The 144,179-nt window shown below is 37.6% G+C and overlaps 1 protein-coding gene across 7 annotated transcripts; it reads left to right on the forward strand.

Moving 5' to 3' along the window:
* The first annotated feature begins 4,587 nt into the window (after nucleotides 1-4,587).
* On the forward strand, nucleotides 4,588-75,771 carry LOC137451403 (uncharacterized). Of its 7 annotated transcripts, XR_010989860.1 has the most exons (7): nucleotides 4,588-4,658; nucleotides 57,228-57,357; nucleotides 57,571-57,655; nucleotides 65,493-66,134; nucleotides 66,614-67,162; nucleotides 68,876-68,992; nucleotides 71,245-75,771. XR_010989860.1 is itself a non-coding variant. In XM_068158941.1 (6 exons), the coding sequence occupies exons 1-6, from the start codon at nucleotides 4,595-4,597 to the stop codon at nucleotides 71,266-71,268; spliced, it is 969 nt and encodes a 322-aa protein (XP_068015042.1). In that variant the 5' UTR covers nucleotides 4,588-4,594; the 3' UTR covers nucleotides 71,269-75,771. The 7 variants fall into 7 exon arrangements, 3 of the variants coding, with proteins under 3 accessions (XP_068015042.1, XP_068014979.1, XP_068015141.1); XM_068158941.1 differs by lacking the exon at nucleotides 65,493-66,134; XM_068158878.1 differs by lacking the exons at nucleotides 65,493-66,134; nucleotides 71,245-75,771 and having other exon boundaries at nucleotides 68,876-69,535.
* The last annotated feature ends 68,408 nt before the right edge of the window (nucleotides 75,772-144,179 follow it).

Genomic DNA, 144,179 nt, shown 5'->3' on the forward strand with positions numbered 1-144,179 from the left:
AGAAAATTGCTTAGTGGATCTTTCCATAGTGTTACTTGCAAGTGTATTAAGGACATGAATCTTATCTCTATTTAGCCTCAGGTTTACTGCTCACTGGCATAACATAAACAGGAAGCATTGCAAGGTGACCTTTTTAGTCTCTTAGAGTTTGCATCATTCTTGAGCAATTTACTGAAGAAATAACACTAGCACTGGCCTCAGGAGAGAAACAGTTCTGCTTAGCCTAGGTGAAGAGAATGTGGCTCTTTTTATGCCTAATATGGTATGATGGAATGAACTCAACAGCCTGATGTATGACATACTATTTCCTAACTACCTTATGCATTTTATGTTCCTCATAGATCAGAAATCTTGAAAGGAATGTGTCTGTGCTGTGAAGTGTGTTATGGTTCCTCCTGAATGCTCTAATCTAACTCACCACTCATTAGTTTTCTAACAGTAGCTGCAGGACTCCCAGAAGCAGAAAAGGAAACTTTCAGATGCCCATGTAGGAGGCTAACAGAGGTTCCAATTTTATTTGACAAAAATCTGTCAATGACAGTTAATTAATAAAATCTTTGGACAGATTTTGCATGGAAGTAAGCGGGTAAGTTACCTGTCAGTATAGTGTAAATAGAGGAGCATAATGGTGACATGAGTTAATGATATACAATGAAGTGCTAAGCATTGACATTATCGTTTCCTCCCAGCATGTCTTAACCAGCTGCAGCTGCTGCTGAAACAACTTGTAATGGGGATCTTTTTAAGAGTTTAGTAGAAATTGCACAGGATTTTACAATAAGCTGACAGTTTGCAAATTCTGCCTCAATTCCTGCATTATACAATATACACACTTCATTTCACTATTTGACAGTACATGCTCACTGAACTAAATCACACAGGATAAATCACCCTCTGTGTTTGAGGCCATGTTGAGTGAATAGACAGTACCTGTATGAAAACTATCTGCACACCAAAATAAGCCCAGAGTTCCCAGAGATTCTAGACTGATATAGCTTCATTTATGTGCAAATGATGAGGGATGAATTCCCGCTGATTACGTGTGATGAGTTATGTGGGGAGAGGGGAACCCAACAAAAACAAAACAAAACAAAACAAACAAAAAAAAAAACACAAAAAAGCAGTACTACAAAAAGGAAAGTATTAATATTCAAAAAAGGAAAACATTAAAATATCAGATTGTTACACTGTGTCATAGGAAAAAATATTCATTCCCTTCAATCAACTACTGAATGTGATTTCAGATGAAAAGAAAAAACAGTCCTGTATTGCTACCCACTCTAATGTGTAGGAATAGCCAGTTATTATTTTCCAATTACTTGATACTTAAGTAGAATTAATACACTTTTTACATGTATAGAAGCAATTTAAATTGAAAACAAAACAGAAAGTAAAAATATATTAGTCATTGTTAAGCTCTAAGAGTAATATAAAGTAATTCAAAATTACATAGTTGAAACGGAGATAATGTCATTCTCTACAAACATTTACAAATATATGAACAACTTAATTAGGTAATGGTTAACAGGATTAGTCCAAAATAGCATGGGAAAATGAAGATATGGAATAATAGACCTACGAATTAATGTATCAGAGAATTATGCATGTACAAAAAAAGGGACTTGCCCTTTGTCTTAGGTAAAATAGTTCAGAGTAGATACTTCCCCATTTCTGTAAACTTCTTTCCAATGTCCACAATTATAGCAACATAAAGGCTACAAGCCAGCAAGTCTGAATAAAGATGCTGATCTACCAAAACTGTGTTTTCTTTCTTTGCATTTGAAGTCTTATGCTTCAGTGCAATCCAGTAAATTATTCATTCTTAATAGTTTTTAACTGTATAGTCAAAGACACTGAAGATAACCAGATAAAAAGCTAACAGAAGGTTTCTGAAATATGTATTGTGGTTTATATTAAACTTGCAGGACATGTTTACATGCCATCAAAGTTATTCCTTTTGTTCTACTTCAAAGTAAAACCCAAATGCTGTAAGTATGAATTAAAACATACACTTTTTGGGTACAATTTTACTATACAATAATAAATAGTTCCTAACAAAGAATTTTCAATGAAAATTAATTGCTAAATAAATAGTAATTGCTTTTTTTTTCACAAACACAAATAATGAAGTTTCTTGTAAATAATTATTTTGATGAAAAGTTTTTATTCATATGTAAGAACATTCACTTGTGTAGAAAGGAGAAACTTTCAGGTTGTGGTACTTGAATCTCTTCAGATTTGCATTTAATAGATACCAAATACTGGTCTATGGAAATATCAGTGCTGATGATACTGATGCAGAAGAGTTTTCACCAGAGCATAAATATATATATATATATAATACATATATATATATATATATATAATATAAATATAAAAATATCTCTGCTTTAGGTTTATGTAACTTATTGAATTGTAGAAATAGTGTGCTAGCTGACTAATGTAATAAATTAACATAATCTTACTTAGGATGCTCTTGCGATCCCATTTGATACATAGAGATATTTCAATGTGTCTAAGTACTGCTGTAAATTTCAAATGCAGATTTCTGTTAAAAAGTCCTTAGGTAGTGTCACTTTCTGGTATGTGAAAAATCTGTTCAAAGAAGTCATGACACAGGAATTTATATTTCTGTGGTCAGGGTTCTTAGATTAAGTATCTAATGAAAAGTTCAGTCAGCAACAATATTTTGTTTTATGTCAGGCTTTCAGATGCTTTATGATGTTAGGTGCACAGGTGAAAGAACTATGTAGATACCCAAATTACAGTAATTTGCAATCCACCCTGTTGCAATTTTCTCCCTTGTTTTTATATATATTTATTTATTATCTAGATTTTAAAAAATATTTTTAATAGGTCTATAAACAGGAAAGTAGTCTGGTAGCTTTGAATTTGTGTGTCCTTTTTCATCATATGAGTAAAACAGCTTTTATGTATTTTGAAGGATTGTTTTTCAGGTGGTAAATGCAGATCCAATACAGATTATCTGTCCCCACAGTTCAATACAAAGGTGGTATATATTCCCCAGAAGAATTATGCTGAAATTCCAATGCAATCACAGTACTGTCAAAAGATCACTGGCAAAAAGGGCTCTCCATTCTTCATTTCATTCCTGTCATTCATTCCTTTCTATGATAACGGTATTGTTTCTATCCTTTGTGTAGCTTTGACAACATGTGAAAGACGGGAAGTACTTATTTATTCATAATTACATTTCTCTTATAACAGGCTATCTAGATTAAATTAAGAAGATGAGAAGAAGACAGCTGATGACTCTCATTTTTCTATTCTGCACTGTTTATTGTAGCCAGATGGATACTGTAGTTCAGTGTATATTCTTTCAACATGATGAGTCACCTCCCAAGCTTTCAAGACTGTAAGGCAGGTTCATCATTTCCTCGGTCAGGATTAAAGCAAAAGGAGACCAGAGATCACAATACACAACTTTAATTGATGACTTAAATTGTTGACAAGGTAAGTGTAACACAGAGATAACGTGAGTTGCTCACATTATACTCTGCTGACAATTACTTACACTGTAGTCCTCCCATTGCTGACAACAATGTCAGTGTGATACCACAACCACTTGAGGCAGGAGAAGAAAAGCAGAGGGGCATCATCTGGGGCTTAGATTCATGTCCTTTTTATAGGCACGCCCCTTCTCTGGGTGGGCATATGTTAACTGTCATGTGCAGTCTATGTTTCAAGGACCTTTGTGGAAATAAGTTGATGGGCTCAGGCATGTGCACTCTGGGTTTCTAGAATCTTCCCAGAAATGAATTGTTGGGCTTGGGGATGGTTATTCTCCTGACACTGTCTTACTTTCCTTCCTAGTACATGTGCTGTGAAGATAGTCTTCTCTTCTCATGTTTGGCACATATTGTGGAAACGATTCGTATCCTTCCCTCCCAACAAAATTGTCTGAGATAAGCAGGTGTGACTTTAGAAAAATACTGTCTTACCTTCATGGGGCTACCTTTTCTTACCACATCTTTCTATTTTCATATAAAATCATATCCAGGTATTGATTTTCATTAATGAATGTTTGAAACATTAACTTTGGGTCCACTGGACCAACACAGAATATCATTTTAGCATGTAAGTACATCCCAGAAATGTGATTGTCATCTGGGAGGGGAGCAGGTGATAAGAGTTCTTTGTGTTGCTATGAGTCTTTTTTTGATATTTATTTGGAGTTTCTTTATTCATGAGTGTTTAATGCTCATTGCTTGGTAGTAACATCAGAGGCTGGAAAGCCTTTAGAAATGTGCTGTGTAATTAAAGGGGAAAGTTGTAGTAGTTCTATGAACACTTCTCATAAGCTGAGATCACTATGTGGAAGTAACTGCCCTTTTCTCACAGAGAAACATTGTTCTGACAAACATTGCCCTTGTGTTAAAGGGACCAATTTAGGTTCTGTGCTCCTCAAAGAGTGTAGCAAGAAAGAAGATTCTTCAGCCTAATTTCCTCAAGCAGAATTCTATCTACAGTGTTATAACTCCATACTTCATGTATGTGTCAAGCCTGGGCTTGCTATTCAAACCAGCTCTTCCTGCCAGTCCTTCTGATCTATGCAGAGCCTCTGTATTTGCTCATGAACTTCAATTATTTTCCTCCAGAAAATGGAATTTCAAGAAACAGAAGATGGAGAGACTTTGGTAAGCTTTCACAGTGAAATTGGTAGTCCTCTAGTCAGTACTCAAGTGTCTCTTCTGGTGGACTAGACATGTTCTTGTCCAAAATATGTGTAATAAATTGACAAAAAGGAGGGAAAAACTCATTTTCATTTTCTCATTTAAATTCTGGGTGAAGTTTTATTTTACAGTCTGTCTTTTTTTTTTTTTTTTGTTTTTAACTTAAAATCAAAGTCTTCTAAAAAACATTTTTTCTTCAACACTCAGTTTACCTGGAATACCTGGAATTCCGATTTTAAAACTACTTCTTAACTCTCCCTCTTTTTTTTTTTTTTTTGTTTTTGTTTTTAAGCTGTGGTGGGTTGAAAATTCCCCACAACATAAAATTGCCAGACCAGGTCAGTTGAAAGCAAATGAAGCTGTATTTACAAACAAAACTGCAATCTAAAATGAAATGCAATGAATATGTACAATAGACAATACTAACAGGTATTTGCAATCTATAAACAGCACAAGAACCCCCCTGGACAAACCAGGGGAATCTACTAACAGCTTCCCCTTCCCCGCTCCATTCCCTACCCCCCTGTTCATGACAGATGAGAGAGAAGAGCAGAGAGTTGTTAGATACTCAGCCGCCACAAAGCAATTCAGCCGAAGTCAGCAAAGCCAGAAGAAGCCAGAGCTAGTATCTGCTAGAGCGAAGAAGCTGAAAAGAGAAAGTCAGTGTACACAACTAGCTCATGTTTTTTATCTGTCCAATGGGGTTATTTAGAGCTTATTATTATTGTCCTTTTCACAAATGATAATTCATTTACATTCTAGTACTTTCTGTTCAAGATCTATGAAAAATTTTCCAGGCACAGCCTGAAACTACCTCATTACCTTATTTAACAACAGATTTTATCACTTAAAAAAAAAAAAAACCACACCAAAACAACCAAGAATAATTAATTAAAAAAAAAAAAAAATTAAGCATTTTCCATCACTTAGTACTTACACATTTCTTGGAACCAGTTTGAACTTCTGTGAAATGCTGAGGACAGAAATATCAGTATTCAGAATATACAAGGGAAGGAACACAAAGGCCAGTATGGATTATATGTATATTTAATTTTCCTTCTTTCCTTGTGAAATATTTTCCTTTGACTGTAATTTCAGGTAACTGATGCCACTGCAGATTGAAATACAAACAAACAAAAAAAAAGAAGTAAGACTTTGAATAAAAATTATTTAACTCTAGAGAATAAGACAAAGTGCTTGGTGTTTTTTTTGCATATTATACTTGCAAGATATTTTGCATTATTTTGAGAATCACATGCAAAATGTTGAGAATATGTTGAAGAATTACTAATTGCATTTATTTTAATATAAAATTTTATATTAAATTTATCATTTTATGAAGACTCAAGAAAATGCAACTAGGCTGATGAATTCTTGCATGGGCTCATATACATACTTCCAAGCCTCTTTGAATTATAAAGCTATTGTCCTACCCAGTGTAGCATATTATTTCATATTGTGAAGGATTTTGCAGATCACAGGAAGGGAAAGGTAATCAACCATTCGTGTCAGCTAAGCAAATCAGTTGACACTGTTGTACATGGTTGTATTTATTGTGCAGCTGCACAATATTGTTTATCTTTAAAGTTTATATTTTATTTCATAGAATCATAGAATCATAGAATCAGTCAGGGTTGGAAGAGACCACAAGGATTATTTAGTTCTAACCCCCCTGCCATGGGCAGGGACACCTCACACTAGATCAGGCTGGCCAGAGCCTCATCCAGCCTGGTCTTAAACACCTCCCTGGACAACCCATTCCAGGGCTTCATCACTCTCACGGTGAAGAACTTCTTCCTCACGTCCAGCCTGAATCTCCCCACCTCCAGCTTCATTCTATTCCCCCTAGTCGTATCAATACCTGAGATCCTGAGAAGTCCCTCCCCAGCCTTCCTGTAGGCCCCCCTTCAGATACTGGAAGGCCATTTTTCTCTACTGAAGTGTACATGCATTAAAAAAATCAGTTTGTTGAATTAGTGATTCAGTATCTCAGTATCTTTGTAACAAGTTTTATCTTGTTCAAAGTGTTTCTTATGCATATAGGTATGGCAAATGTGTTTTATGTTCTCTTTGTCAAACATCTATTTGTTTTTGTTTAAGATACCCAGGGTCCGTAACTAGCATTTTAAGAACTCATATGATCCCAAATACTTCCAAAGGTGAGAAGTCCAAAGAGAGAAAAATGTCTTCTACAAAAAAACTACCCATTAAAAAATTCAAACCAAAGGCAAACTAGTTTTGAAATATGGAATCAGAATTTATGCGTAATTGTGACAAGGATTCTACTAGAAAGTCCCACATACATTTTCCCTATGAATATAGAAAAATAAATCTTTGACTACCATATGACTATTTTAAATAATTTCTAGTCCTTTCCAAACATGACAGGAAGTAAATTAAGAGACTTTTACAATATACTCCCTCTTAACAGTGCTGATGTCTTGCTATGCCTCTGTGGTGGTTTTAGGCTGTGCCTTTAAAATGTAGTTACAGATTTTGAGCAGAAAAGTAGAAAAATATAAATAAATCACTATTGGATGTGAAAAGGAAAACTAAAGATTGTTCTAAACAAATTCACTGGATAAATATCTAGTACCAAAACAATTCTTTCTCTGTTCTGATCTCTCTGTTTGCTTTGCTCAGGAGAGATTGTAAAAGCCAACCTGCTTGTTGGCTGACCTTGGCTGTGTTGTTTAGTTAAGTCTAACCCACTTTCCTTCTGCTCCTTTCTCCCTTGGTGCTGGGGAGGGGGCACAGTGGAATGGCTTCCCTGGTCTCTGACCAGGGGGATGTCCTGTGTTTTGCTAATTGTAAATATCCGTATAATGTTGTAAATACTGTATCATTTGTACTTATTCATTGCATTCCATTGTAGAGTGTAGTTTTTGCTTGTAAATAAATACAGCTTCCGTTTGCTTCTAACTGAGTTGATCTGGCAAAGTTAATGCTGGGGGGAAACTTCAACTCACCACACCTTGTAGTTGAAGAATATTAAACACTTTCTTACTAGGAAAAAACCAACAACTTATTTTTGCACAAGTTATCAGAATGTGGAGAAGCCTTCTCACCTCATCTGTCATATTTTGTTTATATCTGATGTGAGAAGAATGGATATTTCTGTCTCCATATGCCATTATAATTTTGACAATTCCAGTCACTAAATGGTATGTTTAGTATATTTTTAAAAACAAAATGCATTTATTTTTTTTTTATGGAGTGCAGTGTGAGCAGAATTAAGTCAGTGTTTTTGAACATTCTATAGAATACCTTGCCTGTAACAGTGTCCAGTTGCAGGTGTTACTGGCTACAAGGGAAACGAAGGAACTGCTCAATCCTTCAGGGCTTTCCTGAGCTGGCCTTTCTTTTTGTGTGTGTGTGTGTGTGTGTGTGTCCTCTTTACCTGCTTTCCTCTTCATCTTCCCCTTTGTCTTCCTCCTCTTCTTCCTCTTTTTTTTTTTTTTTTTTGTTTGTTTGTTTGGTTTGTTTTACTTTTGGTTGGTTAGTTGGGTTTTGAGGGGATTTTGTTGTTGTTGTTGGGTTTTTTTTGTTTGCTGATTTCAGAACCATACAACTACTTCTGTGGGTTGTGACATGCATCATCATGACATGACAAACTATGACATGCAGAGTGGCTAAATACTCAGTTCTTCTCCTTTATTCCAGCACCTGAATTCACACCTCCTATGCTGTTGATACAGCATTTTGCACTAGGGAATAGGAGAGAAAAGAGCTATTGTGAGATATCTAAACCTGTAGTTTGTTTGGAGGCTCCCTCCTGTTCACAGACATTAGCTTTTAAAATTGTACAAGAAACAACCATTGAACAATTGACTTCAAAGTCTCCAGGTGCAATAGCAACTATTCTTGCTATAGCAGTTCTTAGATTTTCTTCCCCGTTTCCACGGTGAGCAACACAGCAGGTATCTTGATTTTTGTTCTCTGAAACACACATGAATGCCTTCCTGCTGGCAGACAAAAGGAACTAAAGTCAAAGTTAACACATTTATGTTCATTTTAAAGAAAGTAAAATGATCAGTCCTAGATTTTTTTTTGTAGAAACCTGGGAAAATAAAAGCTCATAAAGGCAATTCAGATGAAATGCTGGGCATGTTTTAGCCTGAAAAAAAATATAGTGTACCTTAATTAAATCTATCCAGAATAAGATCAGATCATGACAAACAGAAAATTTTGTCTAACTTTCTATGCATGGAGCACACAGAATTTTCTGGAGAACTTGAACCTGTGACTGCTACTGCCAGCCAGACAGTATTTGGAAGTCACAAAAAAATGGCTTTAATTATGCTTCCCAATAAAGACTGTGAATGGCTTTATACCATACTTCTGAAAGGTTCTGCCTAGCCACATGTTTTACATTACCCATTTGTGAAACTTTCTTTGGATGCTTCTCATGGTATAAGAATGCCAATGTATTGTTAAGCAATGCTTCATAACAACTATGGCTCTTCTACAAGACCCAAAACTGCTTCTGAGATTCTCAGTCTGATTGTAGGATTTCTGTAGTCTTATCCAGTATTCTGTTGAAGCATAGTTTTGGAAAATGTTTTTTCTCCCTAGCTGCATTTTTGCATATATTTCCTAACATTCTGCAAATATATCTCACCCATTTCCTCTTCTTAGTGCTGGCACTTTCTATTTTTCAATTCATTCTCTCCAATAAAATAAACCTGTCTAACACTTGATTATCTTTCACTCTATATTTAACAAAGATAATTCATGCTTATAATCAAAGTGGATTGTAATGAATGGTTTGCAAGGGATTTAGATTTGGATTCTGATGTTTTCAAGCACGGAAAAAAGTGAGTTGTCAAGTACTTAAGCCACTTGTTTAACACAATGAGCACTTCTAGTTATTTCATAGAAAATAAAGCTTTGAAGTTATTAGAGGTCAGACCTTAAAAATTCCAGGACTTCTTTTGAAGCTCCTCCTCTACCAAGTTATTTCTAAATTGCTTAACTATAGCCATACACTGGTCTATATATGCATATTAGTGTATATTAATATAGCAGTTATCAGTAAATACATTTATGGGAATTGTCTTGTGAACATGAAAATCACCTTGTGAACATGGAGATTATCTAAAGAACATTAAAAGTGTCTCAACAAAGATAAGATCATAGTAAACATGGATTTAGGAAGGGCAGGTCCTGCCTCTCCAACCTGATCTCCTTCTATGATAAGGTGACCCGTCTGGTGGATGTGGGGAGGCCTGTGGATGTGGTCTATCTGGTCTTCAGCAAGGCCTTTGACACCATCTTCCACAGCAAACTGCTGGCTGTCAGCTCGTGGCTTGGACCACTAAATTCTGTGCTGGGTTAGGAATTGGCTGGAGGGCCGAGCCCAGAGAGTGGTGTTGAATGGTGCCACATCCAGCTGTCGGCCAGTCACCAGTGGCATCCCCCAGGGATCAGTGCTGGGCCCCATCCTCTTTAATATCTTCATTGATGATCTGGATGAGGGGGTCGAGTCAGTCATCCGCAAGTTTGCAGATGACACCAAGTTAGGAACAGATGTTAGTCAGTTAGAGGGTAGAAAGGCTCTGCAGAGGGACCTCGACCGACTGGACAGATGGGTGGAGTCCAATGGGATGTCATTTAACAAGTCCAAATGCCGAGTGGTGCACTTTGGCTACAGCAACCCCATGCAGAGCTACAGGCTGGGGTCGGAGTGGCTGGAGAGCTCCCAAACAGAGAGGGACCTGGGGATGCTGATTGACAGCCACCTAAACATGAGCCAGCAGTATGCCCAGGTGGCCAAGAGGGCCAATGGCATCCTGGCCTGCATTAGGAATAGTGTGGCCAGCAGGAGCAGGGAAGTCATTGTGCCCCTGTACTCTGCATTGGTTAGGCTGCACCTTGAGTCCTTTGTCCAGTTCTGGGCCCCTCAGTTTAAGGACATTAAGACACTTGAACATGTCCAAAGAAGGGCAATGAGGATGGTGAGAGGCCTTGAGCACAAGCCCTATGAGGAGAGGCTGAGGGAGCTGGGATTGTTTAGCCTGGAGAAGAGGAGGCTCAGGGGTGACCTCATTGCCCTCTACAGCTACCTGAAAGGTGGTTGTAGCCAGGAAGGGGTTGGTCTCTTCTCCGAGGCAACCAGCACCAGAACAAGGGGACACAGTCTCAAGGTGCACCAGGGGAAGTTTAGGCTCGAGGGGAGGATAAAGTTATTCACTGAGAGAGTGATTCATCATTGGAATGGGCTGCCCAGGGAGGTGGTGGAGTCACCATGCCTGGAGTGTTTAAGAGGAGATTGGACGTGGCACTTGATGCCATGGTCTAGTCATGAGGTCTGTGGTGACAGGCTGGACTCGCTGATCCTCGAGGTCTCTTCCAACCTTGGTGATACTGTGATACTGTAAATGACCAGCTTGATGCGTCAGCTCTGCCTAATGAGATAGCAATTGTCCAAGGTGTGTGTTGGTCGACTGTAAGAGGCAGAGGTCACTCAGTATCAACCCCTGTAAGCCCAATGGGAAGCACCTTGAAGTCACGTATGCATTGTAATGTGAAAAGTGTGTGGGCCAGGTGGAGTTCAATTAATAAACCAGGAACAGTACAAAAATCCTGAGTTACACAATCTTAGAGAAGGAACGTCAGCTGGGTCATCTCAAGCTGGGGAAACATGTAATGTATTCACATATTTTACATTCAGTCTCTGGTTTGCATTCATCTCTCCTTAATTAACTGTGAAACCCTGCTTTTTACAGATTTGGTAGCTACAGAGATCCTGGAGACAATTTTGTTATTGAAGCAGACTCAGGTGCCCTTCAGTGCGAAGCAGATAGAAGGTCCATGCTGGAATACAGGAAGGAAATGAAATATTTCTGTTTTCACTGGCTGCTTCCTTTGTGTGTTTGATGTTTTCTAATGACATATGGGTATTACATAGAACCTGGTTGTTAGAGCAGGACTCCAGGTATTTGCACAAACAATGTTTTATCTTAGAAATGTGATCATGGATACTGTGGCCAGAATTTCCACTGGGGAAAAAACTTGAGTGGTGAGTGGAGCATGCTTTCAGTCATAGACTACCAAAATTACAGAGGACAACCAGTATCTAGAAACATGTTCTTATTTATTTTTAAAAACTCATAATTCCAAACTGAAACACATTTTTTAATCAGTTAGTTTGAGGTTGCAAATCTATTGTTGCAGGTGTAGTTGTTCAGATTTTCAAATGAATTTGCATGGCATTATGTTTTTCTAGATATATTGAAACAATTAATATTAAAAATGTAATTACGGAGTGTGGCAGTTTTAGGCTGAGTAGAAAAATGGTAGAATTTAAATAAATTACCATTGGATGTAAAGGGAAAATAATGATATGGTCTAAATAATCCCATTGATCTGATAACTAGCATAACATTAGTTGTATAAACCAACTTTTTCTCTTTTTGGCTTCTTCACTTTGGCAGATACTAGCTGGTGCTTTTGCTTGGCTCTTCCTAACCTTGGCTGCATTCATGTTGTGGTTAAGTACTAACAAGCTACCATCTGTTCTTTTCTTTCTCTTGTCCTGTGTACAGAGGGGAAGGAGGGGGAAGAGGAGGAAGCTGTTGGTAACCCTCTGGTTTTATCTGGTGGGGTACTTGTGTTGCTTATAAATTGTAAATGTGTGTAAATATTGTATATTTTGTACACAGTCATTGAATTTCATATTTCTAGATTGTAGTGTGCTTGTAAATGCAGCTTAATTTTCTTTCCACTGAGCTGGTCTGGCAAATTTTATTTTGGGGGGTATTTCAACCCACCACAGAGTTTATGAATTTATGACCCTGCCAAATTACTGTAACACATCAACTTGCCACAGTTACCCTCTTTTCTACAAGTAGTTTGGAAGGTAAAAACTTTCTTTTCACATAAATAAGTTGGTATGTCCACAGAAATGAATGTGTTATCAATGGGGAAAAAAGGAGATTGAGAATGATATCAATGATCCTTGTAAGGACTAAGTAATTATTCCCACTTTCTCTGCATAGGAGATAAATTCCCAATAATTTTGATGTCTCTGAATCTCTGACCTTCAAGTTCATTTACAGAGCAAGTTTCCCCATTTATCTCAAAAAGAAGAGGGAGAAAAATATCTGTAGATAACTGTAGATAATATTTTATTGAACAGATTTCATAAATGAAAAATCCCTCTGTATCTATAGTTACATTAAATGGACTAGCAAGGGAGATCTTGAGCTGAAAATCCCAGTTAACTGTGTAAACATAAGGACCCTTTAGTGGAAATTAGTGCTAAGTCACACTGACTTCATTTTTATTCAAGTAACCAACAGACGGTACATTTTAGTATTAAATACTAAACGTACATCAAAACGTACATCAATTAGGTTCATTATAGCTGAACTGAATTAAGAAACCTTCCTGAACAGCATATTTTATCATGTCTGTATTTAACAAAGGCATTTGCAGACAAATGCACTAAACAGAAAACTGCTTAAAGTTTTTTGAAGCCATTTTAAAGGCTACATGAAAATTCCATCTTGTTTGTTTGTATGTGAGACTTAATACTATCATTATATTAATGACTTTCTTTAATCAATACTAGCCTCAATATATCCACAAAATTTGCCATGTATCTGGTGAAACAGTCTGTTTCTGCTTCTTACAGCTCCCTGAGCTGTAAGGTTTGTGAGAAAGATTTAATAGCATACATAAATACTGCATTTCAAATATCTGTGGCCAAATAACTGTGGATAATTGTGTTCTTGTGATGAGCAAGGGAAGGAGTACGAGGTAATTGTTCAAATTTGTTGGTGTTGTGGTGATGTTATTTTGACTTTGGTGTGGGGAATGCAAGTGAATGATACGTGCTGTGAAGGATGTTCCTACCACTACAGTGTAAAATGTTTTAATTTGCAGATACGCAAGCCAAAGCTGAATTTGACTCATTTGCAGTGTAAGTTCTCACAGTAGAATCTTGTGCTGGCAAATGGCCTTCTTAATCCTCTAGTCATATTACAGTTTTGGAAGTAGATGACACACTAAATGACAAATCAGTTGCAACATGGTCTGTACAAGCACTGTCTGTGTATGGTAATATATTTAGGGATGTTTTCTCCAATCTCAGAGAAGCTGGCTCATTCCTAACTTTGACACAGTTGAAGAAGAATTTCCAGGTAACCGAAGCTTTTACTTGTTTTCCTTTCTCTCCCCAGCTTCCAAATCTGTACATTATTCCTAATCCATCTGTATGTTTGTAAGAGGACAGGCAGTTTACTATAGCAAACATGGAAGTAATACTGTTGTCTTATTCACTGTTTCATGTTTCCTTTCCATACTGAAGAACATACACTATTGAAACCGAGTTAATTCAGTTCAGAGATTTTATTATCTGTATCTTTCCAGATATTGCCATGTACTGCAGTCAATGGGATTTTTTTAGATTAAAGTTTCTTTCCATTGTGACCCGCTCAAAGCACATGCAGTTAATATCTGTACACTGAGAAACTGTTTAAAAGAAGAAAGATCAGTGTCTGTGCCAAAGCTTTAATCCTGTAGGAGACATGAATTTAGCCTCGAGAAAATTCAGAAATAGAGAAGAAAAGGAGGGGGAGAGAAAAGATAAAAGAGTATTTTACACACCTAGCCATTGTTGTTGGTTTTGTGTTCTTTCTCCCTGGCCTGAGGATCTCCCTAGTAATGATTACCCTGCACCCCACTGCATTCCTATTTTCAGTGCTTGTGAAACTTTGCAAGCAAGTACTTGAAATAGCAACAGCTTCCTGTGTAGATTCTTGCTGCCAATCTTATATGTCTTTTTTATTTACAGGCTTCAAAATTTCTTTAGTATTTAAGCTAGTGTGCTTGATATCTTCACGCATTTTGGTAATTCCTCTTTAGATTCCTACTTTTATTCAGAATGCAGTTGGTTTGGAGTGTTTTTAGGATAAAAAACCATAATAACCAACTTTGAGAATTCAGTTCTGAGGTATTTATTCCAAGTAAAGGAAAGCCCTTAGGGTTTTGTTTTGTTTTTCTTCACTAAACTATAAGAATCTGTAAGTATTCTAGACTAAGTCAGAATTTTCATCTGTTATTCTGTCACTGTTGAAGCTGCTCCTTTTGTCACTATTGAAATCCCTATGCACAACTATTACTTCCATAACTAACATCTTCTGCTGTGCATACAAAATGCTCTCTTTTATCTTATATTGGATTGAATTTTCTTACATAAGATTATAGTTGTACAGTGCATTGAAAACTTGCTGCGTCCTCTGCTTAAGCAGATGTTTTATCACAGTATCACAGTATATTAGAGGTTAGAAGAGGCCTCATGAGATAATTGGGTCCAACCCTCCTGCCAAAGCAGGATCACTTAGGGTAATATGCAGAGGAATGCACCAAGGTGGGTTTTGAATGTCTCCAGAGGAGACTCCACAACTTCTCTGGGCAGCCTGCTCCAGTGCTCCATCACCTTCTCTTCATATGGGAGATGCTCAAGTTCCTTAATCATCTTTGTGGCTCTCTGTTGCATTCTCTCTAGTAGTTCTCTGTGAATTAGCAATTTCAGTAAAAATACCATTTACATACATCCTAGTCATTACAGATGAAACCATTCTTGGCACCAATTATTGATTTTTATCACTGTGAGCATTTTTTACTTGCTTCATGTTTTTTGTTAGTCTTGTTTCCTATTTTTTTTTTTCTGCATTCTTACAGTAAACATACAAAAACTGAGAGGAAATCTGTCTTAGAAGTCTCTTTATCTGCAGACACTCATATAAGCGAAGGTAACATTATAAAGAGAACAGATATTTTATTGACTGAAGAGGAGCAGAGTGTCAAGATTTCAGGTTTTAAAGCTTTTAGATAGAAATAAAAGTAACCTTCAGATTAAGTACAAATTAATGTATAAGAATTATTCTATGGTTATCTTATGTTAGGGGTTTGTTTTGTTTTGTTTTGTTTTGTTTTTAATGGGGTAAATGCTTTTACTGAAACAGGTCTGTTTACAGATGTAAGTGGCAATCTTTTCTGGATTAAAAATATAAGTCCTCTGCAATCTGAAGGGTTTAGTATTTTTCAGTTCTGAAAAGAGTATTTGATACACAAATGCAGTATATGATATATTGCCTGGGCAGTGCAGTATGGAAAAAAAGAAACAGATTCTTCTCTCCTGACACCAACATTATTATGTGACTGCTGGATTACATGAGTACGAAGGAGAAAGGGGAAGAGCTGCTAGTGAGAACTTTGAATTCTTTAATACATACAGTATACACCAGCCATAAATAAAGTTATGTGATTCCATGGAATGTGAAAAGTAGATAATTCTCAAATGCTTATTTTGGTAGATGTGTGATTTTCTGCATTCTTCAGGAACAGAACTTGCTCTTCCCATTGATGTCAACTTCAAATGCAACTGTCTAGATTAATGCTTCATTGTGCATTTCTTAAGTGGCAAATGGTTGCCAGTGGCAAAGTAACAAATGATTGCATAATACAATTCCAAAACTAAGATGTCAAAGTCGACTGCTCATCTCTGAAAAATGTGACAATATTTATGTCACTTGTAACACTGAAGAAGTTTTTCTCAAATGAAATTTATTATTGAAAATAAAAGACACTGCAGCTACTTTCAATTACACAGGACACTGTTAAATGAACTCCCACGTCTTATCTTTCTGTCTTCAAAGGTCAGAATAGTAGTGTTATGCAGTGTGGCATTAATTAAGTAGTGTTCTGCTTGTTCGTTCTGTTATATTGGACAAGCATTTCTTGTGCTGCACATTAAGCTGGGATTTCTTTCACAAAGGAGGCAAATATGGGAATCTGTAGGAGTAAGCACTATGTATGAACCCTGCATGCTAGAGTGTTTGTATTGATGTATAATCCATCAATTTCATGGATGCAAAAAATAAAAGGGGGAGATAGTATCTCTGTCTTGGTAGAATTAAAAGGTTGACATTTGTTAGGTTCATCTATGATAAGTGACTGTAATATTAATCTGTGAAATTGACTGGAGTTGCAATACAGTAAGCATAGGTTGTGTCGAACATTTAATTTTCATTCTGCTTTAAACTTCAACATTTCTTCATTCTCTTCTTCCCAAGATGTTTGGGATGTTAGTTATAATATGGGGGAATCTGGAAAACCTGCTTTTACATTCAGTCTGAAAAATTCCTAAAAATATTTTCTACTGTGGAGTCAGCAGAGGTCTTCTGCATAGAAATGTGAACACTTGCTTTAAAAGAGGGTCTTACCTAATTTAATTCCTAGACCATATAACATTTGAAAATACATTAAAATAAAAATATTTACATCTGTTGCATTTTACTACCAGTAAAGATGGTGACTTTTCAGGGCAAAAAAATAATGGTTAAGCAAAATATTGGCATGAAACTTCTTATGTTCATTCAATCTTGAAGAGAATATTTACATGGACTGTTGGTCTCGATACGCCCAGGGTACTGAGAGCAGGGACATCCTCAAGTAGACTAGGCTGCCCAGAGCCCTGTTGAGCCGCACTTGTATATCTCTGTCGATGGGGCCACAACCACTTCCCCAGACAACCTATTCCAGTGTTCCACTACCCTCATTGTAAAGAACATGGTCCTAATATCCAATCTAAATCTGCTCTTCTCTAGTTTGAAGCCATTACCCCTTGTCTTATCACTACAGGCCTTTATAGTCTCACTCCATCCTTCTTTTAGGCCCCCTTCATCTACTGAAGGCCACTATTAGGTCTCATCAAAGCCTCCTCTTTTCCAGGATGGACAACCCCAGTTCCCTCAGCCTGTCCTTGTAGCAGAGGTGCTCCAACCCCCTGATTATTCTCATGGCCCTCCTCTGGACCTGCTCCATCAGGTCCATGTCTGTCCTACACTGAGGGCTCCAGACCTGGATGTATTACTCCAGGTGAGGTCTCACCAGAGCAAAGAGGCAGAATCACCTCTCTGGATCTGCTGGTAATGCATCTTTTGATGATGCCCAGGATGTGATTTGCCTTCTGGGCTGCAAGTACACACTGTCCACTCATATCCCGCTTCTCATCCATCAGCACCCCTGAGTCCTTTTCCACAGGGCTGCCTTCTAACACCTCCTCTCCCAGTCTGTACTGATAGAGAGGATTGTTCCAGCCCAGGTGCAGAACCCTGCAGTTGCTCTTATTGCACCTCATGAGGTTCACCTGGGCCTACACCTGTCCCCTCCTCCCTTGCAAAAGAAACCTCTTCCTTTTTAAAGGCTTTCAATAATGGCTGGACTTCATCACCCTTTAAGGATTTTTTTTTCCTGATGAGTAATCTTCTTTCATTCAAATGAAATATGGTCAAATTGTGGACAATATAATGGTATCAGAGACCAGCTTATTGTTTCTTTTATATATATATATAAATATTATTTTATTCTTGCACTAAACTGCATTAACTAACAAGTGGAAAAAAAATGAATGGCTAAGTGGAAACCTTACTGAGCCTTTCCCTAAGGGCTTGGCAATCAGAACCCTTCCATACATTACCTTCTGGTCCTATTACTTTCTAACTCTTGCTGCTGCTACTCACTACTGAGGTAGTTTCTGATTTGTGATTTATGATTCATGCCTTCATTATTTTATTTTGCAATCACTCATAAGTAAAAACCACTTTACTTGACAAATTAGGCTGGCTTATAACATTTTATATTTGTCTAAATCTGTTACCTTCAACAGCAGAAAACATGTAGGAGATGCAGAGACTTTTTCTTCATGTTTTCAATAGCCAAAAATACTGCTTTTTGAGAGGTATATGGGAATTTCCCTTCTGATTTTCTTGTCATCATGAAAGTAGAGGAAATTCTGGTTTACATTATGTGCTGATTTCCCTGGTGATTTTGTCGTAATTATGCATGCATAATTACCCTCCCCATCCATCTATGACAGTAGTTTTTTTACATTGCAATTTACAACTAGAAAAAAAAAAAACACAAAAAACAACCAAACCAACAACACAAACTGCATTGAAATGATTTACCCTATTTTTAAGCCATAGTACTTAACTGTTTTAGCAAACATTCTAATCAAGTCAAGTAAGGACTTCTAGAGGTTTAATTTATTTGAGCTATTTCAGTTATCTACTCTGATATGAAAAAGACACCTATTTTTCTCATTAACAGAAGAGGTAGCATAAGTTAGATAGTTTATATATAGATACGTATTTCATTATTGAGGCTTCCCCTAGAATTATGAGTGTGATGTTCAAGTTTCTTCTGAGCACGCTGGGAACACTCTCCTTTTGGCTGGGGAGCACAGGATCTCCTGTCCTTTTCTGAAATATATGTATGAATCGTTGATGACTTACCAGGTTCCTTGATATTGGGTTGCCCAGTAGGATTTACTACTTAACTCATGCTTTCCCTGTTTGTCAGCTTCCAAAGAGGGTGAGCTACCCATTGACTTTCAGTGAGTCTCTGGAAAGAATCAAGTGTTTCACAGTTCACAGATCTGTCCTCTTGACTACAGGTCTTTAAGTGTCTATTTGGTGTAGGTGGAAATCACCCCCCCATCTAACTGGAATTTACCCTTAGAGTAAATTTTAAAAAAACAAACCACTAAAATCAGAAAGCAAAATGAAAGTTATATTTACAAAAGAGAAACTAAAATTTAGAATTATAAAAAGCAATTAATATGTACAAAATATATTTACAAATCAGAAAAAATACAAATACAAGGATCCACTTGTACAGAATCACCCCCCTGGATGGTCCCAGGGAGACTGCTTGCAGCCTTCTCCCTGCTCCTTTCTCTGATACCTCACAGACACAATATTGAGCCAGCAGAAGGTCAGGAAACAGATAAGGGAAAAATGCAAAGCAGAATCACAGATACAAGAAGTAAAAAGAGAAAAAAATTAGTGAGCCAATGAAGGATATAGAAAAATCAGTAGTTACTCTTTTGTACCCAATGGTATTTTATTTACCTTTTACCCAAAGATGTCCAGAAAGTTTGTATTCTTGTTTATAACTAAGACATTAAGCTAAGCTACCAGCTCCAAACCATAACACTTTTTTTTTTTTTTTTTGCATCGTTATTTTTAATGCAGGAATTATTTACTTACAGAAACAGAACCTTATTTTCCAGAATATCTCCACAATGCAACACATAAAATGTTGCTCTGCACTGTGAGGGAGGTAGTTTTTCTAAGCTGTCTCTTAGTAGGACGCACAAACCACTAATGAATTCAGTGTACCATCCTTCAGTTTCACTTAATACAGACTCATGGCACCTCCTAACCTCTGCTCCTAAATCTGTATTTCCCAATAAATAGATAAATAAATAAACAAACAAACAAATAAATAAAATACTGAGTTAATGGAATAAAGAAAGAATTATTATGGTCCTGGCTGCAGTTAATGAAGTCAAATAACATTTTGCCAGTAGGAGTACAGGATAGCTCTGAATTGTTAAACTACACATGAACTACTTGAAAAATGAAACAACGAAAAATTCAAATATTTTACTGAGGCATGTTGCCAGCCCTCAAGTTGTTTAATGATGCATCCCTGGTAAACACTGCCATGTTGTGAGACTGTACAGATTTGCACGTCTGTGTTACTGATTTACATGCGTTAACACAAGTTGTTTAATTCTGAAAGTAAGTGATGTAATAGAACACTATCCTTGGGGAAAAATAGAGAGTACTACTTCTATCCACCATGGAAGGTCTCATATTAATGGGATTTAAGTGTTCCTGTAGTGCCTTGCATTGAGGGAAAAGAGCCCAAAAAGCTGATGGAGGAAACTATTATAAGCAAACAGATGTAATTCCTCATTTTCTTCAGAGATACTTAAAAATAAAAGATTTCAAAGACTATTTCAATGGATTAAGTACAAATAAAATCTCAGGTTTTTGCTGAGTATACTGCACGTACTCTTAATAAATACATTAAATTGTAATGTTACATGGACAATTTGGTAATAAACATTAAAAAAAGTATATGATTAAGACTGGGTAATTTTTAATCCTACTGTGGTGTGACATCATACCAGTGATTGTGCTCAAAAGGTTATTCATAATTATCATATTTGTTATAAATAAATATTCAACCCTCTTTGTTTTGAAGTATTTCAGGCATGATGGTATAAAATAGCCGAAGAAAGAGCACCACGTTCTGAGAAAAATTTGTTAGAGAGACAGTGACTATATGTTTATTTAAAGAAGCTTTTAATATTTGATGAAATCTATGGATTTATATGGTACTTAATCACAGATTGAAATTAAGCTCCTAATTTGATTACTGGAATGAGATCCACAACATAAACATATAATATATAACTAATAAAAAAGCATAACATCACTGAAACTGGGAGTATGACAGAATCATTTAGATTAGACAATGGTCATGCCTTTGAAGTAAGAGGCTACAGGGGATATAATAACTGAACAAAACTAGTTTTAGGACTTCAGGAATACTATTAATTATGATAAGCTTGTTTAAAATCATGCCTGACATACATCTGGGACACATTAACTTTGGCTATTGTCTGTGATATTAGGAATCCTACATTCTTCCTCAGCATAATTAATTAAAAAAAAAACTTAATTTTAGATTAACTTTTCCTTTAATATCCATAAAATGCCTCCTACTGCTTCACTTCCTCTAAAACATTATTTTTTTGTTTGTCCCTGTTAATGAAAGAAAATAATGTATTACCACTTTCATAGTTCTCCTTTATGGATTTTTGGCAAGATTGAGTATTTCCATTCCTCAGAATTTGTAGAACATTTGTTCATTACCATTATTCTTAGAGTGTATCTTTCTTCAAGCCTTTATCTTAATTTTCTTTCTTTAACTTCCTGTAGGTTTTCCTTCTTTTTTTTGGTTTTGGTTTTGTTTGAGGCATTTTGGTTTGGTTTTTTTTTTCATTTGTTTGATTATTTGGGTTTGGATTGGTTAGGTTTTGGCTTTCTTTTTCCTCTTTTTCAGATGTACATCACTTTATTTTCCATTATTCTTTACTGAAACACATTGCCAATTGTTTAATTTCCTATTCAATACACATCTCTCTGTGATTGTCCTCTAATTATTTTATAAATCAGAAGAGAATGACCTAATGTCATGACTAGCTTTGGCAATACCCAGATAAGCAGGTAGTGTAGTAAAGACTGAGCAGTAACTATACATTCCCTATTATTATATCTCATTGACAAATCCTCTCTCCCAACTTGTTCTCTTTGCTTCTGCAGCCCACCTCTTTGAGGACAAAGTGATCATTTAACTGTTGGTGTGGCATTTTATTTCACTAGGTTTTCCTTTTCTTGCAATTCATTGAGAAAACAATAATAAAGAAGCAGATGGCTACAACTTTATTAAGTGCTATATACAATCTTTAATAACAAGAACTCTCAGAACACAGCATGAGAAATATAACACTCTTTGAAACACAGAAGGAAAACTGCTTGGGAACACATGGAAAGATCTAAGGATATTCAATGTGCTATAGAAGCTAAGTTGAAGCTTAAACTAACAATACTGATATAAAGCTAGGTTTCAGACTTTAATGTTATCTAAATTACTTCGACTTTATTGATTTATTATAGTATAAACAACAAGAAATATTTTAGCAGGCTATTACTTATTAATTGTTAGGACAATGTTCAGCTCACAAGTTTTTTACTCATAAATTTCATCTCAGTCGAGTTAGTCATCCAAGGTTTAGTGAAAGCAGGAAGCATCTCCACATATATATTTCTAATTCTAATAGATCACCCTATAGCAATTCCCAATTTTCTGCACTGATAATATAAAAGGTCTAAATAGGTTCGAATACCATGAGAAGCCTTCACAAAACACTGAAAGTTATGATTTTTTAAGAGAAAGGATGGGCCTGTTCATTCTAAAGACAATTATCTCTTCTGGACTTTGTCTGACCTTTGAAGTGAGTGGTAGTTGCACATATTCTAAACTTTAAAAAGAAGTGTCACATTCCTTTAAAATTACACAAGTCCCTCTGCAATTTCTTTTGTAATTTAATTTCATTAATTACAGGCAAAATTGTTTATGAAAGAGGTATGAAAAACAGATGAAAACAAATCTGAAATAATTTTCCTATTTGATCTAATTTTAGCTTTTGGGGAAGTGATTATGCAGTGATGTGATCCAGAACCACACCTGGGATTGTTTTGGGAAGGAGCTGCAGTGGAACAAAAAAGTCCAGGAGAGACAAAAAAAAAATATCAGGAATATTATAATGTGGCAGGGGTTTTTTGTCACCTTTTGTTTAGCGAAATAATCACATTTTTTTTTACATGTAAATATAAATGTAGATAATGCAATGTAGATGTTCTATTAAGAATTGCATTATTTCTAAGAAATAATATCTCCCCTAGAGATATTTTACCAGTTTGAGAAAATGATCTTGGGACACACTTACTAAGAAGTAAAAATTCCCTGAAACTTTCAGTTAACTTAGTCAAATATTGGAACAGTCTCTTGAAAGAGTAACTTTCTGAGTAGATCAAGGTAACAAAAACAACAAAAAAAATCCTTTTTGGTGCATATGATAACTGGAATTTAAAGAAAATGTGAAGCATTCATGGAGGAGCAGAATTGTCTTCAAGAAACCTAAAATTTTTGTGCTTTGAAAGTTTAAACTATATTTAGAAAAACAAACAAACAGCCCCCCCCCCCCCCCCCCAAAACCAAACAAACAAAAAACCCAACCCACAAACCTACAAACAAAATAAAACCCCAAAACATCAAACTGGAGAAGAGGATAAGAAAACTTTTTGAGGGGAACAATCAAGTAGACATATTTTTTTTCATTACATTATGTTTGAAAGAAAATATTTTACAAGTTCTGGTAAATCTGGAAGATTATTATAATCCAACCATCTGTTCTACTTTGGTAGAGATTGTAAGACATCTGTCAAACTAAGATTCTAGGTTTCTGGTCTGTAGCAGATGTAACTCTTAAATTTTTGACAGAAGAAAAATATTTTTTTTAAGGAACAGCTAAAAATTCCCAGTATATATACAGCTTTGCCATCTCTAGTCTAATATGGAAATAAAGCTATTAAATATCTGTAAAAGTGTTTGACACATTTCTGTGTTAACCTATGAAACAGTCCAGAAGCACAGACTAATTTAGTGTTGTTCAAATCACTTTACAGAGTTCAGTACAATATTGTGAAAGTGACACAATATGCATTTAAAATAAAGAAAAAATTGTTGAATTTCAAACACTGCCCAGTAATAATAACTTTAGAGGAACTTATATCTAGCTGTGCTATATATATATGAATGATTCTACATTTATAGAATCTTCTTGCAGCAATATCCATTCTGTCTCTTTCTTCATATTATTTATCCAGAGCAAACCAGACTTTCTGCAAAATGTCTTTGCTGCTGTCTGGAAACATGAATAAGGAGACAATTAATTGTGGTACTGCCTCATAGGTATTTATATACTGAGAATGCTGAAATCCATCTAATTATGGTAGAACTAGGTTAGATCTTGGATCATCTTCAAGGATTTTGCGTTCCTTTTATTACAGAGTAATAACAAAAGGAACTATATCTGTCATCAATGTTATCACATAGCTGAATGCTATCAAATTGGCTGAAAGTCTTTAGTGAGAAACGCTGTTTATATTATCATCAAATAATGATGAGAGCATGAACTCAATGCAGAAGGGTAGGTTGTGGTGAAATATGCTGAGACTGATGTAGTTATTCATTGTAGTGATAATAAAGTCATCACTGGAATTATTACAAGACACTAATATGAGATATTCAGCTTATTCATATCTTTTTCATTACCAAGATTAATATTTATCAAGGTTTTTTATTAAATTTAGAGCTTTCTCCTAGTGCTTAACATGAATGGTAAATTTCTAGTTACTTTTGGACACTGTGGACCAAATTAATCCTTTTTTTAATGCATTTGTTAACAGTCAAAATTTTTACTATTTTCACTTATTTTGTTTTTAATACCTGAAAAGTTCTTTTATCTGAATAACACTTCCAAAGTTGTTGTTGTTACTATTTATTTATTGCTGTTGTTGCTGTTATTATTGTTGTTGTTGTTATTACTGTTTCAGCTTCAGTACTTTTGTTTTTGAGAAAATAAATCTATAGTGGTTAACTTAAGCATACTATATCCTAATTTGTTCAATAAGGATTACACTGGGAGAAGAGAGTTATTGATTTTGCATTTCTTATGTAGTAAGAGAACACATTAAATTAACCTATGTTAGAAATGCTAAATCAATGTTAGTTTTAGAAGCTCATACCTAAAACCAGATTATAGAATACTGGGCAGAATATGCTGGTGTGCAAGGGATTGTATTGTTACATTCACATTGTTATTTAAATGTGTTAAAAATATGCTTGGTATTGAATCCTCTGAACAACTAAGCTCTTGAGAAATGAAAGTTCTGAACTGGTGGATAATTTATCCTTGCTCTCACAAAAAAGGATGAAAGGATGACAGTTCAAACAAAACAAGCAAACAAAAATCCTTAAATGTTGTAAATGGATAATTGGTTCATTGTGTTTTCTCAAATGTTTACAAGCTCCCTGTTAAAAAACCCGTATTCATAAGGCTTCTGTAACAACCAGAGCAGTGATAAATATTCCTTAGCTGCCTTCCAAGATAAGAACTAGACTGCAAATCACCTAAAGGGTGTGCTCCAGAAAACCAGCATGCTCGATTACCTCTCTGAAATGCCCATATACCAGTGGATGCAGCATGAGGAAAAAAATAGAGGTCTGAGAACAGTCTTCGGGCCATGATCTCGCTGTAATTACAGCAACATGGTAGGATAGCTAGGGCGTTGTTATGGATGGCTAAACACCTTTCTAGGAAAGACAGACCAGGTAAGCATGGTGGTGGAGTTGCTCTTTATATGAGAGAGCCACTGGAAACTATCAAGCTTTGCTTGAGAGTAGATGAGTATGAATTAAGGGACAGGATAATACTGGTGGCACTATTGTGTGTTTTTATTCAGGAAGAGGAAATCAATAAGGCCTTCTACAGGCAATTGCATGCCCTGGTTCTCATAGGTAACATCAATCACTGATATTTGCTGGGAAGGCAACGCAGCTAGGCACATGCAGGGTTCCTTCAGGGCATTGATGATAACTTTTTGACACAGGTGGTGGAGGTGTCAAAAAGGAGGGCAGGTGTGCTGCTGAGCCTTGTAGCACCAAACAAAGAAGGTCTGGTTAGGGATGTGAAGGTTGGGGACAGTCTTGGGTTTAGTGACCATGACATGGCAGAGTTTGGGATCCTGTGTAGTAAAAGCAGAGCAATAAGTAGGATTAAAACTCTGGACTTCAGGAGAGCTAACTTTGGGCTCTTCAAAGACCCTTCAGTCCTTCTGAACTTAGTTCTGCATTCATGCTCTCCAGAGCTCTGTTCCACTCTCCTCTGCTTTTGCAAATCACATTCTGTTCCACTGTTTCCCATAGCTTACTTGTTCAGAGGATTCAATACCACGCATATTTTTAACACTTACATTTAAATAACAGTGTGAAAGTGGCAATATACTCCTTTGCACAACAGTGAATTCTGCACAGTATTCTATAATCTGAAAAAAAGCCAACAGACCAACAGCTACAACAACAATAACCATAAAGCAACTGCAAAGCTTTTTCTCAAAGAGAAAGAACTTAGGCCAATGGAAGATGCTTCCCATTAAATTGCTGAAGGAAATTTAGAATTCAAAGTACCATTCCTCAGCTAATAGCCTCTGCAGACTTTTTCTTATACATATATATTAAAAAAGTCCTTTCTTGTGTGTGCTGATTCTCATCTCCTACCAAATACAAATCTCAGTCACCCCACAACTGAGCAGAAACAGTGCAAAGAATTAATTTTTTTTTTTTTTGGTCTGTTTATTTGCTTTCAGTTTTAGGCAATTTACATTAATTCACACAAACAAGTATAACACTCCAGTGCAATAACTTTATTACTACTGTAAATTCAAGAATTCTTTAGTTCATAAATGCCCAAGGAAATGTTTCCAGGGTATTTTGCAATTTTATTGCTGAAATTTATTGAAATTAGTGTTTTTATTTTTTTTTCTAGTTTTCTATAATGTGTTTTCAGTCATCTGCAAACCATTTATGAATTTTAATTAGATGAAAAGAAAATGGTTTCTTATGCTTTTTAGAGGAGTGGTTTTGTTTTGGCATACATTTTTTTTTTCTCTCATTTGGAAGAAATAATCAGTTTAATTTACTTATAATTCAGAAGACCTCCATTACATAAATTAATAATGATTGTGACAGTATGTTTTTCACACAGTAGCTTAATGGATAAATTTGACATCCAAGCTGTGGAAAAAGAAGTGTAAAACACACATGCACACACATACACATATGCATGTTTATAAATGTACTTTGTGAGTTGAAACCCCAAGCATTTTTAATTTTACAGGCTACTTGATTTGGCAAAATCACTTCAAACATTTACTCAAATATTCCAAATATTTACTATAGTGAGATATATTATTTTATAGTCTCAACAACTTTATAGCTGGAAAAACAACTTGACATAAATTAAAAATGTAACTTTGTGGAAGGGAACCACTAGTAACTTACCCTTTATTTGTAAAGTGTGTGACATGAAATGAGTCTGGAGCACTATTGCACACCTCCAAACAGTGAGAGAAACAGTGAGAACAGAATGTGAGAAAGGAGAGGAGAGTATTGACTTTAATTTTTAAAAGTTGCAAAAGGAGCAAGACAGAATTAGAAATTTTCATATTGGTGAAAATTATAGACAGTTTTACTGCTTTGTATTTGAAATTCCAAGTAGAATTGGTAATGCTGTAAGCACCCTGTACTTCCCAAATATTTGTCACATATTCACTCACTCCTTTCTCCTCTTTTTGCCTTCCCTAAAGTCTAGAAACTGTCTTCTAAACTTGTTCATTCACTGCCAAAGGCAAACACAATCTAATGTTCTCTCCAATACTCCCATTACATTCAGTCTTTGTGTTTTAAAATGAAGATGGCATATAAAATAGGAGCAAACAAATTAAATGTATCGTATTTATCACAAAGCTTAAAATGTACCTTTTTACAAAAGGTAATGTTCAACAGAGAGATTTATATCATCAGTCTAGATAGATCAAAGGAAAGCTGTGAAGAAATGAAACATAAGATGAAATTGATAAAGTTAGTATTACATAAAATCAGAGAAATTTAAACTGGAACAGAGCTCTGGAGAACATGAGTGCAGAACTAAGTTCAGAAGGACTGAAGGCCGACAAGTTCTGACCTTTAATGTTTTCCAAGGATGAAAATTTTATTACCACTCTGGGCCCAACCTCTTCTATCACAAATTTATCTTTTCCTTATAATTAATCAGAATTTATTGTGCATCTATTTTTTCTTGCACTTTTGTGTGTACCTGTGAGAAAAGTCTGGTGCTATCTTAATTGCAACATCACTTTGTGTTCTGGAACATAACAATACATTCCCTTTCTGTGTCATCTCCAGGCTAAACAGCTCCATCTCCCACAGCCTCTCCTTGTGTGTCTGGTGCTCCAGGCTAAGTGGCACTCTTTTAGAGTCTTTCCAATTTGTTGGCACTGCTCTAATCTCGGGTTCCCAAATCTGGGCATACATGGCCTCTAATAGCTCCTAGGATGGATAACCATTCTCACCAGTCTGTTTCTGCTGAAGCCACCCTTCACATGGATGCACACTCTTATCAAATTCAGCTTGTGGTTTAAATGCCCCCTCTATCCCTCAGTCCTTTCCTGCAGAGCTAGAAAACCTTCCTTGGAAGCTAAAGTTAAGCCCTGTACATACGTAGTTCTCTTATGACCAGATCACGCAGTCAACTTAGATTTAGAATTTATTCCCCCTACTCAGGGTAAAGCATGAGTGTGTGTTCAGTAAGTTCTACTAGAAAATGTGGATTAATAGCTTGCACAATGAAAAAGGAGTAACATGTGCCTTTCATTCCAATCTATAAACTTAACAAAACACAAGTACAATCAGAGTACTGAAAATAAAGTCTCATGATTTTATTTTGAGATTTATTTTTTTTTAATAATACAGATGGGTAAGTGCACAATCATTTTCTACTCAATGTCTAATGGTGCCAGCACAGGATCTAATTGATCCCTTTTGTCTCAATGACAGATAGGTGTAGGAAGGCAAAGATAATTTTCTAGTTTCCTGGCTTCAGTTGATATTAGTCTGTGACAAAACAATTTGAAGGAAATCTATGTATAATTCAGAAAATTGTGCATTGAAATGTATAACACATAGCAAGTTTTGGGAAATATTTACTGAAATTTTGCCTTTCTGCTAAATAACTGATATCCTGTAACTGGACATTAAAGGAAAGACTTTCAAACTGTATTTCATGGTTAAAAAATTTAGATTTGTATTTTAAGAACCAAAAGGATCCAGAAAAATATTATCAATCAAAACAATATTTAAGAAACATGTATAATGATGACATGCTAAAACTACTAAGAAATCTCTCTATTACATTATATTAAAACAGTAAGAAAATCTGTTTATTCATTGCATGAATGCTGTCAAGTAGTTAGAAAATCTAAGAAAGTCTATGACCTGTTTTAAAGCTTTTCCTATGAAAGAATGTAGTAAGTAGCAGATGAGGGCCCTCTTGAGAAAGGACACACATCATCTACAGAAGGCAAACCCTTTGTTAAAACACCAACTTTGGAAATGACTCAGCCTTTTCTTATTTTTACTATGTGCTACACAAGTAGCACTGTTGAAATAAATTAACTTACTTTTAGAGAAAGTCCTAAGTGAAAAGACTGATGTGGTGTTTTAGGTTATGTCTTTAAAATTTTGTTACAGATTTTGAGTAGAAAAGTAGATAAATGTAAATAAATCACTATTGGGTGTAAAAAGGAAAACCAAAGATAATTCTAAACAATTTCATTGGAGAAATATCTGCCATAAGACTGCTTGTACCAAAACATTCTGTGGGCTTCCCTTCTCTGCTCACTTTGTGCTCTCAAGGGATACTAATCTACTTCTGCTTGACCTTGGCTGCATTGTTTTGGTGAAGTCTAACCACTACTTACTTTTTCTCTGTTCCTTTCTCCCTTTTGGATAGGGGGTGGGGGGTTTGCTTGTAAATACAGCTTTCATTTACTTCCAGCTGAGCTGGTCTGGCATAGTTAATGTTGGGGGGAAATCTCAACCCACTGCACTGATGCACACTAGCTTTTCTGAATATATATGTCCACTGAAACATAAACCAGGAAAGTAAATACGCTGCATTATAATATATAAATAGATTATAAATAGAAATTAATAGTTTAACACTGCAAAATGTAAGCAGTACATCCTGAATACTGCCTTAAAAGTAATTAATTAATTTGCTATTTATTTGAAAATAAAATGAATTAAAAGTAATTAAAAAAAAAATAAAAAGATGACGACTAAGGTGATGAGGAGCTGAGCTTTTTCTATTAGTATTGTGGCATGAGCATGCTGTAACAAGGGACAATGTCCCACAACAACTATGCAAGCAAAGAGATTGCAGTCAGTCCCTTCACAGTGCTACATGAGAAAGGAAAGGCTGGGATTGCCTATCCTGAAGAAGAGAAATCTCATGACATCTTGCAGTTGTATACTCATAACTGAGGGAAAACTATAAAGAAGATAAAGCCAGGTTCCTTCCAATGATACCCAGTGACAAGATCAGAGGCAATAAGCATGAACTAAACCAGAAGTGTCCATCTTAACACCAGGAAATACATTTTTACTATAAGGATGACTGAATACTGGAAAAAGTTGTCCAGGGAACCTGTGGAGTATATATCCTTGGGATAATTTGTTTGAACACCACCATGGGCAACTAGCTCTAGATGGCGCTGCTTGAGCAGGCCCTTTCAACCTCAACCATACTGTGATTCTGTGAATCTCTATCAATTAGGAAGCCTGAAATAAAAAAAATTTCTTAATTTCATACATTAAGTTTCAAAATATGTAAGAGTTACTCTTTTCTGAATGACAGTTGTAAAGATTACTTTTCCTAGGAAATATTTTCTCCTAAATCATATAGCAGAATGCTAAAAGAGGAATGACTCTTGGGAAAAGTGTTCAGGGAACAATTTGTAGGCTACCATAAAACAAAAGCTAACAACACAGTGATTTCACCGAAAACTGAGATCATGGGACCACAGCCATACTCATTTTCTTTTACTTTAATGCTGTGCTCTTCCAGTTTTATGTATCTCTAACTAATAGTTACACTCAATGTTTTGCTGTTACTGAATGTTGCTTTTTACAACACTAATCTCATTTTTACAGTGTACAAATTCATCATAGTTTTTCTATAGTTTTCAATGTCTTGGTCTGGCTTCATATTTCTAACTATGAATGATAAAAATATCAAAAATTAACAGCAAATGGGAACATAGGCCTAGTGTCCCTAGTAAACACTCAACCCAGAAATTTGCTTATTTTCCAGTGATCTCCAGATCTCATTGAGACATACTGCACTATGAAGAATACTTAATGAAAGTAAGATGCATTTGCTTAAAGACAGTTTTAATAACTGGGGTAAAAAAAGGTTCCACTTATGGCAACACATTCCTTTGTTTCCACTACAATTAATGACATATTTCCGCTTCAAAATGTGAAGTTCATCAACCCTGCCTCCTAAAAAGTGGTGCTACAGCAGACAGCCTTCAGGGAAGACCTTCAAGAGAGTTGTTTGGATGAATCTTCTTCAAGAACTTAACCTTGGCACCCAGAGCAAATGAGAAACCTGGCTTAAAAGGAAGTTGTTGCTCAGAGATGTCATGCCTCTGGGAATTAGTCAGTGAAAGCAGGGCATGACCAGGTCAGGCTTTTTTTTTTTATGTTTTGCCAAGTGTCACCACAAAACAGAACATGTGTCTTAGCTCAGAGAGAACTTGAATAGCCACAAGCCAAATTCCACATTGTGAAATTTGGGTGATTATAGAATATGCTTCTTTTCTTTTTTCTCCCTTCTGAACAAAGGAAAGAAAGGAAGAAAAATTGTAAGAAACTAAGAATACTTAGAAATATACATAGTATCAGGCATGATTTTACATCACACATTTATACTCAGTGATACTTAAAAAAACCAAACAAACAAACAAAAAAAAAAAGCCACTTGAGTTTATATATTGTAAATAAGAAAAAAAGATGGAACATGTGAAAAGCATTGCAAAATATGTGACATTTTATAATTCCCCTAATGAATAGCCAAAAAATATTATTGGGACCCTAGCCTGAGAGAATTTGTTTGCATGTGTAGCATTTAGGCTTTCAAAGTAAAATGAAAGACTTCCAAAGTGTAAAATTATGAATGGACTCTACTGTTGAGTTTACTATGAACTGTAAAATTCAGTGGAGTGCCAGAAACTTCCATCTGGCAAGAAGGCAGGGGAATATCAACAGGCTGCATTCAGAAGGAATCCTGATGTGTTGATGTAATAGTCAGATAATTAAATTATTTGCCTGCCTTAATATTCCATTTACAAAGAACTCATTTAGCCTTTGAAGCAGAACACTCTGGAGATCATAAAAACATATCTTAGGTTGAAAACAGTCTCTTAAAGAGCATTATATGTGGCTTTGAAAACATTAATTCTTATACATCAGTAGCTAAGTTTGATGATTTCAGTAAAGATTGAAATGTATTTGATACCTTGAATGCTAAATTTAAAACAAAATTATACTTTTCAGTAAGAAGTGGAAAAATGAACTTTATCTGCCTAGACAGTGCCAAGTATATTTCAGTCATATGACCAGTGTAACAGAGGAACAGAAAAGCTCACAGACACATTGTAGGAAACAACACTCAGTTTTCAAACAGTACTAAGGAGAGATGACTCATAAATAGTAACTTCATCCAAAACCCACTTAAGTTAAAGTTTATTCTCACAAACTCTTCATACTATGTTTAACTGTTAAAGTTTAAACTGGTAATGCTTAGGGGGAAAAAAAATAAAATCTCTTGATGCTTCTCATCATCTCATTGAAACAACTGTAGTAATTACAGTTCAATCAAGACAGTCTTATATGACTGAAACCATGTTTTTCACCATCTCTTAAAATCCAAGCAAGCTCTTTTACTCATAAGACTGCACTCATCTTAAAAATACATTTAGTATCCCACGATTTTTTCATTACATTTTTTAAAATCTCCTTAGACTAATACATACTGATTCTCCATACATACTGATTACATAGTTGGTAATAAACAATTCTACAACTGAGAAATCAATTTCGGTGTCTAGGCTTCTGGGTTTTGTTACAAAACCTGAAGAAGAATCACACTACTTTTTTAATGTGTTTTTGAGTTTTGTCTATAAACATTCTTTTTAGATTATTTCAAATTTTTCATCCTCTCTATTTTAAAATAAGTATTCTTCTTTACATCTTCTTATGTGACAGACTTTTCTTCTGAGCCTTTGAAAGACAAATTAAACATGAGTGATCTCTAACTTGGAAGAAAAAGGATAAAGGAAAAAAGAAAGAAGCAAAAAAAGCCTGACAAAACAAACCCATAATTATTTTCTCACTAGAATTATTCTTTTATCAAAGAAAAAAAAAGTAATCTATGTTAATGGAAGAAATTAGATGTGATTTAATAGCAACGGAACTTGTTCATCCTTTCATAAACAAATCTTGATTTATACCCAAAATTTATTTTGGTTCAAAGTAATGTCTTCTAGTAACTTCTGGATTATAACAGCTGTCCTCAGGATCAATTTTTAATAGATTTTGTTGTTGTATTTCTTGCTGATGTTGTTTTAGGTGCCTATTACAATCATGTTAAAGTCTGTATCAGAGAAAGGATGAACACTGTGATTTTTTTCCCCCAACATTTACTTGGTAAATCATAAGCAAACATGCATGTTGATGATAATTCCTTTGATGTCAGTAGAGTGGTGGAAGAAAATGTCACACAAAGTGCACATAACAGTTTAGCATGAGGGCTAAACTGCCTGTTCCCCCAACACAAAAATGAGGGGAAGAGTAACACACACAACTCAGGCCTGAGATAAGAGTTTAATGGAACATAAGATATCATATGCACAATGTGTAATTAATCTAATAATACAATACATGATTACCTTAGCTTAGCCTATTTGCAGAAGCAGCACAGTGAAATGCCCAGGGAATAAAAAAAAACATAATTAAAAAAAAAATCATAAAACAATGAGCCAAAACCAGCATCTGCCTTTCTCACACTCTTTCCACTGCCGTGCCTGTAGAAAAGAGCCAACACCCAAGACTCCAGAACCCAGAAACAGCAACCAGAGCAGGAAGCCTCCCATGCTGCAATCTGAACTTCAAGCCCCATAATACTTTGCTCCAGTTAGCATTTTCTTTTTTTTTTTTTTGAGGCTGGCATGACTTCAGCATGGTGTGAATAACAGCAGCAGGTTCAATTCAATCCATGACAGTGCATATTACTACAAGGTCTCCCTCTTTTCATATTTTCTATACATTTTTACTTGAGTCATGTTATTGCTTGCAATAATAGTACAACTTAATAGCATAATGTTTTTAACAAGATTAGTCTATGTTATCATAACAAAGTGGTTAAATTAGAGTGAGCAGTCACAGTTTGGTGAAGGACAACTGGAAAATAAAATAAACACAATAAAAAACCCCAAGCCAAACAAAACAAAAACAAAACCATCAAGGCTCAGATTCTATTTCATAGTGTAGAATTAATTAGTATGTTTCTAAATGTATTTCTGAATTTCTGAAAGCTGAATTTGTAAGCACCATTAAGCTTAACTAATTTCTAGCTGATAGCAAAGGAATTTGGCAAGTTTGCCCAAAGCAGATATTCATCTTGGACAAATGAAAAATTCCTATATGTATATATATATATGTCCAAATTCAAGTACACAAACACATAAAGGTCCTAAAAACTATAGTGCAGTCTAATTGTGCAGTCACAGATAGCACATTTAGAATGTATCCTTGCAAAAAATTTAATACAGTAAGAAAATGTTAGGAAATTTATATGAGACTAAACAAGAAACAAAGTTGTTTCTTCTGATTAACATCAAAGGAACATTTCACTATAATCTCACTTTTGAAATAAAATGTTGATGTCAAAGTATATCATTCTTGTCACAAATCAGTAAAATGTGAGAGTGTTCTCTCGAAGACTTTTTTAATAGATTTCACTCCCAGAGCAAAAACAAGCCTGGGGAGGACCACAACCTTGAAAAAGAATCAGAATAAAGTGAAATAGTGGTACAAAGTGAAGTCACTCTTTGTCTTTAAACTTGAGGAGGGATCCAGGCACAGAATGGATCACAAAGAGGTGATCTTTCTTTGAACTCTATATTTTTATATTTGGGATTTGTTATAGATTAATAATTTTATTTAACTGGTTGTAAGAAAGTCAGAATTATTTTTAATAAATGAGCAGATTTTTTTAAAACTAAATATTATTAAGATTTGAAAACAAAGAAAAATGATGAACTAAAAATCTTTGTTTCCATTCTGTGAAAAGAAAAAGAAAAAATCTCTGTGTTATTTCCAAATTAAATGAAGGAAAACACCTGAGAAAGAAAATTCCCAATAAAGTTTGCTATTTCACACAATCACACAATAAACCAGGTTGGAAAAGACCTCAGAGATCATCAAGTCCAACCTATTACCCAATATCTAACACCTCCTGATGACTAAACCATGGCTCCAAGTGCCACACCCAATCTTTTTTTTTAACACCTCCAGTGATGGTGACTCTACCAGATCCCTGGGGACCCCATTCCACTGTCCAATTACTCTTTCAGTGAAGAACTTTTTCTTCACCTTGAACCTAAACTTCCCCTGGCACGGCTTGAGACTGTGTACTCTCATTCTGCCACTGGTTGCCTGGGAGAAGAGAACAACCCCAATGTGACTACAACCTCCCTTCAGGTAGTTGTAAAGAGCAATAAGGTCTCCCCTGAGCCTCCTCTTCTCCAGACTAAATAACTCCAGCATCCTCAACCTCTCCTCACAGGGGTTGTACTCAAGACTTCCCAACAGCCTCATTGACCTTCTCTGGACACGTTCAGATATCTCAATGTCCTTCTTAAATTGAGGAGCCCAGAACTGGACACAGTAACCAGTGTTGAGTGTAGGGGATGAATGACTTCCCTGCTCCTGCTGGCCACAGTATTTCTGATGCCGTTGGCCATGATGCCATTGGCCTTCTTGGCCACCTGGGCACACTGCTGGCTCATGTTCAGCTGGCTGTCAACCAGGTCCCTTTCTACCTGGCTGCTCTCTCTCCACTCTGACCCCAGCCTGTAGCACTGCATGAGGTTTTTGAGGAAGAATAAAAAAGCAAGCTGATACAGAAGAGGATGGTTGAATTTCAGCTGCATCAGAACTAGTTTATTCATCATAAAAGAAGACAGATAAGCTCTATGAATTTGTGCCATTGGAGAACTCAGGTTGGGGTAGCTTCACAAACAGAATCACAGAAGTCAGTGGAATAAAAATTATTTATTTGAGAAGATGGGTATATCAGATAAACTGGGAACTCTTTCCTAAGGTTCTGTTCTACATCTCTCTGGGGATCAATATTTTTGTAAAGTGCGCACATACACACATATCTATACACATACCTATCTATCTATCTATCTATCTATCTATCTATCTATCTATCTATCTATCTATCTATCTATCTATCTATGTTCATATCAGTTAAGCTCCTGTGTGGTTGTGATGGATACTCTGACCTTGGATGAACAATCAATGTGTCCTAGTCCTGGAAGTCAGCATTGTGCTAGACATCTTGGGCTCCCCCTTTGGCATGACACTGAAAATCCCTGGATGCATTTCCCCCATCTCAGAAACAGTTTCCATTATTTACTGTTTTCTCATTTAAATAATTGCCATACACTGCCAACTGTCTCCTTAAGGGATCCTGACTCCCTAAGACAATCTCTCTCACTTTCTCCCTGTCTAAAATCAATTAGCATTTGCTATACGATTTGCTATGACTTTATGTCCTCTGTCCCAAGTATCTTGAAAGGATATCTTGAAGGACTAAACTAGGCCCTGGGCAGCCTGGTCTAGTTGCGGATGTCCCTGATGACTATGCAGAGGTCGAACTAGATGACTTTTGGAGTTCCCTTCCAGCCTAGACCATTCTATGACATAAAGCTATTATTAATTTTCTGTGCTCTTTTTCTTTCCTGTGCATGCCTTACTTGCAAACAGGGCAGATGCAGTTTAGATGTCATGTAGCAGTGCTTACAAGTAGCACCCTCATGATAATTATTTGCTCTGTTTTTTAATTGGTTGGGTTTTGCTGGGTTTTGGTTCATTGTTTTTTTTTTTTTTCGTTGGTTGGTCGTGGTTTTTTTTCCAAGTACATAACAAAATCATCTTCTTAGCTGAAGCTCTACAGGTATAGTCCAGGACTTTGTCTAAATGAGTAAATTTCACACTGTGGTAGTACTGTTTCACAAAAGAAGTAATATCATACTTATCAAATTTGTGCAGAATACAGAGCTGTACATACAAATAAGTTAATATGATATATATATGTATAAAGATATATTGATAACTATAGACATATATAACCTCTCACTTTTTCTTTTCCTCATATATCTAACTATATACATAAAGTTGTCTATTCAAATATATATATATTTGCAAACAGTCATATATATTGTAAGATGTTATTTTGCAACTGGAAATAAATACATCCCTGTGACACTATTACTGCTTCAGAAATCATGCTGCACTGACAGCTTAATTACAAAATGTGGATAGTAGAAAGTAAGTACCTTGGGCTTTCTGGTGCCCTTATACTCCTGAGAAAGGAAAACAGATGCATAAAGCATAATACAGAAACTAGTAAGTGGAGGGGGAAAATAAATAAATAAATAAAAACCCATCTCCACTTTGGATGGGTTCAGGAGTATGGTCTTCTTCTGTCAGGTGGAGACCATCATGCATTGGGCCCTTTTTTTTTCTTCTTTTTTTTTTTTTTCTTTCTTTTTATACCCCACAAGCACTGTCCCCTGCACTACTACAAGAAAGCTTTGCCCAGCTAGAGCCTGAGTTGCAGCTTGCCCCACAATCCAGATGATGGGTCCTCTGTGCCCAGCCATTGAGCTAATTTTCAGTGTACCTGTCTGCTCATCCAGCCTTACATGAACAGCTTGCTGTGAATACCATGCAGGAGACAGTATCAAAGATTTTGCTGAAGTCTACATAGGCAATGTTCATTGACCTTACCTCATCTACCAGGTCAATGATTTCATCATAGAAGTTTATCAAGTTGCTCAAGCATGACTTCTCCTTTGAAGAAACCATATAGATTACTGTTGATGATTTTCTTGTCATTCACATGCCTGAAAAAAGGTCTTTCATGATCTGGGTAATCTGCTTCTCTTCCTCTATTCCTGTCCTGTCAATGAGGGCTGAGAGCTCTTCCCTGTTGTGCAAATGTAAAATGATAGTAAGAAATATAAAAAAAACCCAACAACCACCCCATCCAGTTATGAGTCATTCACATAACTCTATAAAGGCATGCTATGTTGAGAAATAATGCAAAATTCAAACTGGTGTAGACATACCTGAGAGTAAGTCCTAAGTAAACTAACATAAGAATCTTGGGATGTGTAGCTGCATTGATTTGGTCATTTGAGTTGATTGTTCTTAGTATAGCTAATAGGGCTACATATTTTGCTGCTTCTGGAATTTAGGGGGGCTTTTTCAGCGTTATATTAGGATGCATGGATGTACATTTTTATGTAGATTTGATGGTGTCCATTTAATATCTCATAATTTTGCAATTTTTATAGCTTATGGTTGCTATACATTTGCTTATGTATTTGTGTATCTGTCAAGGGTATATGTATGGGATATCAGTGGTAACAAGAAAAACTTCTGTAAAAACATAGGTGACAAAAGGAATCCTAGTGGATATATAGACCACTTGGTCAATGAGACAAGGAAACTGATTACAAAGAACATGGAAAAGGAGAAGGTATTGAATGCCTTCTTTGCCTCACCCTTTACTAACAAGTATTTGTAAATACTACTAAACAAATATGGGAATGTTGCTCTAGTTTCAATTTCTTATAAAGTGTATCTAGATAACCAGACCTTTGCTTATTTTGGTGTTTTGTTTTTGATCAGTAGATTATTGCTTTTTAAAAAAATTTAAGTTTGCTTTTGGGTTTGATTTACGTATAAGCCTCCACCATAAATACCTGTTTTATATACTCAAGGTTACAGTGACCTAAATACATAAAAAACAGAGGAAGACTTTTATCTGACTTGTCTAGTTTAGACCATGGCATAAGACCAAAAGGCTTTAATTTCTTATGCATATGTTTCTGGTGTTCAAACTGAACACCACTGAAGTGTTTGTTTTCTTTCCTTCAGACTCTGCAAATTGTTGCTTTGATATAGTAATCTTCTTCAAGTAGATCACTAAATTGTGCATTGTACCCAAGTTATTAGAAATAAATAGCTATTATACAAAGAAAAGCGTCTAAAACTTTAAAACAAACAAACAAGGAAATACAGACAAACAAACCAAAATACAATAACAAGTAAAAAATAAAATCTGCACCAAGGACTCCCCTTAAGAGCTAATATCAAATAATGGTGGGGTTTTTTAAATAGTAATGAGCAAAGTTAGGTCACAATATCTATCTGTAGTATCATCAGCTACACTGCTCAAAGTCTCAAAAGTTAATAAGCTCTTTACAGTTCACAAAGGCCTGACGTTCATGAAACCCGGAAATAAGACATATATATGAACATTTTTTAACCTGTTTTTAGGTATATAAACCTGTTTTCACCAAAAACAATGTTCAGCAAGTGAAACCTACTAACAGCAGCTATGAATGTTTGTCTAGTTTACATCGTTCAAAGAGGTTAGGAGTAAGCAAATCTACTGTCGAAACATCTGCAGTTAAGAAGAAATGACAGGTGTTTGTTATCAGGGACTCACTTCTGAAGGGTGTTCAGACTCCTATATGCAGACCTGATCCACTCTTTAGGGAAGTCTGTTGCCAAAATGGGGCCAGGGTCAAGGATGTAGTAAGAAAACTTCTGACCCTGGTCCACCCAACTGACTACTACTCATTGTTGGTTTTCCAAGTAGGCAATGACAAATTTTCAAAAAGAAGTTTGAGATCAGTGAAGAAGGACTTCAGAGCCCTGGGACAAATGGTTAAGAGGTGAGGAGCACAAGTAATATTTGCTTCTGTCCCCTCACTAGCTATGCCTAATGATGAAATAATCCATCAGATTAATGCCTGGCTGTGGGACTTGTGTCCATGGCAGGATTTTGGGTTCTTTGATCATGGGCTACTCTACAAGACCCCAGGCCTGCTGACTATAGAAAAAAATGCTCGTCTCTAAGAGGAAAAAAAATTCTGGGACAAGAACTGGCAGGGCTAATTGATAGGTCTTTATACTGATTTTGAAGGGGGAAGAGAGAAATACCAAGTTCACTGAGGACATTCCAGGGACAACTGTGAGTCAGGATACCCCTCACTGCTATCCCAGGGGTTGTAGGGGATAGTGGATTATGTGACACCCACAATGGTAACAGATGATCCTCTCCTAGGTCTCTGAAGTGTCTGTACACCAACATAAGAAGCATGGGAAATAAGCAGGATGAACTAGAAATCTGGGTGCAGTTACAGGGCTATGATCTTCTTGTGATTACAGAGACATGGTGGGACAGCTCCCATGACTGGAATGTGTTATGGATGACTATGTACTTTTCAGGAAGGACAGACTAACAAGGCAAGGTGGTGGAGTTGCTCTCTATGTTAATAAGCAACTAGAATGTGTGGAGCTTAAATCAGGGAGTGATGAAAAAAGCATTGAAAGCTTATGGGTAAGAGTGAAGGGACATACAAACATGGACGATACAGTTGGGGGTGTTTACCACAGACTGCCAAACCAGAAAGAAGCTACTGATGATGCCTTCTATGGGCAGCTTGAAGGAGCCATAGTGCTCATGGGTGGCTTCATCCACTCTGATATTAGTTGGAAAGATCTCACAGCTGAGCACAAACAGTCCAAAAGGTTCCTACAGTGCACTGATGACAACTTTCTCCTGCAAGTAGTTGAAGAACCAACTAGGGGAAGTGCAGTGCTGAACCTAGTATTAACAAAGAAGGACTGGTTGTAGATGTTAAGGTTGGGGGAATCTTGGTTGAAGTTACCATGACATGTTAGAGTTTAATATCAACAGACAAAGAAGCAGGGTGATAAGTAAAATTTCAACCCTGGACTTTCAGAGGGCCATGTTTACCCTCTTCAAGAATCTACTTAGAAATATCCAGTGGGCTAGGGCTCTGGAAGGAAGGGGGACCCAAGAGAGCTGGTTAATATTCAAACATTACTTCCTCCAAACTCAAGAGAAATATATTTCCTTAAAAAAAAAAAAAAAAAGAAAAAGAAAAAAAAAAGTGAAAATCAAGTAAGGTGGGCAGAAGACCTGCATGGATAAGCAAGGAACTCAAAAAGAAAAAGGAGGTTTACAATATGTGGAAAATAGGTTTGGTCAATTGGGAGGATTATAGAGATATAACAAGAGAATGTAGAGATGCAACTAGGAAGGCCAAGGCCCTCTTGGAATTGAATCTTGCCAGAGGGGTGAAAGAGAACAAGAAGAGTATTTCCAAATATGTCAATGATAAAAAGAAGAGGTGGCAAAAGGTGTGCCAAATACTGAATGATATGGGAGATATAGTAACTGATGATGCAGAGATGGCAGAGTTCTGAATGCCTTCTTTGCCTCAGTCTTTACTCCTAACACCATCTCTCAGGAATCTCAGTCTCTGGAAGCAAGGGAGCAGAAGTGGAGAGTTGTGGACAATCCACTTCTCAGTCAGGACTGGGTTAGAGATCTCTTCCACAAACTAAAGACAAACAAATTCATGGGCCCCGATGAGGTGCATCCTTGAGTGCTGAGAGAGCTGGCTGATACTGTTGCTGAATATCTCTCCATCATCATTGAAAAGTCATGAAGAGTAGGAGAGGTGTCTGATGACTGAAGAAAGCAAATGTCATTCCAGTCTTCAAAAAAGGCAGAAGGAGGATCCAGGTAACTACAGACCAGTCAGCCTCACCTCCATCCCTGGAAAGATGGAGCAGCTCATCCTGGACTTCATCTCTAACTACATGGAAGAAAAGAAGGTTTTCAGGAGTAGCCAACATGGATTTACCAAGGGGAGATCCTGCCTGACTAATCTGATAGACTTCTGTGAAATATGATCAAATGGGTAGATAAAGGTAGAACAGCAGATGTCATATACCTTGACTTCAGTAAAGCTTTGATACTGTCTCCCATAACATCCTTATAGATAAGCTCAGAAATATGGCATAGATGGCTGCTCTATGAGGTGGATTGTAAACTGGCTTGACAACAGAGTTCAGAGGGTTTTCATCAGTGACACAGAGTCAGATTTATAATGAACAGAACAGAATAGAATTAAGGAAGTTGGAAAAGACCTTTTAGATCATCAAGTCCAACCCATCACCCAACACCATATAATCAACTAAACCACAGCAACAAGTGACTCATCCAGGCTCAAACACCTCCAGTGATGGCGACTCCACCACCTCCCTGGGCAGCACATTCCAATGGACAATTGCTCTTTCTGTGAAGAATTTCTTCCTAACATCCAGACTAAACCTCCCCTGGTGCAGTTTGGGACATTGTCCTCTTGTTCTGGTGCTGGTTACCTGGAAGAAGAGACCAACCCCCACCTGGCTACAACCAGGGAGTTGCAGAGAGCAATAAGGTCTCCTCTAAGCTTCCTCTTCTCCAGGCTAAGCAACCCCAGCTGCCTCAGCCTCTCCTCATAAGGCTTGTGCTCCAAACCTCTCACCAGCTTTGTTGACCTTCTCTGGACATGTTTCAGTAAGTCAACATCTTTCCTAAACTGAGGGGCCCAGAACTGGACACAGTACTCAAGGTGTGGCTTGACCATTGCTGACTGGGGGCCTGAGGCCAGTGGTGTTCCCCAGGGATAAATATGGGCCCAGTTTTGTTCAATATCTTTATCAATGGCCTGGATGAGGGGATTGAGAGTACTCTCAGCAAGTTCACTGATGATACAAAATGGGGGGGAAGGGTGGGTGTGTGTGTGTCTGACACCCCATCGGGCTGTGCAGCTATCCAACAAGATCTGGACACGCTGGAGAGCTGAGTACAGGAAATCTTCTTGAAGTTCACTGAGGATAAGTGCAGGATCCTGCATCTGGGGAGGAATAACAAAAAAAAAAAATAATCCTGAAAGCAAATTCATCATCTGTAACCATACTGCATTACCAATGAAGGCCAGCTCTTAAAGCAGTATCAAATACACAGACTCCTGGATTGTCAGGACAGACAAAAAAAAAAAATATAATAGAAAAAAATACTTACTGTCTTGATCAGACAGAGTTACTGCAAAGCTATATGCAACAGATGGCTGAAATTCCTTTAATGTGCTTCAAATGTGATACTTGGTCTTAAACTTGTTAGTTGGAAACATAATTCATACAACCTCATAAATCAGACTGTTAGACATTGCTCCGATTTACACTTTCTCATTGTGATCCGTCAGCAGTAGCCAAATAAAAGCCAGTGTCCTTGAAGAGAGAATATCAGAGATCTGAAAGGTGGTTCAATGTCAGCTAAAATTTGCATTTAATTTCTCTGTTTCCTGTGGCTTTATTAATTTTCATTATTGATATTGCTGATGTTGACAAAATAGCTCAGAGCTATGCAACTTGTTCTTTTCTCTCACACATGCAAACATTAAAAACATGGTGAAAGGAAGTGGTGGTGTGTGTACATGCATCTGTGTGACAGAAAAATGTTCATGCAATGTTCACTGGTTTGCAAACTGCCACAGTTTATTTGTTATACATCAGAAATGTCAAGAAACCTTCTTTATGAAAGGTACTGTTCTTGCAATAACATTTAATGATGCTATTTTAAACACGCATTGTGTACAAAGAACTTTCAAGGAACAGTATTATCAGCATTTTTAAACATTGTAGGATGATGATTCATCTTTCAAAAAATTAAAAAAAATAAATCTGTGCTTATCATTTTTGCCTCAATCTCATAGCTAAATGAAAAGTATTACCTTTAAAGAAAAAAAATCAAAGAGCTTTACAGATCTGATAAAAAATACAACTAATTTGTGAAATATTGTGCTTCATAAACAAATGGAAAGATCAGTTACATATTAGATCATAATTCCTAATGCCTTATTGATGTTAAATTAAAATAATGCTTTTATTATCTTTATGCTTTTCTGTTCTATAATTAATTGTATTTCCCAAATATGAAGAAGATTCTTTTAAGAGAAGTTCATGGCTTAGAGACAGAATCTGAAAAAAAAAAAAAATTATCTCAGCTAGAGGTCCATTTTAAATCTAAGGTCACATTTTAATGAGGGCTTTCCACAGACCTTTTCTTTTTTTTGTGTGGCTAGTCTCTTCACAGAAAAGAACTAGAGGAGATCACATGCATTTTTCCTTTAGCAAAGAGTTGGTCTGCTAGTTTAAGTACACTATTTGAGAGATATTTTTTCTCTAGCCAACAAATCCTCATCGTTGATGAGCAAACAAAAATATATCCTAACTTTCAAAATTTGGATTCTAAGAACAGAAAATAGGAGGGGGAAAATCAAAAATACAAACAAAACAATACCTGATGATAATACCTGAATATTTGTGCAAGTATAGTGATTAAAACATACCAATAACTCATTTTCTCATGTTATGAAGCACACAGATACAAGGAACTATCAGAAGATTACAAATTAGGAAACTAAAGTTTAATCAACAAATAGGAAAATGGCTGCTTTTATCAGAATGTTGTTGTAGTTATTCAATACTTTTGTTTTCTGCATGAATTCTTCCCCATAAAAATAGTTTTGGCTTGTTTTCTCACACAGCCTTGAAAAGGGAATTATTCAACAAAATGATAGCATGATATATAGAATCCAAAATTCTCACTACTCCCTAACCTTGAAATACTCTCTTTTGTATAATTATTCATATTCAAACCCTATACCATAGGTTACTTTTTCACTGCTTGTCTCACCTGTGGCATTATCTATCTTCTTTTCAGCATAAACCTCAAATAACCCATGGGCAAATAATATAGATCAATACAATTATTTTCAGTAATCTGTGACTGTTAGAAGCCCTTACATGCATTTATTTCAAGGTAATTTTAATTTTCTATTGTCTTTCTTCTCCTTTTCCGGACAATTATTAACAGTTCTGTGTATTCCTTCATCTTCATTACTTGTTCATTTTATTGATTTAATTAAGAAGCCACTCACTTTGCGGATGATAAAATGATATCGTATCTGTGTCTAAACTATAGCAGTTACTCTATCACCTGATGACCCATTCCCATCTGTGAAGGGGAATCAGGAAAAGAAGACCCACAAGTTGAAACAGAAACATATTTAACAGAATAACCAAACTAGTGATAGTCAGTACGAAAAACATCAACTTATACGTATCCCGGCTATGGTGGGTTGAAATTACACCCCCCCAAAATAAAATTGCCAGACTAGCTCAGTGGAAAGCAAATGAAGCTTTACAAGCACACTATAATGTAGAAATATGGAATGCAATGAATATGTACAAAATATGCAATATTTTTATATATATATTTACAATTTATAACCAACACAAGCATCTCACCAGACAAAGAACACGGGGTTACCAACAGCTTCCCCCACCTTATACAAGGTAAAAGAGAGAAAGAGAAGAGCAGAGAGTAGCTTGTTAGTATTTAGCTACAACAAAGAATGTAATCAAGGTCAATAACAGGAATGGGTTGCCTGGGGAGGTGGTGGAGTCACCATCATTGGATGTTTTCAGGAGGAGACTTGACAGGGTGCTTGGTGCCATGCTTTAGTTGATTAGGTAGGTTGGATTGGTTGATGGGTTGGACACGATGATCTTGAAGGTCTCTTCCAACCTGGTTTATTCTATGTAATTCTATGTAAAAAACACCAGCTAGTATCTGCTAGAGCAAAGAAGCCAAAAGGAGTGAATGTTAGTTTATACAACTAACTTTATGTTAGTTATTCAGAGCAATGGGATTAATAGGACCTTATCATTATTTTCCCTTTTACATGCTATGGTAATTTATTCACATTCTACCACTTTCCTACTCAATCTCTGGAAAATTTTCCTAAGCACAGCCTAAAACCAACACACCAGCAAAAGCACAGCAATAGCAATAATCAGGAAAGAAAAGCATAGAAAAGCCCAAGATGAATGTTCCCCTATCCACACTAAACTCTGTCCTTTATACTGAATGTTATGCCCGTGCTATGGGATGCAACTGTGAGCCCGTTCAAGTCATCAGTCTTGACTCACGCTGAACTGCTAATGGCCTGTAGCCCATAGCTGTTCTGCAATTCTGTCCCATTAAAACCATGACAATATTCTGCTCTTCCTCTCTATGAAATCAGGATAGGGCATGATGTGTTTTGCACTTGTAAAACTCACTGTTTTTTGGAAATTCAAACAACTGACAGGAAAATCAATTTATTTTCTCTTTATTAGAGCAGGTAGATATACTTTAATTTTATAATACTGCCTGATACTATTAATTGTCAACTAATAAATAAAAGACAGAGAAGTGGTAAATATGAAATTAATTTACTGAGATGAACTTTTCTTACATTCTAACCTAGATATTGGGGTAGATGTCTAATATTTTATTCTATTAGAACAATAAGACAAAACTCAGATATTCCTCAACTATTTTCTTCAAACGCTTAGTATTTGAAAACAGTGTGATAATAGAAATATAGTCTGGGCAATGAATGGATTGATAACAATCTTGAGGAGAAGGATTTGGGATTGCTGGTTGACCCTGATCTCAACATGACATGGCAATGTGAATTTGACAATTGCATCATAGGATGCATCAAAAGAAGTGTGACCAGCAGGTAAAGGGAGGTGATTCTGTCCTTCTACTCTGCTTGTCAGACCCCAGCTGGAGTATTGCACTCAGGTGTGGAGACCCCCAAGATAAGAAGGACATGGACCTATTGGACCAAGTCCAGAGGAGAGCCCTAAGACAATCACAGGTCTGGAGGATTTTTCCAACAGAAAACAGGCTCAGTAAATTGGGGTTGTTCAACCTGGAGAAGAGAAAGCTCTGAAGATGATTTATAGCAACCTCTTAGTACCTAAAATGGTCCACAAGAAAACTAGGTAGGGACTTTTTAAATGGACATGCAAGTGATAAGATGAGGGGTAATATTTTTAAACTGAAAGAGGATAGATTTTGATTAGATATAAGGAAGAAGATCTTCACTGTGAGTGTGATGAGGCACTGGTACTTGTTACCCAGGGAGATTGTTCAGGTTTCATAGTTTCATAGTTTCATTCAGGGTTGGAAGGGACCACAAGGATCATCTAGTTCCAACCCCCCTGCCATGGGCAGGGACACCCCACACTAGATCAGGCTGGACAGAGCCTCATCCAGCCTGCTCTTAAACACCCCCAGGGACGGGGCCTCGACCACCTCCCTGGACAACCCATTCCAGGGTTTCACCACTCTCATGGTGAAGAACCTCCTCCTCACATCTAGCCTGAATCTCCCCACCTCCAGCTTCATTCCATTCCCCCTAGTCCTATCACTACCTGATATCCTGAGAAGTCCTTCCCCAGCCTTCCTGTAGGCCCCCTTCAGATACTGGAAGGCGACAATTAGGTCTCCTCGGAGCCTTCTCTTCTGCAGACTGTACAGCCCCAACTCCCTCAGTCTGTCCTCATAGGAGAGGTGCTCCAGCCCTCTGATCATCCTCGTGGCCCTTCTCTGGACACGTTCCAGCACCTCCACATCCCTCTTGTAATAGGGGCTCCAGAACTGGACACAGTACTCCAGGTGGGGTCTCACCAGGGCTGAGTAGAGGGGGAGGATCACCTCCCTCGACCTGCTAGCCACACTTCTCCTGATGCAGCCCAGGATCTGATTGGCTTTGCGGGCTGCAAGTGCACACTTGTTGTGGACTGTCAGTCTCATTGATGCATGTGAGGAAGAAATGTGGCTGCAACCTTGACAAGGCTGGGAAGGAAAACAAGCATGTCATATGAGATAGAGTTCTGTCCTTATCTCATGTGTGACAATGGGAGTATGACCCATCATATCCTTTCAAGTCTCTTAAGGCTACACCTTAGAAGAATCACAGCTCTCTACTCTGTTTATCCACAACTCTGTTGTAAAGACAATCTTGATGGTCCTTTTATTTGATTCTGAGTCAAATTTAGGTAGCATAACCAAGCACTGGTGCACAAGAGAGGAAATAAGGAAGTCCCAATCCAGAGTGATGTAATAAAATAATATAGGAACTAAGCAGCATTTTATCTGAGACTGATGGACTCACTCTGGGGTCACTCTAAAGTAGTTGAAAAAGCAGGTATACAACCTTTATAATTTCAGTCATCATGAGGGTACAGGGAGTCAGAGTCAACTACCTGAAGGGAGGTTTTAGACAGGCGGATGTTGGTCTCTTCTCCCAGGCAGCCAGTACCAGAACAAGAGGACACAGTCTCAGGCTGCACCAGGGGAGGTTTAGGTTGGATGTTAGGAAGAAGTTCTCTACAGAGAGAGTGATTGCCCATTGGCATGGGCTGCCTGGGGAGGTGGTGGAGTCACCATCATTGAAGGTGTTCAGGAGGAGACTTGATGGGGTGCTTGGTGCCATGCTTTAGTTGATTAGGTGGGTTGGATTGGTTGATGGGTTGGACGCAATGATCTTGAAGGTCTCTTCCAACCTGGTTTATTCTATGTAAGTCCTGAGTCCCAGCTATCAGAACTGACCACTAATCTCTAAGATGTTAATATCACTTGGATAACTTCCACTGATGCATTGGTTAAACACATCCCATAATAATGTCTTTACTTTATGACTTCAACTATAACTTACTTTCAAAGGCCTTTTTATCATAAGATCTCCTTATGTATAGGAGTCAAGCATCCCCTTTTTAATGGTCCTGCCTCCACTTCTTACTAGTTCTTCGCTGCACATTCCAAACCCTAGCAGTGACAAAGTTGTGTAGTGATGAAAGTGAAAGAAAAAGAATATGAAACACAATTACTACATTGCTAGTGAGGTACCAATACACCATATTTTTGGACTCTAGCTTTTGGATGACAAACCTGAACTAAATGTCCAAGTTATCTAGGTTTCAATGTACTAGAAATCCAGCAGTTTATATACAATTAAGATTCCTCCAAATGGAAAACCAGTAATGTAGGTACCTATCTTATCCTCTTCCCTACATATAAATTTACACATCAAATAGAAGACCCTAAACTTCACAGTATTTGTAATACTAGCTTAATTAAATTCCTAGCAGAATTCAAGACTATTTTGGGAGTCAGCTCTGCTGGCTGTCCTCCCTTCCTTCACTACTGACTGTAAAGTAGTGCAGCTGCAAAAAGGGAATTAGAGGAGGTCAGCTATTTTCAGCTTTGAAATGGTCAGTATATTCTACCTGACTGACGTCTTTTATATTTTAAGTTTGGGTTTTTAATTTTATTCTGTTTTGTTAATTTTAATAATATATAAAATGTAGCAGTGTGTAGCTGATACAGCAATTAGTTGAAGTGAATGAGGATGCATTAGTACTTATCACATACTGAGGGTGTGAACAAACTTGTCTTTGAGTTTCTGATTCCACAACACAAATACAGTATCATATTTGTGGATATGTTTTCATTTATTTAGATTCTGAATTTATTTGTCTTCTATAGAAAGAATTGTAATTATGAGGAGTAATTTAGTTCTTGCATATAAACTAGTATTCTAAATATCCCATTGGAGAAGTCCGTTTGTCTATATTGATTTGGAACATAAGAACTTAAGTTCCACATTAGAATTCATTTGTAAACCCACAAGACACACAAGCAATACCTTTCACCCCTTCCATTTCACAAAGCACTGTTATGCTCCTGACTTGATTAATCATGGGTACATGGAAACTTGGATGTGAACATCCAGGTCTTATGCTTCAGGGAGGCCCCTGGGCAAATCTGTGGCTAATACTACATTTTACTTCCCACAATGAATGACAGAAATTACATTCATCCTCCTGGGACCTTTAAAGAAGCTGATTCTTCTGTCTTTCATTCCTTATACACTATGTATTTCATGCATATACCTGTATTTTATGGGATGTTTCTTTCTGTGAATCATATTTTAATTCTATTTTGAAACTAATATAGACTGAAATATATAATCGTCACTAAAATCACCTTTTCTAAAGCAAGAATCCTTCTCCATTTCTCCCTGTCTGCAGTAATAGAGGGGTCATGTATGTCTGAACTGGTGCTTTTAAGGGCAATACAGGACTAAACATATCCTTTTTGTTTGTTTGTGTTTTCCCTTCTGATAGAAATGAAGTTATTTCACACAAGGCCCCAAAATTCATATTCATACAAAGAGTGCAAACTGAAGGGTTTCTTTTGTATTTCATCTTGGTAAAAAAAAAAAAAAAAAAAAAAAAAAAAAGGAAAAAAGTGATTGTTTTCATCTTTCAGCAGCTTTGTTGGGATCAGTGACTTTGTAAATGGGGTTTTTTATAACTTGATGAAGTAGAAGGAATGTCTGTGCTCAACAGTCCATGATCTGCAATGATTTATCCACCCTACCATGTCTGAGTTCAAGATATTCAAGTAGTGCAAATCAGCACTGATTTTGCCCAGAACTTTCTTATCTAAATTGTTTAAAATTATATTTTTACATGATTTTTCAAGTAAAATTCTACAAATTTATAAGGGGAAAAAAAAAAAATAAAGTTACTCTGAAAGAATTATGGCTGCACCTAGTGTGTCTTTGACCTGACTATTTAGGCTAATGATATTAAAAAAAAATCCCTAAACCAGCAATAAAACCCACTACAAAACTTCACAGTCTTTGCAAACTCCCTGGATTATAATGAATCTTTCAGGCTAGTAAAAATATAGTGACTGTATTTTCATGAGAAGACACAACTCTTGTGCTAGGCTTATATATATGCTAAACGGAACAAAAATCAAGAAGAAAACCACATCTGATAGACCAGCTATGCTCAGGAAACTAACTAAGATCAAGTTTACAAGACACATAAATTTTTTTGAGGCAGTTGAATTAATTACTTAGATATATTTAAATATCCACAATAACCCCATGCAGCACTACAGGCTAGGGTCAGAGTGGCTGGAGAGCAGCCAGGCAGAAAGGCACCTGGGTGTACTGGTTGATAGTAGGCTGAACACGAGCCAGCAGTGTGCCCAGGTGGCCAAGAAAGCCATTGGCATCCTGGCCTGTATCAGGAACAGTATGGCCAGCAGGAGCAGGGAAGTCATTGTGCCCCTGTACTCAGCACTGGTTAGGCCACACCTTGAATACTGTGTCCCGTTCTGGGCCCCTCAGTTTAGGAAAGATGTTGAGTTGCTGGAACATGCCCATAGAAGGGTAACAAAGCTGGTGAGGGGTTTGAAGCATAAGCCCTCTGAGGAGAGGCTGAAGGAGCTAGAGTTGCTTAGCCTGGAGAAGAGGAGACTCAGGGGAGACCTTATTGCTGTGTACAACTCCCTGAAGGAAGGTTGTAGCCAGGTGGGGGCTGGTCTCTTCTCCCAGGCAACCAGCACCAGGACAAGAGCATGAAGTCTCAAGGTGTGCCAGGGGAGGTTTAGGCTGGATGTTATGAAGAAATTCTTAATAGAAAGAGTGATGGGCCATTGGAATGGGCTGCCCAGGGAGGTGGTGGTGTCACCATCACTGGAGGTGTTTAGGGAGAGACTTGATGGTGTGCTTGGTGCCATGGTTTAGTTGATTAGATAGTGTCGTATGATAGGTTGGACTCGATAATCTCCAGGGTCTCTTCCAACCTGGTGAATTCAATTCTATTCTATTCTATTCTATTCTATTCTATTCTATTCTATTCTATTCTATTCTGTTCTGTTCTGTTCTGTTCTGTTCTAAATTGCTTATTTCAGTGCCTTCTAATTTTGTTTTGAAGAAAATCTCTGAGATATATTTTAAAATGAAAGTATTCAATTTTACCATTCCAATAAATAAAAAATAACTTCTATTTAATTTAAAAAACAAATAAACAAAAAAATCCTTAACTGAAAGCTTCCAATAAGGCTTATGCATTTGTTCAATAATGGATTTTGTTAATGTCCTCAGCTATCTCAAGTATTCACCCATTTTTAGAAATAGAAAGGGGTCAGCTGTCTGGTTACTTCTGGCTGACCCAAATAAGGTAAGTTAGAGTCTGCATTAATGAAGCATCTTAGTGGCCATGTGAGGAAAGACTTGAAAGGTTTCTACTGTAGAGCTATTTAAATTAACATTCAATTTTGCAGTTACAATCGGATTAGCTAATGAACAAGTCAACTCCTACTACAAAGCTAGGTAAAATAAATATAAAGAAGCTTCTTTAAAAGAACATCTGAAATCAAAACCTTCTACCATTTTAAAACTCAAAAAGAGAAAGAAGTAAAAGTATGATTTGAGGAGAAACTATGCTAAGCAATCTTTGATTTGAAACAGACAACCTGACATCATCCACCAAAGTATAGAAGTAAATCCCTTTATTAGAAAGAAACAATGTGAGGCTAGGAGCAATGGACACAAACTGGAACACAGGAGGTTCCAGGGGTGTTGAAGTAGATGATCTTCAGAGATCCCTTCCAACTCCTACCATTCTATGATTCTGTGTGATTCTATGACTGTCTTTATTCCACTTCAATTTATGCCTTTCTATTAACAGCTGAAAATATTTTACTGAGGAAAGACAAAACTCAGTGAAGTGAACCGTTTGCTTTATTCAGAACATGACGACATCTGAAGACATTCTCATCAGAATAGTGAATTCCTTAAGATTGTTTCTATTGATCTTGGATCTTACTCCTCTTTTATAAGAAGTCTGATAAAGTATAGTGTATGAAGCCAGGGATTAGCTAACAGGATACTTAGATGGCCTTCACATCTGTGTAGGGCCCTGGAGTGTGATCAGAGAATTTGTACCCCAATCTGTGTGAGAAAGGATGGGAGTGAAAGATAACAAAGTGCTGCCTCCTTGAAGCAGATGGGAAAGGCAACTGGGGAGAACATCAGCTGTTAAAATAAAGATATAACAGTGGTCTTAATGGGGGTAGGCTGTGGGAAAGTGGAACTGTACCATTCACATACACCTTAATAAATAGCCATCCAGCTCCACAGATTGTGGCTTTTGTGCCCACCCTGTGACCAAGGTCACCACCTCACAACTTGGTCTATCAGTCTGTATTTCAGCTCTCCATGTTGAGACAGGTAGGTCTGGAGTCCACATGTAGCCTGATTCGCTCTGGAAAACCCACAGAGTAGCTGTCATGAGGGCTGAAGACTGGAAAGAAAGAAAACTAAAACAAAGCAAATAAAAAAAACAAACAAAAAAATCAGTTAATTTATCAGTCACACAAAGTGCTCTGAAGCATGGACAGAAATATTGAATAGAACTAACAATTTAATGCAAAAGCAATAGAAAATCATTAAGGCCCTGGAGATGTATTTCTGAAAACAGGCTTCTAATGTGTGCAGCTTTGCGTGGGAGTTTTTGAAGTTTTGCTTTTCTAGTACATCTTTTTTTTTTTTATTATTTTTAGAGAAGAGTAAAATAAACCTGGAAATCACAGGTGAATGATCACAGCTCACATTGAGTCATAACAGATGGACAAATCTTCCAGTCCTTCATAGATCATATGAGACTGCTAAAGTTTTGTGCCCTCCTCAGCACTTGACCTTCAGTTACTGCAGGGGAATATTTCATCTGAAGTGCTCCCCCTTCTCCAATATTCTCAACTTTCTCCAATATTCTCGGCTTAGTTTCTCTTCATGTGTGATCTAATTCAGCAACATTCTCTGAATAATGCATTTAAAATGTTGTGAAGTTGCAATAAATTTCAGATTCACCAGTGATCTTCAAACACACTCTTAAAAACAGTTGTAGTATATGTGCCCTTCAAAGTATGCAACACTCTGTTTAGCTGTGTTTACTTACTACTTTATCACAGAGAATCCTTCATATGGAAAACCAGGATTGTGCTTGTGGCGTCTGTGAAGCAGCTATCAAATTAGTGTAGGCCTACTCAGTTCAGTGCTGAACAAAATGAGGTGGTATGGTTAATGTTTGTCTAAAAGGAGATCATAAGCCGAGCAGCAGAGCTTCTTCATTCAGATGACATTTTTTAACTGTCATGTCAGTAACAACAAGAAATATTACTTGGAATCAAAGTGTTATTGGAACGATAAAACAACTTGTCTAAAGATAACTTTATTGAATTATTTAACTATCTTTCAAGAGTAGAGGTCTTATATTTTGTCACAAAAAAATGAATTCCAGTTAAATCTCATAGTGTCCAACCACTTAGAGCAAAAGCAGTAGCTACTTTAAAAATTGTCTTATGTATTGATTTACATAGATAAGTATTTTAAGAAAAATAATAATAAAGGATCTAGGAAGAGCAGTCTGATGGTAACAAAAGCAGATGAAGTATTTCCAGCTGCCAACACATCTAATTTGGTTGGGTGGTTTGAAAATGGGCTATTCCAGCATTTATCAGTAATATTACAAAAGCTTAGTTTTCTTTTTCTAGTCTGAAGAGCCGTGATATGCTGCTTTCTGAAACTTTCCAATAGTGTATTACCATGTGTTTGGGTTTTTTTACATGGAAAAATGTAGCCATTAACAATGTAACTGGTTTGTTATTTTGCTTCTCACGGAAGCCAAATAAAGTAAAAAATGATGAAAAAAAAAAAAGAAGTTAGTTAATTAGAATAATTCTGCAGATATGTTTGTCTGTGAAAATTACAAACATTTTTGTTTGTTCCAACTTGTTTTCATTATATTAACTCAAACAGGTACAAACTAATGGTAGCATTTTCTAGATGTAAGAAAGTGTTGGACAAGGTTCAACAAGACCAAGTGCAGGGTCCTGCATCTGGGTCAAGGCAATCCCAGGCACAAACACAGGCTGGGCAGTAACTGGCTGGAAAGCAGCCCTAAGGAGAGAGACTTGAGGGTGCTGGTGTACGAGAAGCTCAACATGAGCTCTCAGTGTGCACTTGCAGCCCAGAGACCAAATCAGATCCTGGGCTGCATCAAGAGAAGTGTGGCCAGCAGGTCAAAGGAGGTGGTTCTCCCCCTCTACTCAGCTCTGGTGAGACCCCACCTGGAGTACTGCATCCAGTTCTGGAGTCCCTATTACAAGAGGGATATGGACGTGCTGGAACATGTCCAGAGAAGGGCCACAAGGATGATCAGAGGGCTGGAGCACCTCTCCTATGAGGACAGACTAAAAGAGTTGGGGCTGTTCAGTCTGGAGAAAAGAAGGCTCCGAGGTGACCTAATTGTGGCCTTCCAGTATCTGAAGGGGGCCTACAAGAAGGCTGGGGAGGGACTTCTCAGGATCTCAGGTAGTGATAGGACTAGGGGGAATGGAATGAAGCTGGAGGTGGGGAGATTCAGGCTGGATGTGAGGAGGAAGTTCTTCACCATGAGAGTGGTGAAACCCTGGAATGTGTTGTCCAGGGAGGTGGTTGAGGCCCCATCCCTGGAGGTGTTTAAGACCAGGCTGGATGAGGCTCTGTCCAGCCTGATCTAGTGTGGGGTGTCCCTGCCCATGGCAGGGGGGGTTGGAACTAGATGATCCTTGTGGTCCATTCCAACCCTGACTGATACTATGATACTATGATATACAGGAGTGGATTTAATGTATACTGCCATAAATAAGCATAACAGAATTACGATAAATCTCCTAGAGATTTTCTCCTGACTTGTTAAAGGATTGCAATTGCTGTACGCAATACAATTGGTATAAGTATAACCTGCATGAATATAAAGCTGGGAAGTAATAAATTTAAATTAATTACATCTTAATTATCTGTAAAATCTGTGAAGGTAAGAAATATCAATGGCCAATGAATTGCTATTTTCATTGGGTTTAAAAACTGTTTAAACTGTCTGGATTTTGATACATAGGATTTTTGTTAAGAAAAAGTATGAATTGTAGTTATAACACAGGCTTTCTTGTTTAAAAAATGTTTTTCTTTATTGCTATATCCAAAAGTGCATTGTTTTAAACTGAAGCAGATGTTCCTCTGTATTGACAGAGAGATGGGCTTGTTACTCTAGATGTCTATATTTGAAGAGTCTAAGTACCTTTTCTAGACCTTTTTAAAAAAAATATTCTCCTTCTAGCCTTTGATCTACTCCCCCTCCATTATTTTTATATTAAAGAAAAATATATAATTATAGGAACTTTTCTAATAGCTTGGAAATCTCCATGTGAGCAAAAGGTCCAGTACAAGTGTCATGTGCTTTTAAAAACAGTTATTTTCATTTCATCCTGCTTTCTTTCATAGAGGCTCAGAATACTTATGTAAGACATTTGTTTGTCATTTTGATATTTTAATAATAATTTCATCTTGATTTATATTTCTGCTTAACTCCAGCTTTCTGCCTAATGTATCAGTTAGAAGACAGAACTACCGTTTCTGGAAATGTTCTTTGTTGTTGTTGTTGTTGTTGCTTGTCTGTTATCCAAAAATACTTACATGCAACTGGTATCTAATAGATGAGTATAAGTCTAACCATATTCTGCTTTATGAGGAGTGCATCATCCTTAGGAGACAAGCTTGACTGTGAGTGGTTGCAAAGTATGAAAAGATATGTGGGAGTTATAACTAGCTGTTTTTGGAAATAATTAGTGTGCAGTGGCAGACAGAAAAGCTAATAAGATGATCACCATTATCAGGAATTATATTAAGACAAAGACAGAGATCATTATTTGCTACCAGATTAGAAACTAACAAGTAAACAAACAAACAAAGCAAAACAAAACAAAAAACAAACAAGCAAAAAAACCCAACCAACCAAAACAACAAACAAAACCTGAGAACTGTGTTATGTTCAACACTCTCAATCTCAAGAATTTTGTGGTGAAGGTAGGGGAGGTACAAAGACAGACAGCTATATAATGATGATTAGGATGAAGGATGAAGTACAACAGTTTTATATATATATAAAGGAGGCAAATTTTTAAGCAACAGTTAGGGAACATCAGGAATACACTGCAGAGAAAAGTGTGGAGATAGAAAATATCTACAGGACGGATGTATCCAAAAAATTATTGGGCATCATCTTGGAGGATAGCTCCAAAGACAGGTTCCAAGCAGATTGTATCAATCTTATACGGCAAGATACTGGTAGCAGTCGGGCTGCAGGGGTGGTGTTTTTGAAAAAAAGATCAAAAGTTGCCCCTGTGGAAAGAAGGTTCCAGCCATCTCTAAGATGGATACACTGCTGGCCAAAGCCAAAGCAATTAGCAACTGTGGCAACACATCTGTGATAACATATTTAAGAAAGGGATGGCAGCTGTGTATGGAGTGAGAAAAATGTGAGAAGCAAAATGCTGCAGCTACTAAGATCAGAGAAGAAAGAGGAGGAAGAGGTGCTCCAGAGATCAGAGGAAAGATTCCTCTGGAGTCCATTGAGAAGACCATAGCAAAGAAAATTGTCTCCCTATAGCCCATGGAAAGGACTACACCAAAGCAGACAGCCAGTCTGCAGTCCGTGGAGGTCCTCATGCTGCAGAAGATGAATGTGTCCTGAAGAGAGCTGTAGTTCATGGAGAGATCCTGCAGGAGCAGGTTTTCTGGTAAGACCTGTGATCTGTTAGAACAAATCTGTGCTACTTGGCTGTGTTCAGGACGTAGAACAGTCAGGAGTGAAACTGATATAAGGAAGAAAAGATGGCTGATAAACACAGGGTTTAGTTTTGTTCTTATGTCTCACTCTCTTATTCTCTTTTTAATTTGGAATAAATTTAAATTAATCTTCCCTAAGTTATTTGCCATTGTTATAATTACAGGCCAGACAGTCTCACCTCTGTGCCCAGTAAGATGATGGAACAGATCGTCCTGGAGGTACTGCTGAGACAGAACAATAATGAAGAGGTAATTGGATAGAATCAACATGGCTTCACCAAGGACAAATCCTTCCTGACAAACCTGGTGGCCTTCTATGACAAGGTCACAACATTAATAGATGAGAAAAAAGCAACTGACATAATTTACTTGGACTTGAACAGAGACTTTGACATTGTCCCAAACAATATCCTGGTCTCCAAACTGGTAAAATATGGGTTCAATGGATGGACAACTCAGTGGATAAAAAAAATGGCTTGATGTCTGCACCCAAAGAGTGGCTGTCAGTGGGTCCATGTCCAAGTGGAGTCCCTCAAGGATTTGTACTGGGACCAGTCTTATTTAATATCTTTGTCAGTGACATGGACAGTGGCATTGAGCACACCCTCAGCAGGTTTGCTGAGGACACCAAGCTGTGTGGTGCAGCAGACACGCTGAAGGGAAGGGATGCTATCCAGAGGGAGCTTGACAGGCTGGAGAAGTGGGCCCATGACAACCTCATGAAGTTGAATAAGACTAAGTGCAGGGTCCTGCATCTGGGTCAGGGCAATCCCAAGCACCAATACAGGCTGGGCAGGGACTGGCTTGAGACCAGCCCTGAAGAAAAGGACTTGAGGTGTTGGTGGATGAGAAGCTCAACATGAGCCACCAGTGTGCACTTGCAGCCCAGAAAGCCAATCACATCCTGGGCTGCATGAAGAGAAGCACAGCCAGCAGGTTGAGGGAGGTGATTCTTCCCTTCTACTCTACTCTGGTATGACCCCGCCTAGAGTACTGTGTCCAGTTCTGGAGTCCATATTACAGGAAGGAGCTGGAAGTGCTGGAATGTGTCCAGAGAAGGGCCACTAGGATGATCAGAGGGCAGGAAAATTTTGCATTATTTGATTACACAAATAAATAATAAAGCAGATTAATTGAAATCTATTACCAGGGTGGTCTTGCTTCATAGGCTCAGATTCAATCAAGAGAATGTTTCTTGTACATCAGCCTCAGGTTAAGAGTCACATTGTCAATTTGCTATGTCATCAAGAGCTGCTTAAAAGACAACAACAACAAAACCCCAAAAAAACAAATGGCAAAACTCAAAACAAAGCCCCATCAACTCCATCCCTTTTTCCTTCCCCCAAATCCCTGACAATCAGGAAATTAAGACAATCAAGAACATCATGTTCTATGGATATCATAAGAAAACTTTAAGGAATTTGCATTCATAGCAGAATGCAGTAGTTGCAAGCCAGGACTAGCTAGATTTATCACTGCTTATGCAAAGGAAAAGGATTGTAAGCCACATTGAGGTATATGAGAAAGAAGAGTGGCTGCACTCTTGACAAGGGTGGAAAGGAATATGGGCATGGGAATTATGGCCACATCATATGAGACTCTGCTCCTGTGTCAGATGTGATGATGAAAGTATGGCCCACCAGATACTTTCAAGTCTCTTAAGTATACACCTAGAAAGAATTATACAGATATTTACAACATTAGCTTTCTACCTTTTATGTGGTACTTACAAATAGTTATCAGTCTAGCTAGTTTCATCTAGTTCACATGGCCATCAATCCAAGGGAAACTGCAGTGCTATAGGACTCACCAGTACCATAGCAGGGGAATGGAAAAACAGGAGCTCAGAGAAGCAGAAAATTCCTTTGTAGTCTCACTTAAGACAACACATATATGTATCCAGAAGAACCAAGTCCATTTTGATATTTGCTTTGATACATTTTTAAATTGTATCTAGGCCATCATTTGCACATAATTTCTCCTTTAAAGCATATTAACTTTGAATAGTATTAAAGAAAAAGTTACTTAGTAAATACACAGCTTTAAATAAAATATAGAAGAATCCTGCTTTTTTTTTTTTTTTTTTGTTTTTCCTTATTTTGTGAAGTTTACTGTGACTTTATGATCTCAGGTCACAGCATAAAGAAAAGAAAAAGCAACTGCTTCATAGCCTAATTTTCATAGTACATTGCATAATGGATATATTTTACAACCAAAATTTCTCAGGTGGACTTCACATGACAACTTTACAGCAGCTATGCAATACTGAAAATAATACAAAACAATTTTTAATAAAATCAGTAAAGGATTAAAGTAGTTTGTAAGTATGGTCCAACTGTGCATAGAGAACTGAGTATGTTTTTTGAAATGTTTCCAAATATAACAACTTTCTTAATTTATTAATTGAGCTATGAATTATAGGGAAAAAAAAAGTCTCTCATAAGACTTGCATTTCAAACAGTAACTTCAGCCCATTTTCAGTCAATTTGAAGGTCTAACTGTACTTTCTTTCCCTATATGTCACTGTTTCTGTTCTGAGTCGTGAACAAATCCAGAAAATGCAAACACATGCTTTGGGTGTGGAAGGAAGTGGTGGGGAGGAAGTTAAAAAGCTCTTACAATAAACAGCCAAAACATTTACAAAACAAATAAATATTTACATAACAACAAATCCATTTACATAACAACAACAAAACATTTACAAAACAACAAATAAATATTTACTGAGCTAATCAAACTCCATAAACAGATCACCAGAAGATTAAAGAGACCTTTCATTTCCCCTCACGTAGAGAAACATTCAAACATTAAAAATGCTGAGATTGCCAAACTGACCAATATAGAGTACAAAGAAGTAAGAAGATAGTAGGCATTTTTAAGTGCTTTGTTATGAAAGATTTTCCAAGGTGTTACATAAATCCCAAAGAAAGCCCTAAGGGGTGAAATCAGAGAAAATACACATAATAAGGCCTTTTCTTTGTCCACTCTTTTACTTTCTAGATTCAGAAGGAGTGCAAGAACTTTCTTTGTTCATGTCAGTAGAAAACACTTCCTTTTCATGAAAGTGCCACTGATGGTCCCATTGCTAATGAATTGGAAGATTTTAACTGGTTTGGGGATGGTTCCATTAGTCATTTTACACCGTCCAACTAAATTTCATGGAGTGCAACAGAAGCCCAAGTGCCAAATTTATTTTCCTTTTCTGTCCTTTAGAAAAAAAGCATCTGCTAGTATAATAGATAAACAATGTGAGCTTGATTGTGCCTCCCAGGAATGCATTTCTACAACAGCTGTGCAGGCAAGGCATAGTGCCTTACTCCTAAAATCTCAAAAATATGCTAGAAACTGTGATGTCCACTGTAACATGTTTATGATGCAGTTCTCTTTACTAAAGCTTAAGTATCCTTGAACACCCATGTTATGATGAGAAATAAAGCTCAGGTTCATTAAAGTCTCTTAAATGTCATATACATCTAAAACCCTTCATTAATGAACTAAATCTATGACTTCTAGGATGAAATTTTGCTAAACAGGATCTTCCTCTCTGTATCCTTTGTTGCAAACTGTGAAATCCTCGCACAGGATGTATCAGTCTTCTGGGAAAAGGCAAAACCGGTAACACAGCAGGCTGCGCTGATGACCTAATTCAACACGGCTTTCAAGGAATTACTTCTTCAGTACTATTGTTACGAGCCTTCTGTAAAAGCGCTATTCCCTCAAGAATTATCTTTTGAACAGGAAAAGAACCAATGACCTCTCTGCCACTAATATGCATAACATTTGGAATTATCTCTGTGAAGATAATTCTCAGCCATGCATTATATTGAATCTGAAAGAGTTAATTCACACTGAATGATCTGCTGTTCTTTGTTTTGTTTTCTTTGGTTTGGTTGGTTGGTTTGATTTATTTCTTATGTAGTTGGTTTGCTTTTTTTTTTATTTTTTCCTCTCCCTCTGCATTCATACAATATATCCAGGTACTTTTAAGTGCTTTTGTAGTCTTAGGTAACAATAGTATTTCTGGAAGACATCCCATATATATGAGAAACAAATGAAAATGCATTTCTTTCTTTTACTGATAATACAACTGAGGAATAACTGATTTTATGCAAAAAGCATTGTTACTTAATAGGCATTTTTGCGGTTTTGGATTCCTCCACTAATCCCTGCTTTTACTTTATATACTCAAAGCAACAGTTAATTTGCACAAAAGTTTTTCTTATATTGGCAGATCATTAGGGGTTATATAAGGAATGGGGGGAGTGGCTTGGGGAAGAAGTTGTAAAAATGTATTATCTGTACATAATTCTATTCTCACTGTTCTTACAGATACGTAAGTATTGAGTGTTGTCATGAAGAACTAGAGATGCTAGTGTTCCAAAAATAAGTTAAGGTGAATATTTAAATATGGAGAGAAAGTATAGAAGTTAACTTACACTCATCTCTTAAGTAATGGACAAATGGATTGACAATGAAGTGTTTTTGTGTAACTACAACAACTTATCAACCTATAGAATATCTGTATTGCCATTTGATCTATTATTAGATGTACTATGAGTAAATTTACAACCCACCACCTTGGCATAACAAAAAGCCACATATCCATTTTCTTTCTTACTTATTCAGCTACTAGAATTAAAAGGATTTCCACAATGCTTGCCAAAAGAGCCCCAAACAAACAAACAAATAAACAAAAAACCCACAACTAACCAACCAACCAACCAAACAAACAAAAAAAACCCCAGTACGTCCAGAATATTTCTGAATTGATTGCAGAGGGTGGGCAATAAAAAAATACTAGACAAAGGACAAACAGCATAAAGAGCTGAATAATAACAAGCAAATCTGACTACGAATAGTGATAACATAAGGATTACAAAGCAGAAATTATGTACTAATTAATAACTTCTGCAAGTGTTCAGAATAACTAACTTTTTTTAATTATAACGGACTTACTTAGAGACTCAAACTGAAGGTGTAGACTGAACATGAGCAATAGAAGGAAGTGTTCAGAAGTCCAGGGCTACAACTTGAATTTCAGAAGAATTTAATTGAAGATATGATATATCTGCTGTATAGACACATTAGAATATGTGTGTCCCTACAGCATACCCCTAAGCATAATTGCTTCTTTTGGTTTCTTCTCTGGCATCCAGATGATTCTCCACAGTCATTTGAACTTGACCAACATAAGACTGAGTTTTCTTGTGGTATGAAACTTCTCAGCCTTTGCTGTGGGTATCTGAGTGTTTTCCTCAAATTCTGCACCAATGTTCATCCAATGCATGGGTCAGTCATAAGTTTTCTGAATATCCACTTCAGTGTGAGTGAGAGAATGAACATTTTCTGTGGCACATTGAGGCATTGAATGGAATGTAAGAACTTCAAATGCTTTGGTTTGTTGTTTAGTTTTGTTGGTTTTGTATGGTTTTGTTGTTGTTTGCTTTGCTTTGCTTTGTTTTTACATTTCAGATAACACTGAGTAGGAATTAGATGGCTAATTATCAGAATGAAGCAAGGAAATCTAACTCTATATACTTTATTCAACTTCTTTGCCTCAAAAAAAAAAAAAAATCAGCAATTAATTTCACTGGATTCTGTTTGGTTTTGTTGTGTTTTTTTTTTTTTCCACAGAACAAGTATTGTTAGCTAAACTTGCAAAAGTCCATTTCAAGAAGTTTAAATTAAGTGACGTTTTTCAGCTGGAGAATTAATGTAAAACTTAGGGGGGAAAAAAACAAAACTAAAAATAACTGATAGTGGAAATCAGCTCTCATGTCTTAAGTCTTATATAAAGCTTTAGCCTTGGTTATCCAGCATAATGTTGCTTGAGATGGTAATCTGATCGTCTTCCTTTGGGATACAGGTATTTTCTAAACTGGGAATTACAGACCAATTTGGCAGCTTAGTTGGATCTGATACTCTTCTACATTATTGGAGAGAATAAAGAAAGTAGGTCATCCACAATAGTTTACAGTAACAAAGCACAGGAAAGAAAGGTTTGATTGTCCAAATGTCTCATCAGGAACACTTCATCCTCTTACTTTGCAGGAGGGCCTGATTTGAGTGTTCCCTCTATTGGCTGACAAACAAAATGACATTATAATCAAGCTCAACTATCAACAGATCCACTTACACTGAAGCAGGAGAGCAAGATGGGAAAACAGGAAAGAAAAACATGTTTTTCAAATAAAAAAGTAATTTTCTATGTTATTTCAGGGAAAAAAAAAAGAAGCCTTAATGGTTCTAAAATTTGTCATATTTTAATGCCACAGTTTGCACAGTAAATACAACCACTTTGTTTTAAACTAGACATTTTTCATCATTCAAAACATATCACAATATATTTTCAGTGTCATGTTGTACAATTATGCCACATTTTGATTTATCCACTTAACACAACAATAAATATATTTCTTCTTGTAGCATGTATTACAACATGGAAGAAAGCTGAGAACAGATGGCAATGTAACACCCTACTACTTGATCAGTCTAGCCTGTAATACAGAAGAATTTGGTAGCAATGCAGCTGACAAATACAATTTGCTTTGCAAAAAGATTTTTGAAGATTGGTGAAAATTTAGTATGTCACTTAAACACAGTCCAAAGGAAGAAATGTTGCAGAACTTCACAGCCTTGGGTCAGTATTCAGCAGATTTCTTCTGGAAAGATAGAATTATTTTCCAAAGACACAAAATTTAGAGATGGTTGGTAAACAGAGAGGTCAGAATCAGTAGTGGTTTTCTTTCTTCTTATGTCTATTTGAATTCAGAAGTAGGGTGTACATTACAATAAGGAGGTATATAGCTACTTGGAACTGAATTCAGCTCCCTAAATATAGGTACCTGTAAACATTTCAGGTACTCTAGGATATTGTACCTGACTCACAGCTGTTTTCCATAAAGACATGGGATACTTGTAAATCTTGTATCATATCTGGGCATCCCATACAGAAGTGTCAGATATCTCAGTCATAACAATGCCTACATTCAGGCTACTCAGTGTAGTTCTAGGTGTCTTAAGAGTGAGCTGAATGATTTTCTAGGCTCCTTGACCTGTCCTAGACAGATTGTCACTGAGTATACAAGTAGCTTTGGCACTTCACTGACATCCATCCATCCATCCATCCATCTATCTATATCTAATCATCTATATTTTTTCTGGGATTGAATAACTGCCCTTCTCCCCACCAAGTGTCTCAATCCCATCCAATGGTAGAGGATTTTTTGCTTGCATGTTCCTTCAAATGCTGTCTTTGTACTGAAGATTCAATCCAGACATCCACAATATCTATTGTCACTTAAGATGGTTTAAGACATTCCATATGGTCTGCACATGAACTTGAATGGAGTAGAGATCCTGCATCATATCTGTAATGTGTTTCAAATGGTTTTACACACTTCAATTTGGGTAACTGACTTGTGCTCATAGGACTACTAAAAAAAAATGCTTAGAATTTGTCTAATCCACAACATCCTGTGATAGGAAGAGAAACTACCTTTTAATCTAAAGACTGTAGCAAATAAAGAGGAAAGGCTTTGTCTTTTTGATGTATGGAACAAATTCACTTGAAATGTTACATAATTCATGCGCTGCTATGTTTTTATTAAGAGATTCACACAATTTTACATAAAAAGGCATAAAGATTTTGTAATTAATATTTAGAATGCAAATTACACCTGAAGAGAAACATGTATAATACATATTCTTTAAAAAAAGATTTTTTTTCCTAATTTAAAAAGAAAAAATCACATGCAATCACATGTTTGCTTCTTTTGATTCCAACTTATTTTTTTTTTTGGTTATTTATATTTAATTCACAATATTTTTTTTAGGTTCTTTCCAATAAAATGGTATTGTTGTAAATTCTTCAATTTAATTCCTCTTCAGATACCGGATTTGTACTTCAGAAACTTAAAAAATCAGGGAGCTCTTTCTGACTCACTAGTAGCAGGCACTAGATAAAACTTACAGAATTAAATTTGGCAACAGGAACATATTATACCTGAATCATAGCATATTCAGAAAACATATTTGCATAAGACTCATCTCTGTTTCTTTTTGTTTGTTTGTTTGACCTTTTCAGAGCATGATGGAGAATGGCAAATATGATTTCAAACACTGTTATTCATGAAGTAGGAAAAGGGTCTGTCCCATATTGAAGGTAGATCTTCCCTTGCTTCCCACCAGGGCAGAGAAAATGAGACTCAAACAAATGGATTTCAGAAATGATGGAAAGTTCAAATGGAAAAGCAGTGAGTGTTTTACAGAGAACTACAAGCACAGTGACAAAAGAAACCCAAAATGGACTCAGAAAAGCCTCCCAAGATTTCCCTTCACCCTACCTGAAGGTATACCCAAAACCCCCAGGGCTCTTTCTTCCTCCCTCTCCACCATTAGGCCAATCTCAGCTGGCCAGATCTGTGATTGCCCTTTCCCCTTCTTCTGGCATCTTAGGCCTAGCCAGGCTTAAGAGGCCTTGGGATAACTCCCCTTCCATTACCAGATAGGAAGCATCTCCCATGGGAGCAGCGAGGGAAGAAAAAGGAAGTGTGAGACCTTACAGATGGATTTATAGGGAGCAGGACATTATGGGAATAAAATACGCAACTTCCTATGCAGCCACTGGGCTGGACTCCTGGGGCACCAGAGCTGCACCCTGTATGGCAACAGCAAGAGGCACCCAGCCCAAACTGCAACAGGGACAAAAAACGTTAAACAATTCTAGGTGAGCAGAAGACCTTCATTGATAAGTGCAGGCTAAGTTACATAATTTTGAGTTCAGCAGAGGGGGGTGAAAGGCTGTGGAGGATGGGGAATGGAGCTTTGCTGGAATCCAGAGACTTCCACTGCAAATACCTGGGAAAATATATGCCAGTGTAAAAAATAATAGTTAAAAAAATACTTCTTTCAGCTATTATAATATGGTCTCCCAATGTCTTTGGAGATATTCTATGTTAATCAGTCCCCTTCTATAGGTCTGATATAATATTCGGTTAATAAGGTATTCTATATCATACACAGAATTTAGTGAGATCTGTCCTTGTTTGGATTGGCAACTGAAGGCCAAGCAGGATTTCAAATTCAAACCCAATTAATTAATACTTTGGTTTTGTCACACTCTATAGAATACAAAGTGTAAATGAGTAGTAAATAAAAGAAGGTACCCACAAAACTAACCACATGCAATTTCAATATTGCATATAGCTAGGGGATAGAGAAGAGAAGAGAAGAGAAGAGAAGAGAAGAGAAGAGAAGAGAAGAGAAGAGAAGAGAAGAGAAGAGAAGAGAAGAGAAGAGAAGAGAAGAGAAGAGAAGAGAAGAGAAGAGAAGAGACGAGACGAGACGAGACGAGAAGAGAAGAGAAGAGAAGAGAAGAGAAGAGAAGAGAAGAGAAGAGAAGAGAAGAGAAGAGAAGAGAAGAGAAGAGAAGAGACGAGACGAGACGAGACGAGACCATGTTGGAAAAGAACTTTGAGATCATCAAGTCCAACCCATCACCCAACACCATCTAATCAACTAAACCATGGTACAAAGTGCTCCATCCGGTCTCTTCTTAAACACCTCCAGCAATGGAGACACCACCACCTCCCTGGGCAGCCCATTCCAATGGCAAACGACTCTCTCAGTGAAGAACTTCTTCCTAAAATCCATCCTAAAGCTCCCCTGGTGCAGATTGAGACTGTGTCCCCTTGTTCTGGTGATGGTTGCCTGGGAGAAGAGACCAACCCTCACCTAGCTACAACCTCCCTTCAGGTAGGTGTAGAGAGCCATAAGGTCTCTCCTGAGCCTCCTCTTCTCCAGGCTAAGCAACTCCAGCTCCCTCAGCCTCTCCTCATAGGGCTTGTGATAGAGACCACTCACCAGCTTTGTTGGACACGTGCCAGCAAGTAAAAATCTTTCCTAAACTGTGGGATCCAGAATTGGACACAGTACTCAAGGTATGGCCTAACCAGTGCTGAGTACAGGGGCTGAATGGCTACTCTTGCTGGCCACACTATTTCTGATTCAGGCCAGGATGCCGTTGGCATTCTCGGCTGCCTGGGCACACTGCTGGCTCATGTTCAGTATCACAGTATACCTAAGGTTGGAGAGATCTCGAGGATCATCGAGTCCAACCTATCAACACAGACCCCATGACTAGACCATGGCACCAAGTGCCACGTTCAATCCCCTCTTGAACACCTCCAGGAACGGTGACTCCACAACCTCCCTGGGCAGCCCATTCCAATGATGAATGACTCGCTCGGTGAAGAACTTCCTCCTCACCTCGAGTCTAAACCTCCCCTGGCACAGCTTGAGACTGTGTCCTCTTGTTCTGGTGCTGGTTGCCTGGGAGAAGAGACCAGCACCTTCCTGGCTACAACTACCTTTCACGTAGTTGTAGAGGGCAATGAGGTCACCCCTGAGCCTCCTCTTCTCCACACTAAACAATCCCAGCTCCCTCAGCCTCTCCTCATAGGGCTTGTGTTCAAGGCCTCTCACCAGCCTTGTTGCCCTTCTCTGGACACTTTCAAGTGTCTCGATGTCCTTCTTCAAGTTCAAGTGTCCAGAGCCTACTATTGACCAGTACCCCCCAGGTCTTTCTCTGCCTGGCCATTCTCCAGCCACTCTGACCCCATCCGTAGCACTGCATGGGGTTGTTGTGGCCAATGTGTAGAACCCGGCACTTAGATGTGTCAAATCTCTTGCCGTTGGACTCTGTCCATCCATCCAGCCTGTCAAGGTCCCTCTGCAGATCTCTTCTACCCTCTAACAGATCCACACCTGTTCCTGATGATGGACTCATTCAGATCATCAGTAAAGATACTGAACAGGATGGGGCCCACCACTGATCCCTGGGGGACACCACTAGTGACTGGCCACCAGCTGGATGTGGCACCATTCACCACCACTCTCTGAGCTCGGCCCTCCAACCAGTTCCTAACCCAGTGCAGAGTGCTCCTCTCCAAGCCATGGGCTGACAGCTTGGCCAAGAGTTTGCTGTGGGGGACAGTATCAAAGGCCTTGCTGAAGTCCAGGTAGGGTACATCCAGAGCCTTCCTCACATCCACCAGGCAGGTCACCTGATCACAGAAGGAGATCAGGTTGGTCAGGCAGTATCTGCCCTTCCTAAATCCATGCTGGCTGGGCCTGATCCCTTGGCCATCCTGTAAGTGCTGTGTGATTGCACTCAAGATGACCTATTCCATAATCTTGCCTGGCACTGAGGTCAGGCTGACAGGCCTGTAATTCCCTGTCTTATCCAACCGTCCCTTCTTGTGGATGGGCGTCACGTTGGCCAGCTTCCAGTCATCTGGGACCTCTCTAGTGAGCCAGGACTGTTGAAAAATGGTGGAGAACAGCTTGGCCAGCTCATCTGCCAGCTCTCTTAGTACTCTCAGTAGTCTAGGATGGATCCTGTCTGGTCTGACTTGTGGGGATCCAGGTGGCTGAGCAGGTCTCTAACTACTTCCTCCTGGTTTACAGCGGAACTATACTGCTCCATCACTCCATCTGGCACAGCCTGAGATTGTGTCCTCTTGTTCTGTTGGGGGTTGCCTGGGAGAAGAGACCAACCCCCTCCTGGCTACAACCTCCCTTCAGGTAATTGCAGAGAGTGATATCCCCTGAGCCTCCTCTTCTGCAGGCTATGCAACCCCAGCTCCCTCAGCCTCTCCTCATAGGTCTTGTGCTCAAGGCCTCTCCCCAAGCTTGTTGCTCTTCTCTGGACATGTTCAAGAGTCTCAATGTCCTTCGTAAATTGAGGGGCCCAGAACTGGACAGAGCACTCAAGGTGTGACCTAACCAGTGCTGAGTACAGGGGCACAGTTACTTCCCTGCTCGCCACATTATTTTGCCACATTTTATCACATTTTGGCGAGTGAAAAGCCAAAACGTGATAAAATGAACACAACTGACAGTTATCTGCAATATAACAGCGTTTCCAGGACACTCACCACCCTCAGACTCCTGTCTTGGGGGACTGGTTTCAGGCCCTTCCCTCTTCAAATCTAGTTTAAAGCCTTGTCGATGAAACCTGCTGAAACTCAGCAAAATGCTCTCAGTTTATTAATCTGTAAACTATTAGGTGACCCTAGGTGACACGAAATAGTTTTCATTTCAATACAGGATTTAATACATGTGAATCTGAACACAACAACAAACCTTCAAGCTGTTGCTTCTAATGCAATACTTAGAGGAAGGTAGGTTTTGTGTATGTGTCCCCCGCAAAACAGATAGTGATATGAGTCATTCTGTTAGTTAATAACCTAGCAACCATATAATATGTCCACAGAAAAACAGTTTGAGTGATTAAAAATATTTGACACTTTGTTTGAAGTCCTAGCTCCATTCCTAGGGAAAAGAATTTGTCATCGATGGCATCAATGGCATATCTAAGTTCATTGGATAAAACTTCCTCCATACAAATTGTATGTTAGCCAACACTAATATTTTTTACCTTTTAAAGTATAGCAGAACAAAGACAAAGAAAGGAACAAAAATCTCTGAGAACTGGAAACTAAACTAGTCATATCAGTTTTAATGCAGCATTATAAGCTTTGTGTAGTTACTTTAAAGACACTGTAAAAGAAGAGCATGTTCCTAGATCAAAACATAGAAATCATTCTGAAAGTGTAAATAAGCTTGTCTTAGATGAGTGAAAGAAACAAAGTAGTTTAAGTGCAAATGCAAGGGGATAAATAGATCAGGACAGGAGGTGAAACAGACAATATTTTATTGATGAATAAAAGAGGATCAAAGTCACCAATCATTCTTAAGAATCATTCTTGCATGATTTGTCTTTCACCTACTCTGTCCTCACTGCTCTAGAAGGAAGTAAACATACACTATGTGAAGTCAAAAGTTCCAATATGTCTTGCTGAGTTTTAACACTTATTTTTGCAAATATTTTGTAGTATTTAGGCTTCATATACTCTATCCCGTAAAGCCCATCAAAAGGGGAAAAGCAATTTATGTAAATGCATGCATTGTCTGAGAACAAGGTTTCACTTGTGAAAGTGATACTCTTGAAGCATAAGACGTCTTTTTGAACACAGAACAAAGCATTTGCCACTTTGAAATCCACCTGAATCAGACACCTAAAACTTACATTTCTTGGGAAAGATTGCATTTAAATGCAAACAACATGTAAATCTTTACTGATAAACAACTTAACCAAGAAATTCAACTAATGTAAATGTAATTTTATGATTCTTGACTGATTTCAACTTTCCTATACCAATAACTACTCATGATAACTTGTTATGTCATTAGCTACAATCTGTACCCATCAAGATGAACCTAAGTATAATAAAACAACTTCTCTGTCATGCTAATTTGATCAACCTTGTACAATAATCACAAGAAATTGGATGAAAAACTCTCATCATAGTCCATTATGATGTTGAAGAAGTAAATAAAATGTTAGGAAGAGTAAAGAAGAATGTAAAATACCAATGGCAGGAAGCCCTGTTTGGATGGTTTCAGACAGAAACAGGAATGATGCCCCAGGTGTTGCACCCCATTGTAATCCTAGAGATTGTTGGTATAATATGCTTCTTGTTAATCACTATCCTATGTATTAACATGTGGAGAGTCACTGAGCACAGTACACCACTGCCAAAATTTTGTCAAATTGTAACTGTACTACAGTATTCTCTATTTATAGACATAGAGGCAAGAGATGACCACACTGTCACTGTATGAACAGATAAATAGACTTTAGTCACATGGTGGATTTCTGCCTATTTATGGTGCAGCTTCCCTCCCTAGGCCACACAGTAACCCATTGGAATGGTACAGTTTGCAAAAGGCAGTGTACCAACATGTTAAGGCAATCCCCTTATTGTACCTAGCTCCTGCTTCCTGGAGGACAATAAGGACAATTGTCTCCTGCGGTGGACCAGAATTCTGAGGCACACCCTTGGCACACCTGGCTACTAATCTTTGCAAATGAAAGAACTGGTATCTAAAAAAATACTTAGAGAAATGTACAACTGTAATGTCTCCTAGTGACCTGTTCTTTGAGAGATCTTACTGGCATTATGTGTAATAATTCATTATGCTTAGCTGTCTTGGTTTTTCTTTGAAATTCTGGATAATACTAATGATCTTTTCCCTTTTTTTTTTACTGTCTTAGATGTCAGAAACATCACAAATATCAAATTGATAAAAAAATTAATAATATATAATTTGATGGGAGGGAACATCATTATTTTATACAGAAGCTAAGTAAGACTGAAGCTGCCTGGGGACCTTGCTTAGCTTTAATCAGATTCCATGAAGTAAACTAACCGCAGAGTAATGTATACTCTACGTATGTAACTTTGTGCTTGATTTATCATGGTTGGGTGGTATTTGAAGGGAAAAATATAGGTAAAAAATGGCTTGCATTTGATATCAGAGAAGAATTTCTAGGTCTTCCATTATTTGCAGCCTACTACTTAAATTAAAGACTCACATTTTCCCCCAGATTCTAAAATTCCTGTATCTATCACCTTCTACAAGATTTTAAAAATGTCACTGATTTATCTATGAATGAATATTTATTGACATTCTTGCATGATCTCTCTCTTTGGAACTCATGTCTCATGACCCTTTAAAGGAAGAAAAATTAACCTACATGATCTTCTATACTTACTCACTGGTTATGTAAGAACATAAGTATTGGATTCACAGAAACCCATAGGGCTTTCCACTGGGCTGTCATATAGGGGTGGCAAAGGTATGTTTTTATTCCTAATATGTAGTTACATCCAAAAGAGTAGAAGTTGTCAGCATCAAAAACCTTTCTCCACTGTTTAGTTTTTTCATTATAACTGTTGAGTGTAATAAGATATAAATATAAAATAACCTCACTTTAGACTACCCTTTCTTTTGATTCTCTATGATAATCTTAGGAGTTTAATGTTCTTACTGCAGTGGGTTTATTATTATTATTTTTTTGGATGAGGGAACAGTGTCTGTTACTGAAACACGTAATATAATTTTATCACTGATATTAAGTGGAAGAGCATGAAATAGTGCTAACATATTTTGCTCAGTGACCAAGACTCTGTCTTGGAGGAAATTACTTTTCTCATATAATCCATATCTGTCACATTCTCATCATTTCAGCCTAAGTTTTTTTAGTTGAGGCATCTCCATTCAGTTCAGCTGTAATGAACAACATCAACCTCTTCATCCTGGTTAGGTGGTCTATATCAGACTCCAACCAGGATGTCCACCTTGTTGGCCTTCCCTCTAGTTCTCACCCACAGACACTCAACTTGATCATCCTTAATCTCTAGTTCCATGACATCTAGAGCCTCTCTAATGTACAGGGCCACTCCTCCACCCCTTCTCCCTCACCTGTCTCTCCTGAGAGCCTGCAGCCATTGGTAACAGTGCTCTGGTCATGTGATGGCAACTACATCATAGCTTTCCTGCTGTAACAAGACTTCCAGCTCCTCTTGTTTGTTACCCATACTATGTGCATTACATGCACTTTAGCTGGGCTGCTGGTTTCACCCCTGACTTCAGCTTACCACCCCCAGACTTCTGTCATGGGGGACTGGTTTCAGCCCCTTCTCCCTTCAAATCTAATTTAAAGCCCTGTCAATGAGACCTGCCAACTCCCTTCCTAGAGCCCTTTTCCCTCTGTGGGATAGGCCATTCTCATGTGCTAGGATTTTTCTGCCCCTCTTGAATGTATGTACTCCATCTGTTGCTAGCAGACCTGGTGTCATAGAAAGTTCCCCAAGATTGAACAAAACAAAATTCTGTTGGTGACACCAGTATTTCTTCCTGCAACTAAGGGTATTAATGAAAAAATTATCTGTGCCCCTGACCCCTCAACCAGCTCTCCCAGAGCCTCAAAGTCCTTTTTGATTGCCTTGGGACCTATGGTTTCAACATCATCGCTCCCTATCTGCATAACTATCAAGGGATGGTAATCAGAGGACTGTACCAGACTAGGCAGCCTTCTGGTAACATCTCTGACCCAGGCCCTAGGGAGACAGAAGACTTCCCTGTGGGAAGGATACGGCTGACATATGGGGCCCTCTGTTCCCCTCAGGAGGGAATCACCAATGACAATTACCCTCTGTTTTTTTGAGGGAACAAGTTCTGATGCGGGGCTGGGGGAGCAGGCTGTTTTGCTTTAGGCAACACTTCGGATGGTGTCCCTTCTATCATCAGAATCACCTCACCCTCGTCTTCCAGTTTACTGGTGAAAGCTGTCTAGCAATATAATCCAGCAATAACCTTTTGTTCAGTTTTTCTTGTTTTCAGTAGCAGTACTGATAATATCATATTTATGATGTCTATTAGTTGTTATAGTAGTAGAGAGGGATTTGTACTTGTCTTTTATTGATTATAAACTCAGATATTGTTTTGTATAAGCACAAGCATATCTAGTCTGCTTTCTGGAGCATGATTTCTGATTAAAGTACTCCTTTTAATCCTATACTTCTACAATCCTTTGTAAATACAGACAGAAGCACTACAATGAATGTTTATTCTAATGTATATCTCAGGTATTTGCCCATTTCTGAAAACTATAAATAAAATAACAATACATCTGGTATAGGGAGAAGAACCTTAAGTGGGTATATTGGTAGGAATGGTAAATCATCTGAAGACCACAGAGCTAGACTGAGAGAACTGATGAGATGCTCTGAGAGACTAAGGCTTTTCTCTCCCGATGTGACTCAACAAAGATAAAATCACCTTTGCTGCTTGCTCAGACAATAGCTGATGTGTATTGGGCAGAGCCACTGGAACGATTCTTGGGAAAGCACAAAGATAACATTGCTCACTGGACCACAGCTGGCCTGACAACAATGGACTGAGGAATATGCATAAGACAAGATAATCTCCACTATCAGGTACCCCAGAAAGGGAGGATGGTGAGACAATGGATTCACCACCTGGCCCCTTATTTCCTGAGGGACAATACTTTGACACGTACCTAAGGACTAAAAACTGTATAAAAGACTTGAGTATCTACTGGCTCAGTAGAAGAAAAACACAGGAGAACCAAAAACACAGAAGGAAAACACTGATGAAGAAAAACACAGGAGAAGGACAATGCTGCTGAGAAGGAAAACACGAGAGAAGGAAAAGCCAGGGGCAATGCTGCTCTGAAGAAAAATGGAAAGAGTACCAGGAGAGGAAAAATGACAGAGACATCACCATGGAGCCTGGAAGAAGCAGAACCCTCTCTCTGTGATCTAAGTTCCACCTGCTGCAATTCATAGAGCTGAAGAGGCTGCCCAGACCTTTCTTCTACATCCTTTCCCTACAGACCCAACATCTCCTTCAGCACCTTTCCTCCACAGACTCAAACTGTCTTGGGGGGCTGAGGGGTGTGGTAAAATAATTCCTCTTCTCTCTCTCTCTTCTCTCTCTCCCTCTCTATTTTCTCTCTCTCCCCTTCTGATCCATCCACTTTATTTATGTAATAAATAGTATAGCTGTTGATACTGTGGTCTCATTTGTGCCTCTAATTTCATAACACAGGAATTTTCAAAAGAACTGAGTTTCTTTCCCTCTCTGAACTGAGACAGATGCACCCAGGAGTGCTGAAGGAGCTGGATAAGACATTCTCTATGATTTTTTAATAGATTGATACAAAGAAGGTGTTGACTACCTCAGCCATCTCCTCATCCTTTTTATCTATGTTTCTATGTTTCCCTTTGCATCAAATAAAAGTTAGAGATTCTTCTGAGTCTTCTTTTTGTCGCTAGTATATTTGTACAATCATTTCTCATTGTCTTTAACTGCTGAAAACAGATTAATTTCTGGATGGGCTTTGGCTTTTCTAATTTTCTCCTTGCATAAACTCATAACTTCTCTGATGTGCCGTATTCCTGAATATTCCTGAAGATGTCAGTTCTAACAACAGGATGTTCCATCAGGGGCATAAAAAAGTGTCCCATCACTCATTCACAGTAAGACCAACTGTACTGGTTTAAGACAGTGTGACCATTTGAGGTGGTGCCTTTAACAAAGGGGCACCATGGCCGAATGTTTTATAAACAAGACAGGTCTAAGCTAATTTCATTGGTGGATTGGTAGAAAGCAACTTTGATTCCCAGTGATACTAGTCTCAGTCTTACACTTTCTCCTTCCCGCAGCTCACAGCTTCTGGGCTTTCAGCCAGACTGACCTTGGAAAAAGATAAGGCCTCTGCTAACACATTTGCTCTAACCATATTTCTGCTTTTAATTAAAAAAATATTCCTTTTTCTCTCTTTCTAACCCTCTTTGGGGAAAAAGGGGAGAGAAGGGGGTACAGGGGGAAACCCTTCCTCCAGACGGGGGGAAAGGAATCTCATTCTGTGTTACTTTGTTGTATATTTCTATGTATATATTGTAAATATTGTAAATTCTGTATATAAACCTGCATTCCCTAAACTGCTTTGTAAATACAGTACACAATCCTTTGCTAATCCAGCTGTGGTTTTTTTTCCTTTCAATTTTCTTCCCTTTACTTATGGGGAGTGGAAAGAAGGCTTGTGGCCCTCCCCTGTCAAACCTTCGACAGACAGCCCACTCTCACAAGGGAAACCCACACACATAGATAAGAGAGGGAAAAAAAAAAAGAAAGAAAAAAAAAACGGGTTGAGATAAGGAATGTTTAATAAAATGATGCAGTGTACAGTTACCTTAGCCTGTTTCACAGAAAAGCACAGCAAAACCAGAAGCAACAGCAGAAGCCAGTGATAAAATGACTCCCCCATCACCCTAGCCCTTAGCCAGCCCAGCTGAAAAGGTTTGGGGTTTCCAATTTTATTTGCCTCTATTCTCTAATTTATTAATTTGATCAATCTGGAATAATTCATTAAGCTTGAGATTTAAGCAAGATTAACCATTTATTCTTGGTTTTGAGCATAAGATATGTTGGTTTTTTTTCACATAAGTTACATAAGCTACAATGCATTAAATTGGTGGAGAATCCCTGCAACTGAAGTTATAGCCTAGATGCAGTATGTCAAAAATACAAATACAACAGAACCAGATGAAAAATCTTTACATTATCTAGGCTTTCCTGATTAGATTATACTACAAAGTTAAACCATTGGACATTCCTTCAGTAGTAAAGACCAATGGCAGTAATTCTGGTAGACATTAAAATATTCACAAAATGCTGTAGCCAAAAAACAAAGAAAGAAAGAAACAAACAAAAAAAAAAAAAAACAAAACCCCACCACCAACCACCAAACCAATCTGAACCATCTGAGTGATAAGAATGTTAATGCCTAAGAGAAAGATCACTCTCCCTGTTACATTTCAGATAGCAATTCTGAAAGTGGTGTAGTAAAGTAGGTTCTATTTCTATTACTTTCTGTCTGTATCTATCCCCTCTACTGTTTTAGGGAAGAGATCAAGAGAGGAAAGAAAAGAAAAAGTGAAAAAAAAATTTAATTCAATGTCCAGTGTACCTATCCCTGACTGGAATAGAGTTAATTTTCATCATAGTAGCTAGTATGTTGCCATTTTGGATTTGTGATAAAAACAGTTGTGCTGGGTTACAAACACCCTGGAGGAGGGCTATGAGAGCTCTGCTTCCCCAGGGGACAAAAGAAACCTGATCCAGGTGAACACAGAGTGACTTGGTTTCCCCCTCCCAGGAGAAGGGGTCCCCCAGGTCAAAGGTGGTCTATTACACTCCCCCTTCCTGTCCAGCAAGCCCATAAAAAGGAAGACACTGCAGCCATTTGCTCTTTTTGCTCCTGCCTCGCCTGTTTGAAAGGAGCCTCAGCCACTGCTAGCCTCCTGGTTCTGCCATGTGGTTGGGCCTGGTCTTCTCCCTGCTGCATCTACACTTCTCTAAAGGACTGAAATCCACATACATTGAGGGAGATATAAGGCCATCTAAATCTGGTTTTGTATATTTTCCTATTCATCCTTATTCGTCATCCTTGTAAACCCTTCCTGTTACTGCTATACATATATTTTGTTAAAAAATTTACTTGTCCTACTTCCAAACCAACTGCAGGTTATTTTTTGGTAGATTTACCTCCTTCTCTTTTCCCCTACCCCTTTTTCTTCTTTCTCTCCTTTTCCTACATCAGAGAAAAGGCGGGGGGAGGGAATTCTCAGTTTGCTATCTGAGCTCTTAAACTCCGGTTAAGGCTCAAACTGGGAATGTTATTGCTGAGCAGTGCTGGGGGAGCACAAGAAGTTGGGAGGGGACACAGAACAGCTGACTAAAGAGATATCCCATAACTTAACATGTCATAATCATAATTTTAACATCACACACACATTAGCCTTGAACAAACAAACCCCAAACTCAAACCCAAACAACAAAAAAACACCACCCCTCCACTCAACCCCCTAAAAAAAAAAAAACCAACAAACAAACAAACCAACAATGAAATGCCAGAACCATAAAACACATTTAGAGCTAATTCAGTTATCACTTGGTCTCTCTTTAGTTATCCTTGATAATACTATGTACTGTGAGACAGAAACACTGGAAATGTGTCAGGATTCAAGCAACTTCATACACAGGAAGGGCACAAATTCTTCATGAGAACTAAGCTCTTTTAGTCACTTTCTCATTTTCTCCATGATTACGTATGAGAACTTCAAATATATTATTTTGTTCAGCCTGAAGTTTGGAAGAAATTGTGATGTACAAAGAATCAACAGACTCCTTCTCCATTCTTCATATTATGCATATCTTTTGTACAGTGCACCTAGTTTTGTAAATCAGTAGCCACTGAGGAATCCAAATAATTTTTGTTAAGTAAATGTTTGCTGGGTGAGTATGAATAGAATCATAGACTGGTTTGCGTTGGAAGGGACCTTAACAATCACTTGGTTCCACCCTCCTTACTCTGGGCAGGAGCAGCTTCCACTAGGTCAGATTGCTCAAAGCTGCATCCAACCTGACCTTGAACACTTTCAGGAAGGGAACATCCACAACTTCTCTAGGCAGCCTGTTCCAGTGTGTTGCCACCTTTTCAGCAAATAATGTCTTCCTTACATCTATTCTAAACCTACTTTCTTTCAGTTTAAAACCATTACCCCTTGTCCTGACACTACATGTCCTCGTAATCAGTTCCTCTCTAACAGCATTCTTTTAGACTCCCTTTAGGAACTGGAAGGTTGGTACAAAATACCCCAAACCACCTTTTCTTTCAGACTTTAACAATGCCATCCCACCCTGTCCTCACAGGAGAGGTGTTCCAGCCTCCTGATCATCTTCATGGCACTTCTCTGGACCTGCTCAAGCAGGTCTATGTCTTTATTATACTACACGCCCCAGAGCTGTAAACAGTACTCCAGGTCAGGTCTCTGGAGAGTGGAGCAAAGGAGGAGAATTACCACTCTCAACACTTATTTTGATGCAGCTGTCATGATTCGATGTCCCGACCTATCCCCAGTCTGCAGGGAGGGGTCCAAAATTTCCCTTGGAGTAAATTAAGGTGAATTGACTCCAAACATCTGATGAATTAGGTTTATTGTACTGCCCCTGTACACTGCACTGGTGAGGCTGCACCTCGAGTACTGTGTCCAGTTCTGGGCCCCTCAGTTTAGGAAGGATGTTGACTTGCTGGAATGAGTCCAGAGAAGGGCAATGAAGTCGGTAAGGAGTTTGAAACACAAGCCCTATGAGGAAAGAGAGGGAGCTGGGATTGCTTAGCCTGGAGAAAAGGATGCTTAGGGGTGACCTTATTGCTGTCTACAACTACCTGAAGGGAGGTTGTAGACAGGCAGATGATGATCTCTTCTCCCAGGCAGCCAGTACCAGAACAAGAGGACACAGTCTCAGGCTGTGCCAGGGGAGGTTTAGGTTGGATGTTAAGAAGTTCTCTGCAGAGAGAGTGATTGCTCATTGGAATGGGCTGCCTGGGGAGGTGTTGGAGTCATCATCATTGGAGGTTTTCAGGGGGAGACTTGATGGGGTGCTTGGTGCCATGGTTTAGTAGTTTAGGTGGGTTGGATTGGTTGATGGGTTGGACACGATGATCTTGAAGGTCTCTTCCAACCTGGTCTATTCTATTCTATTCTATTCTATTCTATTCTATTCTATTCTATTCTATTCTATTCTATTCTATTCTATTCTATTCTATTCTATATGCAATCTTGGGCACTTGCACCTTAAGGAATCCTGATTGGACCAGAATAGAGGTAAAATGGGAAGAAAAATGAGACAGAAAAAATGAGAGAGAGAAGAAAAGTGAGTTGACAAGCAAGAGAAAAAGAAAGATATCAGTGCCCTTTGTTCTCTTGGTATTTCATGGGCAGAGTCCAAGCTCTTGTTTGTGGGTGTGCATCCCAGCAGGGTCTTTTGTACACGTGGACCCCAGAATTATAGTCTTTTTATACTCTTTTAACTGGGGGGGGGGGGAGGGGGGGGGAAGGAGGAAGGAGGAGAAGAAAGGGGAAGGAGGAGAAGAGAGGGGGAGGAGGGACAGGAGGAGATATGGTCTCTCCAAATTACAGAGAGGTGTGCACAAGTGAGATGTGCACTCCAGTGTAATGCCTGCCATTGGCCTTTCCGTGGAGCTGTTGCGTTGGTTTTAAAGAGGTAATTCCCACCTCCACAGCTCTCCTCAAGAGCTGTTAAGGGCCATCAGTCATTATCCCGTCTGTCCAACACTTTGTTTAAGACAATAGAGTCATTAAGGGCTATCAGCCTGGCCCCATAGATGCATGCTGATAGCCCTTAATGACTCTGGTCTTCGAGTCATTCGAGTCATCACAGTTGCTGGCTCACATTCAGTTTTTCATCCACCAATACCTGAAATTTTTCTCTGCAGGGCTGTACTCAATCTACTCACCACACAGCTTGTATTTGTGCTTGGAATTGCCTCAATCCATTTGCAGAATCTTGCACTTGGCTTTATTGAACTCCATGAGGATTGCACGAGTCCACCTCTCCAGCCTATCAAGGTTCCTTTAGATGGCACCCTTTCCTCCAGTATATTGACTGCACCCACACAACCTGGCACTGCTGGCAAACTTTCTGAGGACTAGGAACAATGGATACAAGCTAGAACACAGAAGGTTTACCTCAATATCAGGAGACACTTGTTTATAGTGAGGGTGATGGAGCACTGGAACAGGCTGCTTAGAGTTTGTGTAGCATTCTCTTCTGAAGACTTTCAAAACCCACCTGAGTGCTTTCCTGTGCAGCCTGCCCTAGGTGTTCCTGCTAAGGCAGGGGAATTAGACTCAATTTTTGGAGGTGCCTTCCAACCCCTAACATTCTGTGATTTTGTGAATTCACCTGACAAAAACAGTACCTTATAAAATATGCACTTACTGAGATTGTATTTGATAACTTACTCCTTTTCAGTTGGGGCCAGGAAAAAACTTTTTTAAGTGGAGATCAGAATTTGAAAATTAAAAAGGGAATCTAAACTTTATTCCCAGGTTCTTTACTTGTATTGATCATGGAAACAGTTATGTGCTTCAAAAAGCACATAAACTGAAGAACCAGTGAAACGGCCACTAGAACAGGCCATTTTATATTTAATCCAGGGAATTTGAAAAACTAGAGATATGTGATATGATATAGCTCAAATCAATCCCATTCAATTTCTTAATTTCCCAAAACAGAATATCCTACTAGCTGCTGAGAGGAATACTTGGTCTATTTTATATCCCAAACACTGTAATTTCATCTGAGAGAGTGTATAGTGTCCAAGACGATACAAAGGAGTATGCAAAATTTAAGCAGTATCACAGACTTATTTCACGCTGATACTCAAGCCTAGCTGACCAGCTCTTGCTTTTTAACTTAGCCAGCTTGGGAAGCTGGAATCAATTTCCAGAGACTGTGTAAACATTCACATCTATCTCATACTATGTGAAATACCTTGGGGTACAGCAGCTGTCATCCTGAGACCACACCATTGAGTTCTCCAACAGGTATGTAATATTTGCAATAGTCATGCTGATGTTAGATGTTGCAACTATATCCATGTTTAAGTAGGTTAGTAAAGCTTCTGATCCCCATTGACTATGGTAGGAATTTAAATATCTGACTCATGTGTACACAGTGATGTAGGCACTTACTCACAGTGGGATGTCTAACCACAAACTGCATTCCAACCATAGTTCTAATTTCTTTTTAGCCAACTCTTTCAAACCCATGTCTTGTGAAACTTCTTTCATAACATGCTAATCTTACAGTTGTTACAGCTTTTTGATCATTTAGAATCTACAGCCTTGACAGAACTGTGTACATGTGTATTGTAAGACAGACTTTAATGACCTGTTTATACTTTTCTTTTGCTGTATAGCTGGAGATCATATGGCAATTTAATGACCATCTTTGAATACAAATTGTTACTCTACTCATTGTTCAATTTGAAATCACATAATTTAATCAGCTCACATTATGTGAATATTGCTGTGAAGAGAGAATTGACTGACTAATGAACCACCAAACACTGCATTTACAATCACTAACTAGCTTCATATTAATAACACTGTCATAAAAAAGCAAACAAACTTGAACATAGGAATTTCCATCTAAATATGAGCAGGAACTTCTTGAACTTTGAGTGTGGCAGAGCACTGAAACAGGCTGCCTAGAGGGGGGGTAGAGTCTTCATCTCTGGAGTAATTAAAAAGCTACCTGGACTCTGTCCTGTGCTACCTATTCTAGGTGAACCCACTTTGGCAGGGCATCTGGCATAGATGATCTTCAGAGGTCACTTCCAACTCCTATCATTCTGTGATTTTGTGAGGCATCATTTACTTGCTGTCTTTAATAGTTTTGGTATAAGGGACTCCTTAGCTACAGAAATATTGGTTAATTGCTATGTCAGTAATAGGATGAGTTGGAAAAGGAAGGTCTTTGAAACAAAAATATAAATAAGCAAATTGTTCTTGTCTACATAGTCTCACCAAGTCATACAGCAAGTCCTCCTTCTGCAACAGATACATATGATATGCCTTCCTAAATGAACAACAGAAGTGACTGTGCATTATTAAACACTATGCAATTGTTCCAGAAGTAACACATACCTTTATCTGTTATAAGACATTAATTTTTTGCGTATTTAAGGTGTAGAACTGTCTTTCTTTCACTTGATAAATAAAGCAAACAAAAGGGTGGTAATAAGGCAGAGTTTTAAACGGCTGAAGGCTACTTTTCTTCCTTGTGGAATTAAAATGTGAGCTCCTTTGCAGCAAGGTCTTAAAGTGCAAAATATTTATTCATACATAAAGACCTGTAAGTGCTTTAAAAATATTTTCATTGTTGTTCACATGGGTTTACATGTCTTATAATTTAAGTAGTGAAAAATAGTGTTTGTTTATTTTACAGGTAACATAGATAAACATATATAAATTTGGAACTGAATTTAATTAGGTCTTTTGGAGACATCAGTATCTTTACACTTTTAAACATTAAAAATACTATTTCTGGAAGATAAAATTGTGAAGTTATAAAGTATTACCAAAAATAATAATGTCTTTATTTATATCCCTAAGGTCTTAAAAGACAATATTATCACTTTTACTTCAGATAGTCACTGAGATTTGCCTGTGTATTGTATATATATAATTTTTTAAGCAGAAAATCAAATTTCTGTAGAATGAGAAAGTGAGCACTAGAAAAACATTACTCTAGGCAAGAAGATTTCATATTGTGTCTTAACAACATAGATTTACATAAGGCTTAGTGTGAAATCCTTTACCAACATAATCAACTGTTGAGTCCTTTAATAATTATTCCATTGTTTCCCTATTCATCCCATGACTGTATTCAGAAATTCAGTTGTTAATGTTTATAACTCATTCTAAGGATGAAAAAAAAAAAAACAATTAATGAATAATCTTATCACCTATAAGCTGTACCTGCATACATATGCAGTTTTTCAGCTGGTCCCAACTAAGCTTTTTCTCATGGGTCATAAACTCTGATCTCCTAACTTAAGTGTTTGCATTAGCACATCACACCAATATAAGGAAAGCAGCAAATTAATACGTTTTGAATAGCCTATTTATCAAGCTCCTTTTATAAAAACAAATAAATTATATATGCATATATTAAAATATCTCTGTTATTATTTTGATAATTGCTATTTCATGAAAATATATTATAAAACAAGCAACTATTTTTTGTTCATTCTTTCTTTATTGTCTTGTTTATAAGACATTTCTGGGGTTACTGAGTATACTAGGATCCAAATATACTCACTGTGTTAACTCTGTATATTATTTATGTGACTAACTACTCACCTGCACATCTAATTTTAACTTATTTTGATTTATTTTAGTAACTTCTTATAAATATGTTTTTAGTCTGTTTGTTTTTTTCAATTCCTCAAATGTATGCTATATTTAGTATTAATTATACAAATAATAGAATTTAGTCTGACTCATTTCAGAGGCATTAGTTGAGGAGTTTGCCCATTCAGATAAAGGAGAGGCAAAAAGAAACAAAGGCACACTATGAAGAGTAAGCATTGACAGTTTGCATGTCTTTGTTTAGTGTGTTGGGGTTTTTTTTTATTATTTGGCAAATATAAAACAAAAACATTGGTGTAGAACAAAAACATTGGTGTAGAACAAAATAGAGAACAAAAATTCCATGAAAAAAATGAAAGGACAGGTTTTCTTGCTGCAGCTCATGGGAGCATGACATTATTTGAAATAGAAGGAACAGATCCTATGGCTCAGGAAAGCAGAAACTTTTTGTTACAGTTGACCTAAATTTCACTACAGATACTCTGATGAAGAGAGAAAGGATATGTTAGAGTCACATTGATATGTCAATTGGACAAAAGACACATAAGGTACTTCAAGTGCTAAGATGAATTTTGAATAGCCTAATAATAGGTTTCATAAAACATTTATTTTATCAACATTTAAACAGAAAAAAACTATAAATGCTTAGAAAAGAAGTAATTTTAGTTTTACCACTCAAAAACAAAACAAAACAAAACAAAACAACAAAGAATATGAAACCCCCATAAACATAAAAAGCAAACAAAACAATATTTTAACACATCCAACCAAATTCTGCCTAATTTCTCTTCTTCAGTTACAAGATATTTACATTCCTTTCTGAGTCAAAGACTAAACATAGACTTCTCTAATTCAATCAAAGGCAAATCTTCTTCATAGTCTTCCAAACCTATCTGAAAACAACCCTTCTCCTACATCAACCAAAACAAACAAACAAAAAACCCAAACCAAAACAAGTAAAAAAACAACCAAACAAACCAACAAACCCCAAAACAAACCACTAAAGAAGTAGCAATGCACTGTACATTTATTTAACTTGGAATTGTTACATTTCTGAGATTTCCATGACACTGACATCTGGGGACTGTTGCTCAGAAATAAACCTGAAGATTCTTATGCTAGTGTACAAACAGATTTCACTTGATTTCTATTTACTTTAACTGATATTAATGTTAAATGTTTACTTCCACTTATAAAGAATGCTTCAGATGAGAAAGAGCTTACTATTTTTATTCAATGCTATGGTAGTCAGCAGGGTTTTGTTGGTTTGGTTTGGGTTTGGGTGGTGTTGTTTTTTGTTTTTTGTTTTTTTTTCATTTTTCCTCAGAAATTTTGGATTGCATACATCATGGGGAATTTTTCATTCATTTGGTTAATATCTTACTTTTTTGCGAACTTGACAACTACATCACAGCTGAAAGGTACTAGTAAGCTAGGAGAGTCCTCCTCTTTGTTATAGGTGGGGAAGACTGTGAAGAAAAAAATGAGATGAACGAAGAACAAAGTGGCAAAAAAGTTGCATATACCTATTCTCAAATCAAAGATTAAAGAAGGATTGTACTTGCCTGAAACATAATTCTTTTTTTTTCTGAGCTGCTGCAGGCAGGTTCTGTATCCTCCATAACTGAGAATATACTTAAAAAGAACTACTTGCCAATTAGCATTTTCACAGAATTTTCCTACCCTAGGAGTTTTGTGTTACTTTCTTAAACTTACGTTGCTTCAAATTTTCAAGATTAGGCCTTTTGTTAAGTTAAACCACCCTGCTGTGGTGTGGGTTTTGTTGTTTGGTTGGTTGGAGGTTTTTTTGTAAGGTGATATTACTCTGGATTTCAGTTTTTACTTAGCAATAGATTTCCGGGGGAAATACTGTTATCCAAACTGTCTAAACCACAGAACTGTATGGTTAATAGCAACTACGTAAATGTAAATGTAAATGTAAATGTAAATGTAAATGAAATGTAAATTAAATTAAATGTAAATAACAAAAAACAAACAAAAGCCAAAGAAAAAACAAAACAAAACAATTAAAACAAAACCCCAAAACCAAACAAACAAGTCTGAGCCTTTAAGATGTAAAATATTCATGTTAAAAAGAAATCCCACAAACATCTTAAACTCATAAACGACAAAATAGATAATTTTTACGTGAGTACATCAGCATACTCCAGGATGGAGAATTGTTTCACTGGCATACAGTTCTTGGAAGTTATATCTTGTACAGCAACTCTAATACCAAAGATCCACGGTATATTGCTTTTATGGGATAGTTTATAAGTATGGTTAGAGAATAGAATAGAATAGAATAGAATAGAATAGAATAGAATAGAACAGAACAGAACAGAACAGAACAGAACAGAACAGAACAGGTTGGAAAAGAACTTTGAGATCATCGAGTCCAACACATCACCCAACACCATCTAAGCAACTCAACCATGGCACCAAGTGCCTCATCCAGGCTCTTCCTAAACACCTCCAGTGATGGTGACTCCACCACCTCCCTGGGCAGCACATTCCAATGGCCAATCTCTCTTGCTGGGAAGAACTTCTTCCTAACATCCAGCCTAAACCTCCCCTGCTGCAGCTTGAGACTGTGTCCTCTTGTTCTGGTGCTGGTTGCCTGGGAGAAGAGACCAACCCCCACCCAGCTACAACCTCCCTTCAGGTAGTTGTTGACAGCAATAAAGTCTCCTCTGAGCCTCCTCTTCTCCAGGCTAAGCAACCCCAGCTCCCTCAGCCTTTCCCCATAGTGCTTGTACTCCAAACCCCTCATCAGCTTTGTTGCCCTTCTTTGTACACATTCCAGCAACTCAATATCTTTCCTAAACTGAGGGGCCCAGAACTCGACATAGTACTCAAGGTGTGGCCTAAGCAGTGCTGAGTACAGGGGCACAATGACTTCCCTTCTCCTGCTGGCCACACTATTCCTGATGCAAGACAGGATGGCATTGGCTTTCTTGGCCACCTAGGCACACTGCTGGCTTATGTTCCACCTACTATCGACCAGTACCCCCAGGTCCCTCTCTGCCAGGCCACTCTCCAGCCACTCTGACCCCAGCCTGCAGCGCTGCATGGGGTTGTTTTGGCCAATGTGTAGTATTGGAGATTTTCAGCTTGAATCAAAGACAATGAAAGATGGGAGAAAAAGAAAGAGAGTGAAGAAAAAAAAAAATGTTTGGGTTTTTTTTATTCATTTACAATGTGGGGAGATGAAATTTAGACTAGGTGACTGGCAAACATACAGAGGAATGTGCTGATGCCTAAAAATAAACTGTCTTCTGAATGTCAGTTCAGTACCTCTTAACAAGATCATTAAGTATGAAGAGTATGAAAGCAATCCAAAGAAAGACAAGTGACCTAAGGCTATAAAAAAAGGCACAATGGGGAAGTAATTGGGAAGATATATCATAACAGCAACCCTGTTGCTGAATGTTCAAAGAAAGCACATTATACCACTGAAAATGCAATTCATTACTTTCCAAGTGAAGGGAAGAGTAGCATCAAGGTAATGAGTGGAGTAATGACCTCTCGTTATAAAAAGTGGGTCAATACTAAAGTTGTCTGAGTATCTATAATTTCTGATAAAATATTCTTTTAGCTACATAATGAATTTGAAGTACTTGTCAGCCTGGATTTTTTTAAATTATTATCTTTATTATGCCTATCTAAGCCTATAATCATGCCAATTAAATTCAACATTGATGCAACAGACAACAGCATGTTTCCTTACAAAATTTAATTGCTGGCATTTTAGGAATATATTTCAGCAAATAATGCTACATATTTGATTTGCATTGTTCAATGCAAATAAATCTTAAAGAGCTAGGTTGTGCTTCCATGTTATAATTCTTTGGTTCTTTCATCAAAGTGATATTAAGCAATAATGTTGTCTTGCATACAAAGAAGAGATTGGATCATCAGGTAAAATAAAGAGTGAAATATGTTTAATGGACGCATAACCATTAGAAGAACTAAACTGTCAGTCATGGCACAATATTTTTCAAAACAAATAAACACTAGTGACTGCAGAATGAAAAAAATAGAATTAAAAATTATCTGGTAATTTAGTATTAGAAAAATTGAATTCTGAATTATTTGATTAAGCCAATAGAAAGACATCAAAAATATTTAGTATCAGGTGCAATAGCAAGACAAAACCAAATTAACTGCTCTTTCTTAGGAAATCCTAGCTATGCATATATTTCTCCTTTTATGTCTCTGAATAAAATGCATATTACTATAATAATAATGCAGATACACCCTTATTTCCTTTTTGCTTTCTTGCTTCCTATACTCTGCAACTGTGAAAGGAGCTTCAGTTCTGAAGTGATGCTGAAAAACAAAGGAGAAGGTGCAGGTTACCCATGTGTCATTACATACCCTCTTTTTCTTTCTCTTAGGTAGGACTGTGAGAAGAGTAGTCAGCTAGCCATATGCTACTTTCTCCCAGGGGAGTCAGAATTTAGATCTTGATTTACTGGCCTTTGAAACTACTGGTAGTCATTTCACTGATCTTAGTAGGTGCAGAGCTGAATCTTTTAAGCATGGTCAATCAGCCAGAAAGAAAAATTAAGCAGACAGGTTTTTTTGTATTGACTAATGGCAAAAATGGACTGTAAGTAATACAAAAATCTAGCTACCTGACCTCATAGACTATTTTCTAATGTGCTATACTCTGGTTCATTTTACTTCTATGGGCATCCAATAAAAAGCCTTAGTTAAAGGATCAGAGTTCTCATTTTGTTTGTCAGTATAACATTTTGGTCATAGAATTGCAGTGACATTACCTCTTATATCTGAAATAATTTCATGGTACTATAAATGTGATAAGAACATGTTTATAGTACTATGCAAATCTTTAGAAGTGTAAATAGCTTAGGCTTCATTTTCCTGTGGATCTGTGTTTCTGTATACAATTTACATGCCTGAATATGGATCTCTAGCTACCTTTCTGCTCAGTACATGTTTAAATTTAGGCTCAGGAAGACTAATTGTATTCTAATTCTGGCTATATCTCCTTAGATGAAATGTGTATCTACCCTGGTGAACACAGAAGTCAGGCAATCTTGAGAACTTTAGAACTCCATCTCTCATATTTCATGTGTTATTGAAACATGTTTTTCAAAGCATAAGCTTCTAGTTATCCTTGATAAAAATGCATTTATGGCTAAATGTGCACAACATTTACCTTTTTCAATGGAAAATTTCACACTGTACTACCTGATTCCACCTCGCTAAAAAGAACAGATAAGAGTAACCTGAAACCATGAGATTTGGCTGTGCATGCTTTGCTCAGACTCATAACCTTCCTTTTGTCTGTAACATACCAGCACTCGTAAGGTTGGGCTGTCACTGCCTGCTGCCAACATGATTCGGTGCATAGGAAAAACAGTACATACTGCATGCACTCTGTATGCCTCCCTTTGCTTCTGGCTATCAAATCTTTCATTTTGTCAACTATTTTAATAGATCCTGTCCCTCAGGGAATCTCTATCTCATTGAAACAGTCTGCCTGTTTTCTTTCTAAATAGAAAATGTGTCATATATGTCTCAAACACTAAGAGGGATGACATTTAGTCTTGTTGCAGTCTCTTGACGACAATAACCTTCTCAGAAAGATGAAATGACAACTAAAGGGGAAAGGACACAGCTCTCTTCTAGCAGTCATTTGTATCTCTTAGTGAATTAATCAGCCTTTTGACAAATCTTTTTGAGTGTAGATAGAACTCTGAAAGCCATATTTATGGCTGTCATAAACAATAGTAACGTCACTAGCACATATTTTCCTGTGGTTTTTTGTTTGTTGTTTTGGTTTGGGTTTTTTGTGTTTTGGCTGGTTGGTTGGTTTTGTTTTGTTTTTTTTTCATTGTTGTTTCTTTGCAGTTGAATGTATGCTACTTTCTTTTAGTATTGACATCTTTTTAGCTGTGCATGGATTTCAGTAACTGTTGTTTTCATGAGAGCTAAATTTTATAATGGATTATTTTCATAGGTCATCTGATAAATCTCACCACTTGTATTTATGTGGGTTTTATCTATCTTTTTTTTTTTGCCTATATCTTGCAGTGCTAATCACAGATATTTAAAACTTCTGTCTGCAAATCATATTATTTTTGTGTGGAATTTAATTTCATAAGATACCGAATAAAATACTTAAATTTTAGGATCTTTTAAAAATATTTATTCTCTTTTTCAAAAAATAATAATATAGAATCTTTCAAAGTTCTCAAAGCTCAGCTTGGAAGGACTTTCTTTTCCCCCTTAAATATAACCTTAAAAATTACTCTGGGTATTTAAGTGCTTTTAAAATACATTGTCCTTATTTCTTTTAAATTAATCTACCTCAAGCAAACTAATAGTGAATTTATGTGCAGTCTTTTGCCAGCTATAGTCTGAATATTAACAGTATTATATCAGTTTTCATAGTTTGAGTAACTTTTGCTTGGGGTGCAGTAATGTGTAGCCTGAAATATACTTATACAGATGGCCCAAAACTTTTCAAGTCACAGACAAAATATTTAAAAAGCACAAAAATGGATAAGGTTCTTGTCATGCATATTTTTAACATTTTTCCATGTTCTTGCATAGATATAATCACTGGCAACATCTCTGAATGTAATTTGCATATAAAAATATGGACTTAATTTAATGAGATAGCTCTTAAAATTTTAGAAATTCCGTGGAGTTGGATATTTTTCCATTAGCAAAGGCAGGAAGGACAGAGAACAGGTATTCTTAGACTTCTGACAAAGACAATTCTGGATAAAATTGTAAGTATACACTTGGTTATATATTCCAAAATCAGTATACAGCATGCACAAACGTCACAAGGGGGTGTTTATATACACACATACATAAACACAAATATACTTATATCTTTATTTATTTATATGAAATTAAGTAAATATATATATTAATATATATATTTGTTCACATGGGAGTGTTTATGATTTTATTTGATGTGCTCAAGTTATAGAGTCAACATATGTGCTAGCATCTTCTTCAGAGCAACAGGAATTAATCTGCAGAGAGAAACGGCTGCTGTCAAAGACCTAGTGTCAGGTTCTGAGGCAACATTTATGATGACCTCTAATCTTGTCACATGAACTGAACAATATTTCATCTAAATTGGAACTTCAATTCAGACACCTGTGGAGCACACAGATAACAGCCTCACATCTATTACTGACCTCTTGGGTGAACTTACACCATCTATGGTTCTTTTTTCCACTCATTTATTTACATTTCCTTCCTTCCTTCCTTCCTTCCTTCCTTCCTTCCTTCCTTCCTTCCTTCCTTCCTTCCTTCCTTCCTTCCTTCCTTCCTTCCTTCCTTCCTTCCTTCCTTCCTTCCTTCCTTCCTTCCTTTCTTTCCTCTTTTTTTCTGTTTTGTTTGATTTTGTTTGTTCTGTCTTTTTTTCTTATGGTTATTATATTAATTTAGTTTAATTATTAAAGTGTTTATACTTCAACCCACAAGTTTTACTTCTGTTCAGTTTTTCTCCTCATCCTACTGGAAATTGGAGGAAGTGAGCAAGCAACTGCACACTTAGTTGCTGGTCAGGGTTAAACCATGACACGTGTTATAAAGCCATTCATGAGAACAACAGCAGGAAGCATGCAAAGGCCAGATCTCCTCTATGACTCATAGTTTAAATTAGGTAATAGCTAAGTTAACCACAGCAACCTGTTGTTTAGAGAAGAGGTCAGCTCTCATTCTGCTTCAGTTTTTGCTTTTTTTGGACCCATGCCTATGTAGTCACATGCAATTCTTGATGTTTTGTTCCTTCTGTGTCTTGCTGCAGTGTTAGCATGGATAATATGCGTTAAGCTGGTCTGTTTGACTTCAAAATCATGGGAAGAGCCAGCCATCTTTTCACATCAAACCAAAACAAAACAACTACCCAACCAAAATGAACCAAACAAAGAAACCCAACTGATTTTCAGTTTATTGGCATTCTGCATGTTTATGGGAAATATATAAACTTAATGATTTCCTTTTCCTTGCACTAGCATAAACAAACCCGGAAAAATAATCAGTAGAGATAAACTTTGGGAAAATTTAGCACTAAGGAAATGCTTTAGAAGCATAAGTATTCATCAGGAATCCATTCCTGGAGATGAAAACTCTGATTTATTTATTTATTTTAACTTTCAAGTGCATCTACAGAAACTAGAGAAATTGTATTGTATTAATAGCATTTTTATGTTGAGTGACCACAGTGTCCTTGCAGAATAATTTGCTGTATAATCAAAAAATGTCAAATGGTTGACCTTTCTTGAGTTTACAAAATTTATGCAAAACCTCCAAAGAGTTCTTGCCAGAGGTAGTAGAGAATTTGCCTGGTAAGCCTGCTTTGCACATACTAAATTTGAATATTTGGGAAATCCTATTACAAGCCTCAGAAAGCCTTTTAACTGTTCACTTGCCTCCAGAGGAAAGTACCTACCCTTACTCAACACAGAAACCAAACCAAACCAAACCAACAAACCAAAATAGTAAGCAAACAAAATGTAATTAAAAAATAGCATCATAGAAATATTTAATATTATTTACATAGGGCTATCAGCTATGTTTCTCAGTCTGAAGTTTACCAGTGTACATTTCTGACAATGTAAACATTTGTCAAGATAGATCATTGTTAAATTGAAATATAGGCTAATTATAGTTGAAAATAAAATTATTTTCTAATTGTCTTTGTAGTCTGGTTACAATATGCTTGTATATTGTCTAATCAAGCAAAATAATAACCGACATTTTTAAATGTTGTGTTTGAACTTCTGTCTGTGTTTGTAAGAAAATAATGCATCCTTTTAAATATAAATATATTCATTTGTTAACAGATATCGAAACAATATAAAATAGCCATAAAACTTTAATTGAATCTTTGTCAGCCACTTATGTTGCAGTATTGTCATGCTTGTCTGTTACAAAACAAAACACTTTAAGCAAAAAGAAATTTGAAATCCTAATGCTTTTGCCTCTTCATCATATTTCATTTAGTGAAATTACCATCTACATATGGCTCAACCCAATAAATGCAAATCTTTGCATCAACAGTGTTAGAGGTCCTTACATAATTTTTTACATTTGTTTGTTTGTTAGTATTGTAATTACATATATTAAGTTGCTTAGAAATAATTAAAATATAATTCAATGATAAGTCCAAGAGATACTATTAAGCCTACTTTCCTTCTTGAGATACTACTAAACTTAATTTTGCTTCTGGAGATGTAAACAACAGAGACATTGAACAGTTCTGGGCAGCCCAACAAAACACTGACTTGAAACTATTTTGGCATGTTAATAGAACTGTATGTGGTTATTTGCACCCATTAATCTTCAGCATTTTCCAGTCCTCTGCCTCCAGATTGACCATGCAACACACGAGCATGTACTGATGTCCATTTGAACATTTGAATTCCTATGAGCTACAGGTTTCTGAAAAAAAATCTCACTTTGTTATACTTCCTGAGTATTATGCCATTTTGTACTTAACTCAAGAAACATGAACTGTATCCTTTTTAATAACCCTCAACTGGAAGAACCCAGAATCACAGAATAGTAGGTGTTGGAAGGTATTTCTGGGGATCATTGAGTCCAACCACATTGCCAAAACATGTTTACCTAAGGCAGGCCACACAAGAATGCATCCAGGTGGGTTTTGGAAGTCTTCAGAGAAGACGACTCTGCAATCCCTCTGGGCAGCTTGTTCCAGTGCTCCTCACAGTATAGAAGTTTCTTTTCATATTGAAGTGGAACTTCCTGTGTTCTAGTTTTTATCCACTACTCCTTGTCCTATCACTGGGCACCAATGACTCTATTTTCTTGACACCCACCCTCAAATTATCTGTAAAGAGTGATCAGACCTCCTCTCAGTCTGTTCTTCTCCAGGTTTAACAGCCCTATGTCTCTCAGCCTTTCCTCATAAGAGTGATATTACATTCCCTTCATTAATTCCTTGTAGCACTTTGTTGGACTCTCTCCAGTACTTCCCTGTTTCTGTTGAACTGGGGAACCCAGAACTGGTCACAATACTCCCAATGAAGTCTCATTAGGGGAGAGAGGAGAGCAGAGCAGTCATGCCATGAGTGCCACAGCTGAGAAATTTTCATACACTGGGACCAGATTGAGCCAACTGTGAAATAATATTCTTCAAGTAGAATATATGTTGTGACACCACCACCAAGTATAATATGTGGTGTCTGTACTGGCAGAAGAAATGAGCCCTCCAGTAACAGAAGCAGTGCAATCTTGAGAGGAGATCAAATGGTGTGCCGTGCTTATACTATGGTGGGAATACAAGATTTTCTACATTTTATATATCTTGGTTCTTTCTATTTGTTTAATTTGTTTTTTAACCAAGCTAGTTCATTTGTCAAAACTGAAATTGTCAGAACTTTTCAAATGCAAACATCTTCAAAAAGTAAGAAAGAAGTCTTGTAATTTCTTACCTGTACTATTGTGAACACTATTTTATTTTGTGAAGGACCCATGCAGAGCTACAGGCTGGGGTCAGAGTGGCTGGAGAGCTCCCAAACAGAAAGGGACCTGGGGGTGCTGATTGACGGCCACCTAAACATGAGCCAGCAGTGTGCCCAGGTGGCCAAGAAGGCCAGTGGCATCCTGGCCTGCATTAGGAATAGTGTGGCCAGCAGGAGCAGGGAGGTCATTGTGCCCCAGTACTCGGCATTGGTTAGGCTGCACCTTGAGTACTGTGTCCAGTTCTGGGCCCCTCAGTTTAGGAAGGACATTGAGACACTTGAACATGTCCAGAGAAGGGCAACAAGGCTGGTGCACAAGCCCTTGAGCACAAGCCCTATGAAGAGAGGCCTAGGGAGCTGGAATTGTTTAGCCTGGAGAAGAGGAGGCTCAAGGGTGACTGCATTGATCTCTACAGCTACCTGAAAGGTGGTTGTAGCCAGGATGGGGTTGGTCTCTTCTCTCTAGCAACCAGCACCAGAACAAGGGGGAGCAGTCTCAAGGTGCACCAGGGGAAGTTTAGGCTCGAGGAGAGGATAAAGTTCTTCACAGAGAGAATCATTCATCATTGGAATGGGCTGCCCAGGGAGGTGGTGGAGTCACCTCTAGGTCAGACATTACAAATCTATTTTTTATATGGCTGAATTTATTAAGAAATATATTCTAGTTGATGTTATCCTGCAATTAAAAAATAAATGGTTAGAATGAAAAAAACAAATAATTATTTGTCATGGTAAGCCTTGACTTAAGTGTTTCAAATTACTGAACATTTTATTAGATTAATATGTTCTTATGACTGTTTTAGGCTGTGCCTTTAAGAAAGGGACAGTTGCTGGAATACTTTGGCTGAATATTTTGGAATAATAATGAAAACAAGATATTCTAAACGAATTTCATTGGTAGATAGGTAGAATGCAACTTTAAGTTTTAGTTCGAGTCTCAGTTCAGTCTCTTTTTTTTCAGACTGTCTGTTTCTGTCTCTCTCTGAGCAACAGCTGCTGGACAGAGTTAACCTTGAACTAACAGATAAGAAAACTAAGTCTTGCATACACTTTGAGATAACAGAATTCCTCCTTAAAAATTACCTTTTCTCTCTCTATAATCCTTGTTGGGAAAAAAGGGAGGTAGGGGGAGAGAGGGGGTAAGAGGGGGGAACCCTCCTGGCTGGAGGAAGGAAAGTTTTGTTCTGTATTACGTTCTTTACTGTATATTTCTGTACATATTGTAAATACTATATATTGTGTATATAATCATCTGCATTTCATCCTGCTTGTAAATATAGCTTATATCCCTTTCTGCTTCTCTGACTGAGTTAGTCGTGGTTTCTTTGTGTGTGGGGAGAACTGAACTTTCTCTCACCACCACAGTTCTTAACTATGAAAAAATAATACTGAAAGAATTTTATACCATACTAATGTAAGCATTTAGATGTTTAAATATGTGTATCAGCTCCTTTCATAATCTGATTTTTAACAAAGAATTTTGCTTACCTCAGAAGACATTTTACTTTTTACCCCTCTAGACTATGAATGGGAAATATTTATTTCAACAAACAGTTAATGTTTCATCAAAGATACCAGGACTTTTTTATGTCTTTGCAAACAACTGTCAAATATAAAAACTTCTTAAATAATTTTAATTTGAAATCTGTAAATATTATTGTTCATACATAACTCCTTTGTAAGAAATGTCGGAGGTATTTTCACTCTCCACAGTCTTGATCCCAGATCCTGAAACCTGGTTTAGAAAAAAAATAAGTTAAAGAAAACAAGTTTTCTGATCTAATTTGTTAAGGAGGTTGTCCCACATGTCAAAAAAATGAAATCCTATTAACATGAACTACCTCTCCAGCCATGGTAAAAGTGGTCAAACCAATTCATGGCCAAAGGTGATTTAGATTTTTTTGCTCACTTTAAAAAAAAAAAAAAAAAAAAAAAGTGACTAGTCCAATTATTAAACACCTAGAGCATTATTCAGAAGGATGAATTCTAACAAAGTTGGCAAGTCTGATGTTTGATAGGAATTTCCATCAGCATGTGTATGGCCAGCAAATAAAACGAATTTATATATTATCAAGTTAATTATAGATTCAGACTAGTTAAAAATAACTATTCAACAAGTTGCTCCTTGGGATTTTAAATATAAACTATGCATTATTTATGCATAAAATTATGTATTTTATACGTTGCAATAAGTCATATAAGCTATCCAAGTCCTTTTTCTTAGTCTGTATGCTGCTGCATATATGTAAATAGGAAGCAGGTGTCTGACATCTGTCATGAAAATACATGGTCAGCCTATAAACCAAAGACTAATGTAGTCTGTTGTATGCTGTTTCTAAACACCTGTGTAAAGAATGCTCAATTAGAATTGTATTTGTGAAAGCTATTTCAAATAAATAATAACAACTCACATCTGGCAAGAGCACTGCAAGGTTTTCATTTGAGATTCATTTCATATTTTCAAAAGCAGAAAGAATAGTACAGTGCATAGTAACGTTGAATTAGATGTAGGCAATGGGATTATTTGCCAAGTAATTTGTCCCCAGCAATCCTTAGGGACTGAAAGATAAAACCATAAAAGAACAGTCATTCATTGCTTCTTTATGTAGAAACAACAACAAAAAGCAATTCTATATGGAATAAATCACTGCAAATCTAGGAATAAATTAGTATCCTCAGTCAGGAATTCCCTTCTGGCATTTAAGTAGTGTGGCTGCCTACAGCAAACCCAAGCATTTCCAGCTTATCAGTCTTCTTCATTATACTTCAGTTAAAGTTGATATTTTTATTGATTTCATAAAAACATTTATTCTCTTTGGTTCTGCCTTTCCAATCAAAAAATTCCTCCTGACATCTAAAATACATTGTGGTTTTGCTATATTTTTAGAAAAATCTGTTTCTGTGGAGTTGACCTTGAAGGTTGTCAGGTACTGTTCACTCTCTGAAGAAAGACACAACTGAATTGGTGTCATACTAAATGTCCAGCACTGAGACTAGCTGCAATGGCACATCTTGTGCCTAGGCTAACAATTTACTCTGCTTTAAAATGTAGCGCTAAAATCCCATTCCCACTGCAAGCTACATGGCACAGACCTCCAACACAGAATGTATCCTTTGAGGCATTTCTAGCATCCACCCACATGACTCAGCAGCATGTTATACAATGCTCGTCTATCTCACATGGCACATATGGCACACCTAGGGAATTTAAAGGAGTCCACATTATTAGGTAAAGAGTTTCTGTTGAATAGCCCCTCATCCTGCTTCTGGATTGCAGAGACACCAGACACCAGATTCGAGGCGCTGTCTTCCTTCTCCATCTTCCTCTCATAGTCCCATAGTCCTATATTCCTTATGATCAAATACTGCAAACAGGATTAATGCTGTTTTGGGTTTGTCTGGTTCATTGCCATGAACAGTGATCTAGCTGGAGGGAGCAAAAGCTAAAGGCTACCTCAGTCTATGAGGTAGTCCCACTGAGTAGGACTCACATACTTATCCCAGAACACAAAAGTTTTCCACATCTGGCATATACCTTCAGTTTCTGCTTTCTTTAAATTCTGTGGAATGTGGACTACATCACTGTAGCTATCTCATGTACTACAGAATCTGACAAATGGCAGTAAATATGTACACTTGGCAGCTAAACTGAGGCTTAGATTTCCACTAATTTTAATGGTGACTTTGATGCCCATGCATAGACACAGAGAGATAGTGTTCCTAATTTAGAGTTGATTCTTCTCTTACCTATGAGGCTTCAGTTCAGTTGTTTACCCCTAAGCTACCAGTATTCTAAATGTCTCACAGCACTCAGTGTTATCTTGAGATAGTTTTCTAGAAAGGCACAGGTTTCACTTACATGTCATTCACATAGGTCTGTGTGCATATATATATATCCTGAGATTTCTCAAATATGATGGATACATCCTAAAGGCATTAAGCACCTTGTACACACAATTGAGTTGAATCCTTATAATGTAGCTATTTACACCTTAAAGAATCATCTCCCATGGATTAATTTTGCTAAAAATATACACATATATGTGTGTATATATTTATATATATATGTATATGCTATTGCTTTAAATACCCTAGAATACCTATAAATTTGCATAGGACTGCAGATAGGACAAAAGACTTATGGAAGACACACAAACTCTTCTGGAGTGGAGGAGCTGGAGAGCAGGCAGAATGTTCCATCAAGTCTGAAATAATTCTAGAAACTGATGTTTAGGGAACTGAATCCTACCTTCATGTTCACTGAGAGCATATAGGTTTAGGCACCCTGTGCCAGACAGAAATGCTTGCCTAGTAGTTTAATAGATACTGAGAATAAAAGTACAAATTGTGTTTTGAAGACAGACTGCAGAGTACCATGTTTCCTAAACTGATGATAGAATTTGTAGGTTACAAATGTGTCTTTTCAAAGGCATAAATTAATCTGATTCTGTATTCATAAGTGGAAGAAGAACCTAGTGAAATATGAAAGATAAAGAGGGATGAAGACTAATGTTTTTGACTGTGAAGTGTCCCTTGTTCTTTGTTGAAATATCTAGAATATTTAGTTTTTCTTCTGGATTTTCTAAATTCTGTCCTAGACTTTCACCTATTCCTTTTATTAAAGTTATTGTATTACTGTTTTCAGATCCCACAGACATAGATAAAAAAAAAAAAAAGGATTTTTTTTGCTATGTTTCTTATTGTGATAATTACAATATTAATGATTATGGGTAGTATCCTTATTTTAAATTGCCAATAAAACATAACTCAAAATATAAATTTGCATACAGATGCTGTTAGATTTTACTGAATGCTGCTGTACCCTTAAATAAGATTGCCATAGGAATGTGAATATCTCAATTTTTCAGAACACTACTACTGTTTTATTTTGCAGACAATTCAGAATAACTTTTTTATTAAGCAGATGGCCATTTGCAAACAGTACAGACTATGAAACAGGGTGGTTTAGGTGTAGAAGACATTAATACCTCAAAGGAACTAAATACATAGCTTTTGAAACAGTTTGACATATGTGAATATACCATTGGCATAATTAAAAAAAAAAATAGTAACTAACAGAAATACATATTAATAATGGAAATACTAGCATAATTGAAAACACCAGCAGTTTACAGAAATGAAACTGAAGCTAATTCTCTGGACTGTGGCTTTTAACAAAGTTCAGACTAAATTATGGCTCTATGATTCTAATACTCACTTCCTGATTAAAGCCTGAAGTTAAAATAACTTGTCACTGTAATTTTAAGAAAGCAAGAAAATATGATTAAGTTGAACTATTGTAAAAGAAACTTAAATACATTCATGTGTACATTTATAATTCTCAAATGTAACTGATTACAAAATTGAAACTCACTGTTTGTGAACTACAAAATTAAAAGTCTGAGGACGAAACTATAAGCCACATCATTAGGAGACTTTAGAATAGAATAGACTAGACTAGAATAGACTAGAATAGACTAGAATAGAATAGAATAGAATAGAATAGAATAGAATAGAATAGAATAGGACCAGACCACGTTGGAAGAGACCTTCAAGATCATCGCATCCAATGTATCATCCATCCCACCTAATCAACTAAACCATGCAACCAAGCACCCCATCAAGTCTCCTCCTGAACACCTCCAATGATGGTGATTCCACCACCTCCCTGGGCAGCCCATTCCAATGGCCAATCACTCTCTGTGTAGAACCAACACCACCTAATCAACTAAACCATGCAAATACTAATTATTCCTGGCATTTCAGAACATGCTAGAAATAGGAGATGTTGTGATTCTTTTTGTCTTACAATGCAATCATCCAGCGCATGATTTTATTTAAAATTTTTATCTACTCATATTCAGCAATGTGTTTTTTCTGATTTTGAAAAATACCAGGAATTAAATTTAAATCTGAGCTAGTTCTCTGCAATGCAATTTTTTCTTCCAGCTTCCAGGTGCTTTAAAATCAAGATTCCACTAATGTCCTATAAATTAAAACCCCCAGTTCTAATTTTCTCTCTGACTTTTGTAAATTATCCATTTAATGGTGTTGTTCTTCCAACATAACTTTAGCTATTTAGATATTACTGTCCAAGTTACCTGTCTAGGTAACAATCTTAGTGTAGCTGCAGTGTGTCTGGATACACATTCAGCCAAGTATCATATAGCAAAAATTATTAGTGTTTATTAGGGTAACAAATAATCAGTGTAGCAATTAACTGTGTATGCACATATGCAAACACATACATATGGAACACACACATAAGTACACATATAACTAATAATTATTGTAAATAATAACTATTTTTAGCAGTTATTGCCTTTTAAAAAAACATTGAAGAATGTTTGAATTAATCCTTCCCCCAGGACACTTTCCTAACCTGTTAGAATCCCAGTGCTAGGGGGTTTCTGGAGTCAGGACTTTTAGGTTTCTCTTTGTATTCATTAAAAGTTCAATGGATTTTTGTTTCCTTGCCAATAAGACAAAGAGTATTATAACTTAATAATGTATTTTGTGGGTTCTCAAGCTGCTCAAAGATTTTATTTAATATATTTTATATATATATAAATGTACAAATATATGTAACTTTTAAAAACAAAATTATGAAAAACTCCATTTTCTATTCAGTGTCTCCCTGCTATCTTTTGTATGGCAAGCTGTAAAAGTATGACTTAGTTATTTTTTTTTTTCTCTCTCTTAAAACAAGGACAATTCTGTTCTAAAAATATTGAGGGAAAGAAAGCCTTTTTATTTTTTTGTTTAAAACCTGGTTTGAAAAACAAATTCTAATTTTCATGTCCAAGTTCAATATTATTTTAAATTTTGCCCTTGAAACATTGTTCAATTTGAATATTTTACAATATTGTTACTTCTATTTACATTTTTAGAAAATAAGGAACTATTAATGCATTTGCCCTTTGTTTTGCAACCCTCAGAAGTTTGACGGTGCATGAAACAGGAAGCCAACTGACAGCGCTTTAGATTCAAGAACCTAATGTACCACAGAACTGAAAACAGACAGTATTGATAGAGGAAAACAAAGCCACAGTGGAGACAAATGAAGACAAGCAAAGACAAACGTGTAAGCAGATAATTTAATTTGTACACTAATTAGTGTATTCTGTCTTGTTAATTAAAAATGAATGCTTTATTTAATTTTAGAACTAAATGAAAATCCAGTGATGAAACTTAAGAGGGCTTTTCTGTTTTAAGGAGTAGGCATGTGCAATAAATAGGTTTATTATCAAATGAAAAGCATCCCAGATTTTATAAAACTTCTAAATTAATCTGGTCAGAAATTTGTGTGATCTTGAGGAAATGTATAATGTCCAAGTAAAATGGAGATGTTATGGTACACTTTAGTGATTTTTTTTTCTAAACTTTTCTTGAACTGTGAGGTAATTATCTGAAGACTAAAACACATACTTCTGAAAATTCATGAAGTAAAAAGAAAAGAAAAAGGGAATTGATTTCAATAATGTATAAACTTATATTGTTGGATATTTTCTGACACCTTATAAGTGTGACAAACTAAAAGTGACAATTTACCCATCCTGCTCTTATATATCTGCTGCACCAATGATGCCATACAGATACAAAACTGTATGGAACACTTTGTAAATTATTTTGTTCTTAGCACTGGGCATATCCACAAACACTTTCAAATGTGTAAGGTACTGGGAGCAGTTAGGATTTCCTTCACACAGGCTATTTTGTATCTCAATGCCAGCCCTATTAATATTATCAGGTATATCACTAGAAGCCCTATAGAGTTTTTCAGCCTTTCAAATGCTGCAGGATTTCCATCTGTCCAATGGTCTTCTCTGTTTACATTCTTTGATAAATAAAGGAGTCTAGACTATTTACTTTAACAAAGGCCAGGAATCATTTGTTGTATAATTGTTAGTCTCAAGTGAAGTGTAACTAAAACTTCAGTTCAAAGATCTCTCACCACATGTTCTCTACCTATCATTGCCTGTATTATTTACTATTTTGTAGGTTTAATTGGGGCATTTCTTACACCCAGATGGCCTGCTAGACTTGTATTAAGTACCTTTCTGAGAGAGTAATGTATTAAATAAATCTTTGCTTGCTGGATGTGTTCTCATATACATACTTCATGCTGGTATTTCAACACATCTCTCATCAAATCTATCTATTTCAAAAAGGTAGGTGGGGTTTCATATATGTGAGTGGCAACATGATTTTGTCATCTTCTGAAACAAAAATATACAGAAATATTACAAATGTATGTGTTTTTGTATACATTTTCCTATTCTTTAAGTTCCAAGAAGAGTAAATGAGTAACTGAACGCAGCTTGCTTTTTATTCCTTTATTTCTTTACTTTTCTAGCAATACCATAACATAGCAGAATAATGCCAGAGCTTGCAGACAAAAAGAAAAAAGAGGAAAGAAAAAAATTATTGTGCTGGACATGGCTGTGATGGAGTTAATTTTCTTCTTAGCAACTCATATGACTCTGGTTTAGGTTTTCGATCAAAACACTTTTGATAGCATACCAAACATTCAGCTAATCCTGAACAGCAATTGCACAACATTAAGGCCTCACTCCACAATGAGGCTGGTGAGAGGCCTTAAGCACAAGCCCTATGAGGAGAGGCTGAAGGAGCTGGGATTGTTTAGCCTGGAGAAGAGGAGGCTCAGGGGGCTGAAGGGTGGTTGTAGCCAGGAGGGGGTTGGTCTCTTCTCCCAGGCAACCAGCACCAGAACAAGAGGACACAGTCTCAAGCTGCACCAGGGAAAGTTTAGACTCGAGGGGAGAAGAAAGTTCTTCACAGGGAGAGTTGTTAGGCATTGGAATGGGCTGCCCAGGGAGGTGGTGGAGTCACCATCCCTGGAGGTGTTCAAAAGGGGATTGGACGTGGCACTTGGTGCCATGGTCTAGTAGTCATGAGGTCTTGGATGACAGGTTGGACTTGATGATCTTTGAGGTATTTTCCAACCTTATTGATTCTATGATTTTAAGTAGGCTGGGGTTAGGCAAGATGCTGGGAGGGCACACAGCTGAGACGGCTGACTAAAAATGACCAAAGAGATATCTCACTTCATGTAGTGTCATGCCTAGCAATAAAATCCAGGGAGGAAATAAGAGACTGGGTGAAGACTTATCAGCCATTGTCAACCCATTACAGTTAAAACTTTTTTTTTTCCAAATTCTTATGTGTGTGTATATATAATATGTGCTCTTTTAACAGGAAGATATGAGACTCATTTATGCTAATGCAAGGTTATGTCTACATCCTTGATTTGCATAACTCTTATTTCACCTTCACTGCATTGCATTAGTCTCTGGAAAGTTCAGGATATTATATGTAGTCATGTCTTCTTTATTACTTTGTAGAACTTCTATTTTCTTAGTTGTGTCACTTTGAAATATGCTTCCTTTCCTGGATTACCTTCTACATAACTGTACTGCCTAGGGGCCCTTGTCATAGACTAAGTGTCCCTTGAGCAGTACAAACAGTGAACAAAAGGATTAACATATCCCAGACATTTCACAAGCTAAGCATAAAAGAAGAATCTAAAAACTGATGCAAGAAGTCCCATTTAGAGAAGCAGTAACATGGTATTGCTGAGAGAGGCAGGGACAGCCATGGTCCAAGCTGCAGCTACTGCAAGATGTTTAAACACCCTCAAAACAGATCTGAGGTTCAATCATTTAGAACAGCTGAGTGACTGCCATCACAACCAGTTCATCACAAAGGTAGACCAGGAGATCAGCTTCCTTTTTTTTTTTTTTTTTAGTGACCACATGGGGTTTCTGTAACCAGGAAGTTCAGAGAGGGGAGAGGGTCTACCCCAACCCATTACAAGCAGGCAGCCCCAGTTTCTTTTGTGAGAGAAGCGGGAACAGGAGCAGGTTGAGCCCCAGCCACTGCAGGCTATTACACTGCCCCATGAGCAATTTCATTGTCCTATCAAGCAAGGCCAATCAAGGGCGTGTCCTGGCAGCCTGCAAGGTAAGTTGCCCAAAGAGATCCAGCCATGGCTACAACTGAGACAAATGCTGTTATTAAAACAACTGGCCACATACAAACATGTAGGTGTCCACAGAGGATGCTGGAGCCTGGCACTTGCAATGGAGGGTGGCAGAGGCAACACCTACATTGTATGTGAACAAGTGAATGATCTGCTCAGCCTATAGGCTGAGCTGAAGGAAGATGTGATAAGACTAAGGACTATAGGGGAATGTGAAAAGGAGTTAGGCTTGTGGAACAATGCTCTGTGGACTCCCCTAGTGGAGGGAGGTGAGCCAGCAAACAGTGGGAAATGGATATAGGTCCCTGCTAGGAGAGGCAAGGAACACCCCTCCCAGCTCCCCCTCACCCTTCCAGTTGCCCTTGCACAAAAGTGTGGGGCACTGGAATTTGAGGGTGAGGCAAATGAGAATGCGGAAAAAGATACCTGCTTTGGCAGTGTGGTTGGACCTGATGATCTCTTGAGGTCCCTTCCAATCTCTATTAAACTGTAATAATGTATTACTGTGATACCATCTGGGGGGGGGGGGGGGGGGGGGGGGTGCTGCCTAAAGCAAATCAGTCTTCCCCTCACATTAGAACTTGTACTCTTAAAAAAAAAGAGGAGGGTAATTGTTATTAGTGATTCCCTTCTGAGGGCAACAGAGGACTCCATATGTTGAATGAATCCTTCCCACAGGGAAGGCCCCTGTTTGGGGCCTGGGTAAGGGATGTTGCCAGAAGTCTGCCTGGTCTCGTACAGCCCTCTGATCAGTATCCCTTACTAGTTATGCAGTTGGGAAGTGATGAGGTAGAAATCAGAACTCAAAAGGTAATCAAAAGGGACTTTGAGGCACTGAGAAGACTGGTTGAAGTATCAGGGGCACAGGTAATTTTTCTGTCAATACCCTCAGTGGCAGGAAGGAATACTGAAAGGAACAGAAAATCACGTATGATGAATAAGTGTCCTAGAGGCTGGTGCCACTAACAGAATTTTTAGGTTTTTCTGGTCTTGGGAAACTTTATCTGGCACTGAGTCTGCTAGCAGCAGATGGATTAGACAGGGGAAAAAGATCCTGGCACATGAGTTGGTGGGGATTGTTGAAAGGAAAGAACCCAGAAAAGAAGGCAAAAAGCCAAGCAGAAACTCACAATTCAAGCGTAGCGGTCCCGAGCACCAGGTCCGATCAGCTCCCAAACCAAAATGGTGCCATGCGCACAGCCCAGGCGGGATTTAAACCTCCCGCAGCTGACGTCAAGCTCCCGTTCCTGTGCAGGCTCGCGAGAGCACGATCCTGCCGGACTCCCCATACCAGGAGTCCTCCTGACCCACAAAACCCCAAAAGGAAGGCAAAAAGCCGAACAGAAACTCCCAATTCAAGTGTAGCGGTCCCGAGCACCGGGTCCGATCAGCTCCCGAACCAAAATGACCTGCTGGTCAAACTAAAGGACAAGTTGGGACTACGCAGGAAATGGAAGAAGGGACAGGCACCCTAGGAAGACTATAGGGACATCACTTGGTTTTCTAGGGATGAGATCAGGAAGGCCAAGGCATAGCTGGACCTGAACTTGGCAAGGGATGTAAAGAAAAATAAGTGAGGCTTCTGTAGGTATATAAATCAGAACACAATGGTTAAAGAAAGTATACCCCCTGTAATGGGGAACAGTGGTGAACTAGTAACAAAAGATGAGAAGGCTGTTAGGAACAGGTTCTTTACTATGAGGGTGGTAGAACACTGGAACAGGTTGCCTGGGCAGGAAGTTTTGGTACCATCCCTGGAGATTTTCGAAGTGAGACTCAATGGGGCCCTGGGCAGCCTTATCTAGCCCCTGCTTACTGCAGAGGGGGTTGGACTAGATGACATTGGGAAGTCCCTTCCAACCCAGACCATTCTATGATTCTATATTAAATAATTGTTTTGGTGAATAAGTTCAATTAAAAACAGACAAACAAGCAACAAAAAAAACCAATACAAATGTTAAGAACAAAGCCACAAGATACTGATACTGCTTTTCAGATATTTATAGAGCATGGAAAAGAACAAGAGGGATAAAAGGCAAAAGATCCATTATTTCAGTAATTTAGTACAGTTCATAAAGGCCCTCTCATATCATACTTACAAATAAGGAGAAAATTAGAAAAATAAAACAGTTAATATGACTGACTCACTGACTTAGAGCTTTTAAAACAAGTAATTTTGTAGATGAAAACTAGGATAAAAGTCCAATGGCCACAAACATTCCAACAATATTTTTAAAACAAAAATTAATTTCAGAATATCACAGTCAAAAATAAATGTTATGAAATAATATGTGAAAAGGATGGATAAAATATTTATATATAAAACTTAATTAAAAATGCCTGAAAATACTAGTCAGGTCAAGTATTGTACAAATGACAACATAATCACATTTTTGTGCGTGCACGTGTCAAGAAGGATGTAGTTTATTTGATTTGTATTTCTGACTCCATGATAGATTAATTTTTTTCATATACATGGGCCTTATAAAAAGGATCATTTTACAGATAAATGTAAATTTTTTTTTCACTCTTATGAGCTGAACAATAAAAGACTCCAACTGTAAGTGTTAAAAGATCCATTCAGGTAAATTGACTATATCGTGAAACATAAACTATATTATTGATTTCCCAAGTAACTCTGTCTCACTGTTCACAACTGCCAGAAAATTTCACAATGGAAAAAAAACCACAACAAAACATGAAGTCAGTATCATGCTTGAAAGGAACCTGGAAATCTTTGTTATCATCACATGCATTGCCATCAACTCTAACTATGTTCTGAGGAGGCAAAAATAAAAGACAAATCTTATCTATACTTTTGACCCTTACATGAACAGTTTTCACACAGTATATAACAGTATGACTTAGTAAAAGATCAATAAATCAGTCAAATATCACTAGGAATTATGGTTTTCTTTTCTTTTAACATGGTAAACCTTTATATTTCTACTTTGACAAACTGGAGAAAATGCATAGAAAATTTTACACAGCTTTTTCTTGAAATAAGACTCACTGTAGGGGATTTCAAAAGACTTTCCTAAGATTTCAAATAAAATAACAATGATAGAAGAAGGAGTCTGTAGAGTGAAGAGAGAATTTCCAAAAGAGAGTGAAATTCTAATAACTGGCTTTTTTTACAGTTACTGAAAAAAAACAAACCAAAACCCACCATTTTTATTGACATCAAAATTGTTCTACTCTTGTTAGGTGACTAGTTAGTCTTTTTGCCCTTCAAGGTGAAAGTTAAGCACATTTTTCATGTGAATCTATATATGCCCACAACCATATATATTTCAGTGCTTAATGTGAATGTTGTACATTGTGCTTCTTAAAGCATTTGTGTGACTTTCTATTTATTGGAACATGTTCCATTTTCAAACCTATAAACTGAATTAATTATTATTTAGCAGTAAATACTTTTGGTGAATTAAAAAAAAATAAACATCTCAAAAAAACTCCATGATATCTACTTATTGCTTGCTACCATAGCAAGAAATACTTTTCAGACACTGTCGATGTGTATGTACCTACATACTTACAGATACCATACAAATGCACACAAACTTACACATGGCTGTGTGTGCTTTGTACTTTCACCTGAATAAAACCTGTACAGTTTTAATACTGTACATTGTTTTTTGCAAGGTCTTCACACTAAAACTACACTGAAAAGTTCAGACAACTTCACCAGAAAAAAATAATGCCCAGAACAAAGATTTTGGAAAACCTTTCTCACAGGGTTGAAATTTAACTGCAAAAATCCATTTTCATATGACATTGTGCTTACAATGATTATTAATTTTTGTGATTCAGAGAAGCAGTCATTTCAAGTATGGGAGCAGAACAAGCAGTTAGAAACAAACAAAAAAACATCAGAAGTACAATACTAATGCAAAACAAAAGAAAATGAAACAAAACAACCAAAATAATACTTCTACACTATTTGCTTGGTTGGTTTTTAGCTCTGAAAATAAAATTGTACAAAATGGATTTATTCTTGGTGCTGCATGTATGAGATGGTGAATTTACCTAAACAGGTAATGCAATTCACTTTTGATGTTGTTGTTGTTGTTGTAATTAGAGGGGTATTGTTCAGCACTTAGAATCAGATTTTCAAAATACTTCAGAAATTGGACTTTACAAAAGAATTCAGCTTTTACTGTGTTCCCAAATAGGGATCCAATCTGAAGTTCTCAGCATCTAAGTATTTCTACTGTGGCATCTTCTAGATTTCAAAATAATAAAATAAACCTTGCAGATTGTCTCACTTGTGACACACACACAAAAAAAAAAAAAGTTTATGAAGAAGAAGATATTGAAAGTACTCTTGAATTACCAGTGAGATGTGACTTACTGTAGTAGTGAGGCATATGTCTTGAACTAAGCAGTGGAGCTGAATTTCAAATATAAAGCTGTTTCATCCTATGGGTAGGAAAGAAAGACTTGCATTGCAAGTTACTTTTTAAAGATCACATCACTTTTAAACACTTTCATTGCTTGTGCTTCCCTCTCAAGTTTTCATTGCCATTAAGTACATAATTAAATTACTATGAGATTTAAGCTTTACTATTTTGTTGAAATGGTACTTACTTATCAGTATTTCTGATATACTTCAGTTTAACTTCCTAGGAGTTTTAAGAATATGATACAAACGTGAACATATCCAAATTTAAATAACCCTATTCCAAAGCATAATATCTGCTGCTTAGAAAAATGTAAAAAATCTGTTCTTCAAATATTAAGTTGCTAAGTAATCTAGGATTTATAGCTAGAATATTTATTATATTTCAAAGACAATCCTAAAACACAAGGGATATATCTGTGCAGGTGTACTGCACACTGCAGTAAAAACTGCAGTCCAGGTTTTATACAGCTTTCAATCCTTGAATATCACCTATGTTTTCTTCAATATCACTATTTTGTCAAAAAGGGAAAGTCAAATAACTAGTTTTATTAAAAAAAAATCAAACATGAAAACAAAACAAGAAGTAAGCACAGTATGAATTAAAGAGTGAGAGCAAATCTGTACCACTGTATTTTGAAATTAATCTTTTAAAATCAATTAAATCAAATTGATTACTTTTTCAATGTCAAAGTGTCATGTATTGAGTTTAATCTTCTCATGTCTATATTCAATAGTGTGCTGTCATCACACCAGCTTCAAAGTGAAATTGCTAGCTGGAGCAAAGTGTCATGGGGATTGAAGTTCATATTGTAACATAACAAGCTTCCTTTTCTGTTTGCTGCTTCTGGTTTCCAGGTTTGGCATGTTGGTCATTTCTGCGGGGCTGGCTACTTTGGGCTTCGGTGAGTAGAATCATTCTCATACTGGCATCTGCTCCTGCTTCTGCATTTTGCAGTGTGTCTCAATCTATTTGTTTTGTGTGTGTTACTTTCCCTCACATCTGTGTGGGGAGAAGGGGACTTTTGAGAGCAGACTGTGCTATCCCAGAACATGTTTGAGTTTGTTTGTTTGTTTGTTTAATTTGGTTGGTGTTTCTTGTTGTTTGCCTTTTGTTGTTGTTGTTGTTGTTGTTTTTTGGGGGGAGGGGTCCACTTATTTTTAGGAAACCAAACACAAAGGTGGCTATTAATTTTTGAAAAAATTGTCATTAGCTGCTTTACTGAAACCTTTCTGAAATGTTTACACTTCTAAACAAAGTTCTGTAGTTGTTACTGGTATCACATCATTTGGTATTGTTGCATTTAGTGGTGGACAAACTTGGTAAGAGACTAATGAATTTAGTAAGAGATGAATCCCCTTGCATTTCAACTGCACCTCAGAGATTAGAGAGGCATCTGGACATACCTCTTGCTAGGTAGACCAATTATTGCCAAGACTATAGACCTGACAACAGATACATGAACAGGGTGTCTTTTGTAGGTCTGGTCACATACAAGAGAAACAGGTCTGGCCACAATCAAGAGAAGTAGTTCTGGCCATTCAAGAGAAGCAGTTGGATACATGTATTGTGTGGTTTATTTATATACAACATGGTCAGTTTCTTTAAGACTGGTCGTGATAAATGCACTGAACTGCAGTGTAGATCTAGAGCCCTAAAATACAATTGCAATAGCAAGCTTGATCTGCCAAGGAAGCACTCTGTGCAGCCAAGACTGTAAATCTTACCAAAAGGCATTCCTTTTGGGGGATGGTGAGGAGACTAAACTACTGATCTGTCCCTGCAATTCATCATTGAATTCTTTCCCCTCCAAATGAGAAATTAAACTGGGGTAAAATTTATACTTCATTATCACAGTATCACAGTGTATTAGAGGTTGGAAGGGACCTCAAGAGCTCATTTGGTCCAACACCCCTGCTAAAGCAGGATCACTTAATGTAGTTGTTATTGTGAAGAGTATTGGTGGACCTGTGATTAAAACTCAGTTTCTGGCTGTCAACACGTTCTTCCTTTATCTGGGAGAGAAACATTTCTTATCTTTGGTGTAACTCCTCTGGTCAGGAGACTTGCAGGCAGTAAGTGGAAGAATGGAGTGGTGGACCCTGACTCTCCTGGTGTTATTGCAATATAGAACACTGGATCTTTACTCATCCTGTGTGTCTGTGCTGGTCACCATGAGTTTATCAGCAGCATTGGGCTTTGTAATATTCCACTCTTTTGTGCTTCAAACAGAAAGTGTCTTTGCACTTTCTAATTAATTCTATAGTGTGAGTTATATAATGTGAACATTGCTACTGGGTTAGATAAATATAATAAGCATATATTGCATTGGATAGATTGATTAATGAACTAGGCCTTTCATAAAAGTATTAGCATACATGAATGATTATAATTAAAACAAAGAGTCCATTTTAGGTTTCTGGCACATATATAAATGATTGTAATTAAAACAAAACATCTACTTTAGGTTCCTGACAATCAAGCATGAAAACTCAAGCTCTACTCTTGAGATCTATGATTTCGTTGATGGAGTTGTAGCTCTGTATTACATGACTGTCTTAAAATTCAGTTTAATACGTGCGAAAGCACTAAGAATCACAGTACTGGAAAATTAATCTCTACCAACAGAACAGCAGTGGTTCCACTATATCCTCCTAACAAATTCAAAGGCAACATTTTTAAGCTGCAGATAGTCTTAAACAAATGGCACAGTGCAAAGAAGTGTAACTGCAAATGTAATACCCTGTTCATCCATTAATACGCTCTGGGGTTGTGAACTTCCCAAGCCCTCTTAGTAAAGTGTAAAATGTAAACACATGGATCAATACTGTCATGTATATTTGTGCAGTGTAAGAATAAACAAGCAAACAAAACCCACCAGACTCTGAAGCTGGATAAAATACACCGTGATTTAATTTACTAATAGCTTCATCCCCAAAATGATGCATCTTAATAAAGCAAAGTGTTAAAGGAAAATAAAAGAAACAATATATAACAAATGTTTAGAAACCTATATTATCTTTTTAGTGACCTCCAGTGACAGTTTTAGGCTGTGCCTTTAAGAAAAGGACAAGCTACAGAATACTCTAGCTGAATGTTTTGTTGTAAAAAGGACAAACAACGATAATTCCAAACGAATTTCATTGGTAGATCAATAAAATGCTACTTTAAGAATTTACAGGCTGTCTTCAGACTGTTCTGCTTTTCTCTTTCTGTTCTTGGCCAGAGCGTATGCTGCTGACTTTGTACTGAAGCTTATGAGATAAGAAAGCTAACTTCTCTAACAACTTTTTTGAACTAACGTTTTTTCCTTAATATCCACTTCTCTCTTTAATCCTTTTTCACCCAGTTAACTACTAGGGGAAAGGGAAGGAAGGGGGAAAAGGGATTTTGGGGGAACCTGGGGAGGGGATTCTCCTCAGGAGGGTGTTTCTGTGTCACATTCTTTCCTGTATATTTTTGTATATGCTGCAGATACTGTATATTTTGTATATATTCATTACATTTCATTCTGCTTGTAAAATACAGCTTTTCATTCTCTTCTCTGAGTCTAGCTGTGCTTTATGTGGTGGGAGGATTAGACCTTCACACCACCACACCTCCTCTTGCACCTAGTAGACTAAGATGAAATAAGAAACATGAAAAGGTAAAGCTCTGCCCTTTGTACTTAACCTGTCATTGGGAAAAGCCCAATACAGAAATTTGCATCATCCTGCATTGTCCTGGTCTTTTTTCATATATTAAAATAAGAGAGGATATTCTCTCTGGAGAAGTAGTTGATGTTTAGAGCAAAAGATAATAAGCAGACAAACTTTAAGTACATTTCCCATTTTATTTCAACAACTAGGAACCCATAATCTTCAAAAAATGAGCAGGCCTTTCATTACTGTTATCATTTCACCATCATTAATAACAATGAATTATAATTGGAACTGTGAAACCTTAGGAAAAAAAACCCCAAACATCTGAAACAAACATGATGCCAAAAAGAGCCAGGAAATAGAGAATAAAGGAATAAAATCTGCCAAGTTGAGCCTGGGGACAGTTTAATTCAAGCCAGTCATACCTTTAGAAGTGAGGAAAATAACTGGACCTCCTCCAGTTATTTAATTAAATTTTCAGTACACTGGAAAGGGTTACGTAAAAACACCAATTGCATAGTTATTTGCTACAGCTCTCACATGCTGAGAAACAGGTTTGTGCCTTTGTCCGACTGGTACTCATCTGGTCATAAACTGTAGAACTTCAACAAGAATGCATATAGAGAAATTTCTCAAAAAGACAGATTAATCTGTTCCTGGAATCAGACCATGTGTGAGGGTGAATTCAGCTTCATATTTTGAAACAGGACAGATAAAGGTCTAAACCCAACAGCACAGTTAGTTACCACTTGTATAAAATAAGCAGGTTTTTAAAAGCTGTTTTTCTTTCCATAAAATACCTAGCACAGAATTACAGTTGGTAGAAATAAAATATTACTGTTAACAGCCTCTTCCTCTTATCTTCATCTTTATTATCTTTGATCTTTACTTTCTCTTACACCTCTTATCCAGGACCAATTTTTGGTGTTTAATAATTCTTATTTACAAATTAGGACTGGCCAATGTGGTTCCCATCCACAAGAAGGGTTGGATGGAGGAACCCAGAAACTACAGGCCAGTCAGCCTGATCTCAGTGCCAGGGAAAATGATAGAGCAGATTATCCGGGCGGCAATAACTGTGCACCTGAATGATGGCCAAGGGCTCAGGTCCAGCCAACATGGCTTTAGGAAGGGCAGGACCTGCCTCTCCAACCTGATCTCCTTCTATGATCAGGTGACCTGTCTGGTGGACATGGAGAGGCCTGTGTATGTGGTCTACCTGGACTTCAGCAAGGCTTTTGACACCGTCCCCCACAGCAAACTGCTGGACCGCAACACTCTGTGCTGGGTTAGGAACTGGCTGGAGGGCTGAGCCCAGAGAGTGGTGGTGAATGGTGCCACATCCAGCTGGCAGCCAGTCACCAGTGGCATCCCCCAGGGATCAGTGCTGGGCCCCATTCGCTTTAATATCTTCATTGATGATTTGGATGAGGGGATTGAGTCAGTCATCAGCAAGTTTGCAGATGATACCAAATTAGGAGCAGATGTTGGTCAGTTAGAGGGTTGAAGGGCTCTGCAGAGGGACCCCGAACAACTGGACAGATGGGCGGAGTCCAGTGGGATGGTATTCAACAAGTCCAAGTGCCGAGTGCTGCACTATAGCCACAGCAACCCCATGCAGAGCTACAGGCTGGGGTCAGAGTGGCTGGAGAGCTCCCAAACAGAGAGGGACCTGGGGGTGCTGATTGACAGCCACCTAAACATGAGCCAGCAGTGTGTCCAGGTGGCCAAGAAGGCCAATGGCATCCTGGCCTGTATTAGGAATAGTGTGGACAGTAGGAGCAGGGATGTCATTGTGCCCCTGTACTCTGCATTGGTTAGGCCGCACCTTGAGTACTGTGTCCAGTTCTGGGCCCCTCAGTTTTAGAAGGACATCAAGACACTTGAATGTGTCCAGAGAAGGGCAACAAGGCTGGTGAGAGGCCTTGAGCACAAGCCCTATGAGGAGAGGCTGAGGGAGCTGGGATTGTTTAGCCTGGAGAAGAGGAGGCTCAGAGGTGACCACATTTATCTCTACAACTACCTGAAAGGTGGCTGTAGTCAGGAAAGGATTGGTCTCTTCTGCCAGGCAACCAGCACCAGAACAAGGGGGCACAGTCTCAAGCTGCACCAGGGGAAGTTTAGACTCGAGGTGAGGAGAAAGTTCTTCACCGAGAGAGTAATTTGTCATTGGAATGGGCTGCCCAGGAAGGTGGTGGAGGTGTTCAAGAGGGGATTGGACATGGCACTTGGTGCCATAGTCTAGTCATAAGGTCTGTGGTGACAGGTTGGACTTGATGATCTTTGAGGTCTCTTCAAACCTTAGTGATACTGTGAAAATCTATCTAGAGAATATTTTTCCCTAAGTCAAATCACTTTTCTCAAACAATATTGAGCCCTTTTTTCATTATGGTCTGTGTCACAAAAAAAATCTATCAGAGATTCATGTAAAGGAATGTGGTATTGACTTGCACAAGGGAAAGCAGAATGCATGCTCTGTCAACATTCATTGCCCACAGAACCAAATTATTTTTATTCCTTTGCATTGTTTAATTTTTACTGGTTTTCAGATTCCCCTTGAGTTTTTCTTTTGAGTTAATTAGATTTACCCTTTTTTATTATTATTTTTGGTCTAGACTTGACTTTAATATTAATAAATAAAAACATTAGATGCAAATGCTACTGAAAGAAAGCTGAATATATCTGCAAAAATGAGCATCTGGAGATTAAAATTGGATAGGTGATTGCCTCAGGGCTTCACTGAGCTTGCCTTTGCCTAATCTGGTTTTAGCACACAACAGCAGACAAAGGGAATTGATGTTAGAATTTATAATAAATGAGAACATTATTAATGTGACTTTTCTGTACTAGTTAGGGCTACAAATGATAGTGCTATTGTAACATGATTAACAATTGCTGAATTTTGATTATGTTGTTAAAACATTAAGTAGGCTGTCAATAAATTCTTAACTCCATGTAAATGTGTTCTTTTTCCTTCACAAATTTGAGCTAAATTTGTGATGAATATTTGTAGGCTCTTTTTAAAAGTATTTCATTTAATGGACCTTCATTCAGGTAGGAGTTCAGAGTATTTAAGTTCAGCCATCACATTGTGCTTGGAGGGTTTATTCACAATGTATTTCAGTTTCTCATCTAGAATTGGCAATACATTTCATTCAACATCATTCATCATTGTCAGAGGTTTTAATACATGCCTCCTTCAAAAAAAAAAATGTTTCCAGTAGCCCTCCAATAATCATAAAACTTGAGAACTTCTTTGATTTCAAATACACGATGTATTCTGTATAGATTTCTAATGTTGCTCTATTCTATATTTAAAAAAAAAAAGCACATTTGCAGCTGTTTTAGTCTGAATAAACTAGAAGCTAAAGATATGCTATTATTTCTTTTTTATAGATGGGAAACATAATGTGCAGGAATACTAGGTGGGCTAACAGGGTCAAGTGTCTGAAATGAGAGATGGACCTCTAGTTGAGTCTCTGCATTCTGCTGCCTTATCAGTGGGTCATATGACCTATACACAGAAGTCAGAAATATGAACTTATTAAAACTAAACCACATTGATATCAGGCATGGTAATATATGTTAAAATAAATGCTCAATTAAAAACAAATAATAAAATATTTGTTTATTTTAATGTCTTCTATTGCATATGATGGATGAGAAGCTGGACATGAGCAGACAGTGTGCACTTGTAGCCCAGAAGGCAAATCGCATCCTGGGCTGCATCCAAAGATGTATTGCCAGCAGATCCAGAGAGGTGATTCTGCCACTTTACTCTGGTGAGACCACACCTGGAGTACTGTGTCCAGGTCTGGAGCCCTCAGTGTAGGAAGGATATGGACATGATGGAGCAGGTCTAGAGGAGGGCCATGAAAATGATCAGGGGGTTGGAGCACCTCTGCTACAAAGACAGGATGAGGGAGCTGGGGACATTTAGCTTGGAAAATAGGAGGATCCTGGGAGACCTAATAGCAGCCTTCTAGTACTTGAAGGGGTCTACACGAAGGATGGAGAGAGACTGTTTACAAAGGCCTGCAGTGATAGGACGAGAGGCAATGGCTTCAAACTGGAGAAGAGCAGATTTAGATTGGATGTTAGGAACAGGTTCTTTACCATGAAGGTGGTACACTGGAACCATTTGCCAAGTCAGTTGGTTGAGGCCCCATGCCTGGAGATACACAAATGAGACTCGACAGGGCTCTGGGCATCCTGATCTGTGATACAGCGAGTTTCTTTCATCACACTTACTTCACTTTAAATTACAGTAAACATGACTGAAACACATTTTATTTTTTTTCTGAAATATAAACTGCAGTATTTGGCTATTAGAATAATAAGGAGGAATTTATGAAATTTAACTAATCAGAAATGTTATTTTTATCATAGTGTTAGAATAGAATAGAATGGAATAAAACAGGTTGGAAGAGACTTTCTAGATATTGGGTCCAACCCATCAACCAATCCAACCCACCCAATCAACTAAACCATGCAACCAAACAGGCCATTCCAATGGGCAATCACTCTCTCCGTGTAGAACTTCCTCCTAACCTCCAACCAAAACCTCCCCTGGCGCAGCCTGAGACTGTGTCTCCTTTTTCTAGTGCTGGTTGCCTGGGAGAAGAGACCAACCTCCCTTAAGCTAGTTGTAGAGAGAAATAAGTTCACCCCTGAGTCTCCTCTTCTCCAGGCTAAGCAACTCCAGCTTCCTCAGCCTCTCTTCATAGGGCTTGTGTTCCAAACCCCTCACAAACTTCGTTGTCCTTCTCTGGACAAGCTTCAGCAAGTCAACATCCTTCCTAAACTAATCTGGGGGCCCAGAACTGGACACAGTATTCAAGGTGTGGCCTAACCAGTGCAGTGTCCAGGGGCAGAATGACCTCCCTGCTCCTGCTGGCCACACTGTTCCTGATACAGGCCAGGATACCATTGGCCCTCTTGGCCGCCTGGGCACACTGCAGGCTCATGTTCAGCCTAGCATTGACCAGTACCCCCAGGTCCCTCTCTGCCTGGCCACATTGAACAATATAAAATGATATCTTATGAAATACTTTGAAGAGTTAATAAATATTGTTTCTTTTGAAAAAAAGATCTGTATAATTTATAAAAATTGCAGGTTTGCTTTATATGGAATATATACAATAGACTAAGAACTCTGTTCCAGAAATTTAATGTTAATTCTTGATTTAAATAATTAAGAAGTTTTATTAAATTCTGCCAAATTGTTTGACCTTTTTTGTTTGTTTTTTATTTCCTAGATTCTGTGTAGTGTGAATGGGAAACACTTCAGAGAGCCAGACATTGCAGGATACTTATAAATTAAGTAAGGCAGTTCTATCTTTCTGACAGGATTGCTGACTTCATCACCCAAAATTTTATATTAGGCCATTTGTTCATCCTCTAAATCTAGAATAGCGATATGCAATTCTGTGTTTGACTTGGAGAAAAAGAGCTACAACATAAGCAAGAAAACTATATTAAAAGTCTTTATTGTATTTGAGGCATTAGTGAGCTTGTACAAGCTGTGCCTACTCTACTGGGGCTTGTACTTAGTGCTTGAAAAGCTGTGTGCTAGTCAGTGCCCACAGTGGAGCACCCTATATGTAACAATGTAAGAAAACACTCTGGAATATCCTGAATAACTGCTCTTCCTATGTACAGCTCCCAGGTACGTGTAGCTAGCTACACTCTGATGGGCACTGTGAAGGAGAAAACATTTCTGCCTGTCAACACAAGATACAAATTTTTGTTTTGTTACATCAGGTGTAGTGTCACAGTATAGGTCGACCTCCCCACAGACGGAATATCTACAGAGTGCTGTGGGCCAGTTCTGGATTCTGTCTGATGCTGCACAAGAGAAAGTTCCCACTGTCGGTTCCCAATATCTGAAGTATAATATACTTGCTCTCTATATTTTTCTCTCTTATTATTTAAAAAATTTTACTGTGCTCTTTGCTCTTGTATCTTTTTTTAATGAAAACGAGAAAGAACCCTGCACCTCCTCCAGTGCAGAACAGACATAAAATAATATATATACACTGAAACACATTTTGTGTCTTATATCTCTGAAAAAAAGCAGGCTTACATCCATTATACCTCGGAAAATGTGGGCTCAATATAACCCAGTCAAAGCACCCGGTGTTTGTATAAATACAGAGTTAGATAGTACATTATTTCCTCTGTTTTTCATAGATTTTCTGTTTCAGAATAACAATAGATATACACAAGCTGGAGATCTGAAAGTATTACTTCCATGGAGAAATAATCCCTGGTCACTTACTACTGCTGGCAGCAGAAGCAGGAAGAACAGTGTATCTGTTATTAAGTTCAATAGATTTACACTTAAAACCCTAAAAATAACAAATCATTTAACTACTTCTAGCAGTATATTTTTATTTAAAGTTGTTACTGGTATACTTTTGTACTTTTTTTCCCTAACTTCAACAATTGTCACTTGTAATGGTTTAAGTTTCCCATGAATCAACTTTGAATTTTATAACTCTTTGTTCTTAATTAAACAAACAAACAAACAAAAAATCCCAACATTATTCATTATCTCAAATTCCACAGTTTATTGCAACCCTCTGTAAAGAAGCTGATTAAGGTCAAGATATTCAGAATGTGTTGCACATGTGTTTTATTTTTAATTGCACTGGCCAGAAATGAAAAGTTTCTGCTTTATTCCAGTGATATATGTGGCTCTAAAAACTACTTTGAAATAAATAAACAAAAAAGTGTTTGAGACATCTGAAAAGAGCATGGTCTAATGTGATTCCTCTCTAACACTGATCCCATGTAAAAGGATTCTATTCAACAGTACGTCTTCATCAACATGTAGTCTTTGAAACAATTATTTTTCCCCATGAAGAAAAAATGTTCTTTTATTGACAGCAGTCAGCAATAGACTTAAGTTTACTGATTTGGTTCTCACATTATGATGACTTGATTCTATACTATCTTTTTTGATACTTAGAATATGATATGGGATCCCAGAACTTTCTTTACCTAATCAAACTTTCTCACTACTACTGATATGGTCTATCATTTTAAGACATTGTTTCACAGTGTAAAGTCTTTAGGGAATTTCCTTTCTTTAGAATAAGTCTGTGCATGTTTGCCCTTAAATAAAAGCAAGGAACAGAAGTACTAATTGACTTATTCCATCATAAACTGATGGACAAAAAAGTCACAAAATTTTAGCAGTGTCCAAATACATTAATGATGGATCTCAGCATCAGGTGTCACATTCTGATATTTTATGCCATGAATCACTTTAAAAAATATGTTAACTGACAGCCATCAGGTTTGAACAATAGAAATACTACAATTCATTCTTGTTTCAGTCTTGAAAGCAGTCACTGTTATATTCAGCAAATTTGACCTTTAAAACCAGTGCACTTGCAAACATTTTGACCTGTTCTTGAATGGAGATAAATGCCTTAAATAATTTGAATTGAAAAGTCTCATGAAACAGAGAGAATTTTACTGGATACATCTTTCTTGTTTCTTTTTGACAGGTTGCTTTTTGGTATTGATTTAATTCAGTCTAATTTTTCATTTGACTTTGTTTGACGAGATGGATGAACAGAAGGGAGCTAGATATCTCTACCAACTCCTCCAGTTAAAATTCTTTAGAAATTCAAACTCTGTGGCTCAGGAACACAAACAATTTAACATTCAGGTTGCAATTTGACCTCTGTTCCTTCTTTCATTCTAGTATTTACAGGCTTATTAAGAGGAGAAAGTTAGAGAACAAATGCCCTCTAATATTTGCCAGAAAATGAGTTGGATCTTCCAAGTTTAAAGAGTCATTTGATTATGAAGTTTTAAAGACTTCCAAAATACTTCAGTTCTGGTGTGAAAATAAGGCATGTCTGAATTAATTTACTACCTTGGGGCTTTCATTTTCCTAACAATGACTTTGATACAAACTTCAATGCTCATATTTTCCTAACATTGAATAGATGATTAATTTTCAGCAAAACATAACTAACATGCTTACAAAATTGCAAACAGGACTGTTAAGTATTTTGCTCAGCATGTTCTTTTCCATTCCTCTTAAAAGAAAAAAAAAAAACCAAACACAAAAAACCCCACACAAGCAAACACCAAAACCAAACCAAACCAAAAATCATATAATATCATTATCTATGAATCATCTGCTTTAAATGTCTGAGTATCTACCTTGCTTATGCACAGGCCCCATTTAGATGTCTGCTTTCATACAGACATTGCTGTGATGCACCCAAATGTCTAAATATTTCTATCAATGTCTGAAAAATCATGAGTTTTAACTAAAACTATACACCTCAGGCCCAGATGAAGGTTAAGGATAAAACTTCTGAGCTGACAGTGGAAGTATCATTCATGAATACAAGATCACCTCTTTTAAATATCTAGTGAATCTGCAGACAGCGCATGAAGGGTGACAGAATGAAGATGATTGCAAGGAGTTTCTGACTTTGTCTTCTTATTTGTTTCTCTTTGAAAATGTAGTTTACAGTTGTATATAGAAGGTGTCAGTGTACAGAGGTTAGAGAATGGAAGAAGATTGTAATAAGCATAATTTAGAAGGGAGAAATAAGAATTAGAAGTGTTAAAGGCTACATCTACACTATTATATCTGAGTATTCTAATGTAATTTGAGTTCAGTGTGAACTCTGTAACTGAAGTGAGATGAATAGTGAGAGGGATTTGGAGATGTTGGAGTCTTTTACACGGAAGCACTGACACAGTACAATAGTGAAAGCCCAGTGTAAACCTAGATTTGTGACCATATGATGTAAAGCCTCTGATGCTGAACAACAGAGATGACTAAGCACTTTGTAGCATTGGCCAAAAGACAGGTCATGATTTTCCCATAGTTAAAATGCTATTTTCTGTTCTAATTGTAATTTTCTAAGGGCTGTACAGCTTGAAAAATCTGAGACCACAAATTCATATGAGGGAATTCTTTATGTGGTCAGGAATAGTTTTCAGGAGAAGTTATACTAGAATGCCTGTATTTTTTGTTATACAAATTACAAAAGTATTATTTTCTTTCTTCATTTTTTTTTTTTTTTGGGGGTGGTGGTGGTGGTGGTTATTTTTGCCTTTTTTTTTTTTTTTTATCTTGGCTGAAATGAAGTCAAAAAGCCATCATTTCACATTTTAATCATTACTGCTGATCTAACTGGTTTTGGTTGGTTGGTTGGCTTTTATTGTTTGTTTTTTTTTTATTATTATTATTTATGATAGGTTTTAAGGTTTGGTTTTGTTTTTAGAAATAAGGCTGCAATTAGAAGCGTGTAATTCTGATTTTGTGTGTTTACATGCTTTGAATGTCTCATCTAAGTCTGAGAAATTTAACTTCTTGAAAGAAAACTGCAAAACACTTTTTTGTCATCTTTGCTCAATTTCAAAGCAATAGACTACATTAAACCACAGCAGAGAAACCCTGCTAAAAGCTTTGATCTTGTTTTTTAAAATGATTGTTCTTTATTCAAAAAAAAAGAACCAAAAGGCAAGAAAGGTAAAAAAAAAAAAGCAACACTGTGTTGTGATTTCCATTTTTTAAATTATTTCTATACTATTCATTTTCTCACTTATCTTCTATCTCTGTATGTAGAACAAAAATTCAGGTTACTTGCTAATTCTTACTAGGTACACATACAGGTCTTGACCACTATTGAAGTATAAATAAATAACAACTTATTTTCCCTTAGAATACACTTTATTTTTCACTACTAAAAGGATAAACACAGATGTTATAAAGAATAGTGACTTAATTTTCTCAAATTCCTGAACAACTATTTCATTATGACCAGAAGTAGCACCAGTAGTGATTATAACAGATAGTTCTGGAAATACAATAAAGCAGAGGAATTTTACATTAAGGATACGAGTCAGCTAAATATCTTTATGATGGAATTCACTCAGCTGTAATCCTAACCAGGTTCAATACACAACCTGCTTGCTATTTAAATAGTGCCTTGGAAATATGCGAAGTGGATTACACAATGTGGGTGTGGTAATGAAAATTCTTATTTTATATTTCTCTGAGACTTACAGTAGATGGAAAAAGGAGTTTACCTAGCTATGCATTTTCTAGTATTGTCTGTATCACTATGAAGATGTATCTCAGCTCAGTAATAAATTCCAAGGTCACAGAGGCTTATCAAAAGAGGAATTAATTTTGTAGGTATATGTATTTGTTCTTCTTATCCAAAGTAGGAAATAATTCTGAAATATGAAAGGACAAGTGTAGTGACTCCAGAAGTTTACTGTGGTAAACCAGACCAGATATTGTTTAGAGAATATCTTATTTATTCTGTTCCTATTTTTACAATTTTTTTGCCACCTTGTTTTTATATTAATGTAGAATTTTCCACTTTACCATTATTTGCTGAAAAACCCTCAAGAATATATCAAATATAAATATTTTCAACTTCTAATATAATTGATGTCTATCATAACCTGCTTATTTTTTCTTTTTTTCCCCCTCCTTCATGATTACATTTTCTCAGCTTTATTATATTCTACTAAAACAAAGCAGTAAAGATACACCCTCCAGTCACAATCTCAGAGTTTTCTAAAGCCAGCAGTTTTAATTGTGAGTAATTATTATAGTTCCAAATGACAACACCTGGATAATACCGCAAAAAAACTAGGGTTCAAGAATGTGTTGGGTTACACTCATCCTGGGGGAGGGCTGCAAGTGCCCTGCTTCCCCAGGAGACAAAAGAAACCTGATCCAGGTGAACAGAGAGGGACTTGAATTCCCCTTCCCAGGAGGAGGGGTCCTCCAGGTCAAAGGTGGTCTACTCCAATCCCCCTTCCTGTCCAGCAAGCCTGTAAAATGAAGGCGCTGCGGCCATTTGCTCTTTTTGCTTCTGCCTCACCTGTTTGAAAGGATCCACAGCCGCTGCTAGCCTTCTGGTTCTGCCGTGTGGTCGGTCCTGATCTCCCTGCTGCATCCACACTTCCCTAAAGGACTGAAACCCGTATATATCGAGGGAGATATAAGGCCATCCAAATTTGGTTTTGTATCTTTTCCTCTTCATCCTTATTCCTTACCCTTGTAAACCCTTCCTGTTACTGAGATATATATATAGATATATAGATATATATCTATATCTATATATATATTTTTTTTTTTTAAGAAAATCTACTTCTCCTACTTCCAAATTGACTCCAAATTATTTTTTTGGTAGATTTACCTCCTTCCCTTTTTTTTCTACCCCTTTTTTTAATTTCCCCCTTTTCTTTCCCCTTTTTTCCTTATCATAAAATGGAAGGGGGAACAGAGAGGAATTATTGGGTTTCTACCATCTGAGCAACTAAATTCCAGTTAAGGCTCAAACCACTGCAAAGAATAACTGATAAATTTTAAGTGATTTGAATTCAGTGGACTTTGCTGTTTGATTTTTTTGTTTTATTTTTTTTTTTTTAATTTTAGCCATCAGTAATCATTTAATCACAGTAACAGCTCTTGGATACATCTATCTGGTGCACTTTTCTCATTTCTGATAATTTCTGCCATTAACAGTATACAAATGTTAAGCAGTTAAACACTAATAAACACTAATAATTTTAGGTACATTCATTCAGGCTATCAAACTTTTAACCTTGGTCTGTATCTTATTTCAGTAATTGATTTTTTTTTTTTTCTTCTCTATTAAGACTTTCATTTTCAAAGTGAGATGACATTTTCATTGACGTGGGGAAAAAAAACAAACTTTGCATGTTCATTTTGTGGGAAACCCTGTGTAGGTCATGACCACATAGGAGGCTTTCAGACATTGTGTTCTCAGTCCACTTTATGTTTTAAGTGATATTCAAATGGACTAATTAGCTTGAGTAATTCAAATAGCATGAAAAGTTGTTATTTTTCTCCTCCATTTTTCCCAGAATGTGGAATAGGCATGGATATAGAATGGGATTCTATAGAATGGGATTCTATAGAATGGGTCATGTGGGAATCTCATGAGTCAGAATTCAAGACACGCAACATCTATTAGAAAACTGACAAGAACTCTGATGTGAATTGACTGCTGAGTAGTCAGTACATCCATGTTTGTTAATACAACTGTAGTACAAGACATCAAAAAGAGTGACAATGTCATCTGTAAAGCTTTGGGCCACTGAGTTGACTGAAGCAGGCAGAAAAAAATAATTATTTCAAATTTTCTCAAAAAAGTGATAAGAGTTGGAACATTTTCTAAATGGACAATGGCATAACTGAAGTATTGAATCCAGTCTTTGAACTTGGGAAGAAGAAAATGTTTTAAATGTACACATAAGGATGAGCTGATAATTCAATTTTTCACATTCTTATTAACTTAATGTAAAAAAGGTCAATAACAAAAATATTTGATTCCTGGAATTCTGATTCCTACTTTCCCCCCCTTCTCTGTTTGTGTGGCATTTTCTGTCCATTTATAAAATATGTTTTCCTCTACGTAACACCATCTTGGCTGAGGAGTGTAGCCATGCCCTGTGATGGGTCCACTAGACCCAACTAGAACTGATGCTGTGTCCTCCATGAGAAAGCCCATGTACTCTTCCCAAAGAGGACACTCTTTTAGCCTCCTCCTCCTCCTCCCCCAACCAATCCAATACACTGTTATTTCTAATACAGCTCATTAAAGACTTCACATTAAATGAACACAAAACAATTCTGGCAGTTTATGTTCCCTGAAAGGTCAGATTTGTTGGTCTTCCTACAAGTAATAACAGCAATATTGAAAGAAGTGTGTCCCATATTTTACAAAAGATAATAAAAGTCTAAGACTGTATAGTGAATACTGTCTACTTTTGACCATCATAGAGAGGCCATCCTTTAAGATTTCTGACTGATTTTCAAAATAGAGTTAATTATAGAGAAGCAGATCTATTCAAAGAGGCTTATAGAAAGTTAATTATATCAGCAATATAAGACTTCATATTTAGAAAAACATTCAGACACCAAGTTCTTCAGTTCTTTTCAAATAAATGGAATGTAAGAAGGTGCAGAGTCTTAAAAAAAATCAATACCTACCTGCAGTAGTGGCCCAGGGTGTAATGAAGAGATGAGATATACAGCTGAGTGGGGATGAATACCTAATCTCTCCACCCTAACAGCTAATGATGCTCTTGAAAACCTTCTGCATTTGCCATGCCAGTCTGCAAATTCAGCTTTAACAGAAGTTCTGGAGCTGCTAGATGGATTTGTAGGGATGCTGCCTCCCAAGGTATGTGAACATCTGTGAATGTGGGTCCAGCTACAGAGACAGAAAGGGCTAAAAGGATGCTTTTAAGTCACTGAAGAAAGATGAAAGAACATACTGCAAATGTAGGGGTTATGGGGCTGGGTCACCAATTTTAAAAGGAATAGAAAAGAATTAACCAAGTTGGAAAACAACTTTGAGATCATCGAGTCCAAGCTATCACTCCATACCATCTAATCAACTAAACCATGGCACTCATTCTTTCTGTGGAGAATTTCTTCCTAGCATCCAGCCGCAACCTCCCCTGGCACAACTTGAGACTGTGTCCTCTTGTTCTGACACAGGGTGCCTGGGAGAAGAGACCAACCCCTACCTTGAGTACTGTGTCCAGTTCTGGGCCCCTCAGTTTAGGAAAGATGTTGACTTGCTGGAATGTATCCAGAGAAGGGCAATAAAGCTCATGAGGGGTTTGGAGCACAAGCCCTATGAGGAGAGGCTGAGGGGGCTGGGGTTGCTTAGCCTGGAGAAGAGGAGGCTCAGAGGAGACCTTATTGCTGTCTACAACTACCTGAAGGGAGGTTCTAGGCAGGTGGGGGCTGGTCTCTTCTCCCAGGCAACCAGCACCAGAACAAGAGGACACAGTTTCAAGCTGCACCAGGGGAGGTTTAGGCTGGATGTTAAGAAGTTCTTCATAGAAAGAGTGATTGGCCATTGGAACGTGCTGCCCAGGGAGGTAGTGGAGTCACCATCACTGGAAGTGTTTAGGAAGAGACTGGATGAGGCACTTGGTGCCATGGTTTAGTTGATTAGATGGTGTTGGGTGATAGGTTGGACTTGATGATCTAAAAGGTCTTTTCCAACCTGGTTAATTCTGTATTCTGTTTTCTTAATATGCATTCTAGAAGTTCAATTTGTTTGGTTAATGCAGCATTGCATAAATTTTAAGATTAAATACTTTCTTTATTCGTACCCATCTTATGACACAAAGTAAAAAGTGATGACATTCACTAGACATTAGATGGCACAGAATAACTTTGCAATAATAAGACTAAATCCTTGAAGAAATCTCATATTTTTGAAGCATCAAGGAAAAAAAAATGAATAGGGAAAAAAAATAAAGAACTCCAAACAGGAGTGGTGTCAAAGATTAGTGACTGGAGAAACCTTGAAGCTGTCCTGGGAAGGATGAAAATTTGACATCTCTGCTCAAATCTGTAAATGATAAGAAAAAATGTACAGTTTATTGCCATATATTGCAAAGCCTTCAAAAGAACTCCATGGTGACTTGGGCAGGTAGTAAAATTTTCCACAGTTTCATCAACTTTTAAGAAATTTGCACCATCTTTTTTGTCTTTCAGATCTTAACTGCATTTTCAAATGTGGTTAGCATTCCATGGAGAGATGAAAATTTTGCTGGTGAGGGGACTGACCACAAAAACATTCAGAAAATGGAAGGATGTCTGTGCTGGGTTGAGGCAGCCCCCTTCCCCACCCCTGGCAACAATAAAACGCTCAGACAAACAGATTGCAAAAGTGATGGAAAGTTTAAATAGAAAGCAGTGAACTTTTACAGAAAACCAAAAGCGCAGTGACAAAGAAAAAATCCCAAAACAGACCCAGAGAGATCCCATCCCCACCTGAGGGTACACCCGAGACCCCCAGGGCTCCTTCTTCCCCCTCCCACTGCTAGGCTAGTCTCAGCTGGCCAGATCTGAGACTGCCCATCCCCCCGTGGCCTTGGGCCTAGCCAGGCCCAAAGCCAGGAGACATCTCCCCAGTTACCGGCTGACGGAGGAGGAAGAAAAGAGAGCGTGCTAGACTCCGCACTGCATCTTATAGTGGTGCAAAGGATTGTGGTATGAAATACTACATAATTTCCTGTGTCCACCCCTCTGGGCTGGACTTCTGGACACAGGAAGTAAACATTGCAGGGGGGCACCCAGCTCAAACTGTAACAATGTCATAAACTCTGTTTCTGTTGGAAATCCAGTAACTAAAAATGCCTACAAACTTGCTGCGAATGCACTGCATGAAATGTAGAATAACTGTGATCCCAGCAGCCCATCTCCAAAGACTGAATTTCTCCAAAGGAAGTAGACAATAAACAAGAAGATCAAGATCAACTCAGAGGAAGAAAGCTCTTGAAAGCTCTTTATGGAAAAATGTCTGACTCATCTTCATTCCAGACAGTTTACATTTCCTAGTTTAGATCTTTCAGGCCATGGTGCTCACTGGTGGAAGAGAAGATTTTCATAGAACTATCTACTTTTACTGCCTGACAATGAAATTCATTGTCCACTGAACACTTCTAATCTTAATAAAGGAACAAGATTATCATCCATTGTACATGTAGACAATTTATTTCTATCTCAGTTAAAAATTTAAAAACATAGGTTCAATTGCAATGGTACTAACAAAGGCCAACTTAATATGGAAATTCAATATCCTAGAACAAAATATTTACCTTTTTCTTTGATGCTATAGTCATACTCCTAATATTTTCAGGGTGGTCTGTGACCACAAAATATTGCCAATGTCTCCAGCTCTTCACTACAGGAAATATGATGTTTGTGATGGTGGTTCCTTTACATATTAAATTGTCTGTGTGTCAACACATTAGTTTTATCACTTTCCCATCAAGCAGAAGTGAGCAAGCACCTGAGTGGTGCTTAGTTGCTGCCTAGGGTTAAACCATGGCAACAGTGAAATCCCGAAACGCAATTATTTATGAGCAAAAGAAAAATAACCCATTGTTTAAACAGATATAATTTCTATTAGCAGACTCGTCTTATAATTTTACTGGATTTGTATAAAAATCTGTCAATTTACTTTTTATTTTATCTCTTCTTTTCTCCCTGACATGCTCATCTTTATCTTATGATGCACCACAATAATATATTGAAGTCCTATTTAGTGAACTCTTCTGTTCTCTAAATATAGTGGAAAAACAAAGTGAAAAGTTTCAGTGTAATGATGAACAGCTCATGCTAGTCAGATTTATAGGTATACAGTGCAAAATCAAGTCACAAAATCAGTACAGTAACATATATTGGTATATGACTAGGTTTTGATCTGGTTTACTATTGTTTCCTAACAATTAAAATTCAAGAATGCAATACTAATATTTTATATTAGTATAAATGCCTAAAAATGTAGATTCATGCATTGTGTATGAGAAACATGTACGTACATATGCTTGTACACATCCAAAACCTACAGCTTTTGAGAACTTTTGTTATTTCATCAGCGTCTTTCTGTGGGGGACAGAAAGATAAATACTGTGTTAAAATGCAGTTCCTGGCCAGCCGTCTACTATTTGTGCTACAGTACTGCAGTAATGTCATCATAGTTCAGACATGCCAACACATTGTTCTTGTCAGAAAATCTTTGAATGAGTGTCAGCTTAAAGATATCTTTAGCTTTTTTAACTGAATTCAGCTTCCAGTTGCTTGAAGACTGACTCTTAGAACTAGTCACCTGCAGGAAAAACTTGCTGGTAGTCATTTGTATGACTTGCTTTAGTAGTTTAACCTTGTATGTTTTGTATCACAGATTAATTTTATCTGCAAGAGTTAGTTGCTGCATTACCATAACTAAGATCTGGTAGAAGGCAGCTTTATAATCTGAGCAGCAGTAGATACTAACTCCAAATTGAGATGACCTACGGATGGGACTATTATCTATGTAGATATTATAAAACAATATGAATTTTGCATGTTTACCTCTCAAGTCTGAACCTGAGATTAGAATTGAAACCTCAGTAGTGTACTCATAAACATAGATCTAAACTTAATGGCTTGTCCATAAGATGATGCAGTGCATGGCCAGGTGACCACACCGACCAACCACCTGTTTGTACATGAACAACCTTTCTTACCACCTTAACCCTCTGTTTTCAACCACTTAATCTTCTTTAATACACTTAAAACGTGTAGCTTGCATCAAAATATTTAAATTTTCTGTTAGACAAACTTCTAGCAACTCAGTGTTTTTCTTACCTACTGTATAATTTTAGAAGCCTTTCATTCCATCAGCCACTGGTAGAGTAGTGACCTTTCTTGTGAAATTTCCTATGTCAGATAGCAAAAGTAATGTCACTGCCAGCTCCTTTTCCTCTCAATTATCAAAACTTGAGCTCTGAATACTTTTCTTTGTGTTATAGTTAACAGTTGAACCTTTTACTGAGATTTCCCTCTAGATTTTTTATTTATTTTTTTTTTTAATCCTCACATTATGGGGTTGTGATAATCAGTCTTGCTTTTCATTTCTAATTGTGAGGGGGCTTATATGTCAGGGATTTTTAAGATTAATACACTTGTTCCAACATCTCTGCACGATAATTTAACATCTGTATTGCTGTAACTGCACAACTCAGTAAAATGACTGCAATAGTATCAATAACACTGATATTAGTCTACAAATGTTATTGCTAGCTCTGTCTCAAGAAAAAAAAATATAAGATGGGGGGGGAAGTACAATGTATTGGCACATTTTAAATTATCTGGAATATTTTTTATGAATGTGAGCACACATTCATACACTCATTTGTGTTTAACTTTCATACAATATGATACTTCCACTATAAAAGAAGACATTGCTCTAGAACCACAAAGACCATACAGTTACTTTTTAGAAATCATGTTGTCTTCACTCCAGGGATTCTAGACTTTTTGCCACATGCTGAAAGAACAGATATGTTGGTCATTAAATGTCTCTCAAGAATGATACTGTGTGGCAGAATTCAATTTCCAACATCTAAAATGTTTAATTTACCAAGAAAACACAGCTACTAAACATGTTATTATATATGCCCTCCTAGTAAAAACAGTAGAAATCTGTATTATTTTTAATACGGACTTTTAATTCATGTTTATATGCATCTGATTTGTATTACATCTTATCATAAACAACAGACATTTCGTATTACCTGACACATAAATACTTGAAATACTGCTATTATAATTGAAAGAATATAAATAATACTTACAGAACAATATTAAAAGAAAAAAAGCAACAGAAAACAAACATCACAATAGGAAAAACAAACAAACCAAGCAAACAAAACAACAACAAAAACCCACAAAAAACCTCCAACTAACCAACCAAACAAAAAATCTCAACAACACATAACTTGTTGGAAGGATCAGTGTATGAAGACTTTAAAAATGAAGTATGTACACTGTAAGAGAAATTAACGGAAATATGTTGCGAAAGAACAATCATAAGTAGTCCAAAAGTTCAAAACTGTACAGGAAATATTTTGCACTGGTGCCCTGGGTTTAGCCACTTGAATATTCTGATGAGAATGAGGCAAATTATTTTGATAACTGTCAGCAACTAGGTTTCAGAAGCTTTAAAAGGAATGAAGATAGAAATAAATTCAGCAAGAACTAGGTCAAGGAAACAAATTAGCTCTCTCTATTTTATGTGTTTTTGTGATGATTATGCTGGCATAAAGAATGGCTGGCTTCATAGGTTTTCCTTCCACCATAGCCTAGGTCACCCAGGTCACCTGCCATTATTTAAAAAATTTATTGGAGAAGAGGCAAGAGTTTACTTTTTTCTTGTCATGGTTTTAGTGATGCATTTGCTACTCTAAAATCAGAAGTATGTGACCTCTTTCCTACAAACCTTGGGAGCAAAATTAATCTCTCCAGTCATACTTTTCAATTCAGGAGATTGCTTACAGAGATATGTAGGAAGATTTTGTATGGGTACACTATTACATTGTTTACTATATTCGTTGGTACTCAATACTACATGGCAGTGTGTAACTTGGAATTCCCAACTCCACTGAAAAAAAAAATATTAAAAAGAAAAAGTATTTCCACAGGTGTGCATATTTCATTTGAATACAGGAACAAGATTACTTTTTTCTCTTTTCTAGCAAGCTACACATCTGGAAAAACCTAAGAATACACTAATTATATTCCCACCATGTGTCAATAATGACAACATTTCACATTGCATTAAAAATTTTATTGAAATATTCATGCAAGTTAGAAAAAAATGACACTTGAATATCCATGCTTTTTTTCTTTCAATGGGTTTTCTTGCAGATATTACCAAATGGGATATTTTACAGAGTGAACAATCATTTTCTACAATTTTTGATCTTTATAACTAAAGAATGGAATTATGAAATTAGATGAATAGTGTAACTCAGAGGCATAATTTCATAGCCCACTTGTAATTGACTGACACCAGTGACAGCAGCATGTGGATTTCCAACATTTTTTTTTCCTTTTACTCCTTAGGAACACTTTTAGGACTGTAATGTGTTGGCTGCTCATCCAAGTGGTACTGGAGGGAAACAACAGGGAAAAAAGTCTTGGAAATGTAGATAATGTCCTACTGTACTGCTTTTAGTTGGGATAGGATTTGTTTTCTTCTTAGTACATTCTATGGTGTTATGCTTTGTATTTGTGCTGAAAACAGTATTAATAACATAACAGTGGTGTGGTTATTCCTGAGCAGTGCTTACACAAAGACCATTTCTGTTTTTCACTCTGCCTTACCGGCAACAATGTACAAGAATTTAGGAGGGAACATACCTGCTCCATGTGACCAAAGGGATATTGCATATTATGCGATGCTATGGTCAGCATATAAATCTGGAGGAATAAAGAGGAGGAAGGAATGTTTAGACTTATAATATTTTTTTTCCCAAGTGACCGTTACGTGTGATGAAGCTATGCTTTCTGTGACATGGCTGAACACCTACCAGGCAATGAGTAGTAGTGAATGAATTCCTTATTTTGCTTTCCTTCCATGTTCAGCTTTTGCTTTACCTATTAAACTGCCTTGAAGTCAAGGTTTTGCACTTCCCCCTCTGATTCTCTCTCCCATCCCACTGTGAGGGAGTGAGCAAATGGCTGTGTTGTACTTAGCCGCCTACCATGGTTAAACCATGACACTCACTGATCACATAATAGGAGATAAAATCCAACTGGATCTGCTCTCCTCTGTCCTCCAACTAAAACATAACTTTCCTGTTACAAATCTTAGAAAGCTGTGCCGTCTTTCAGATGTTGTCTTTATTTATTTTTAATACTGTCAATGTGAATGATACCTGATGTAAGTATCATGAAACCAATTTTCTTATTGGAATGCAACTGAACAAGTATTAGTGGAAATTTATAAACTTGAAGAGATGAAGTTGAATAAATTTTAATAGCAGGACAGGTTGTCTTCCAGACAACTGTCCTCCTGAGCTGGCAGATGGAGGCAGGGAGCAGTATAGTTCTCCTGTGATCCAGGAGGAAGTATTTAGAGATCTTGTTAGCTGCTTGGATCCACACAAGTCCATGGGACCGGATGGGTCCATCGTAGGGTGCTGAGAGAGATGGCAGATGAGTTGAACAAGCCACTCTCCATCATTTTTCAGCAGACCTGGCTCACTGGAGAGGTCCCAGATGACTGGAAGCTGGCCAAAATTATACCCATCCACAAGAAGGCCTGTTAGACTAGCCAGGGAATTACAGGCCTGCCAGCCTGACCTCTGTGCCAGGCAAGATTATGGAACAGGTCATCTTGAATGCAATCACTCAGTACTTACAGGATGGCCAAGGGATCAGGCCTAGCCAGCACGGATTTAGGAAGGGCAGATACTGCCTGACCAACCTGATCTCCTTCTATGATCAGGTGACCCACCTGGTGGATGTAGGGAGGCCTGTGGATGTAGTCTACCTGGACCTCAGCAAGGCCTTTGACACCGTCCCCCATAGCAAACTGCTGGCCAAGCTGTCAGCCCATGGCTTGGACAGGAGCACTTTGCATTGGGTTAGGAACTAGCTGGAGGGCCAAGCCCAGAGAGTGGTGGTGAATGGTGCCACATTGAGCTGGTGGCCAGTCTCTAGTGGTGTCCCCCAGGGATCAGTGCTGGTCCGTATGCTCTTTAATATCTTTATTGATGATCTGGATCAGGGGATTGAGTCCATCATCAACAAATTTACAGACACCAAGCTGGGGGCAGGAGTTGATCTGCTGGAGGGTAGAGAGGCTCTGCAGCTGGACCTTGACAGGCTGGACAGATGGGCAGAGTCCAACGGCATGAGATTTAACACAACTAAGTGCCGGGTTCTACACATTAGCCACAACAACCCCATGCAGTGCTACAGGCTGGGGTCAGAGAGGCTGGAAAGAAGCCAAACAGAAAGGGACCTGGGGGTACTGGTGGATAGTAGCCTGAACATGAGCCTGCAGTGTGCCCAGTCAGCCAAGAAGGCCCGTGGCTTTGCCAGGGGAGGTTTAGACTGGATGTTGGGAAGAAATTCTTCATAGAAGGAGTGATTGGCCATTGGAATGGGCTTCCCGATAACGTGGTGGAGTCACCATCACTGGAGGTGTTTAGGAGGAGATTGGATGGGGTGCTTGGTGCCATAGTTTAGTTGATTAGGTGGTGTTGGATGATGGGTTGGATGTGATGATCTCGAAGGTCTCTTCCAACCTTGGTGATACTGTGATACTGTGAACAGCCACAATTCTTTCAGTCTGTCTTCATAGGAGAGTGCTTCAGCCTTTTGCTCATCTTCATGGCTCTCTTCTAGACCCACTCCAGCAGGTCTATGTCTCTCGTGTTGAGACCCCCAGTCTTGGGTATAGTTCTGCAGGTGACATCTCACCAGAGAAGAACAGAAGGGCATAATCATCTCTCTCCACCTGCTGGCCACACTTTTTTTGGTGTAGCCCATGATGTGATTGCCCTGCTAGGCTACAAGTGCACACTGTTGTTTCATGTTCATCTTCTTATCCATCACTACCCCTAAGTCCTTTTCTGCAGTACTGCTCTCAGTTTCATTATTCCCCAGCCTTCTATTGATATAGAGGATTGCCCTAGCCTATATGCAGGACCTTGCACTTTGCCTTATTGAATCTCATGAGACTCTCTTCAGCTTACTTCTCCAGCCTGTCCAAGTCCCTCTGCATGGCATCCTGTCCGTCAGTCTTATCAACTGCACCCCTCAGCTTGGTATTATCTACAAATTTGCTGAGGGTGCACTAAATCTTGCTGTCCAAGTAATTGATGACACATTGACCCTTTAGGGATACCACTTGTCACCCATCTCCATTTGACCATCAAGCTGTTGACCACTACCCTTTGAATATGAACATCCAACCAATGCAATACCCACTGTATGGTCCACCCATCAAATTTATATCACTCCACCTTAGCAAGAAGGACATTGTGGGGGACTCTGTCAAAGGCTTTACAAAACTCCAGATAGAAGGTCTTCCCTTGTCCACTGCCACTGGTTTGGTGAGGCAGCTCTTGCTCTTGGTAAAACCATGCTGGCTGTCTCAAATCACCTCCCTGTCCTCCATGTGTTCCAGTACAGCTTTCAGGAGGATCTTTCCATGATCTTCCCAAAGAGGTGAAGCTGACAGGTTGGTAATTTCCAGGATCCTTTTTTTTCACCCTTTTTAAAAATGGATGTAATGTTTCCCTTCTTCCAATCTCCAGGGACTGCCAGGACTTTTCAAATATTATGGAGAGTGGCTTTGCAACTACATCAGCCAATTCCTTCAGAACTGTGAGATTTATCTTATTGCACCCCATAGACTTGTGTATGTTCAGGTTCCTCAGATGGTACTGAACTTGATCTTCTCTTACAGTGAGAGGACCATTACCCTGATGGTCCACAGCTAGTGGTCCACCAACTCAGGATTGAGACAGAGCAAGACTGCCAGTAAAGACTGACACAAAAAAGTTATTGTGTAACTCAGCCTTCTTGTCTCTTGACATCAGCTCTCCATTCTCACTCCTCAGAGAAGGAAGGCTTTATTTAACTTCCCTTTGCTGGTTGATGTACCTGTAGAAGCCCTTTTTATTATTCTCTGTGTCTATTGCCAGGTTCAGCTCCAGCTGTGCCTTGGCCTTCCTGATCTCATCTCTACAGAAGCAGGCAGTGTTCCTATACTATTCCCATGTTACCTGTCACTGCTTCCCTCTTTCTCTTTATTTTGACCAGCAGGTCTCTATTCAGCCATGTCCATATCTTTCCTTGCTTGTCTGATTCTTACACACAGGGATCAAGAGGTCTTTCATTCTAAGGATAATGTCCTTAAAGGTCTGTCAGCTCTGCATTTGATACACTTGAGGGAAGCCATTCAAAAGAACTTTAAGAAGTAAACCTCAAAGTCGTGTGCAAGTCCTGTACCCAATATCAAGGCAAACTGGGGGATTGAGAACAGCCCTGTGGAGAAGGATTTGTGGATACTGGTGGATGAAACATTTTGCACGAGCCAGCAATATGTTCTTGTAGCCCCAAACACAGCATGGAGATTATACTGGCTAGTATTGAAAGACATTTAAAGAACAGTCATCAGGCATGGTCAAAATGGATTTTCAGAGAGAAAGTTCTATTTAAACTGATTTTACATCTTTCTTCCAATAGGGTCATCCACCTATAGGATGAAGGGAAGATGGTGGACAGAGTTTTTCAGGATTTCAGTAACTTTTGATACTGCCCCTCCCATTGTCCCTCTGGACAAGTTGTCCAGCTTTGGAATGAGCAGATTCACAGGGCACTGAAGGGTAGAACTCAAAGGATTGTAGTGAATGGAGTTACACATGGCTAGAGACAGGTCATCAGCAGTGTCCCTCAAGGCTCAGTTCTATGGTCAGTCCCATTCAATATATTTATCCATGATCTAGGTGTAGAAGTTTGAAAGTTCACTGGTAATATCAAACTGGGAGTGTGGTTGAATATCTTGAGGGACAACAGGCCTTGCAGAGGGGTATAGATTGAAATATTAGGCAATGGCTAACAGGAAATTTAGGAAACTTAAATGATGGAATGTACACCAAGAATGGAGTGCTGGGCACAAGTATAAACTGGGAAAGGACTTGTTTGAGAGCAGCCCTGCAGTAAGGTATCTGGTGATGCTTGTTTGCAGCAGGCTCAATATGTGTCAGCAGTTTTCCCTGGCCCTCAAGAGGGCAAATCATATTCTGGGGTACATCAAATACAGCATATCCAGACAGTCAAAAGATATGATAGAATCACAGAATTATGTCCGTTGGAGAAGACCATTAAAAATCATTGAGTCCAACCATTATCTAACTCTGCCAAGTCTGGTGCTAAACCATATCCCTTAGCACCACTGTGTATCTGTGTACCTTTTAAAGACTTCAAGGGATGGGAATTCAATTACTGTCTTGCTGGTGCATGCAAAATTCAGTGACTATCTTGCTACATCACTAGATCATTAAAATGATCAGAATTCTCAAACATCTCTCCTACAAAGAAAGGTTGATAGAGTTGGGGATGTTTACCTCAGATAAAAAGAGGCTCTGGAAAGATCTGATCGATGCCATCAGTGCTCAAAAGTAGCTTGTGGAAAAAAAACAGACATTCAGAAAGGCTTGTAACATCAGTAGAAGGGGCAGCATGTTTAAACTGTAAGAGGGTAGGTTTAGGTTGGATGTATGGGAAAATGCTCTATATGGTAAAAAAAGGCTGTTTAGAGAAATTTTGATCTCCAATCACTGGAAATGTTCAGATTGAAAAGGGCTTTGAGCAACCCTATCTAGTGAAAACCACCAAGGTAGTGTGGTTGCATTAAAAGAACTTTAATGGTTCTTTCCTACCCAAACTATTTTATGTCTCTGATGTCCTTACTAACATTTAAAAAATAAAATAATGCAAAGAAATACCTAGCATGTGTCTAGATGTCTGAAGATTTCAACTCAAGTTTCATTTATATTTCACATAGGAAAAGAAAGAAATTCTGAGACCCTGAGACCTGGACAGATATTATCTGGGGATTTTGTATGAGAATTTACAATTATGTCCTACCTTTAAATAATTTAAATAATTACTTAAACTAAATGGAGAACAGTTATATGGAAGAAGAAGGATGACAATTTGTATAAAATATTCATAGTGCTGCAAAACACAAAAGGACTGGAAAAATTCTTCTACTTTCAGCATTCTAGGAGTTAAAATAAGTTAAGGATGAAACCTGAATTCTTCAAGCTATGAAAAGACAGATGTTAACCTCTCCTGAGTCCTCTTCCAGCCACCTGCCAGTTTCTGTACAAAAACCAACACAAAAGGTAACACACTTTCATATCCATAGAAAGACTTTATAAAGATTAAAGCTTTGAATTATCTTTTCGTTAAAAAAAAAAAAAAAAGTGTTTTTTTTTTTCCCCTCAGTGAGATCTCCTTTGATTAGTGATTTCTTTTACATGTTAGATTTTTTTTTTTTAACAATAGCATTAATGCAACTTATGGTTTCTTCCAAGAATTCCCTCCACCCCCCTGCCCCCCCCCCCCCCCCCCCCCCAAAAAAAAAAAAAAAAAAATCAAACTTCTGTGTTGGATTAATAATTCCCCCCTAACATTAAATTTTCCAGCCCAGCTCAGTTGGAAGAAAATGAAAGTTGTATTTAGAAGCAAAACTACAATATACAATGGAGTGCAATGAATATGTACAAAATATATAGTATTTACAATATTTACAGGTATTAACAATTAATGAACAACACAAGAACCCCCCTGGTCAAAGACCAGGGGAAGCTAACAGTTCTCCCTCCCTGCCACCCCCCTCCCCCCCCATCCCCCTGGACATAAAAGGGACAATAGACAGAGCAGAGAAGTTAGAACTTAGCCAAAACAATGCAGCCAAGGTCAAGAAGAAGCCAGCAGAAGCACAAAGTTTGTTATCTGCCAGCCTGAGGAAGCGAGAAGAGAAATTGTTTTGTGAACTAAATCTCATGGTAGATAACTCTCCAATGGGATTGTTTAGAACTATCATTATTTTCCTTTTTACACCCAATAGTGATTTATTTACATTGTACAACTTTCTGTTCAAGATCTGTGAAAAATTTCAAAGGTATAGCCTAAAATTACCACAACTAGAGCATAGAGGTGGCTGCAAGATCTCATCTGTGTCAGCATGAATGACAGTAACAAACTTTCCATGGATCTCTTTTAAGAACAGAAGGGACTTTTATTTCCCTCCACCCCTCACCCAGCCTGGAATTCTGAAGTACTCTAAAGGGTGGCATATGTAGTCTTTCTTTATAAATAAAAAATGAAAGTGCTACAGCAGTAAAGGTGTCCTGTAAAATGAAATATACATGTACTGCTTAAGTGCACATTTCCCCAGAAATTAAATACATCTCAGCATAGGTGCTGAAAGTATAAATACTATCTAAAAATAGAAATTATTCTTATTTTTGCCTACTTAATAGAAAAAGTGATATACTTTGAAGGTTGGATGCAGGCTGACAAGTGTAACCTTCTTTTCAGAACTAGTAAAAATACACCTTTTGCTTTTCATTGTCTGCAAAGGAAATCTGTGAGAACCAACTCAGAATCAGTTATTCAGCTTTCAGTACCCCAAGCACCCTTCTGAGTTCAGTCTATTAGATACTCAACAGACTAGGTCCTGCCTGTCCTAGAAATTCAGATGGCATCATACTCTCAAGGAATTGAGTTTCTTACACAGCCCATCAGACATAATTCCTGGACTTTACCACCCCTTTGTATTTGCTTTAAATATATAATTATTTTAATTCAAGACATTATTTGAAATTAAGACATATGTATTTAAGTAGAAAAAATATTTGGACATCCAGTGAAGAGTAGTATTTTATGTTTTAAATAAATTATATTTATAGACTAAAAGGAAAAATTAAATTCACTTAACTAAAAGGAATTTTGATTATCTGATATTGGTTTAGATTATGTCTGTTACTAGTCTTGTTCCAATAGGAGGCCTTTGAAATTCAAACATGTGGCTATTTTTAGCAATATTTCTAGGCAAGTATCTCTTATAACTTAAAAAAATAAGGATATATTTTGAAATAGCAACTTCAAATCATCACATTATACAGTAAATGGAAAGTTGTATGCATTATGAAGTATCTTGGTGAATTGGTATCTAATAATGGTAATTACTTGTGTATTTAGAATAGAATAAACAGAGATTTAGAATAGAATAAACCAAACCAGGTTGGAAGAGACCTTCAAGATCATCGCGTCCAACCCATCAACCAATCCAACCCACCCAAACAGCTAACCCATGGCACCAAGTACCCCATCAAGTCTCCTCCTGAACACCTCCAATGACGGCGACTCCACCACCTCCCCAGGCAGCCCATTCCAATGGGCAATCACTCTCTCTGTAGAGAACTTCTTCCTAATATCCAACCTGAACCTCCCCTGGCGCAGCCTGAGACTGTGTCCTCTTGTTCTGGTACTGGCTGCCAGGGAGAAGAGACCATCATCCGCCTGTCTACAACCTCCCTTCAGGTAGTTGTAGAGAGTGATAAGGTCACCCCTGAGTCTCCTCTTCTCCAGGCTGATCAACCCCAGCTCCCTCAGTCTTTCCTCATAGGGCTTGTGTTCCAAACCCCTCACCAACTTTGTTGCTCTTCTCTGGACATGTTCCAACAAGTCAACATCCTTCCTAAACTGAGGGGCCCAGAACTGAACACAATACTCAAGGTGTGGCCTAACCAGTGCAGTGTACAGGGGCAGAATGACCTCCCTGCTCCTGCTGGCCACACTGTTCCTGATGCAGGCCAGGATGCCATTGGCCCTCTTGGCTGCCTGGGCACACTGCAGGCTCATGTTCAGGCTACTATCCACCAGTAGCCCCAGGTCCCTTTCTGTTTGGCTTCTTTCCAGCCTCTCTAACCCCATCCTGTAGCACTGCATGGGGTTGTTGTGGCCAATGTGCAGAACCCAGCACTTGGATGTGTTAAATCTCCTGCCCTTGGACTCTGCCCATCTGTCCAGCCTGTCGAGGTCCCTCTGCAGAGCCTCTCAACCCTCCAGCAGATCAACTCCTGCCCCCAGCTTGGTGTCATCAGCAAATTTACTGATGATGGACTCAATGCCCTCATGCAGATCATCAATAAAGATGTTAAAGAGCATGGGGCCCAGCACTGATTCTTGGGGCACACCACTAAAGACTGGCCACCAGCTCGATGTGGCACCATTCACCACCACTCTCTGGGCTCGGCCCTCCAGCCAGTTCCTAACCCAATGCAGTGTGCTCCCGTCCAAGCCATGGGCTAACAGCTTGGCCAGGAGTTTGCTTTGGGGGACGGTGTCAAAGACCTTGCTGTGGTCCAGGTAGACTACATCCACAGGCCTCCCCACATCCACCAGGTGGGTCACCTGATGATAGAAGGAGATCAGGTTGGTCAGGCAGTATCTGCCCTTCCTAAATCCGTGCTGGCTAGGCCTGATCCCTTGGCCATCCTGTAAGTGCTGTGTGATTGCACTCAGGATGACCTGTTCCATGATCTTGCCTGGCACTGAGGTCAGGCTGACAGGCCTATAATTTGCCCTTATCACTCCAGTATAAGGCATTGTGCCAGTTATCTTCATGTATCACAAGGCTCTCATTCTGCAAAATGCAAAGTACTCTATAATGGCAATTATGCATGTCCATAACCTCACTATCCTCAGGTACAGTGGACTTGACATAAATCACATGTAAAGAATAAAAATAGCTTCCAAAAATACCCCTCCAGATTATATGTTGTAAAGAGTATAAAATTGTTTGCAGTTTAATTCCATTGCACTAACAAGCCACTTTTTTGGAAGGAAATAAATTGGATACCTATTGTAATGTGATTGTGGTAGAATACAAATAGAAATAAAATTCTGAGGCAAGAGACAGTCGCTCTAGTATTTGTCACTCAACCTCTAATCTCCTTTTATCAAAACTGAACAATAGTAAAAGCAAAGGTAGAAAATATCCTATCTATGACTTCCTAGATTATACAGGTCAAATCCTCTCAAGCAAATGAAGGATTTCAACAAAAGTCTCATGGCATAAAAGCTGCTTTCAAACCATCAAGATAAAAAGCACTGGACCAGAAGATAGAACGTGTTTCAATTTCTGAGAGATTTCTGTGTGTATACTTGTTATGAACAATGGGTGTTAAGGTGAGAAATTAATAAAAATAGAAATTATTTATTAATTTGGCTCTGCCTCCCTCATAACTATATACAAATGTTATGAAGATTATTAAAAATTTGGTATTCGTCTGAGAAATTTTCTTCATAGTAGAAATGGTTATAAATGGTTTGAGAACAGTATCTGAAAAAAGATAAATCGAAACACAGCCTGTTACCCCACTAACAAAAGGAAGGAAGTTCCTGGAGATCTTAGGCATATATTAATTTCTCACAATGCTGTTCACCAATTGTTGGAATTTCTCTTTTGTCTCTTTTTTATTGGATAATCCTCCTGAACTTCTGCTGCTGTTTATAATCCACATGTGTGGAGTGCAAAAACCCAAGGGAGAAGAGCCTCATGTCCTGCAGCTCACTTGTTTTAATCCAGCCAGCTAATTTTTGTGTCACACATTACCATCAAAGGCCAGAACTGATATCCACCAGCTCTCTGCTTAAATGTGCCCAAATATGCCCAGACTTGAACCTGCATGGGGACTGTTCCTGGCAGGACATGTGGCTTGGGGGAAGGGCCCAGGTGAATCCACTAATCTGCAGATATGGGAGGCGTCTCCTCTGGCTCCCTTCATTCCAGCTTCCCTGTTTCCCCATACCAAATCTTCATGGGGTGGGGAAAGGACTTTTGGATGTACTGCCACTGTACTAAAAGATCTTAACATCAGGAGGTAGATCACAAATCCTAAACAGAGAGAAGCTTTTTTGCACAGTAGAATAATGTGCGTAAGAAGTGAAATGAGGTGTAAGGCCTGCAGCTCTCCTCAGCAGTTTCTGACAGCAAATTTACTCTGCTTAGTTCAGCAGCCTAGCTTCATGGATTACTTCAGTCTATAACTCTCTCCAAGAACTGTGAAAGGAGTTAGGGAACCCAGATCATAGTATATATTCTGTTATGTGGTAAAATACATGAAAGAACAAGAAATTGCTACATCAGACATTTTAAGACATATCTCCAATCTCAAATGGTTTATTATCTAATGGAAAATTTATTTTTATATAGAAAATTTATCCAAAAGTTTATTACCAGTTCTATATAATCTGTTTGTTATCAAATTGGAAGAAGTTCTTCTCTGCCTGGCTGTTCTTCTTTCAAGTATTTTAAATTTACATCTAAATAATTCATCAAAGATATTTCTTTTTCTCACAAACAAGGACTTAGCTAATATTCTTTCACAACTGCATAACCAACAGTAAAAAACAAAACAAAACAAAACAAAAAGAGTAATTTAATGTTTTTAGTAACATTGTTATGTTGTTGTTTTTTTTTCTGTAGAAGTGCACTATGAAGTTGTGAAGCATCATGGAACGCAATGACAAGGAATTTAACTTCTGAATCTGGTGAAACTGGCATGGCCTGTGTTTTAAACATGAAATGTTTTCATTTGGAACAGATACTCCAGAAAGGCAGTTTTTATTCTGCTATATATCCCTTTAAGGCTCTTGTGTGGTTTTATTTTTGTCTCTTTTAAAACTGAAAATGCTGGAATCTTCCTGGACGATTTTTCACTCTGCCATTAAGTATGCAGAAGTCATATGGAGATATCACAGAAACACAAAATTAACCAGGTTGGAAAAGACCTCCAAGATCATCAGCTCCAATTGATCACCCAACACCATCTAAACCATGGCACTAAGTGTTTCAGGCTTTTTTTAAACACTTCCAGGGACAGTGACTCCACCACCTCCCTGGACAGTCCATTCCAATGGCCAAGCACTCTTTCTGTGAAGAATTTCTTCCTAACATCTGGCTTAAACTTCCCCTGGCACACCTTGAGACTGTGTTCTCTCATTCTATCACTGATTGCCTGGGAGAAGAGACCAGCCCCAACCTGGGTACAACCTCCCATCAGGTAGTTGCAGACAGCAATAAGATCTCCCCTAAACGTCCTCTTCATCAGGCTAAACAAGCCCAGCTCTCTCAGGCTCTCCTCATAGGGCTTGTGTTCCAGACCCCTTACCAGCCTTGTTGCCTTTCTCTGGACACATCCAAGCACTTCAACATCTTTCTTAAACTGAGGGGCTCAGAACTGGACACAGTACTCAAGATGTGGCCTAACCAGCACTGAGTACAGGGGCAGAATGACTTCCCTACTCCTGTTAGCCATTCTATTCCTGATCCAGGCCAGGATGCCATTGGCCTTCTTGGCTGCCTGGGCACACTGCTGGCTCATGTTCAGCTGGCTGCCAACCAGTATCCCCTGGTCTCTTTCTGTCTGGCTGCTCTCCAGCCACTCTGTCACCAGCCTGCATCACTGCATGGGGTTGTTGTGGCCAAAGTGTTGAACCCAGCAGTTAGATGTGTCAAATCTCATTCCATTGGATTCTGTCCATCTATCCAGCCTGTCAAGGTCCCTCTGCATAGTCCCCATGTCCTCCAACAGGCTGACACTTGCTCCCAACTTGATGTCATCTGCATATCAAAGGTCTATCTTGAATTACTTCAGACTGAAACTAGCACTTGTCTAACACATGGTTTTGTCTTTGTATTTTCCTTTCATTCTTAAATCTAGGTCTATGTTGTGGGTTGATCTTGGCATACTGCCTGTTCTCCACCTAGCTGTTCTCACCCACCCAGATGTATTTTTCACTACTTCTTCTCATCAAGACAGGAGGAGAAAATAAAATTAAAATGCTCATGGTCAAGATCAGTACAGGAGGAGTGTAGGGAGATACGTAATGTGGGTTGTGGTCAGTTCATAAGAGTTTCTCTTTGTCACTCCTTCATCTTCCTGAAACTGAGAAATTCAGTGACTGCACAAAAGCTGTAAGAAATTATTATTCATTTGCTATTGCCAATATCATGCCCCTTGTTGTTTTTTGTTTTCTTTTTGCCTCTCTATCTCCAGAATGTTATGTTAAATCCGTGTCATTTCATAAGAATTTTTATCAGGACCAAGTAGGTGTTACCACCTTGGATAGTCAGTC

The sequence above is a fragment of the Melanerpes formicivorus genome, unplaced genomic scaffold (assembly GCF_026170545.1).
Source record: "Melanerpes formicivorus ecotype bairdi unplaced genomic scaffold, bMelFor1.0.p_v2 SCAF_1, whole genome shotgun sequence".
Taxonomy (NCBI): Eukaryota; Metazoa; Chordata; class Aves; order Piciformes; family Picidae; genus Melanerpes; species Melanerpes formicivorus.

Excerpts from the sequence above, each read along its gene's own strand:
- LOC137451403 (XM_068158878.1), top strand. The coding sequence starts at position 4,595 with ATGAACTTCAATTATTTTCCTCCAGAAAATGGAATTTCAAGAAACAGA. Across the intron at positions 57,358-57,570 it reads CTGCAGGAGCAGGTTTTCTG|GCCAGACAGTCTCACCTCTG; the intron begins GTAAGACCTGTG and ends TTATAATTACAG. Across the intron at positions 67,163-68,875 it reads TAGCTACAACCTCCCTTCAG|CGGAACTATACTGCTCCATC; the intron begins GTAGGTGTAGAG and ends CCTGGTTTACAG.